Source organism: Hippoglossus hippoglossus, chromosome 10, assembly GCF_009819705.1.
Source record: "Hippoglossus hippoglossus isolate fHipHip1 chromosome 10, fHipHip1.pri, whole genome shotgun sequence".
Taxonomy (NCBI): domain Eukaryota; kingdom Metazoa; phylum Chordata; class Actinopteri; order Pleuronectiformes; family Pleuronectidae; genus Hippoglossus; species Hippoglossus hippoglossus.
In genome coordinates, this window is record NC_047160.1 from 8,114,885 (window position 1) to 8,236,780 (window position 121,896).

Here is a 121,896-nt window from a genome sequence, read left to right on the forward strand (position 1 = left end):
TATCTTTTTTTCCCCATCTTTTACTCAAATCAAATAACCTACAGGATTAATGAAGTTGTATTATATTATATTGTATTGTGTTACATGTAGTAATTAGTTAAGCTTTAGTATTTAGGCTAAGTATGAATGTTGGCTCGTGTCAGTGATAAATTATTAAGGTATTGTTTTTCAAACACTAATCCGTTTGACTGGTGTAGTTGATTGAAGTGGAGCTACTTTTAACTATTATTTTAATTTAGGAAATAGTCCATCCATCCATTAGGGTCATGGGTGGAGGGCTGGAGCCGATCCCAGCTGACATTGGGTGAGAGGCAGTGTGCTCCCTGGACAGGTTGCCAGCGTATCACAGGACAAACATGCAGAGAATTACAATCATTTACGCTCACAGGAAAACAACATAAAATGCCTCCATAGAGTCAATTTAGAATCTCCAATGAATCTGGCCCTCTAGGCTGCATGTCTTTGGACTGTGAGACGATGCCAGAGCAGCCAGATAAAATCCCCACTAACGCAGGGAGAACATGCAAACTCCACACAGAAAGACCCCCAGCCAAACTGGGATTCAAACTGGTGGCAGTGCTAACCACTAACCCTAAACCTTTAGGACATTGAATTAAATATGTTTGCATGTAACATCCTAATTTACAAAGTATAGTCATTAAAATAAAGGAAGCAGTTTAAGTACAGCAATTGCATCTAAATGTAGTGAACTATAGGTATTTTGAGATGAAAGTGCTTGAAATTATACTAGTGCAGTAACTAGGTAATGTATTTAGGCATTCATAATGTATTTTAAACTGCAGGATAATTGTTTCTGTAGCTTCCTATTGTGGGTGACTTTCATAGAGACTGAACTTCTGTTGCTGCATCTGATCCCATCTCTGTTTCCAGCCCTGCTGTTTAGCTTGGCTCTCACCTGCCCGTGACATTACTATTTCATCACTAACACACTGGATTTGCATGCTGCTCACAGGAAGGTGTAGATGTAAAGGGGGAAAAAAACAGGCCTGCGAAGCCCACCTTTATATTTCTGTTATCTGGTATAATCCGTGCTCCCTCTCTCTCTCTCTCTCTCTCTCTCTCTCTCTCTCTCTCTCTCTCTCTCTCTCTCTCTCTCTCTCTCTCTCTCTCTCTCTCTCTCTGTGTAATGTGATCCAGTGATTAGTATTCTGCTCAGGCGTTAGGATGGAAAGCAGAGTGGCTGCCGAGAGGTGTCCTGAATCACATCACTCATATTCCACTATGTGTGTGTTTCAAAGAGTGAGCGAGAGGAGAGAGTGAGCGTGAAAGAAAGAGAGAGAGAGAGAGAGTGAACCAAATCAATCTTATATCACAGACCGGCCACTAAGTGCTGCGTGTGTAAGCGTCACTCTGCATTGTTTAAACACACATTTACCATCTAAGTGAGCGGCTGCACTGCCATTTGTCAGTTCGCCCCTACATGGTGTGTGTGTGTGTGTGTGTGTGTGTGTGTGTGTGTGTGTGTGTGTGTGTGTGTGTGTGTGTGTGTGTGTGTGTGTGTGTGTGTGTGCGTGTGCTGGGTTTGCACGCGTGTGTTCGCACACATGCCAAGGTCAACTGCACCTCATCTCTCCTGGCGGGAAACTGCAGACAGTCCTCACGCATGCTGCATGTAACATAACTAATAGAACTAAGTTATATTTGTGTGATAAATGTTTTCTTATTTGATTTTAGCTGCGGTAACATGTGGATATGTACTAGTGGTTCATCTGTCATATTGAGTTTTATTGTAACTGCTCATAAATAATCTGCAACGGTATTTAGGGTTACAGCTTAACAGTGTTGTTTTATCACGACTGTTAATACACTATAAACTATAAAATACAGAAATTAAAAGTAAAATGTTTTATAGCCTGTAAACAAGCGTGTGAAATACAAATGGGTTGGAGTTGGCAGAGCCGCTGACAGGCCAACAAGGGCATAAATTAAAGGCTCAGTCCATCTTCTCTGCCTGTGTATGTGCTTTTCTTCAGCAGGACTGAGAATACACTAGGACCCACCTTGCTGTTTATGTCGAAAATTCGTTTAAGAAAGCACACCATTGTTTACTGGTGCTAATCTGTGGACTGAATAAACGCTGCAGACACTTACATTAACTATAATGTCTCACAGCTAATAGACTATTAAACCTTTTCATTTGTTATTTCGTGTTAGGTTATTAGCGCAGAGTAACAGTATCTGCTATCTCAGTTTTTTACTCTTTTATTGACTTGCTCTGACATATGTGCATCTTCCAAAATCTTTCCGGATGGGTTGTACAAAGAACAGGAAAATGTCTGAGTTAAATGTCTGGACAAATGTTAGAGTGAGCCCATGTAAGAATGTCCAGAAAATTCACAGCCAGCGAGTCGGCAGGTTGATGATACTCCTAACATGCAACGGACATGCAACTGGGAGAATTCAATTATCTCAGGATGAAAAAAAAGAGGAGCCAAACATGTAGGAGATGAAGATGTAGATGTCAACTTGGAAAGAATGGGATTTGAACGATTTTGGTGATAAGGACCAGCAGTAAACGAAAACATGTGACTTCCACTGTGGAGCTCTTTACTCTTCACTCTTCTTCATGTGGAAGGCAAACTCCCAAGCTTTACGTTTGAAAACGGCTTCAGATTTGGTTTAGTTAATGAACCTTGAAATCCCATGTTTCCATCTTAAATTGTTGTTTGCAACTTTAATTGCAAATTGGTTTATTGTATTGCTCTCAACATAAATAAAACCGTACAGCAAAATAGAGATGTATTTATCTGTTTATTATCTATTAGCTGAAACACCTCGTTTGCATTCTGACTTTTTTGCGTTTCACACGCCTGTATAGTTTGGCTCATATTGGTATGGCAGGACTGACGCCATTGTTACCGAATTGTGTTCACATCTGATTAGGAACTTTACGTAACCGCCAAAACGTGATCCAACCAATCACAAAAGAGTGGGCCAACTGACCAATCAGGGCTTTTTGGGGGGTGGTCTAAAAGATAACCTATAACAGAAGGTGATGCTGCAGCATAGTACGAAAGAAATAATGCATATTTTAAACTTCACAGGATGTGAACATGTTCTAATTGATACAAAAATTAAAATCTGAAAGCAGTCGAAATATTCACTTTTTAAACAAGCAAGCACACATAGTGCATGTCAATACATTTTCCTTCTTGTTTTTATATTTTCATTAGTATTCTCCAAAGGCTGAGTGCAGTGTCTGCATTTTCTACTCACATAAACAAACTTAAAAGTCATAGAGTTCAGCTATTAGACACTTAAAACCCTGTATTTATAAAGCTGCTGCCTCTATGCTATAGTAACTGTTGTCTGTGTTTATACAGGATGTCGCTTTAAGTAACATTCAATCATAATTAACCACAAAACCCGTTATATAGAAGAAAGAAATGTCATTTCATTTTTCATGGACTATTTGTCTCCAAAATCCATTCCACAGTTACTAAATGTTTCCCACATCTCAGACTACATTGGAAATCATCTCCAACCATTATGGCACTGTGGAAAAATTAGTTGCCGTTATGACTTTTCCTTTTTTTTTTTCGCGAGCATCACAAATGTCTGTTATCTGATTATGTTTTCTTACAGTAAATGGACTGTAACAGATTTCGGTTAACATTTGCTGACAGCCTCCAGCATAATAACTGTGCATGCGCTGCCAAACTGGGCCTCGTGTGAACAAAAGGAGAAATTTCATTACAGTATAAATTTCCAAAAGCGCCACCATACTGTGAAGATATTACCATAACAAATACCACAAATGGTGGTGGCTTGCATACCAGGCGTGCTTTACGGTAAGGTAAAGAGCCTAGAGAGATGTGGTGCACAGGTACACAGAGGGATAAAAAAAAAAAAAAGTGTGTGTGTTTGTGCGTGTGTGTAAGTGAATGTCAGGTTTGTGTGGCTGGGGGGAGAGAGGGAGGAAGACAGAGTGTGTGTGCATGCATTAAAATAGGGGATTTTCTTGTCAGAGTAGCAGGGTTGGGGATTAGTTTAGGATCTGACTGAGACAGAGGAGAGGAGGGCTGATGACTTTAGCCACATAAAGAGATGACTGGGCAAATATGGGCACATACATCAATATTAGCGGCGAGCACATTATAGCGTCGCCCAGCAGGGTGAAACACACACAGCAGACAGCCGTGGAGATTTTCTTTGTTTATGCATGGCTGGAGAGAAGGAAATTAATATCAGTGAATTGAATCCGCTCCTATGGAAGATCTTTATGCTTCCCCAAACCTCAGGCTCACACGTCAGGATGGATGCAACACACACACACACACAAACACACACACACACCCTGCTGAAAGACAGGCACTAAAATAACCTCTGTTCCAGCTGGTGGACTGCCGAGGCTCCTGCTGGGCTGTTTTAATGGGGAAAATTAGCCAAGCAGAAAGGTGGATCCTGTTTGTTATGCTCCACTGTCCCCCTTCCACACAGTCAGCTAAGGAGGCATCCTCTCTTGTCCTCTCTCTCTGTCTCTCTGAGCTCTCCTGACACTGTGTATCTCCAACAGCTGCTGCTGCTGCCTGCATACATCCTTCTCCTGCTGCCTCCATACTCTGCCAGGCACAGATACGTACAGGACGTATATCACACACACACACAGACACATACACACAGCAGCAGCCGCAGCCTGCTCTCCACTGTGCTGTGTCTAAGTCCAAATCAAATCATGGATTTATTATTTTTTCATATTCCAGCAGTGTTTTAGAGTCATTTCATCCAATCTCATTTTACGTCAACCTGCTCCCTGCAAGTGTGCTCGCAAGTAACCACACACACATATACACACACACACACACACACACATATGAGAGTGCCAAAGCAGGCATGAGACGAGGGACAAGAAAAGGTGCAAACAAATGACTTGGTTTTGCATGATACCAGACTCAGAAATGAGCAGAGAGAGATATTGAGAGAAATAAGAGTGAGGTGAGAGAGTGAGGGATGAGAGGAAGATATGCAGAGGGGTGAAAAGCGTCTTTGTTCTGGATGCCCTTGAGACAGCTGACATTGCCACAATAAGACCTTCTTTCAGAGGGAAGGAGAGCGAGTCAGAGCACGAGAGAAGGAGAGAGAGAGAGAGAGAGAGAGTGGGGTTCGGTACTTTTGGCAAACTGAACTGGTTGTAGTACTGATAGTAGAAGAGGTAGTGTCACTTTAAAGTGTTGGTGTGTGTTTGGGGTTTTATAAAGGTTTCGTAAAAATTCCTTAATGAAAACATTTCACTTTACAAGCTGCATGCATTAGCAGTGGTCTGTATTTAATTAAATAAAAATAGGTAATTTTATTTCATTTTATAATTTTTAAAGATTCTTTGTTGTACCCACAGTATTTTATTGCCGGAATGTGATATCTCTAAAAAAGGTTTGGCGGGTAAAAAACATTCTTCTCCTGACATTGATTAAAACTAATCTCTGTTCCTTGAAATTAGATATTCAGAAGTTTTTCCCATTAAAAGAATCCCTTCATGGCCTAAAATTGGTTTGGATGCAACTCTCACACCTTTGCCTCATTCGGTATTCGTGGATCTATGAATATGCAAAATGTGTCTCCTTTATCTCCACCCACCTCTCAGGCACTGGCCTGCAACTTTCCCTCTGCTCATCAAACACACAAACCTCTGCTTGTTTTCTGCTTTACAGCCACTGCACGCGACACAATGGTGAGTGGTGATGTCGGAGTAATTCAGAAAGTTGTGGCTACGAGTGGATGTGTCAGAATGGTGATGTGGCTTACATTCTATAGTGTTAGAAATACGACGGTAACAGATGATATTCAGATTTACTACATGATCTAACAGCTAATAATGTGTTCTTAGATAAATATGTTTCCCAAACACCACTGACTTAGCTACAGTAGCTACCTTAGCTTGTCTTAGCAATTCAATTGAATGTCAGTTAACTTTATTGGCGTGACATTTAAATGTGTTAAAATATTGAAGATAATCAAAGAATCATATCTACAATAACAATATTAAAAAACAAAAAAAAAGAATGGTTGATAAGACAAAACAATTAATAGAATAAAGTAAACCAAATAAACAATATACGTTATTATATTAGATATATACGTTATTATAATAGATATACTTATAATTAAGTAATTGGTTATCTTCTGACACCCCTCATAATGCTATGACCAAATGAAGGGTATCAGAGGTATGCTGTGGTGAAAAGATTTGTTTTTAGACTGTGGTTGGTGAACTGCAGTTCCATGATGGAAAAACTCAGTCAATGAACTGACTGTATATTTTGCTCATATGTCTTGTGTCACCTGAAAAAACACCACATGGACAGATTAACACAGTAATCTATCCATCTATCGATCTATCTATCTATCTATCCATCTATCGATCTATCTATCTATCTATCCATTTATCTATCTATCTATCTATCTATCTATCTATCTATCTATCTATCTATCTATCTATCTATCTATCTATCTATCTATCTATCTATCTATCTATCTATCTATCTATCTATCTATCTATCTATCTATCTATCTATCTATCTACCTATCCAAGGTTAGCTCAAATATTTAAACCCAAATTCTGTTTACCTTTGGCTTTTTTTTATACTTAATTGTGGGAACACACTGTTTTCTCTTGATTTCTCTTTCTTATAATTCTCATTTTAAGTAATTCTTTTGCAGTTTGTACCCTCACAACATGATGTGGCTAAACGGTTTTCCATGTTTGTCCTCAGCAGCTTGTGTGCTGTTGTTGCCATAAACTACCAAAACCCAGCTGAACCTGAGTTTTCCTTCCAACACAACAACACCTTATGCAAATACCTCTGAGTATTTTCTTGCAGATAAAACCAAGGAAGGTTGGTAGGATGAAATTTTCTTTCCAGATCATCATCCATCATAACTAAACTGCTTTCAGTTTTTTTACTCACTGTAACTCTGTCCAACTGCTTCCTTGCTGCTGAGCTTTGGTCACATCCTGTATCACACACACAGACTCACGCACACAAACACACTTCAGAAATCTGAGAGTTTGTTAGACCTCTCTTCCTCCTCACCCACAGTTCCTGGCCCCAGGGGGTGGAGGGTCTCTTCACCCGTCTCACACGTCCAACCCAAACACATAGCAAACCGCACACACACACACACACACACGTGCACACACAAATACACACTGGCAGCAGACCACAACAGAGGGGGTCCATTCCTCCTCAAATCCACAGGTCTCTGGATAAACATATGATTCTGGATTAAATGTTTCCCAAATTTGTTATTCTTCCCTTTGAGACTCCAGGTGGAATTGGTATGAAACCAAAAATCATATGAACATTCCTTTGAATGAAAGAGCGGGTCGAGAGGGAACGCTCCGAAAGGGGAACGAGAATTCCCTTTCGGAGCGAGAACTTGTAACAACATTTGTGCAGGTTCTTCGATTGCCCGAGATTCTTCATTGCACATCTAACAAAGGCCGTGCTGTTGTTGAGAAGTGGTCTTTTCCCCGTGCAAATCGCACCGCACCTCTGACCCAACATTCTCTCCCCAAAAAATCAGGACGTGTGTTTGCTCCACGATGGAGGTCCACCACTGGCTCCGAATCACATCCAATTGGTTCAAGAGGCTCTGAACCTTGCACGGATGTACTGTGTGTGTGTGTGTGTGTGTGTGTGTGTGTGTGTGTGTGTGTGTGTGTGTGTGTGTGTGTGTGTGTGTGTGTGTGTGTGTGCGTGTGTGTGTGTGTTTTAGTCTCACGCATTTTGAATGGAGATAGAAGCTGACAGCTGAGCAGCAGCTTCAACCACCGTGAGGCCCAAATTAAAGACTTCACAGGCAGAATGTGACGACAGTGGAGTGCTGCTCGATTATACTATTATGTCCTAATTCATGCCAGAGCTTCCTGTCCTATCACAGTCCAGTTTGTGGCCTTGAGCGAGCCAATCGGTGAGGTGATGATGTGCAGTCAGAGATCACAGACTTCCCATCTAAAGCCTGCAGTGGCCATGGTAATATTATCTGAGCCCTTATGGATGGCTGGATGGATGGATGGATGGATGGATGGATGGATGGATGGATGGACAGGCAGACGGACAGACAGACGGACCGATGGATGGATGGATGAATGATTTCCATGTGGCAGGAGTGTAGATCACAAATCCTAGTGCAGTGAGAGATCACAGACTTCCCATCTGAAGCCCCCAGTGGCTATGGTAATATTATCTGAGCCCGTATGGATGAATGGATGGATGGATGGATGATACCCCATGTGGCAGATCACACGTCCTTCTATCAATTGTTATTGATACGCAATCGTATCAAATCTATAGGTGTTTTAAAAAATGTACTTCCTACATTTCCAGGAGAAAAAACTTCAATTGAAGCTGTTGTGTTCTTCGTTCAGATATTTGCAGTCGACACATCATCCTGTGACAAATGTGTCAGATAGTAAAGTGCGATCTGATGCTCTCCAATGATCTCTAGCATCAAGTGTTAGTTCCCTGCATACTAATGTAACCGTGGGCAACAGCAGATGCACACAATAGACTGAAACCCGCAGCGGCGCCACGATCATTTCTTCCTATCGTGTTTATTTTTGTAAACTGCGCAGCCCCAACTTTGTGCACCACGGTGGGACGTGTGTTGTGGACAGAGTGTTCTCTCTGCAGTATGTTTGATGTCTCTCCCTCTCTCTCTATCTGGACCCTGGAGACATTCCTCATGCATAATCGCTGTCTTTCTGATCTGCCTCTATCTGCTGCTGGTGGAGGTTAATGCACAGACCTGCGCGCACACACACACACACACACACACACACACACACACACACACACACACACACACAAATTAGAGGCAAGCAAAAAGCATCCCACAAATAACAAAGAATAGAGCAAAAGCAGAAAACTATTTTGTAATGTTTATTGATGTGATATATAAGAACCGCAGCAGCTCTTCAGGCATCTGTCGTCTACTCACATACATAGCACTGTGCTATGCTAAACAACTCAATTGAATATGGTATTTTAAACACAGTTACATTGCGCCGGGCTCAATAAAACCACCGACTCCTGTAATTTATCATCCTTTAACATACATTAAGCCGGGGAAATCAGGAGAGCTGGTGTGATTGGAGGGAGGAAAAGCTTCTGTACGTCTCAGTATTCTGGTGAGGACTCTAACTGTGGAGCAGAGGGGGCAAAGGGGTCACGAGGTGTGTGCGTGTGTGTGTGTTTCTGTGTGTGTCTCTGTGTGTGCGTGTGTGAGATGGCAGCATTACCAGTCCTCCAGGGCTCAGCAGGCTAATTAATAATGAATCCCAGAGAGTCTGTGTTTGAAATGCAGATGTGCGACTGCCGGCTCCGCCTGCTCCTTCACAGGGACCTGTGTGTGTGTGCTCATATATGAGTATGTGTGTGTGTGTGTGGGCGTGTGTGTGTGTGGGGGGGGGGGGGGGGTGAACGGGAGAACTCATGTTGGTTAGCTGTTTAGCTGTGGCGGACAACTTGCTGATTTTCCTCATGAAATTCACCCGGGCTCTTCATTAAACACTGAATACATTTGATTTTTGAGCTGTAATAGAAGAAGAGATTTTCAGCAAGTTGTTTTGAAACAACTCTCTCCTCTCTCTGCTCCTGAGTCCTTCCTCTTCCTCTTCGGTGCTGGTGGGCACCAGGAGAGGCCTCAACCCTCAGCTCTTCTCCGCTCTCAGCACGGAAGAGGTGAAGAAGAACGAGTTGGTGGAATAGGACCTGGAGAGCAGCTGAAGAGCAAACACTACATTTCCATAGACTCTCTACTCTTCTTCAGCGCTTGATACTGTGTGTGTGTGTGTGTGTGTGTGTGTGTGTGTGTGTGTGTGTGTGTGCGTGTGTTGTTATTGGCCAGTTTGAAGTTTAACAGATGGTAATGTTATGTAGATTTTTACCAACCGTGGCTCCTTCACTGACCCATGGACAATATACTTCTGCAAACAGCACCTGTAAAACACACACACCCATAAACATAGTGAATAATCTCACTGATTAACATCCTCTCGTCTAAGTCGACAATAACAAACACTTTCAGTTTGGTTGAGACGTTTCAAATCCAAAAATAAGAAACTACAATTATATTTTTAGTGACGTATGTGTGCAGAGAGTGAGACATTTTCTGGAGCTGAAGGACGCTGATCTCCGGCCTGTTCTGACTGAATTCATTTTCTCATTAACTAGAAACCAAAAATCATGTTACGCAGAGAATTTGCATCAAGACACTTTTATTCAGGTATATCTTGTTGCTCTATCTGTCTCTGAGTCGTTTCCAAGAATTAAATGAATTACATTTCAAAGGGACTTCTGAATTCAAAAGAACTTTAGCCTATTTAATAAAAATGAATCCATGGTGTTTCTTTTTACTGTCAGGATACTGTTGTGATGGTCAATAACATGGCAATGTTTTCTTTTTTAATTAATTTGATTATTTTGAGAAAGCTGCTGATGTCATGAGGTGTAAAATCAGGCCTATGTAATCCCGTTTTCGACTTATTCTCAACTGAAATCAAAACCTCAAACAAGTGAAGGTGCATTTTCATCTTTAATACTACAATAAAATCATGACACATAGCTGATCATCAGCATCAGGCTTTGTGACTGTGTTTCTCTTTACTGAGAGAAAAATAAAGGCCTATGTAATAAAAACTCAAGTCAAAATATTTATCATAATGCAAACAATACACCTAAATAGAAATGTAATTAAACTTAAATCTTTTGAATGAATACTACATTTTTATTCTGTAATAGTATTTTTTGATGTTTTGCCACATTTCAGAGTTTTTCTCCCTAGATTTCGTGGAAACTTAGAATTTCCACCGAGAGGCCGAGAGAAACACACCAACTGGACACTGGGAATATTCAGATATTCATTTTATCTATAGAGGTGTTCCCTAAAAGAACTGGTGAAAAGTCAAAAAAACTTCACTCATGATGCACGTGTGAACTTATTTACAACGCCCCCCCCCCCACACACACACACACGCACACACACACACACACACGCACACGCACATAGACGCACATAATAATATCCATTGCGTGTGGGGCTCGCTGCATTATGAATGTACACTTGTGTGCTCCCATGGGATGAGCTTTAGCGTCATAGACACTCACTCATGGTTTGTCCAATGTGCTTCCTCCTGTTGGACACACGCGCGCGCGCGCGCACACACAGATGAGGTTTAGATGAGTTGGACATCCCGCACTTATGTAAAAAAAAACTGACGTTTTTGTTTCAAATTGATCATAAAAACTAACGAAATTAACGTGAGATCAGTTTTTTCTTGTTAACACAATGTCACTGCCTGCCTGGTTAATGGGGATATCGATTATTGATTAGTCTGGGAGCCTGTGGCGAGGATGTCAGGGAGAAGAGGACAAGCAAGTTTACACTGAGAGGATTTGATTTATTTTTTGAACAAAAGTAATAATACAATAATCATATTTATTTTATTTAAAATAAAAACATTCTCATAAAATGCTGCATAAAGGTACATTATTTTCTCTAGTTGATAACATCGTCAACATAAGTATATTTTTCTAAATAAGTCAATATTGGCATATTTGAATAACTACCATCAGCCATGTTAATCTGAATCAAAGTGTTGTCATTTGTATAAACCTCTAACTCGGGGTCACATGTGACAGGCAGCAGGGAGCAGGGCTTTGAGGCTTCATGGGGGAAAGTTTTCAGAGGTCATGACACCCAGTGACAGGTCCCACCCTGAGGCCCGGGGCTGTCTGAGCACACACACACACACACACACACACACACACACACACACACACACACACACACACACACACACACACACACACACACACACACACACACACACACACACACACACACACACACACACACACATCTACAGGCTGCACACCGGTGCACACAGCGTGCACACAGCACAGGAAACAATGTCTGGTGAAAGTGAGGGGGGTTCAAAGAATAACATTGTTTTTCTGTGTTTTTATCTTAATGCAAAAACACACTGTTTACTTTGAGCTGCATATTCAGAACATTAACATTTTCATAAATTTCACAGAGACAAATAAAGGCCTTTAAAACCAGCAGCAGAAGTGAATCATAATGGGGAATACTATAGAGTCCAGTTATAAATAATTATTATAATAAACAGGAAAACAAAGAAACCAAACCTCCATTGAAAAATATACAATTGTCGTCCTTACTCTGGAAACATGGAGACTTACCCAAACTAAATCCAATTCCTTCCAACTGCGATGAGCAAACATTTCTTTTTGCTTGAAGACAAAAATGAATTCCAATGGAAATAGCTTTTTAAAATGTCTTTTTTTTCGAACAACAATTTATTCGGTTTGTGTTGGAATAAATCTCAAACCCATTACACTAAATGCAGGCGTCACGTCATTTGGGCCTGTACAGCACAAAAGAATAAATACATCGGTTGCACACAAAATACAACTGATCTGAGTTTACCTGACGGGGATCACCAATATAATGAGGTCATAGTTTACCCATATTTCTATTTACTCCCACAGCCTAACAACAAACAGTGTGTCAGGAGATAATCAGCCGTATAAGATTCACTCAGAGCCGCCGAATAAACACAAACACGCTGCTGAACAAACACGATAAACAAGCGCAAAACTGGCATTTCATAAAGAAGGACGAGATGCGAGAAATTATGGCTCATTAGTGTGTGTGTGTGTGTGTGTGTTTTGTTTAGCAGCAACGTGCACGGAGAGCCCGCACTGCTCTGCACTGCTGCGTGGTGCAAGTGTAGCGGGGCTGGCTGCTCGGGTTATCTGTGAATGGGCTCTTTATTGGAGGCGCGGAGCGGGGATTTGCCTTTTATGCGCCTCGCTATGGAAACGCGCTCGACGGCAGAAAAATGTCGACGCGAATAAAAGGAATCGGCACAAGGAGCGTTTCTAGAGAAGCATCTGTTACACTTAGAAACTTAGACTATCGAGAGCAATACAACCCCCCTCTCCAAGTCGCTCTCCTGCCTGCTTTATCCTGCACAGAAAACATACACTTCATTTTTTTTTAACAAGACAAAAAAAATCATTAAAGCTGTTTTTTCTTTTCTTTTCTTGTATTTTTTTTTTTTTTTGTAACGATTTGCAAAAATATTATTCCCATGCTCAGACTTGGGTTTTTTTTTGTTGCTTTTTTTTCTGAAAAGTAATCTCTCAAAGTCAAATCTCTTCAGCGTGTCATTTAATCTGACGCGTAAAAAATGGCACACATTGTACTGTAACGCCATGACTACCTTTGTGCATCTGTTTTTTATTTTCTTTTATTGCGTGTAATGCCGCATATTTCCATCCCACCACGACTCAAACCAAACGATCCACTCCAGCAATCTGGGGCAGTGGAACAACACTGACGTTCACATCAAATATTCAGCCACTCTCACAGAAGTTTCCAGGAGTAAAGCAAATGAAGAATTTACGCACAGCACCACGCTGGAGTTAGGATAAGAACAAAACAACAAACATATTTGAATCTAACTTATTTCTCCTCCATCCCGTGTTGGCTACACGAGGCTTCAGAGCAAACCCTGTCCTGCCATCACCCTGCCCTCATTCCTCCGCTTGCCGAGGCCCTCTCCGTCCACCCCTCCAGCGGCCCTGTCACACACATCCAGCCCGCGGTCCGCTCACCTGCTCCGGCCTCCTCTCTGTGCCTCTCTCTCCCTCTCTTCCTCCACAGCCATGCTCCTCGGCTCGGCGCTCTTTAATGACTTTCTGGTGGCTGCAGCCTTCTTTTATTTCTCCTAAATGTATGAAAATGTATGCAAATTTAAATCAAGCTTAACCTGGGAGCTCGAGCAATATATTTAATGGAATTTCAAACCCATAACAGACTAGGACGCAGTCATCTAATGGCAAATATAATTAAACGGCTAAGTTTTGCCCCTCAGATGTGCAGATATATCTTTTTTCCCCAACTCTGATAGAACCTGATGAGATACTTAAAGACTGGAAGTGTGAAGGTGTAATGTGTGAGGATACATTTGGCCTGCGTCTTTGAGAAAATGAGAAAGTGAAGAGGTTTTCGGTTGTAAACATGTCTGATGACAACACGTGTCACCATGTTGCAGCAAAAAGTCTGAGTTTAGCCAAAATCTAATTTAAAAGTCTAGATTGTAATTATAGACCCATGACATGTGTGATTATTGTCTGGCCAAACAGGACATGGATAATGGCCCGTGCGTAAAACACCTTTGCGCAAATACTACCTTGAGACGTGTCATTCTATGAACACTGGGGGAAGTATTCTCTAAAAGTTAATCAGTAGCAGTGTGAACTGCTCTTGGTTTGATTGTATCCTTCTAAATTAAGTGCTGGCACGTCTAACAAATGCCATTGCGCTTTAATCTCCTCCTTCGCAGGCGCTCAAGGGTGACAGGAGTAGCAATAAACTCGTGCGTAAATCAGTTGGAAACTTTAATTAATAAACAGGAACTGCGCTTCACGCGCACATCGTTCCACAGCCAGACCCACTGGACCAGCACCCCGACTCACTTCCGGTTCGACTGCCTGTAACCCTTTCCTTCCCGCAGCGCCGCTGCCAGAGGCGGTGGTTCTGGCATCTGCGCCGTCATTGGTGGAAACGCGTCGTCACTGCGTCTCCGTCGGTCCGTGAGTGGCGGTGGAGGCTGTCAGTCAGTGTTAGGCTGCTGCCGAGACTCCAGAGAGAGGGAGATGTCAGAGGCTGAGCTGCTCCCTCCCTTCAGTAGCACTAGTGGGGTTCAGCAGCCAGCATGGCCACAGCTGCCTCCAGCCCCTACACCCTGCTCAGCTCCAGTCCCATGATCCACCCGGACAGCCAGGCCATGCAGCCTGCTAGCCCCTACAGAGGACACCAGAAACTCCTCCAGAGTGACTACCTGCAGAGCGTCCAGAGCAACGGACACCCCCTCGGGCACCAGTGGGCGAGCAGCCTGTCGGAGGGCAGCCCCTGGTCGTCCTCCATGGAGCAGCAGGACATCAAACCAGGCCGGGAGGACCTGCAGCTCGGCATCATTCATCACCGCTCCTCGCACGTAGCGCATCACTCCCCTCATCACAACAACCATGGCAACCACCCGGGAGTCTGGGGAACTCCCGTGTCCCACAACTCCTCCATCACCAGCGGGCAGCAGATCAACATCTACTCCCAGACGGGTTTCACTGTCAACGGCATGCTGGACCACGGCGGGCTCACGCCTCCACCCAACCCGCAGGGCCAAGGCATGCACCCGGGCCTCAGGGACACACTCAGCCCAGAGCACAGCGACCTCGGCGGGCACCACTGCCACGACCACTCCGACGAGGAGACGCCGACCTCGGACGAGCTGGAGCACTTTGCCAAGCAGTTCAAACAGCGGAGGATCAAGCTGGGCTTTACGCAGGCGGACGTGGGGTTGGCGCTGGGCACGTTGTACGGGAACGTCTTTTCCCAAACCACCATCTGCAGGTTCGAGGCTCTGCAGCTGAGCTTTAAAAACATGTGCAAACTAAAGCCGCTGCTGAACAAGTGGCTGGAGGAGGCGGACTCGACCACGGGCTGCTCGAGCAGTATAGACAAGATAGCAGCTCAGGGGAGGAAGAGGAAGAAGAGGACGTCCATCGAGGTGAGCGTGAAGGGGGTGCTGGAGACGCACTTCCTCAAGTGTCCCAAACCCTCCGCGCAGGAGATCACGTCGCTGGCGGACTCGCTGCAGCTGGAGAAGGAGGTGGTGCGCGTGTGGTTCTGCAACCGGCGGCAGAAGGAGAAGCGCATGACACCGCCGGGGGAGCCGCCGCCGCACGAGGGACCCTACTCGCACAGCGGGAGCGCGGGGGACGCGTCCTCGTGTCACGATCTCTGACCGAAGCATCGGGAGGAATCCCACCACCACGCACCCCCACCCTAACCCCGGCACAGACTCTCGAGCGCACGGGGCGCACGGCGGCGGCACCTTCCAGTGCGCAGCGCCTGTCCCGGTACGGACTCGTCCCAGACGCCTCTCCAGCACTGAAACAATAACAAGAGATACCCGTCCAGCCTTCGTCGTTTTCTAACTGTCATGAGGGCATTACTCTATTCTATAGCGGCATATCAAACGTCACATTTCACCTGTTTTTGTTTTTTTTTGGAGCCAAAATGATTTTCTACATCACGGATCTAAATACAAAATGTGCCTATATAATAATAACCTGCCAGCGCCTTTGGTTTGTGGTTTGTGTCACCATTCTCCCATCAGCTCGATAATAATGACAGTGTGGGGACTGATGCTTTTTGATTTGTTTTGGCTTCTCTCTCACGCACACACACACACACACACACACGCACACACGCACGTACACACACACACACACACACACACACACACACACACACACACACACACACACACTTGGCCTGTGCCGTATGATCAGTGGAGTGAAACTGATAATAATATCACTTTTCTTAATTGATTTGTTGCAGCACCAGAGGCCATTTTACAGTCCACCTCACGCTTCCCTACGGGCTTATACACGACGCTTTAGTTCTCTGCATATTTACATTTACAACATACTCTCAGCAGATCTGTAATTATTATTATATTTTATTATTATTTTTGCATATGCAGACACAGGCCTTCATTCCAGATGTAGAGCTACCAACATAATAGCACTTGGAGGATTTTCCTTTATTTACATCCTCCCCAATGGCCTTGTGAAGCTACCTACACACACACACACACGCACACACACGCACAGTCAGAGCTATTTATAAACTCATTTATTTGATTTCAATCATCTTCGACCATACAAACTGTGTGGACTCTGAACCAGAGCCGAGAGCAGAGACAGAGAGAGGGGCTTGACTGACGCTATACACCTGCCTATAATTTTATTGTACGTTCACTATCAAAAAATCTTTTTATAATCTTAAATACTCCTGTTATTTGGTTTATTTCCTAAGTATTTTTTCGAATATTGTACAGTTTTATATATTACCCTTTTTGAAGTCATTAATTTAAACAAATGCTCTTAGTTATTCATGCACTTAATTAGCAATGTAAAAAAAACAAAACAATATTTTCAGTAAGATTGAACTGTTTCGGCGGTTTTATTCCAAATTTCGATGAACAGCTCGAGTGATTATTTATTTTCAGTATAAAGCTTGTATTATGTTTTGAAATAAACTATGTATGTTGTAATAAACAATTTCTTGCTACAACTGTTTACTGTCCAAAAATAATAATAACAGAAGAATTAGAATTTAGAAATAGACTTAAATTTATTATTAGGATATTATTATTATTATTATTATAATTATTATTATTAAGGCAATATTTAATATGCTGAATACAATTTGTTTTTTTAATAGTCCTTTGAAATTGTGCATAATTTGAATATTTTGTGTTGGGCAACAGTTCAACGTAAATTCATGACGAATAATAATTACACTTATAACAATCTCTTTATATATTTATACTTTATGATGAAGCAACATAACCTTCACTTCAATGTCATGTCAAAGGGAAACTTTTCTAAGTTTTTTTTCTTCTTCTTCTTCTTCTTTTACTTGCATGTCACTAGCAGCTGTAAAATGTCCAGTGGTTCAGCAGGAGCCTGGCTGCAGGTCTGTGGGCTCTGTACAGATCACAGCCAAGCTCAGGCGCTTTCTCCCACAGTTCCACTAAAATGTTATTGTCCGGGCCCTCTGCCCTCCTCAATCAGACATGCGTGATTTATCGCCTGGGCTGCTGGGCCTGACAGCAAAACACAATGACAAGCACACACACTCAAACACACACACACACACACACACACACACACACACACACACACACACACTCAAACACACACACAATCAGAAGCAGATGAATCTCATTTCAAAGACTACAGCTGCGTATAATTGGGCATGCAAGGGCAAAATAGAGTTATAGTCCCAAAAAACAAAAACAAAATCATAATGCCAAAAAATAATTTAAGGATGGTTTTGGAAATAAGTAGGCCCATAGATGAAGTGCTGCTTAAATGATTCAAAAATAGAGCTGGAGAGGGAGAGTGAAGGAGGGAGAGGAGGAGAGGAGAGGAGAGGCGGAAGGGTGCTAGGCCTTGCCTTGAAATGGAGAGCCTGACTGGAATACTAATGCATCTGAATTTATGCATCTACTCAGTCTGCAGCCCTGAGAGGGGGGTGGGGGAGACAGAGAGAGGAGAGAGAAAAGGGTGTGAGGGTGGAGGTGAAAGGGGGCGGTTCTGTAGAAGAAGAAGAAGAAGAAGAAGAAGAAGAACAAGAAAAAGAAGAAGAAGAAGAAAAAAAAAGTAAAACCATGGCTGATTGATTCCATCCATCTATTTTATTTTGAAATAATCCCAGATTTCTGTGTGGGGGGGATAAAAAAAAAATAAAAAAAAGCCCCTGAATGGAAGAGGAGCAGCCAGCAGCCGAGCAAACAAGCAGAGCGAAGCCAAGCACACTGCAGTGTCTCCTCCACCTCACACTGAAGCAGTGTGGAGCTCCCGCACACAAAAACACACAGAGAGTAACACCGTCCAAATATGTCTGTAATGAGTAACGCATACCTCCACATGCATAACTTATACCAAAATGATTGACTTGGGGAAAATGTGAGAAATCCAAACAGGTGCGAGATGAAAGCGTGTTTGTGAGGTTTGAAAAGAGATGGACTTGAGGTCATTCTTTTTTTCCCCAAAGTGCTGGAGGTTGCATGACTTAGTGGTGCACGCGAGCAGATAATTGAGGCTCTGAATCAGATGTTAAGTATGAGCGCAGGCTGATCATCAGGCAGGACAGTGACAATAGAGGAGCAGCAGTGTGGTGACTTGTGTAGTGGCAGTTTGGAGGAGGAGCAGGAGTTGTTTACTGACAGGGGATAATGGCACCGGCTGACTCTCACCTTCTTCTTCCTCATAATCATCTCAATCCTTCGGTTCTCTTCTCATCTGCAGCCTCTGTCAAAGTCTTTGGTTCAAAGTTAGGATGTCAAAAGACAAGCAACATAGGGAAAATTCCTCTAAATAAATTGTTTTCCAAAGCTTTTAATAACAACATTGTTATTTTGCCCCCGAACGCTTTAAAAGAGAAAATCTCTGAAGGTCAATAAAGTGAATGAAAAACATTAAGATGAAAGAGCAGCATGTTTAAAAAGCAGAAATATTCAGAGAAAGCAGGAGGGGGAAAAAAGTTTCTCAGATGCTGATGTATGTGTGTGCAGTAAAACTGGTGTGGTATGAGGCCAGAGAGAGGACGTCGCACATCACATCTCTCTCTAATTAGATAGGAGGGAAAGGCACAGGGCTGCAGTGTAGTTGTCGTACGGAGAACGCACATAAGAACACAACGGCTGCCCACATGAGAGGATTCATACTTGGGAATAATGAATATCAGCTGCCAGGCGGCCACATGTGACCGTTGGACTTTTCTGTTTCTTCCTTCACTTTAAGTGTACATACAGTAATGATCCTTTACTTTTTTATCCTCCTCTGAGTCCTTCCAACAAAAGAAAATTGTAAGGTCATATATGTAATTTCATACCTCTTCTTTTAGGCCACTATACGTGATCCTTGTCTGCATACTGGTTGTTACATTTCCCCGTATATGTTAAAGCAGTGTTTCCCAACCTTTTTAGCTTGTGGCTGCTTAAAAAAACGATTATTATCTAATTATAACTTGCATATATACGTCAACCAATTATTAGATGATCAAGTGCAATGCCAGAGGGATTTTTATGAATGTTTTTTTTAAATGCTGATAAAAACAGGAAATACGCAAATAAGCAAAAAATTATCTCCCGGACCCACTTCCTGAATTTACAGCCCTTTGTGGGGGTTATTTACATCTTATTCTGTGTTACACTTGCTTTAATTGAGCCTTCAGATAAGAAAACAACAGGAAAAATCAACAGAATAGTTTTTTTATGAATACTACAACTACTAGGAAAAAACAACAAAAAACTTAAACTCTAAAATAATAGCAGAATAATTAGTTTCATATGTAATCAAATTAAACTGAGGAATTAATATATATATATATTAGTTTGGATCATAATGCTATTCAGAAAATAATGATGGGTGGGATATTTTTAAAGCAAGATTTCACCACTTGCGTGTGTAACATTAAATATTTTGTTTAATAAAATCAAGATTTTCTATGATATTCCAAAATTGTTGAAATATTTTCTTGTTTCAACCAAACGTCCTTATTAAAAAAAGGTTATCTTTAAAAGCGCAGTTAGTGTTTTCTACCACATGTCACTGTACTACAGAGCACTACGGGAGCAGCGAGTGGATAGAATATGCTCATAAAAAGAGAAGGTGATCTGCTGTAGCCAACAAACATGACAGACTCGTATCAACTCTTTAAAAAATCTCAAATCAAGGCCTTGCCAGACGTTGATGAAGCTTAAACTCTTCACAGTGACACTCAATAGTTCAGAAACTGTTATGTTATGAACAACTGTTTGACCTCAGAGAGCGAGCGAGGCTTTGATTTGATCTGGAGCGACGGATTTCTGGTGTTTTCACGCCAGAATTTGCATGTTTGAAATTGCTCAAACCCATTTTTTGGCAACGCTTTTCCCACTTGTTGCACCTGTAGGGATCCACACGCGGACTCTTTGGATTCTGCTGGTGTACTTCTGTAGATCCCTGTATGAAATTTACAAAGCAGGTCAGCTCGTCTCTTACCTCTGCAGGGCACTGACACGAACTTCAAAGGGAAAGGTGGCCAAACTTGATAAGTGACGACTGGAGGGCAGTGGAACCATTGTTTGGTAATGACAGTATATTTGAAGACAGAACTGATTGGAGGAGAGGAGAGAGCAGGGTGGATGAGGAAGGCAGGGATTGTTAAAGAAGGGGAAGAATGTTTAATACGATTAACTGCGTAACCTAAAATCAATTTCACATCCTCAGTTCTGGCATCCCCTGACGAGGCTGGGCAGCTCCAGTGCGGTGTGCAGGGTGGGGGCTGGGTGCTGTGAGACACCCAGGCTATAAGAGTCTATAAGAATCAAGAATGGAAAATACTGTGTGGCTCTTTGTTGCCACTGGTTAAATGTTTTTTTTTCTTTTTCATTTTAATATTTTAACTCCTCCTTAGATCAGTGCAGCGTCTCAGAAACCTGCTATCTCCAGTTTTTTTTTATTTTTTATATTCAACCACTGACAAAGACTGAAGAGAAAATGGTGTCAGTAGAACAGCTGCCTCTGTGATCTTATTGTTCGTCTCTGCCGAGGCTCCACCATTCATGTCTTTGCAATTACTTTGACAATTAAAACCATATTAAGGTTGTGCAGTGTGATAGCTCCATTAACGAACACATGGGCACCCAGTGACACCCGCAGTTTGTTATTTTTGAGGCTGCAAAACTTTGATGTGAGGTCAGGCGGGTCACACCGGGCTGCACGTGGTCAACATTTAAAAAAAAAGAAGAAGGCCTGATTTCCACAACTACAGAGACAAGTGGCCTGAGCTGTGTTTAAAGAGGAGCTTTCATCATCCCACTTTCCCTGTGAGCATGTATCAAACACACACACACACACACACGGTATATGTGAGAGGAGAAAGGCCTGTTTATGGCTCTGAGAGTAAATCACTGTGTCTGATATCTTCACTTGAGACAGAGGGCTGATCACTGCTCGTCCTGCTTGTTCCACATTAACTCATTATCACACACGCTCACTCCATTAATTCTCCTGCTTTTATTAGCAGCAAGAATGGATACACACGCACACACACACACACACACACACACACACTCACACATATACATACACACAGTGGGCCGATGACAAGCAGTGCCTCTACCTCATCTGACAGCTAATGGCTTCATTAGGAGCAGCGTGTTAATTGGCTGACTTTGGGGAGACGCTTGTTAATGAGGATAAATAGATTCACACCTGAGCGGGGCGCTACCCGGCCACAGCAGCACTGTGGGAACTCTGGATGACGGGCAAATTTGCACCGCAAATATGAGCAGAGAAGCACTTTATTATGGGGTATAAGTCACTGCGAGAGACACCCTGTCCCGCTCTACACTTCCTCCCAGCCCAAACACAGTGGTGGGGTTTTTTCTGCTTGCCAGGCAGACTTATTAGCCGAGTGGTTGATTAGCACCAGGAGGCCAAAACAAAGAGCAGTATGTCAAAGCAATTAGCCCCAGTGTTTACCTCTCAGCTCCCAGGCTGCCTGCAAAATGCATCTAATCCAGGAGAGAGGGGGAGAGCGAGACGGGGACATGGAGACGGCTCAGGCAGTTGCAGGAAAAAAAAGGACAACAGCTGGTCCATAGGCCACAGTTTGTATGTGTGCATTGATGGGAGCGGTGCCTCAATCCATCTGCTTTCCTTGCCTAGATCTCCATCCTCTGCTGTCTGGTCATGACAGTTCTGACACACACACCGACACACACACACACACACCATTCTCTTTACACACCACTGGTTAGAGCAGCTCATACTCTCAGGGGAGTGGGGGGTTGGACAGACAAAATGGAAGCAGGCGAGACTGATCATTTACATAAGGGCAGGACACAGAGCCACAGAGGGACGCTGCATATTTAGCCGCTCATTCAACTTCTCATGCACTGGACAGTGTTACCACCTAGTGGTGGCCAATACACTTTGCATCTTATTTAGGTTTTGTAAGAGAAGGAAACAAAGGAAAATGAGTCTTTATTCTAAAGGGTTGTTCCACTCAAATGACAAAAAATACTTATGCCCAGTGAGATCTAGCCCTAAAATGGTTTTGCGTTTACAGCTACACTAATCAATCATTTTAAAATAGCAACTGAACAGGTTTGCTTGCTTTATAACTTTCCTCTAGTTGCGCTACTGTTAGAGTTCATTTCAGCAAGCCACATTCTATGTCAGCAAAAACAGATGGAAATACTGTGTCACACTGTAATTGCAACCTGTGGCTTCAAGTTACATAGTCATGCTTAAGGATGTTAGAGTGCACTGTAGATTAGGTTCTAGTTATCCTGCACAATAAAGACAGTCACCCATAGACTGCAAATGAAGATGACAAGGCATCTTCACTTCTTCCCACTATTAAGAAATTAAGTTAAAAATATCCTGGATAAGAACGCCGCCATTTTGCCAGAGTCTGCATAGTATCGATCTGGGAATGGAGACGCAGGGGTCCTGTCGAATTGTCAGTCTCAGCTGTAAATAATGACGTTTAACTAATGAAAACCAAACTGACAGGAAACTGAGCACTTGGATAGGTTTGTGTGAGAAGAAAGCAGCTTTGAGCAAACTTGACTTTTTAGTTTGGTGCGTGTCCCATCCAACTACATGGAGGAGGTACGATTTATAACCTGTACTGCAGCCGGCCACCATGATGCAGTCAAGATGATTTGGCCTCTCCTTTGGGAAGCTGTCATGTCGTTATAAACAGTCAATATTGTTATCCAATTGTCACCTTTTGAATCCTGACCGAGAACAAACCAGCTCAGACCACAGTGAATGCATGTCAATAATGATCTTTAATGTCAATATATACATAACTTGAAAGAAAAATAGAATCTTAAAAATCAAATGAAATAAATACAATATCATACAGTTTCCACAATGTCTTTTTGAAGAGATATCCATGGAAATCTTTTTTTATCTTTTTTATTTTTTTATTCCGCCTCTGGTTTGATGGGGTGCTTCCCGTCCCCCCCAGAGAAATCCCTACAGCTCCCCCACTTGCTCTTCATCTTCATCATATATATATATATATATATATGCAAGCTAAAATTTCTGTTATGGTTACCACATTGTTTCACCCCTCTAAGTCTAGATGTCTTCTTTTTGTCCATCTGCAGCTTATTTTACCTCTTCTGATACACACAAAATAACATGAGTCAGACGCTGAATTTTAAGGGGGAAATAAATACAGGTTGTGTCCACACATGCATTTATGTTACCAAAAGTGCTGGCAGATGATATTGAAGCCGAGGGACCTCTAAACCCGCCACAAGCATACACATATCTTTGTTTTCTACAGTGGAAACAGTCGTACAATGTCCCTCAGTCAATATCATCATGTCAACACTCTCACACATAAACCATAACTTCACTTTGAAGAGAAGAAGTTCAGAGAGCAAAAGCAAACAACGGAGGGTGGGAGAGAGAACCGAGGAGGAGGGTGACCGAGAAGATGAAGAGCAGTGGGGAGGGGGGCACAGTTTACCGAAGCAGCTTTGAATCAGCCAATCACAGTGAAGGAGAACATCCGCTGGTGCGTCTCTTCCCCACGCGAGGAAGAAAGAATGAAAGGCGAAGAGGGCAAGTGCATATGAAAGCTATGGAAAATAAATACTGGCTGTCTCCCCAGCAGTAACAGATATGTGAGTTTCCCCTCTTCCTCTTCAGCTGACCTCTTCACAATGCAACACCGTCCAGTGTGTGCGTGCATGTTCAGGTGGGTGTGAGTGCATGTGTTGAGCATGTCAAATAAATAGGTTAAAAAAAATAGAGGGAGACAGTAGCTCTAACTGGCCAGGACCTGGGTCTGTGTGTGGGCGCATCTGCGTATGAGAGTCTGACTGAGAGTGAGGTTGAAACTGGAGGGTGAGCGGTGTGTGTGTGTGTGTGTGTGTGTGTGTGTGTGTGTGTGTGTGTGTGTGTGTGTGTGTGTGTGTGTGTGTGTGTGTGTGTGTGTGTGTGTGTGTGTGTGTGTGTGTGTGTGTGTGTGTGTGTGTGTGTGTGTGTGTGTGTGTGTGTGTGTGTGTGTCTACATGTCTGTTGAGGTGAGTTTCTTCATGCTGCGTCTCTGCGCTAGACTGGAAGCTGCCACAGGCTCCAACACAGGCTGACTTGTCTTCTGGCTCAGTGCTGAATAGGTGGCAGCCATGGCTCCCTGGAACAAAACATGACAACATTTGACTTTTAATATAAACACAACTCTCAATGTCAGCAGCTTGTTGGTTTGTCCATTTAGCTGTCAAACTTTTCCTGACAGTGTTTACTGCACACTGGTCAGTTTTATATGACTGAGGGCATTTATTATTCATCTTAATGAACAAATCTGTGGTGTAACTGGCAATTCATTTCACCGTTGACTTACTCCATACGTCAAGGAGGTTATGATTTTATCTGCGTTTGTTTTAGCAGGATTCCAAATGGATTCCTTGATGGAAGGATGCAGGGTGACACATTCAAATGTCTTATTTTGCCTGACTACTAATTCAAAACCTTAAACTATTTAGTTAACAGCCATTTGAAACTCCACATTCAAATCCACATACCATATCTAAGAGGCTGTAACCAGAAACTACTTGACTCAAACTATCAACTGCTGATCAACCAAATCAATTGATCCACAAATTGTTGCCCTTCAACTTCATATGTTCATCAGATTCTTGAGTTATGTTTAAGTCCAGCTCAAATCCGTCTGACAGAACACTGTCTCACAAGACATTTGTTGATGCTAGAACCAAACACTAATCTTGAGATCAATTAGAAAAATGTCATGATTTAAAAAAAAATTAAGAGTGGGAGCAAGAGGTGATACAACTTAAAAAATATATATTACTAGCTACTAGAGGCAATAAAACAGGCTGTAAAGTTCAAAGAAGTTCAGTTGCAATTCGAGCAGATACATATAAATGCATCCTGGTGGTGTGAGGTTTAGGAGTCAAAATATCCATCTCTGGTTATTCCTCTCTCCCCGTCTATTCCTGTCATCGCTCAACATTACGAACAAATATAATAAATAAATATATTTATGCTGGACGTAGTCAAGGCCTGACAAGAAAAGGTGCTGAATTGTTGAGACTAGTTTGAGCTAACAAAGAGGCAACAGGTTAGCAAATAACACCTTGTGACAGCAGTGGTGTCCAGTGAGGCATTTCAATATAAACCATTAGTCAGGCCTTGAATCACACGTGGGAGAGAAGAGAGGCGTAGGAATATATTTCCGACAGCAGTGGGACTGATGACTAAGAGTGAGTCGACACTAAACCTGCGACTGAAGATTGGAAAAACAATCTATGGTCTGTATGTTGTTAGTAAAAAGGTCAAATTGAATGTAACCAGTGTGAATAAATTGAAGCATCAGTCTTACCTGATGTTATATGTACGGTCAGGTAGCAGGGCGGTAATGATCAATCATTTACTTAACCCACAGCTATTAACAGAGCTTTTCATCAGAAGTGACTACTCTTCCTGACCAGTTGGAAAAGGTTCTTGACTGGATGAGAACTCTACAGGAACTTGTATTGTGGGTCGAGATCCTTTCAAATTTCTTGTTGAATATTTGCATTGAAAGATCGAGGTTCTTTTGAGGTTCTAGCCAAACAAATGACACTTAACACTTCAACTGAAGCCAGAAGTAAGACAAGAGTCCAACCTTCCTGCATATCTGTTACGTTACATGTAAACGTCTATACAGAACTATACTGACAGAGCACTAGGAAACATCTATGGTACAATAGACTTTATATGAAGATGGACGACTTGCCTCCACTTCCTCCCACTATCCAGAAATGAAGTCTTAATACCCCTGATATGAATGCTGCCATCTTGCGCCTGAGAGTTAATTTGAAACCAGAGTCTGCGCAGTAGCAATACAGCCACAGCAGCCGTGGTCCTGCCAATACACACACTAGACCAAGTGCACGTCAGTCTCAGCTGTCAATCATGATGTACATCAGTGTGATAAGAACTACCTAGTTACAAAAGTCATCTTTGAGAAAAATTTGTGCGATGTGACTTTTTAGTTAAATGTCCCATCCAATAACATGGAGAAGGCCAGTTCTATTATCTACTGCAGATGCTTTGGCTTCACTTTTGGGGAGCAGCCATGTCCTTCATCTTTTATACAGTCTATAGATTTGTTGTTAAGGTGATAAAGGAGGAACTGGGCCATGAACTGAAGCTCTCAATTTACTGTTGATCTTCTAACCCTCTCGCCTCTGATCACAGGCTTTGGGTTGTACCTGAAAGAACAAGGTCACAGACAGATTCAGATTCCTGTGGGGGGTGGCTGACCTCTCTCTGCATGACTGTTCAGCAGCTTGACAGCACCCGTGTATACAGCTGCCATTCCCTGAGATTAAGAGAGGTCGCTTAGGTGGTTCGAGCACTTGGTAGTAATGCTGTTAAGACAACCTCTCTCTCTGGAGGGGGCCTGAGAATAACTGACTGGGAGAACACTCCAGGACATGATTAGGGGTGGTGGGAAAAAGGAGGACCCGGCTGCTCTGTTGTGTTCTTTTTTATCATGTTTTTGTGCCTTTGAAGCCTAGTTCACACTACATGATTTTTAGCCAGATTTTCCCCTCACCAATAAATTTTGGAACTTGACGATAAAAATCCCAGATCTCAGCCAAATTGGCAAATGATCAGTAGTCGCCAATTGCTATGTGTGAACTATTCAAAGACATGATTCATAAGGCTCGCAGACTTGTCACCTCCTCCACGAATTGGCTCCAACTACAGCCAATTGAAGCACAGGACAGGGTGAAGGCGGTATGAAGAGGCGAAAACCACACATACTAGTTGGGGTTTCACCTGGTGAAAGATTGTGTAGTGTGTGACCCCTTGTTGCCAGTCAGTCGTGTAGTATGAACTCACAACAACCCCAGATCACAAGTTTCTTACAGTCTCCAGTTCAATAGTAAATTTATAATGTACACCTATATTTTTTCATTTCGGATTTAGGTTTGGATTTCGATCATCTTCTTCCGAAAAATGTAACAACTTTTTGTTGTTAGTTGCCCTGCAACAGTGTTCCCGCTACTAAAACTACTTAATGCTTAAGGTATAAGGTATATGTCTTCCCATATCAAAACAATGACCCCTTGAATTCCATTTAAAAGAAAAATCTGACCAGGTCAAGCAGCAAAGTAAGACAGAAGCATGGACACATCTGCTGTGTTGGATCTGGTGTAAGCAATAGCTGAGATCAGAGATGGATGAATTATTGCCCAGGTACTGAGAGAGTACGACATCAGGTAGAAGAGTTCTGAGGCTCTTCTGATGAGGAGCGATTGTGCACATTTACGCTTAGAGGCTCTGCGCAAAGGGTCATTACCCATGAGGCAAGCACATGCATGGAGGTTATACTAACCTTTTAGTTCTCCTACATGGTGATAAATGGTTCTGTGTGTTAAGTGTCTGTTGATTAGAAAGATGTACTGTCTGCTCACCTTGACGAGGTGGGGTGCATCATGGCGTGTGAGTTGGAAGTGTGGGAGAGCATCTCTGCAGGTGATCCAGGAATGCTTTAGGACCTGCGCTGCTGTGTATCGCTGGTGAGGGTCCACGTGGAGCATATGAGACAGCAGATCCTGGAACAAACATTTACACGTCCAGTCTATAAAGTGTCTGGGACAAGGACAACATCATGTGTGTTGCTAATAAGGTTTATTTAATATAGTCGAACAGTCTTTTGGGATGATGGATAAACTCATGTGTCTCAACTATTTAAATACACGAAAAATGAAAAAACTGGGTCTGGATATTTTTCATAGTTCATGTCTGAAAACAGCTTGAGACTGAGGCGACAGTGACAGTGTGTGTACCTTTGAGCTGTCTGATACAGTATCCCAGTTGCCACCTGTCAAAGAGAACTTTCCAGAGCCTATCCGGAGCAGAATCTCCTCTGGTGTGTCGTTTGGCCCATTAGCAAACGGTGTGTACCTGACAGGGAGGTAAAAGGAGAGGTTAGGGAAACACAAACTCATTACACACATTATAGTTTCAGAGTATTTTTCTGTCTACTTTGTGGTAATTAAACATAGCATGAATACAACTATTTGAAACTGTGGCTGGAGAGGGTGATGAAATTTGCAACTTTATATCCACTGCTCAATCAACGTTCAATGTCCATAATTATATCAAGAGCACAGGAAGTGAGTGACAAGAGCACTGCTGTTTGAGCCCTGAGCTCCATCTTTGCTTCAAGGTATTGATGTTAATCATTCCCACCCACATTAAAGCCAAATTACTCAGCAGTTACTATTGAGTGCAGTCTTACCCTGCCAGCATTGTATACAGTAGAACTCCAAGACTCCAAATATCACAGGCTGCATCATAACCTTGACGCATTAGTACCTAGACACACACAAAGAAAGAAAGATGCACCATTAGAGACACTTAGCCTTTCAAGGAGGTTATATTTTCACTGCTGTTTGTTTGCTTTCAGCAGGATTACTCCAAAAATACATGTCTGATTTCCATGAATGTGGAGGGATGAGGCACGATGCAAGAAAGAACCCATTATATTTTGGAACAGATCAAGCACAATAGGATGTTAGTCTTGGCGGATGTATGCGCCCGCTGAGCACCCTTCTAGTTTTCCATGTTTCTGTCTGTATTTCATTTCCTCCTCCTTTTGTTTTCTTTTTGTCTCTATCATTTCCCCCCTCTCACCTCTGGTGCCACAAAGTTGGCGGTGTAACAGGGGGTGAGGAGGAGACCATTTCCTCCCCGAAGCTGCTTAGCGAATCCAAAGTCACAGATCCTTATAGAGTCAGGATTCCCCGAGTCATCCATATACAAGATGTTACTGGGCTTCAGGTCTCGGTGTACCACCTGTGGAGAGGGAGAAGAAAACATTCAATTCAATATTACATTTGACTTCTTTATGTACATGTACAGAGGTGTTTCCTTACCCCTTGGCAGTGGAGGTAGTCAACAGTCTTGGTGATGGTGTAGAGCACAGCACTGGCCTCTCTCTCAGAGAAAAACTTCTGCCTGAGGATCTTATCCAGCAGCTCTCCACCCTTCATCAGCTCCGTCACCAGGTAAACATACCGGCCCTCGTCATAGACCTGACACATTCACACCAACACAAAGACAACCTCAGTCAGTCTTCACAAATGTACTGTCTCGCAAAGCTCATACAAAAATGTTACTGACGTCTTTCAGAGTGATGATGTTGGGATGCTGTCCGTATCGCATCAGGATTTCGATCTCTTCAGAGGGGTCCCTCTTACTTTTGTCTATAATCTGTGGCAGGTGGAAGCACAGACAAAGGTAGTCAATATCAAACAGAGTCAAATTCAGAAAATAATCATTCTACTGTGCATTTTTAAAATCGTAACTGTCTCAGATATTTAAAAACAGATCATTGCCCTAACAAAGTTTTGAATTATTGCTGCAATATTTAGACGCTGAAGTTGTGCTGCCCCCTATTGGTGTATTGGTGTCACCATTCACATTCAACATGGTAACTTCATGTTTAGCAGTTTCACAAATGCATGTATACGGCAGTAGTGTTCTTGTCCATTTTTTATCATCCACTGCTGATGTGTTTATGACAAGACACTTAACCTGCATTTATATGTGCGTTCACATCAACATTAAAGTCATAATTACTACTGCAAGATCAGATTTAAATACTCTGTGCTTAAAAATGTGCAAGTGCCTGAAAGACCAAACTCTGTAATCACACATCTATACAATTACTGGGTCTCCAAAAGGATGTGACTGTGTGTTAATGTGTGAATGAGTGAAACAGGATGTTGCTTAATCTGAGAAGTGGTGCTCAGAAAAATAAAATAACTGCTGCTAACACCTGCCAACATCCAGTGTTAAAGCCTTAACACTGGATGTTTAGAAGTGGAGAATAAATATTTTAATATACGATTAAAATGCATTTAAAACGCAATCTAATGTCTAAATTTCTTTGTGTCTGGTTACCTTCACAGCATAGTCCACGACAGCGACTCGGTGTACACAGCGTTTACAAATGGAGTATGAGCCAACCCCTATGTCCTCCTGCAGCTCGTACAGATCTGAGAACTTGGCTGAGCCCCCGTGCATCTAGAAACAAGATTACATACTTTCACATTAACTGAATAAATAAAAATGTTCAAGTAAAGCCAGAAGCTTCTGTCCTTGTCAACGAATGTCTAAACATCCTTTTCATGAGATGTTGTTATTCACCAATGACCACAATGCCACAACAATCCTTGGTTTTGGTCCAAACAGGTCAACAGTTGTATTTCAGATCCCAGTTTGTTCACAAATATACTGCATCTTCAACTGTAATGTTTATATATATTCAGCAGTTAGTTATTGTTGTTGAATTTGGCTCCTGTTCACACACTGCAAAAGCACAAAATGTTTTTAAATTAACAGTTCTAGTGTTTGTGCTAACACTTTAGAAAAATAACCAGACATTTCCTTTAATGGTCGACAGTCTTTTACAAACATATGATCCCAATTTCAATTCACTGTTACAAAACCAGACTCTTAATTTTGCAGTGATATTTTGAACATTGTCAAGTTGGAAAATAAATCTATCACATGAGAAAAGCACCAGTGTTTACCAATTATTATCTTGACCTCGGCGACTTGCCATGTTCTAATTTGTCCTGAATCAAAGATTTTTTACACTTCTCATAATAGCGTAAGAGGTCTCTAACTATGACGCTCCCTAACGGTGAGCAGCACTACTGGCCATGTGCTAGCTTCCACTTATAATTTCAATTATAATGTTGTGATAAATTTTCATGTGGTGCCTGCAACATGTGTAAAAGTCCACACTAAAGAAATCGTAAACAGTATCATGTTGCAAAATGGCTAAAACAAGTGAGGAAGTTCACTGTTGGAGATAAATGGAATTAGTGTTTCATTTGCAGGATGTGTATCGATAGAGGTTCGCACAGAAGATGAAGAGTAAAAAACAACCTGTGCACATGCAAAGTAGACATAATGTGTGTTCACCTGAACAATAGGGAGTATGCTGAGCAGTGGGGAGCCCTTGTTCTCGTCCATAGGGGCTGGAGCAACAAAACTGAAGCCTTTGAAGAGCTGGTGGGCGTTAGCACTAGGCGGGATACCTGGGGAGTCTAAACACACAAAGATAATTCATAATGTGGACAGATGAACAAACACCCACTAAATTTTGGAGCTGCAATCAGGACTTGGTTGCAGTTTCCATGGCTGCAGGGGTGGATGTGAATTTTAAGCTGAAGAGCATGTTGTTCACATGTGAACAGAAAGTGATGTACGTCTGTAGGTGTAGATTTACCTTTAGGTGTTTTAGCGGTGAACTCTGGGTCAAAGCAGAATGTGTCATCTGGTTTTCCTGCTGCAGGCTTGAATGGAGGCTGGAGCTCTCTCCTGTACAGTTTCTGAAGAAAACACAGGTGTACACACACACACACACACACACACACACACACACACACACACACACACACACACACACACACACACACACACACACACACACACACACACACACACACACACACACACACACACACACACACACACACACACACACACACACACACACACACACACACACACACAAGAAATCAAACCCTAACTACGGCCGTTTGGAGTGTGTGAACTTATGTGGAATTGAAGCCAAGACCCCTCCCAGATTAACCCGCTCCAATCCCTCTCCAGCTCGGTCCAGCCAATAGCATCCTGCTGGTTCTTAAACACTCACACAGAGCTATTAGTGCACACACAGTGAGAACTGGCTCTCAGCCCAGACACACAAACATGGCTGGCATGGCCAAGACTGATGACCAGTAGTCACCAAGCCAACCGTTTGCAAGGTGTGAATCCTCAACAGAAGCTGGGAGAGTTATATGCGAGTGTTTGTGTGGGTCTGTGAGAAATGAGAGCGAGGTGTGTGTGTCCTTACATTCCAGTCGATGGTGGAAAAGAAAGCGTGGCGTTTGATCTCCTCCACTCCATCGGGTCCGGCCCCTGAAGACACAGATCACTCTGGTTCAGTTAACCTGGCACGCTCGTTTTTTATTGTTTTTAGAGAATCAACACGTTCACACATTTTTTCCTCTGTGATTTTCAGCATTTGCTTTACATTGGTGCCAAAATGTTAACAAGCTCAAGCTAGGCTCACCTCGTTTCTTTTTTTGTTCTCATTCTAACAGGTCTACACGCTCAAACAGACAAAAGCTGTAATGCATCTTACCTAGTCGATTTGCAGGGTTACGTTTAAAGAGCATCCTCAACAAACTCTGGGCCTCCAAACTTAGAAACTGGGGCATTCCCAACTTAGCTCTGGAGGGAAGAAAAGAGAAAGAGGTGAATCTGGTTTACAAGAATTGAAGTACTGTATGAATTCCAACCTATGTTGTGCTCTAAGGGCCTTAAACATGCAGTACATAATGACTCACTTGAGAATCATGTTCATGGTCTCATTTCGGTCTTTGCCTTGGAATGGTAATGTCCCCGTTAACATCTCAAACTGCAAAAAAACATTATTTTTATAACATACGTTATTTTCTAACCACTTAGTATCAATTTATCAGTGTTTGTGTAAGTTCGTTTGAACTTATGTACCATCAATACTCCCAGAGACCACCAGTCTGCACTCTGCGTGTGTCCTCTCCTGTTGACCACCTCAGGGGCCATATACTCCACCGTACCACAGAAGGAATACGCCTTCTTATCAGCATCTACTGACTCTTTACTCAAGCCAAAGTCTGCACAAAAGCAATGAAAGGCAATGTGGTGCAGATACACAGTATTTATACTATGCAGAATGATTTTTAGAATTATATGTGCATTACAATAAATGTGCATGCATTAGTTAAAAGCTTACCTGTTAACTTTATGTGTCCAGCTTCATCAAGTAAGATGCTGCAAGACAAAACAGAGTTTCCACAGAGGTTAGCTTCAAATCATTCTTCATGACAAGTCACTAATATTACAATGACAGAATTTGAGTCCTTTCATCATGCCTTTGTTTTCTACAAAAAAAAAAGATTCTGGTGTCAAATATGAAAAAATTCGAGGACTTGGGAGTTTTGCATAAATATTATTCTAGAGTTGTGGAGGTTTGAGATGGGCTGTTAAGTATACGAATCAATAGATCAGAGCACTCATTTCAAAGCCACATTTAATTCATCAGAAACTGTGTGTTGAAGTTATCAGTAGAAATGACTTGGCAGCCACAGGAAGAGGGATAAAGCCTAAAAGGCGTTAAATTCCTGCCCTGTGTGACTCCTTCCTGAGGTTTCTACTGTAGTAGAGGAAAACAACTCACTTAAACGTAAAAACTTGAGCTTGACTTTAACATTACAGAAACAAACAGGGCTATATAGTATGTAAATCATTGCCATTGGATTTACATTTTCTTGATGTCATCTTGTAAAAACCTTCTTAGGTCTATGTCACAAATAACTGATGACTAAATGATCTTTTAGCAGACACGGTAGGGAAAAGGAGAAAGTAAAATATGTACATCTTGTAGATTCAAAAACAACTTAAAATGTCTTTTTATAATCTTTTTATACTGTATAATTACCATCACCATGCAACAATGACTAATGCCTCTCAACAGGCTCTACCCACTGTTGTTAGGGAAGGATCATCATGACGTTTTGAAAATGTGGCAGGTCATGATGGCCAGAGCCTTACAGTCAAAATTACAGATGTTTGTAATGAACCAGGAGCAAACTACAACTGTGCAGGCTCTTCCTGTGTTGGGTGATGATGTATATGCTGTTGGCTTAGAGTGTGAAAGATGAAAAGGTGAAGGTGAGGTCGAGCACTCGTACTTCTCTGGCTTGAGATCTCTGTAAACTATGCCCAGGCTGTGCAGATGGTCGAGGGCCAGGGCCAGCTCTGCAAGGTAGAATTTCACATCTTCCTCTGTAAACATAACCTGATAAGAACTGGACACATTTACTCTCTGAACTCAGAAGAGGAAAGACATTCAGCAGCAAAAGAAAACACAACTGCAGTATTAAGCTTCAGTAACCACAAACAGAGAAAACAGTATTATTATTGTCACAGTATCAACATTTCAAATAGGTTACAAGATTCAGCAAGCTGTTGATTTGACACTGCCAGCAACGATTGCTTTGTTTCTGAGACATGCTTTCAACACAAGGTTTGTTTAGAGAACAATCACACATTGTCTGAGTTCCCGGAAAGCATTTGAAAAGAGCAGATCTGAGCTTCTGCCTGACAAGCAATTGATGATTGAACAGCGAATAAAGATTCCAAGAGGAGCTTTGTGTTGCCATGAGGAATTTAAGTCGCAATTTGAATAAAAGGCAAACAAAAAACAGGAGAGACAGATGACTTGGCAGCACTTATGGTCTTATAAAATAAATAAAATCCACTTGCATGCTAACTTTGCACCTGTTCCATGTGAAGCTGTCATATGAACTACTCCTCCGGGTTTAGAAAAGAACTTTGATGCATATGTATTTCTGATTTTCACTGATACGTTCAAGAAACTTGGGGTTATTTAAAAAAGCAACACCATTAAATTCTTGAATGAATCGGAGGACAAGCTGTACTTTCCTTATCAGAAAGAACAACATAACAGACAGAAAAAGGTGCAAATACGCTAAAAGTATAATGAAATGTCAGCAAAGAGAACATGAGCTTACCTCTTTGGATAAGCGAGTGAATACATCCCCTCCCCTGAGAAAGTCCAGTATTAAATACAGTTTCCCTTCTGTCTGAAAGGCTGCGGACACAAGGAAACAAATAATTGATCCACATGCTAAATATATTCTGATCGAACAAAGGTGTTCAGTGGCACATGCTAACATTGTAATTCAGTATGTTCTGATACTGATAGCAGCATCGGAAATGCCTCCGATACTGCCAGAATGCCAGCGCCACGAGCGAGTACATGAATCTATTTACCGGTCTGATATCACATTTTTAAATTATATGTTTCACCAAGATAAAATTGCAATTTTCTTTTCCCAGAAATCACTCTTTTTGCGCTGTACTGCCACTGGCACATACTGTTCTTGTAGCGGCAAAGAAGTGATTTCTGGTAGTGTAGCGTTAGCAAGAGTGTGCTATGAAGATAGCAATTTGGTCATATTTCACATTGGAAAGTCTAATGAGTAAATAGGCGACGTGTACCTTATGCAATACTGGCAATTTATTTAGTCTTTAGTTGCTGCTGTTTTCTACTGTTAGTGTGAGAAATGTAAAGGTATTTTATTTTTCTTAACTGTGGCTGCACATTAACAGTTTTTGGTATTTACTCGTATATTAATTTAATTCTGAAGTTGCATTATTTTACACTGATATTGTACTGCTAAAAACAAAAAGGGCCATCCATTTTTAAGTGTGGCTGTACTTTAATAGCTATTTAAAGGAAGTAATTGTTGTGTATTACTAGATTTATTTATCTGTGCTCTTTCTCAGTCAAGTATATAATAAAAGACGTTCTACTCTGTTGTTCAAAGGGTTTAACCTGAGACAGGCCACACAACAACAGCAATAGCATGTTGACATCAACAACAATGATACTGATATAATATCAGAATAAAAGTAGATCTTAACTTAAACCCTTGCTTCATTGTTTTATGTGACAATCTTGTCTGTTTAAAACTGATGCAACAAATGTGGCTAAGTCCTGTGCAATAACTGTGTCATAACACTAAAAGAATTCTGATAAAAGATGCAGTAAACAGTGATATATCGGATTGGCCCATGATGCTGCACATAAGGATCCAATCCTTAATCAAACCTTAACAGAGATTAAATCTTCAAGATCAAATGCAATCAGCTACACACTTCATAAATAAGACTGTGTCTCTTACCGTAGTGCAGTTTCACTATGAAGGGATGATTGACTTCCACTAAAATGTCTCTTTCCATTTTAGTGCGAACTCTGTCCCTGACTGGAGAGACAAGACAGCGGGGGGACAGCATTAGAGAGAAAATGGATGAGAGAAAATACTGAATACTGGCACTTTGGTGTTGAGAGTGGTCTCAGCTGTTTCATTGCATTACCTTTCAAAGATGCCTTTTTTAGGACTTTCATTGCATATAACTGATCAGCATCTGGACCCATGATCTTCCGGACAAGAAATACCTGAGAGAAAGAGAGAGAGAGAGAGAGAGAGAGAGAGAGAGAGAGAGAGGGGGAGAGAAATTTAGAGGGATTCAAACGCCTACCATCGCAATAAACCTGGGATTGGTCTGTTGGTTTCCTCACCTTGCCAAAAGAGCCCTGGCCGAGGACTTTGAGCAGTTCAAACTGGGATGATTCCGCCTTCTCACAACCCTCTTTCACATGGTGGGTGATAGGAATCTCCTTATATGCCCCCTCATCCTACACAAACAGTGTCAGAAAGAGACAACCCCACAACACAACAGGTAGACGCACACGTGCCGATCATTACTTACACAGTGCGAGTAAGACTCTCCCTCCTCCATGGGCTCGTCCATGATCTGATGTCCATTGACCTGCAGCCAAACCCACAAATTTCATCAGAGGAGTGAGCAACAGTAAAGACCTCAACAAAGCTGGTTCATCCTTGCTCTCAGCTAAGAGGACTGTGACTGCAGCTGCTGCACGCCCACATGTATGATGGAAGATTCAACAGATGAAATCGATGAGTCACATGCAATACCAGTGCACACTCACTTCTCCAACTCAAGCTCTATTTGTTGTCAAACAGTATGGAGTCCATACTTTAAGCCCCTCCAGCTGTCCAGCTTTCATCCTGTCCCTATAAAGCCCCTCATTATTAGCATTCTAACTTAATCCCCAGCCAGAGCAAAAACAACATGTCTGACTGGCTCTGGGACGCTGATTTTAGCTGGGGCTGCGTCACCATTCAGCCTCTTGAGAACACACCGGGTCTGGTTCTTCTGGCTCATCGCGGTGTCAAAAATCCTTTTTAAATGACCGCTGATATGCATGCTTTGTTCTGCCCACAGTTACTTTCAGGAGCCTGTTTAATGCCTCTCTTTGGTTTATTTAAAAAACCATGCACTGTGATTAAATTGTCAGAAGTGAAATGTCAGATATCTCAAGTGTATCAGACAATTAAATGACCAATATAAGATTAACCAGGTCTGCGTATTTCAGCTCTGTGCTGAAGGCTCTGGCTGTATGATGTGTTCAGTCTGGTGTGTTTGTGTGTGTTGAATTCCATCAAGCCTCTGAAGAGGGGGGATGAGTCATAGCACTACGCAAGCCCACTCAGTGGGTGGAGCCACCAACATACACTCACGTACAAGCACAGAACAGAGGCCAACAAACCACTTTCCAATATCTTAGCGCTATAAAGATAACATTAACAACATGAAAATTCAAATCAGGACAAGATATACACTTCGAAGCAAGATATGACACAGAAAAATGTCTTCATGTTAGCCCTGGTGCATCTGTGAAGTATTAACATTCAGGCAGAGCCAGGACAGTGCTTGGTCATAAATTCACACATATGCATTTTCATTGCCACCTTTGACGTGGCTCATCATGGCTGGTAACACGAGTGCATCCCACACTCTCTGCACAAGCAGGCAAGCCTTTTTGAGCTATTAGAAAAGATGGTATGAAAGCCACGCACAATATCATCTCACGACCTACTGACGCTGGCAAACAAGGCTTTGGTTACACTTCATCTCCAAACGGACACAAAGTGGATTAAGCAGTCGGCATCGCCATTAGCCAAAATTAAGTGGCTAAGCTTGATGTTTACTTGTGTGCTTCTTTTATCTTGGCAGCTTTCAACGGTTCAGCAGACAGTCAACAGTAAAATGCTCATTTGTAGTAAGATAACTTTTGTAAAATAGAAAAAAATATTTAGAGCACTATGTAGTTTAATCTGTATTAACATGCCGCTGAGGACCTTCAACAGAATGATTTAGAAATTTCGTGACACAAATTTCCAAAAATCGGGAGGAGGGATCAGATCAACAATGTATGTGACTAGTTTGGAAGTGTATGTTGCTGTAGCTTCCTGACCTGACCTACAAACAGTAATGGAAGTCAGACGGTGCAAATAATCTCAAAGACTGAGCTTCAGGATGTCCCATTGGTTTAAGTGCACATTAGCAAATACACATGTCAACATGAAGACCCAGCAAAAGCCAACCTGACCTCTCCACAGCTGTCGCACGACAGAATTTAGAGAAGTCTTCAGGAGGTATCACTATAGTTTCACTTAAAGTCTGAAGGTGGTCATTTCCTTTTTAAAATAATACACTAGTTTAGACTCCATCACGAGTTTAAACTATGAGCTACGAGCCTCTGTAGCCTACACATCCATTGCTCTGATAATGCAGTTTAAATACTACCAGCTATGAGGATGAATAGCTTTATTAAATCAGATTATAAATTACTACCTAGTTAACAAACTGCTCTAGTTGCAGCTAACAAGAGCACCACTGCCTCCGCTGACAAGCCAGCCCACAACTGTGAGGACGTCTGAACAAATTGAACCCAGCTACAGCTAAACTTTGAACACATTTAACAATATTGAAATGTTTCATCACCTTACCATTGTCAAGTCAAAGCCCTTCACCAGCTCTCCGTTGACCAGACGGTGGAGGTTGAGCAAAACTAAGTTTCAAGCCTGCAAGCTGTCAGCTAGCAAGCTAACCTCATGCTAATGCTACAGCCGCTAAGCTAGCCACGAAACAAACTCCTCCAGAGAAGTGTAAATAACAACAAAAGCCAAAAGGAGGCCGTGTATCGTGGGATAAAGAGTCCGTCCTCTGTGCGGAGCACTAACCGGCGGGGAAAACAGCCCGGACAGGCGGATATCAAACTACGAAAGCCGGGGCAGTGCAACAACAATAAACACCTAACCAGCTGTTAGCATTAGCTAGCGCGTTAGCATGCATCACGGTGCGCTGCGGGTCGTGAAGCGAATTTAAGCCGTACCCAGCCTCTCGGGGGGCGAGCTAACTTAACGGGACAGCGCGCACCGAAAACAGCGTCAAGCAGATTAGCGTGCAGAAACACACGTCGGCCAACTCACCTCACTACTAACGCTGTTTACCTCCATCTTGTGCCAGGGATTGTTCTCTTAGGTCTAAGGCATCGTAGTCCGACCTAGACCCCCGCTCCACGTTGCATGGCTCCCCCTCGGTGGAAGTCCGGCTGCTCAGCTTCGGTGACCAGATGCAGAGCTGTGCGGCCGCGGGACCGGATCGAAGGGTCGCTGCGGGGAACAGTTGATGCCGCCGACGACTGGACCATACGCTCGCCCGGAGCACCGCTACCCTGCCATGGATGCGAATATGGCGGCTACCGTGGTACCTGATCGTCAGTGAATGAGAGTTTATTGACGTATTGATGACGCAATTCAGTTAAGGATTTCCCCCCGTCCAAACCAAAGCGGCGGATTTCTGAGATAGAGGAGGAGGAGGCGGAGGAGGAGGAGGACGTGGGGGCGCTTGATGCTGCATGACATGCTGTGAGTGACATGCAAACATCCGGGTGACGTGATGGCACACTGGCTTGCGACCGAAATAGTCACTGGCACTGTCACAGACAAGGAGGTTTTAATTCACGCTCTTGACGCAGGGGTAAAAAAATGATGGAGTAAAACAAAATAAAAACAGTCTCCTGCCATAAATCTGAGCCCGTGAAGTCCAATGTTTTAAAGCCACTGTTTCATAAGCCTGTCCATCCCTAGTCCAAGTGGAAATAAGAGGCTTAAAGCTCATCCACTTTCTCTGCTGCTCTGTCGCTCTCCCACACACACACACACACACTTTTTCAAAATAAGATACTGACAGCTACAATGGGCATTATCTTGCAAAACCGATCTGTTATGTCAGGTTTATGCGCTAATCTTTTACCTCCAAATTTTGAAGGAGACCAGTCAGTCATCTGAGTCGACAAGCTGGATGGAAGCCCAGTAGTTTGACCTGTAAGACAGAAATGTAACCGCTTTCTTGTCCTCAAATGTGATCTACAAAAAACATTCTACAATTGTGACAGAATGAATTTCCATAGTAGCTTGAGACTTATTATAAACTGATAAGCTTATAAGCTGATATAACCCCCTGTTTTGTACAGTCAATGACAAATGAGAGAGGCACAGACGTAGATAAGTTAGAGGTCATTTATTGTTCTCTCTGGACTGGTCCAGAGCAAGGCGAATGATATGCAGTAAAAAAGGCCTTTGTCAGCCCAACAGTCATAGTGAAGCATCAATCCACAGGCACTGGGAGTGGAGAATGAGTTTACCAGAGTGTTTGTGTATATGCATGATTCTATCTTGTGTGAAACCAGATTCTTCTGCATGGAGTGTGGAAACATCTGTATAAGCGTGTGTGCGAGTGTGGGAGCTGATGTACACGAGATAAGTCACTTTTGTTCTGTAACTGCTTCCTGCATTTGCTCCTCTGATGCAGAGGGCTCAGTATGTTCCGTTGTCGAACCGTCTTCGTTTATGGTGACCAGCGGGACGTCTTCCATTGCTACAGCTGGCGGGGGTTCTGCAGCACTCACACCAGCCGCCGGGGAGTCGTCATGGTTGGAGAATGCGTCTGCCGACTCTGCAGCAAGCTGGAATCCTCTCTCCACACTTGTGTCCCACTCCTGGTCTGAAGGCTGAGGTAGACTGGCCATGAGTTCCTAAACAAATAAGCAACAGCAGAAAGTTAAAAACCTGTTGAGACTCACTTGAAGCTGATGTCCCAGTAAAAGTTACTGCTGTGTGATTGTACCTGCTGTCTCTCCAGGTCATTTTTTCTCACAGCGCTGAGCAGGCTCTTTGTGAAGCTAACAAGCTCAAGGTATTTTTGTTTTTGGTTCTGTAGCTCGTGCTCTAAGAACTGCACCTCCTCGTGCTGCAAGAGAAGGATTTGAAGAGGCAAAAAATAATTAAATGCTTGAGATGATGACATTTAACATAGCTTTTTATTCACAATTCCAAGTTAATCTGTGTGTGCTCTCACCTTGAATTCCAGCAGGTTCTGCATTTGCTCGAGGTCGGAAGCTATTAATTCACAATCATCGTCTTCTTCTGCTGCTTCCTCATCGCCAATTACTTCAATCTTCTATAAAAAAACAGGCTGGTTTAAATAAATGTGACTTCATATAAAGAAGCGTAGTTACTTTATAACAGTGCTGTACAAATTATGGTAGATTACCTCATACTAACCATAAAACAAATATGGTGATCTTTCATCAAATAATCTTTGAAGAACAACAAATAACTGCACTTATCCCTACAGAGGCTGCATTATCCTTCCTGTGTGTAATCTGTGTGACTACAGTCTTTTTGTCCTCTGTTAGCATGCTTGAAAGAAATTAGTTAGCATTTGATCTGGTGCAACACAGCAGTTATCTTTAACACTAATATAGAAGCCCCTACAATTATACATATTAAATCAGTAATTATTATGATATTACTGTAAGTGAGGTGTAAGAATTCCAGAGGAAACAGGCTTACTAGAGAAATGTACCATGGTCAAAGTGTACATGACAAAGCCAGTGTAGTTTTGTTGCCAACAGCTTGTGTGAACAAGCAGAATGAATGAGCCCTGAATGAAGCTTTGATATGTATTATTATTATTATTATTATTGCTATTATTATATTGGAGTATGAGCACTATCCCAGCCAGTGTCCAGTCTCAAGCGGTTACTTTTAATGAGGTTCTGTTGTAACATCAGAGAAATGATCAAGTACCACATTATTGGCCGTTAAAGCAGCGATGGACATCTGATCTGTTACATCATCTTCATCTCTGTGTTGTGAGTCGATGGTTCCATCTAGAAGAAATAATGCTACATTAATACTAAGATACACACATAGGAGACTGTTTGTGTGTGTGTCTAGTGTCTTTGTTCTTACCTTCAGACAGGCAGATAGATCCCTCATCATTCAAGTCATCTCCGAGATCAGGCGTTCTTAGCCGCTCCTCATCAGGGCTGAGGGCCAGTGGAGACTCGTTACCTGGGGATGAGGTTGTAAATACAGCAGGGCCACCTTTAGGTGGCGGAATTTCAATACCCATCAGACGGTATTTCCTCCGTCTGTTACTGATCCATGTCTGCAAATTAGAAAACACAAAAAGGACAAAATGGGTGTCAGTCATGGACTGAAGTACTCTAAAGGTCATTGATTTCAATACATTTTTCAAAATAAAGTACTTAATGTGATGAATGTGAAGGTAGTCCAGGAAAATTGCTTGAAAATTAGTCTTGTTTCCATATCAACAATAAGTACCTGTTATTCAGTAAATTTACTGCAGTAAACCTGATCTAAATTGGCAGTAAGTAGTTGCTTAAGTAGCTTTGAAGATAATCCTCACAGTGGTACACTGTATATCATTGCAGGCAGAGATTTTTTCTTGGTTGCAATAAATATTCTAGTACGTGAGATGGCAGTGGGTCATGTGTGTGTGTCAGGACTGAGAGACTATATTTAGTTCATCAGCATTCCTACTGTGGCCCTGATATATCTGCGTGACTTTTACACAACTTTGTGCAAGTGAGTTAGAAAACTTCTGTGACCTAGAAAAGTTGCTCTTTCCTGTTTTCCTTTGTCTCAAAAAAGGTCAGACAAGTCAAATAGTCTTGTTTTCACTAAAATGTCATATACAAGTGGCTAGACCACGTGAATAAGGCTCAAAGGTTTCTCAGTCAACAAAACATCTCTCTAGTTTCGATGACACTGCAGAGATTACGTGCCAGGAGGCAGCAAGTGCTTTTCTACTTTACATATAACACTGTTAATTAAGTTATTAAGTAATTTTCAACCTTGCAAAGGTGGATACCTTGACTATTTCAGTGTCTACATTGAGTTGGTTCGCTGCAGCAGTGATCTTTTCCCTGCAGACTGAGCCCAGGCTAGTCATTCCTCTGTCCCAATAGCGCTTCAGCTGGATGAGATCCCCATCACTGAACTGGGTCCGATCCTGCAGCTGAAACACACACACCTCTGTTTGACTACATGACATGCACATGCTCCATAATGCAGCCTCAACGTTTATCACATCTCTGAGCACAGCTTTATGACCTACCAGAAAGACGATTATGAATATAGTACGTTTAAGGCTTTTCCCCCCTACATTAGCTGCTAAAATTCTTCTGTTACAGCTGCCAAAAAAAGCACTTACTGTTCTTTTTCTTGAGTTGCTGATAACCCAGGGGGCAGCAGACACACTGACTGAAGTCTGCACACAGAGACAGACACATTCAGGTTACGTTTTTCAATTCACTTGGAAAGCGACAGCAGCAGTTGAACCTCACGTACCTGTGAGCTGGATTCCCCTGTAAATGAGGTCTGTGCTGTGACGGAATAGCTGCCCTGAAGAGTTGTGTTACTGTGAAGCAGTGTGGGTCTGGAGCTAGTCATAGGAGGAGTGAGGCTTCCTCTCACCACTGACACTTCAGCCCTGATTGGGCTGCCTAACGTGTGCTCCCTGTGGATGTGTGTCTGAGCGGCCATGTTAGCCAATTCCTCCTCCCTTTGCCACTCATCTGCTTCATCTCCAGTCTCCATGGCGATGGAGAAGTTATGACAGGAGTCCAGAGGTTGAGGCACACACCCATGACTCTCCTGACTCTCCTGAACTCTCTCAGTATACGCTGGTCCAGATCTAAGTCGGTCCCCCTCGCCTTTTTCTGACAAAGTGTAGACCTGCTGAATACGAGGTGTCTGTTCAGGGGGAGAGTCTTTGACTGGGATGGAAACCTGTGTCTTCTGTGGTGCAGGGGGTTGAGGCTGGGGGTTGGAGTGAGGTCTGGGCTGAAGCTGAGTTTGGGATTGCAAGGAAGAAGACCAAGGGCGTGTTTGTGCTGTACCGTACTGCCTAGTCCAGCTGTGAGGTACTACTCCTGCACTCACCCCTGCTTCCCCGAGGGATGAAGTTCCCTTCCTGACGGCAGTGTAGACTAAAGGCCCTGAAGCAGACGTGAGGGATGGGAGATTCTGAGAGAGGGACAATAGCTTGGAGTGGAGGGGTGAGGAGGTCGAGCTGTTCCTGCTCTGTAGGACCTGGTTGATCAGAGATGAGGATGTGTGCGCAGAAAGCTCAGGGTCTGACTGACCCGGGGGGGCTGTGGGTCTTGGTCGGGGGCGTGGGACGGAGTTCAGAGAGTAAATACCAGTCAGTATGACGTCATTGTTGTTGTTGTTGTTGTTGCTGCCGCTGCTGAGAGGCGAGGAAGAGGAGGGAGAGGAAGATGCTGACGAGAAAGTAGGAAAGGACGACGATGGAGGAAGAAGGTGCATACGATTCTGGATGTTCCTTGCTACAGCCATCTCAGCAGGAAGCAGCGCCCCTGCTGCCATGCTATGATTGGACAGAGCACCTCCGGCTAGTGTGTGATTGGAGAGTAGCCCCCCAGCGAGTCCATGACTGGATAAGGAATGAGACATGCCTCCATTCAGGTCTACCTTGGAGGCAATCTTACGTCTTTTGTTGCCAACCCATGTCTGCAGGGAGAAGAGCAATCATCTCAGAAACATCACTTAAAAAAACACTATACAAAACACCACAGGGACAAATTCTGCAAAGTCAGAAAAAGTTATGCCTCTGGACTAGAAGAACCCACTGATGCATGACCTTAATTACTTGCCACAGTAATACATGGGCATCCCTTATTAAAAAAACAAAGCACAAAGGTGCAACACAACTCATTCTGAATGGTGCTCCCCCCCATCTAACACATTAACACAACACACAAGCACATTTTATGGGCCTACCCGAACCACGCTGAAGTCCAGTTTGGCCTCCTGAGCACATTGGAGTATTAGCTGGAAGCAAGCCTTGCTCTGATTGGTCATCCCACTGTCATAGTAACGTTCCAGGATCCTCTGCTGTTCAGGCGTGAATACTGACCGCAGGTTCATCTGAGAGACGACCACATAGACAAGGAACCAATAAAACATACAGCTCACTTTCAGATTAGCTTTGGTCAGTGAAAGCAATACATTATGATGGGTTTCGTAATCAGTTTAATTCCCCAAAAATCACAGTATTTTTTCAAATATAAATAGATTTAGGAAATGCACCGACTATTGTATAACTCGATCAACCAAAATGTCACAGACTCAAGATAACACCTTTTTAAATACATAAATAATGTAAGACTGATATGATTAACATTATTAAAGCAAAAGTAAAGTCTTGTGAACTCCTAAAATAAAAAAAGTAAAAAATAAATTACAACTGCAGCAACAGCGTATGTTTCTGTAATGATTTTGTTATAACTCATCTTAAGCCGTTTTTTTCTCTTATACTGAAATGCAATGTGTGATATAGGCTACTCACAGTCTGCAGGCCACGTCTCTGTGGCCACGCATCCATTGTGCTACTGGAGGGGAACGGGGCAGCCATGCAGGTCACAGCAGAACCTCCATGCTTCTAGGTTGGCACGCGTTTGATTGCAGTCATCCTGTCTCAGTGTACCTGGCACACTTCTGAGTAGTATGGCTGGGGAGGAAGCACAGCAAGACGACACTAAGTTACAAAGAAATGACAACAAATCCATCAAACGAGGCCGCCTCATTATGAGCAACACGATCAGTTTCATCTTGTTATAGAGAACCAGCCAACACATAGTTACATCTAACAATAGGGAACAATAACTGAACACGCTGTCAGTCAAAGTATAATAGGCAGTGACAAAGCTGCAGTGTAAAAATAAATAACATCAATCAAGCTAATATGTTGTGCCTAGATAAACATTGCTTCATTGATTTATTTCTCTATAGTACTATAGTAATATAACAGTATAATTTTCAGTGATAGCAATATAACAAATGTCCAATATGTATTGATATAATGATTTGTCATTCTCTGTCCATGAAGAGTTTAAAACCACAACCATCCACTGATATTTAAAAAAAATCTTGATATAATTTAATAGGCCATTTCACTCAGCACTATTAACAGCTGATAACATTTTATATGAATGTGTTGTATTTTTTTTATAGCGCAAACAAAACACGGATTATTTGCATCATCAACAATGTCTGGAAATTATGACATGTTATTAATAAGATAATAAGCTTATTTAAAACTTATTTAATTCTAACACAAGCTTGTTTAAATAGCCTTTCAAAATAAAGTGCGTGTAAACAATTTATTGTGATGCTCGGAGTTAACTAATCTTTAATGCACTAAACAAAGAGAAATGTGTAGTTACAGTGTTATGAATACGTTTCGTTGCAAACCTGTATTATGTTAGTAGACAGAGGGGACGCAGGAGAAAATAAAGCGCAGAAACCAGTTAAAGGGATGAGGAATAACACTGAGCTGATAAAAACACAGTAGTTTAGAAAAACACAGAGACACACAGGGGAATGTTGTGTGGCCAGTGTGAGCAGCAGCAGCAGCAGCAGCAGCTTTATTTTGGCAGGCTGTCTGCGCATGGCCACAGTCAATAACATTACGGAGAATTAGCCAACACACACAGTGGGTCCGTGTCGGGTTAGCCAACAGCCCGGTGACTCACAAACACAACCAGCACACAGGAAGCACATGCCACAACTTGGCGACTCACAGCCAGACAGTAAACAAACCGGGGACGCGCCGCATCACCACAACGGCCACACGCGCACAGACACACACAGCTCACGTTAGCTTACAGGCCCGAGCGGCCATATCTGAGCCGAGCCAGCGTTAGCCGCCATTAGCATAGCTCTCCCACTGGATAGCCGCGGCTAAACTTTTCCTTCAAATCTGTGATTTCTCGACCCCGCCGTGGTCGTTCTCGCTGACCCGGGCTTCCCAGCGCAGGCGGGCGCGACGCGACTCGCGAGGACCCGGAGCCCGAAGTGAAATCACGTCCCGGCGCTTACCATTTGTGATGTCAAAAAATCAGACGGCACGTTCGAATTCAGCAGATTTCTCCACCAGTCCCCTTTGCGAGACAATGAAATCAGAACGTCCGATCATCAATTCTAATCATGATTGTGACGTGTGCCCAGACAGGAGCCAATGGGAGCTCGAGATCACGGTTGTGACATTCGGAAAGGGCTGAAAACTGAGCAGCGTGGTCCCGCCCACCATTGACTTTGTTCAGCGGGCTGCTGGAGGAGGAGGAGGTCACTGTTTCCTGTGGCCGCCTGGTTGTGTGTGCATGCTCTGTGCTGTGTGCATGCTCTGTGCTGCTGCTAATGTTGCAAACAGGAGACGTTTACATGGACCAGTTCACTCCACACCACCAACACGGATCACTGTTTCAACACACAGCAGGCGGTGTGGTTAGATTTTAGCTTTTTCGAGCATTTTTTTCGAGCATTTGATTGACTTTGACAGGAAAAAGTTGCACATGATTGATTTTCTATTGCCAAGTTTAGTAAATGTTCAAATACACTCACCAATTAATGTGCGTCTTGTAAAACTGTCATTACTGCATTGATATAGTTATTAAAATAGTCCAAAATAAGTTTGATTGAATAATATTTTTATAAATGGGACATTTTTTAAGAACTTCTTCCAACAGCCTGGACGAATTTACAGATGCTGTGACGTCATACATCAGCTTCTGTGACGACAGATGTATTCCAACACGCACCAGGGTGAGTTACAGCAACGACAAGCCCTGGCTCACGGCAAAACTCAAACAGCTTCGTTTGGAGAAAGAGGTGGCCTTCAAGACTGGGGACAAGGATAGGTTCAGACTGGCTAAATACTCGTTTGGCAAGGAGATTAAGGAGGCCAAACGACAGTATTCCAAGAAGCTGGAACAACAATTTGTTCCCCCCCACACAGCTATCACACCTCTTCTTCCCAGCCTGGACAAAGACACTACCCGCCCACAAAATGGTCCCAGACGCGCCCCCCCCCCTCCATTCAGGAGAGAGATGTCAACAAACTACTGAAGAGACTGAACCCCCGCAAGGCAGCTGGACCAGACGCTGTCTCCCCCTCCACACTAAGGTACTGTGCGGACCAGCGGATGTCCAGTGTTCACGGACATCTTCAACACCTCACTGGCTGAATGCATGGTACCTGCCTGCCTCAAAACATCCACCATCATCCCCGTTCCCAAAAAGCAGAGGATCACAGACCTTAATGACTACAGACCAGTCGCCCTGACCTCTGTAGTAATGAAGACCTTTGAGCGCCTCGTGCTGACCCACCTCAAGGCCATAACCAACCACCTCCTCGACCCACTGCAGTTTGCCTACAGAGCCAACAGGTCTGTAGACGACGCAGTCAACATGGGACTCCACTTCATCCTCCAGCACCTTGACTCCCCCGGCACCTACGCCAGGATCCTGTTTGTGGACTTCAGCTCCGCATTCAACACTATCGCCCCAGCCCTTCTCCGAGACAAGTTGACACAGCTGAGTGTGCCTGAGCCCACCTGCAGGTGGATCACTGACTTCCTGACAGACAGGAAGCAGCGCGTGAGGCTGGGCAAGCTTGTCTCTGAGCCCCGGACCATCAGCACTGGAGCCCCACAAGGTTGTGTGCTCTCCCCTCTACTCTTCTCCCTCTACACCAACAACTGCATCTCCAGCCACCCCTCTGTCAAACTCCTGAAGTTTGCAGACGACACAACCCTAATTGGATTAATCTCCAATGGGGACGAGGCTGCCTACAGAGAGGAAGTTGACAGCCTGGCTTCCTGGTGCAGCCAGAATTGCCTGGTGCAATTTCCTGTATGTGTAAATATACTTGGCAATAAAAATGAATTCTGATTCTGATTGATAATATTTCTAAACATCTCTTCTAAACTGATCTTTAAGTAAATAAGATTACCTCAGGTACTCTCTTATTACAGCCTGATACATTATTGCAATGCTCTATTCTTTAAACCAGAAAGTCTGACCCGATGCCAATAGTGTTAGAACATCCTCAGACTGCCATATTCACTAGTATGACCACTCAAGTTATTATAACTTTGTAGTTACATGTGATGATGATGATGATGATGATGATGATGATGATGATGACTTGTTATTCAGACTCAGGGTCCATATAAATACAGCACAAATAAAATGCTTGCAAAAGCCAAACTGTCTTTCTGAACTTTAATGCTTTGTATAATCAATATGCACAACAGCAGTAAAGACTGTTCATCCTAATGAATGTTTTATTTGTTCTTTGTGTGTATGAAGGTGTGTGTGTGTGTGTGTGTGTGTGTGTGTGTGTGTGTGTGTGTTTCCATTGCATCCACTATCTTCCATTATATTTCATCAGACATTATTTCGGGTGGAAAATATTATAAAAAGGGAAAATGAAAACATGCAATATATTTGTTTGACCCGAGTCACTGTGCCATTGAGCCTCCATATTTGTCTGTACGGTAGAGGTGTGTGTGTGTGTGTGTGTGTGTCTGTGTTTGTTAGGGGGTGGGGTGGGGGGTTCTGCTTTAATCCATGACGTCACCTGTGTCCCAGGTGCGCAGCAGGGGGCGCTGTTCCTCACAGCTGAGCATCGTGCATACCATAGGAGCGCCTGACAACTGATGCTGATTTTCTCATCCGTGCATATGAACCTTGTCTTGCTGTGGGATGTAGCACGACCTGCACACGTGCAGACGTGTCACTATACAGGCAGCAGACTACCAAACCTTTTAATTAGTGGAAATAATAAAAACATATAACATGCATGCTATAGTGTGTTAATACCGCAATTTATCTATTGCTATATAGTCTTTACAATTCCTTACAGCTCTCTTTCTGTACGTATGTGCATGTGCAAGGGAGACATGGAGGGAGAGAGAGAGGGAGAGAGAGATCCTCCCTATATGGTGTGCGTTGCACCATTCCCTGGTCTGTATTATGAGTGGTGGCCCTTGTGATGCTGCAGCGAGGCGGGCGGGAGGAAGAAGAGGAGAGGGGAGGGGTCGCTCCATCCCCTCGCGCCCACCGAATCCACTTCTCACAGAGCGCGAGCTGCTGGCGGGAAGGCACGAGAGAGAGAGAGAGAGAGAGAGAGAGAGAGAGAGAGAGAGAGAGAGAGAGAGAGAGAGAGAGAGACGAGGGAGGGAAGAGAGAGCGTGTGCTGTGTGCGCGCGTGTCTCCGTGTGTGCGCGTGGATTGCACCACCGCATCCCGTTCACCGTTTCTGCAGGCGGCCATGCTCCGATGGACAGAATAAAACTGACGAGCTTCTCTGTCCCTACAGATGTGCCCACCGCCGTGTCATTCCAGATGTGACTGACAGGTCGTTGTATGTCGCCCGCATTGAGTCCTGCGCCGTTCACCTCGGAGAGACTGTGACACCATGGCTTTGGTTATGGAACCTATAAGTAAATGGACACCAAAGCAAGTTCTGGACTGGATGAAAGGTAATATTCTGATCCCTTCCTTTGCAGCAGGCTGATGGTGTTCATGCATGCTTGTGGTTGAAGTGAGGAGGAGGAGGAGGAGGGTGGTGGTGATGATGATGGTGAGGGCCACAAACTGTGGTGCATGTGTGCGCTCCTCTATCCTGCAGGCTGATGCGTGACTGTGTAAGTGGCCACTGTGGGGACTGATTCCAGCCACTGTAAAGTGTGGGGTAAATGCGTTGGAGCCGGTGCAGTGAAATGGATGTCCTCCCCACTAAGAAGCAGGGAGTGGAGGCTCAGAATTCTGTCATCTCGCCTGCTTGAGAGCGCACACCTTGTATAGCCAAGCCTATAGGCTGCTGCCGCCGCCGCCGCCGCTGCTGCTGCTGACTCCATCACCACCACCATCATCATCATCATCCTCCTCCTCATCATCAGCAGCAGAACACCTCTCATCAATGAAGCCGGGGAGATATGTCATCTGCTCTGCCACTCACTGGCACATGCTGAAAAGTGCGTACCACAACTCGCTGCGTGTGTGAGCGCGCGGCTGTGCTCGTGCGTGTATGATTAATGTAGCTAACTGCATGTACCCCCCCACTCCCCATCCTCCCCTTCTCTCCACACCCCCACCCTCAAATCCCCCAATTCGGGCCGTACAGTCAGTTTCAGCACCGTGGACAGCGCAGTGCCTCCTGCCGTATAAGGGGAAAAAAGCACGGATCACACACACACACACACACACACACACACACACACACACACACACACACACACACACACACACACACACACACACACACACACGCTTTTTTCCTCTGTTGCTCGCGTTCCTGGCAAGAGATAGGCTGCATCCCCTCAAACAGACAGTATGAATGAGTAATCACTAATCATGCGTGCCTGAATAAGTGTGTGTGTGTGTGTGTGTGTGTGTGTGTGTGTGTGTGTGTGTGTGTGTGTGTGTGTGTGTGTGTGTGTTTGTGTGTGTGAGTGTGTATGTGTGAGCGCAGTGGCAGGAGCTGTTCTCACACACTGGTCAGCAGCTTTACGGAGCTGCGAGAGAAACTGTGGTGGGCCTGTTGGCAGACAATGGAAATGGGGAGACAGGGTGTCCGCAATCCCTTTACATAGGATAATGACTTAATCACTGTACTTGTGTGTGACGACTCAAACCAGGGGTGATCATTTTTCCTGCTTAATTCTACTTGAGTTCGTAAAACTCAACATTGCTGCAGTTCCCTTTTCATTATGGTGGAAGCACTGATGTCTGAGATTAGAAGTCAAGGTGGTTGATGGGCCCTCAGGGGACACGGCGAGGGAGAGTATTTGGGATGCGTTGAGTTAAGTGTTTACGACGGTGTTCCTGGTTTTATAATTGCTCTTCTCAAGCAGCCAGTGGAGTAACAGCTCCGTCCTCTGATCCGTGGAGTGTTCATTTGGAAAGCTCTGCGCCTGCACCATTCATTTAGAGAGGCTGAGTTCAAATTTGATTGGAGGTGAGATCACTTACAGGCCAAATGTGGTTAGCATTTTGCAACATGGTGAATGCAATAAAAATATTGATTTTTGTTTAGTTTTTTAAATGCCACTTGGTATAATTGCTATATTTGTGCACACAGGATATCTAAAAGTGAGATAGCAAGGGTGATAGCATGAGCCATTACAAAAAACTCATTGCCACATGTGGATTTTTTTAAAGAATGCTTTCATTTTAGGTACAGTTAAATTATGAGCCAACCAGTCCCCCCATTACCATGTGCTGGAATAAAATCCTGCATGTGGAAGTTATGTGCATTGCATCCAAGGTAAATCAATAATTTCCCCCGCAGGCCCCAGGGATGTAATATTAGACTTGAGCTATAAGAAATGGTTTATCTGAACCCTGCCCATGAAAATATAACTGCTGAATAAAAATATTGCAAGACATGCTGGTTTTTAGCTGCTATTAAGGAAAAATACTATTTCATGTATCATGTTCCTGAATCTGAAGTTATGATCATTATAAAATTACCAGAATAGGAATTTTATGTTTTAAAGTAACAAAACTGAGTCGTCAGTGAAGTGATCTTGATTCCAACCTGCATGGGGAAATTGAATGATAATGTTTCATGTGGCATTGTACAAGTTTGAGTAAACATCCTTTTAGGTTTATTGCCAGTTAAGCAAAGACGTCGAAAAATGTAGACACAGGACACTTGGTTGGTGCAACTGTTTAATGTTGTTGCTGTTACACCTTTGGTCTCCTCTGTTCTTTGAGAACCATCTTGTGGCCTCTTTCAGATGTAGAGCTGGGCCTCAGAGATCCACCAGCGTCTCCCAGTGTAGTCCCTGTTCTTCTGAAGCTCCCTGCTTTTTCCTGTGGGGCTCCATACAGAGGTCCTCAGTGGCAGGCTTTTGCTCAGATCAAATTTTCTTTAGGACTAAAGCAAAAGGCGAAAAGGCCATCATTAATCTGTACGTTAACACGGGCTTCCCTTTGGCCTCTCCTTCTGCAAAGTCTCTATCTCTCTCACACTGAGCTGAGTAGTTTTGTGCCATTTGTAAGGAGCAGTAACACCCAGACCATCTTCTGTAATTGTACTTAAGAGGTTGCTCTTGCTTACCACAACAGAGAATAGTAGTTTGAATGTAAACAGATATAAGAGACATGGGTGCAGGGAGCCAACATTTGTCCTCACCTACCTTTTTTAACGAATCAATGTTATCTTTTCAATCTTTCCGGATAGAAATAGAATAGTTGTACCCCTTTATAATTATAACACCTTTATCCAACTTGTGTGTCCTATTTTCATTTCGTTATGGGGGGCATTCAATGTCCCCTCTCGACATCCCCAGCAGAGAGATGACAGGAAACAGGGAAGAGAGAAATATAACAAAGGTCCCCAGTCAGACACATACTGAGGACTCCACAGTCAGTCGTTGGCGCCCTGACCTCCAAGCCACGGGGGCGTCCCTCATGTGTCTGTACCAGTTTCAAAACGTACAAAATATAGATATCATTTCCAGAAATTACAATATTCTCACAACTGCCTAACTTTAGAGCAAAAATATATATATTGAAAATAAATGATTTGACACGAATCCTCCCTATAATTTAAAATATTGCTGGTCAAATTTTCAAAAATATATTTCCACTTGGTTTGTTCATTTTGGTCTGTGTTACAACCAGTATTTAGACTATTTACTGAAGCTAAAGTATCCTCACTACTCTGTAAAAGTACTAAATTATGAGTGAAATAAAAATACAATTATTCTTAAATGACATCAGCTAAATGTACTTCAGTAGGCCTGTCAACATTTATAGTTTCCATCATGCAGAATGGATCCTTTCAGATTGTTTTTATTTGTGTTCATTGGTTTATAATTTCGGATGCATTAATGGGTAATTAAGTAGCTTCATAGCTGGTCTATACCCACATTAATCTGTAAAAATATATGACGTTTTACGAGATGATTATATCTTATGTGTGCAGGATTACTAATATTAAAGTACATATTATTAGGTTTCCCTCTCAAATGTACTGCAGTAAAGTAATCTGAGTTAAAAGTAACATAAATTGGAAAGGATAAGGAAGTTTAAGTTGTTTGCAAGTACACTTCGACTAATTTTGGTTAACCTATGGTAGCTTTGCACCTATTGAGATTGTCTGCTTGTACTGATTTTTTTGAACGTTCATCATTGAGATAAATTTAGATCTGCACTCTTTAAGAACCCATCCTTACCCAGAACCACAAAAGAGGTAAAGTCCGATTTTAGTGTAGGCTGCACAAGCTTTATCCGTCCTGGTGGACAGCCCAGTCCTGTCATATGAAAGAATGTGGGACAGAGGGATGGGAAACTCTGCAGTCCTATCGAGAAAACCTGACACAGCTCGCTACCAGGCCAAGCAGACTATACAGTATTTCTCACTGCTGTAGAAGAACTGCTCCAGCAGCAGAACACTGGTGAGGCTCACAGAAAGATGACTCATTTGTTTTGATTTGAACACCCACACAAGAGGAGTTTCCTCCGTGCATGTGTGTGTATGTGTGCGTGCATGCAACGATATGTATCTGCTGGGGCGTGTGCAGACGCAATTGATGTGTAAAGTATGACGTATATGGATCTGTGCCTCAACGTTGAGAGACGACAAAAAAATGGACTTCTCCTCGGAGCTCCGTGCTGTGAATGCCTCATAAGATCACCCCGTGGTTTCAGGCGCATGAAATTGGCAGCCTGCTGATGCATACATTGACAGGGAAGTGAATAAGACAGTTCACTTTTCCTACACTTTTCCTATTTGTGTGTTGATGCATTGGGGAACGGAAATCTAAAAAAGATGGTGAAATGTGGCATTTCTGTCAGTGTAGGGACTGTGAATGACCATGAGATCATGAGATGAAATTCAACTTACATTGTTGACATATAATGTGAAGCACTGGCACTACAATAGGATTCAACATTTAAGCAGGAAATGCTTTATTCCTCATTGAAAGAGTCCCCTGGATCTTATCCCCTTACCAGTCGAGAACCATGTTCACTACTGTTCCATATAGTGTGTCCCCCTATTTTGTCTCCTGCTGACATGGTGAGAAAGTCTGTGCTAGAAAACATGCTTCCCCTGGCTCTGACTGTGTGCTTGTTGTAGTTTCAGCTGCATTAAAGATTAAAGAGCATGCCTTATTATGGAGAAACACGCACGTACTCAGCGCACGCACACACACAGAGAAACTCCTCCAGTCCTCCATTTTCATACACAAGAAAAATGCAGAGGTGCATGCTCTGCGTGTGGATGCACACAGGTACATGAACTGCACTGAGGGAGGCACATGTTCACTGAAATACATAAGTATGTATCTACAGTAAATGCACACTAACACACATGGACTGACACACAAACTCTGGAGCAGCAGCTTTAACTGGGGCATCAGTAGTCATGGAAACCAGATCTGATCGTGTCGGAGTCAGAGCACATGTCATAAGACGGGGAAGCAGCAACACACTCAGACTCCCAATTCACATCCTATATGCCACACAACGCGCAGCAGGTGCACATGCACGCAACATTTGAACACACACACACACACACACAGGCACGTAAGAGCTTCCCCCTCAGTTTTACAGCCCTGAATGAGAGAGAAGAAGAGGGTAGGAACATAGATTCAGAAATGGGGAGGTGCAGAGCGAAATGAAAGAAAGGCTGAGGAGCCTAAGATGGGGGAGGAAGCAAAGGAGTGTGCAAGGGGAAGGGTGGGCATGACGGAGAAAGACGGAGGAGAGCACAGAGGCAACGGCAGAGCGGTGCAGAGAATGGGAGATGCAGTGGGCATCATATCAAAGGACCCGCTCTATCCAGCTGCTCGGACAGAGGAGCCTGTGTGTGTGTGTGTGTGTGTGTGTGTGTGTGTGTGTGTGTGTGTGTGTGTGTGTGTGTGTGTGTGTGTGTGTGTGTGTGTGTGTGTGTGTGTGATGTCGGAAGATGTTCGCATGTGCTTTACTGGATTGATTTTGCACCTGTTGTTCCGAGGGCTGCAGTTTTACTTGCACACATATTTACCTTCCAGCAAAAGTTTCTCAGTCTAAGGTTCAGGAGCTCACATGAGGTCGCATGATATACAGACAGAGGCACAGATTTCTGAATGAAAATTCAGGTTTACATGAGAGCTCACAATGATGAGAAACACTGACTTAAAGGATCAATTCATATTACAAAATTAGATTGTGAATTAAAGCTTTTGTGCTGTTGTAGTATCCAGGATTACTGTCTGGAGTTGACGGTTTATTTCAGCTTAGTTGTCATCACTTTACTGCAGAGCAGGGTTACGGTCTGTTTAAGCTCAGTCCAACGGCTGCAAATTGTTTTTCCAGAATCATAAAAATCACTTGCTTGAATTATCCTCATGGCATCATGGGTACTGAGTCATTTGATTTGATCTTTAAGACAGTGATATCATTCTGACTGAGGATACAATATATCTTGCAGCACAGATAGCTAATTATTACGAAGCTCGTGATTAAATAATGAGATTTGTATTAACCACAACAAATGGATCAGATCCACATTTTTATTTAGATTCGCACCAAATTGCACACACTCATATATAATAGTCCCATAAACATAGCCACATTTCTTATCAACTTGCATAAATTATTCTCAGAGAAACCAATGAAATCTTTGAAAAAAACCCTGTCTGGAAACATGAATGAAAGTGAAATTCTTTTTTACTGTATCCGCCCTCTGATCCGGATCCTTCCCTGACCTCTACCCCATCCTTCCATCAAGTTTCATGGAAATCTGTCCAGTATTTTTTGCGTAATCCTGCAAAATAACATAACATAAAACATAACGTAACATAGCAAACAAGCACGGACGAAAATTCAACCTCCTTGGCGGATGTTTTTACAACAGGAATAATCACTCAAACATCAGGGGCAAACAATAGTCCAAGCAACCACAGACTATTCATAAAGGAGGTCAACCAAGGGCAGGTACAAATGTTTCCCATGGACTATAAGCTGACCACTTTAATTGCTCACTGCAAATGGAATTGTTTAATCATTTATTATTTAATAATTAATCCTGTGTCAATACCTTTTTCTGGCCACTTGCAGGAAGATTAGCAATCTCTAAACACAACCCTGGTGTATTATCACCTAAAATGTGTGTACCTGAACCGCTTGCAAATAGTTGCCTCTTGACACATCTAGTTGATATGAAGCAACGTGAACATTAGTTAGAGATCATGTCTCTGGCCACTCAACTACCAGTAGTCAAATTATGCACTTGTTTTTGCTCTGTTTTGCAATTCACCAACTTCTCAGGGCAGAAATACCTTAAAGGGCCCATATTGTGTAAAATACATTTTCTGGGCTTTTACTCTCCGTAATGACTTGAAGGGGGTCAGTAGGGACCCTCAAAGTATGAAAACAGTCACTCCGCAGACTTTTTCACTCAGTCCATTCTAAGAAATATATTATCGAAACGTCTCGTTTCGTACTTCCTCCGCCGTATGAGTCATACGGGATCGCACTCGTCTCTCCGCCCCACCACCCCCGCTCCCCACCACCACCCCTCCACACCCCCAACGTGACACCAAGCAGACTTGTTGCCTAGCTAGCAGCTTGTTAGCTACCACAGGCTAACAACAACAGTCAACACTGAAGAAACATTGTAGCGTGGAGGGATGCAAGGAAGAGAATGTGTCCGTGCACATTTCTCCTAAGAACGTTACTGATCGAGACCAGCGGTTACGCTTCTTCTGACGTGCCGTGTCGCTGTGCTCACTATGGAGTAAAGTCTACGTTACTCCGTATTGAAACTCCGTATTGAAACTCCGTACTGTAACTCAGGACGATACTCCTACATTGGCCGACTGTCCTGCTAAAACTTGAACAAACATGAGGACGGTGTAACTTACTGTTCAGAAACATCCTGTAGTAACCAACTGTAAATATGTGGCTGGTCTTCTATAGATGTATCCAAACATGGCTGTGTTTACAGCCAGAGATCGTCAAATGCGCAAGAATGAGACCAGTGATAGTCCTGGTCCCGTGTCACTCAAAGTGCAGTCAGCCAATCAGAGGAGGGGATCAAGAGGCAGGCGAAAACAGACTGTCCTGTCTGCAGCTCCAGAGAGAGGCAGAAGAGAGGACATGGAAATACACATTGCAGCAGTTCTTTCGACTTTAAACCACTGATATATCATCTTAGGGGGACCAATACCTCAAATTATATCCGAGAAAGGTTTAAAATATGGGGCCTTTAAGCTTCTGAATGCTACATGCTAAATATGCCACCACTTTCACAAGCTAGTTGCTAAATCTGTCAGTGTTGTTTGGTGCTGGGCAAGTAGCAACAGTGGGTTTATTAGAGCTTTTTTCTTTGTGAAAGCAGTTGCCCTACATGTGCCTGAAAACAACACAGATGACAGCTGTGAGACTGAACCAAAACAGTATATTTACGACCCGAAAATCCAATACAAAGAAGGTGGAAGAGGTGCTACAATGTTATGATAACAACAACAACAACAATTATAATAATAATAACAATTTACATAGCATCTTTCAACAAAGCCGTTACAAAACTCTTCAAAGACGACAAATAAAAACAAGAAAACAAAATATCAAAGACAAGAAGCAAATTAACACAATGTCATTAAAAATCCAAGGTGGCAAACGATATAATACAAAATCTAAACTCAAAGTTTAGATTTAAAGTTATGACAAAATAAAAGGTTGGAAGAAACATAATAGACATCAAGTAAAAGCCATTCGATAAAAGTACGTTATGAAGAAATGACGGGAACTGCAGGAGATCGCAATAAGTGACACGTTTTACAGTGAACACTTTAACCCATTTTCTTGTATGAGGAAAGTTAGGAAGTGCGAGCAAAGCTAAATGTCATTATCATACTTCCAGCCTGATTGCAATCACTTCAAATTATCTTGGGTAGGTTAGATCCTCCGAGTCATATTCTGCTCCTCTGAACTCCTTGCAACTTCCTTGTTGACCCTGTTTCCCTTCGTCCTGTTTGTTCAGATTGCCTCTTGACACCTTCCTACTCGCTGGATTTCAGAGAGGAGGCCGTGTTGCACTTGAAAGCTCATATACCGGGGAGCTAAAATGCCACGGTCATAAGAATATTCTGTCATGATGTGATGAATATTTCACAGTAGGAATATTTTTAGTGGGTGTTGTGTCTTTTCTTCGCACTCACCGAGGCACTTACTCCTGCTGGAAGCTCACAGATGTGGCGGCAAGGCGATGGGATGGGAGCTGCTGCTGCTGCCTACCTTAGCTTTTAGCCCGGCCTCCACTCTGACCCAAACATGCTCTCAGAGGAAAACACACGTCTGACAGTTTGATTTCAGTTGATGTTAATGGCCACGCAGCACAGTCACTGCTATGTTCAATTTGAGCTGTAAATGCAGTGTTTCTTTTACTGTGGGCCTCAACAAGCTTTGAGTCGGTGTGCGGAAAGCATCTATATGCTACAGTATGTGTTTGTGTGTGTGTGTGTGTGTGTGTGTGTGTGTGTGTGTGTGTGTGTGTGTGTGTGTGTGTGTGTGTGTGTGTGTGTGTGTGTGTGTGTGTGTACTCCTTAGCCCAGCATCAGTGTACGGTCCTGAGGGGCAACAACTGCGGATCCCTCTCTTCTGCTCGGAGGCCTCTTTTGCTCTGGTTGCTTGGCAACCCGCGTGTTTCTGCAGGGAGGGGTTTATTTTGCCCAGGAATGAGGAAAAGATTGGAGCGAGTTGCATGAAATGTGGATGTAGCTGTCAACACGAGACGCTCGCTCAGGCCTCAGCACGCTGATGGCTGGAATCAAGGGATCCTTCAGTGTCTCTTATTGAGATGAATCAATTTCACTCACTCACTCACTCACTCACTCACTTAAATATTTATTTTCTAACATGTGACTAAGGAGAAAGAAAAAAATTATAATTAAGCGCCTTTGTGGTAACGCTTCGGTTTAACATGGAATGCTAGTTGTCTCAATTGATATAAAAAACACCATAGTCAAAGTGTTTATTTTTAATGTTGCTTGTTTTAGCTTTCAATAAATCTATGGAAAAAAAGTTTCTCAATGTTTGAAATTTGCTACTCAAACATCTATATTTGTAGTAGCCTAAAAAACAAATATTTAAGCTTTGCCAGACAGCTACCTATTTTCTACAATGCTACACATCCAGCTAAATGTTATATGTGTTGCTTCATGCTAATTAAACAAAAAAGAAAAAATATCTGCCAAATTTGCTTCCATGGGACTACTACCTCGAAAGAGACGTTGACAGTGAAAAACAACACTTGAAACATTTGTGTTCCAAAAGGTTTGTGTGTTAGTGTAAAAACATGGGGGATATGCAGGCAAGGACCTGGTTCAGCAAATAACAATATTAAGCTCATGAAACACTGCAGGAAAAACAATATTTACAGGAAACACTCCAGACTGGGCTGCCAGCACCACATGAGCAGAGGCCGCTGTAGTGGAAGCTGGTGTAAGCACAATTTCAATCTATGTTTAAGCTTTGATAAAATATATTATTCCCAAGTCAGTAGCTATAGCTCTCAGGGGAAACTATAGCAGAGTTGATTACATAGAGAGACACTTCTACTAAATTACTTTTAGTTTATTTTGGATGCACACAGGCTAGGATTTGTTTGCGTCGTATTACACTGCATGGCCTACTTAAGTCTGAGGTCAGTTTTCATGTTTGCTGCTGCTACAAAACATTCAGAAGTGACGAGGTTTCAGTGCGGGAGGAAAAAAGTATTTGTTGTTGTCTGAGCCATGTCACAACTGCTGCAGATCTTGAATCATGAACTATGTGGCGAGCCACTGCACTGACGAACGCGACCCTGGTGCGTTGTTGAGTTTGTGTGTGTGTTTGTGAGCACCATGTGCTATTTCCAGCTGGCATATGAACTCAGCAGATGAACCCAGATCAGCTGTTTGTCCTCTAGGGGAGGCGTTCTGACTCATGCGATTGGCTCACAGCTGTGTGTCACACTGCGTATGTATATGTGTGAAAGTATGCCTGTATTTACATGTGAGTCAATCCTATATGTTTGCTCGTGCAAGTACGTGTGAATGTGAGTGTCCACATATATTTGAAACAACAAATCCCAACAAAACATATCTTAAAGAGCTTGCCCAGTAAATGCACTCACTGCAGTCGATGCTGCAGCCCCATTCATCTACAGTATATGTGTGTGTGCTGCAGGAGCAGACGTAGTTATAATAGCAGGCTTTCCCTGTGGAAGCAGGGGTAGTCAGCCTGGACCGCTTTGATTCTTTATTCATCACCTCTCTGTATAATTTATATACTTTATACACTACTGTATGTGGAGAAAGGAAAGAAAAGAGGGGGGAAAAGGTGTAACATTTAATGAGTGGACACCAGGAAGACGACTGAAGTGATGGCTAGAATACTAATTGTGAGAAAGTAATGCATTTTTTTTTTTCATCTGCAGAGATTTTCAGATATAAATCGATTATTGCATTTGCATAATGATTTCAGATAGTCATTATTTTCCAGCCATATTAATATACAAGAGAGTCACCAGGCCTCAGAGGCACCAGGGGTGTGAACTGGTGACACACGTGAGAGTGAGGGAGTGGCAGGAGAAATGGGAAGGAGGTATTGCTCTGCTATGGGAGGATCACCTCTGTTATGGTATGGACATGAAGACTTCCACCTAGAGAAGTAGTGTCTGCATTTTCTTTCTCTCATGTTTATCTCATATTGAGGGTCAGGGGGTCTCGTATTCTGAGGCGATAGTTATTTCTGCTCTGCCTCCATGTTCACCGGTCCTAAGGCTGCTGGCTGGCTTAAAAAAGATCTGCGCTTGTGCATATCTCTATCAACACTGGTGGTGATACACAGGACCACTTTCCCACCGTGATAATCATTTTACATTCACAAGAAATAGCTTACACTCTTCACCCTTCCACATCTCGTGTTTGTTTTTCTATGCATTTGCTCTCAGGTCACATATATCTGTCTTCCTAGTGTTGATTTAGACTTCCAAATATGATGCACATCTAATTAACATTTATGTGGCTCTCAGTGAGAAGCTGTTTATCATTTTTTTGTGGTTATAAAAAATAACTCCATCCTATTTAACTCAGCTCCTGCTGTATTTACCTACAGTTTAATATGGAGGAATAATTTATTATTTATTGCATTTCCCTCTTGATTGTTGTGGAGTGAAGTGATGTGAAAATTAAATACTCAAATAAAGTAAAAGAGTCTCAAACTTTACGTTTTCATTTTAATATGTACTGTTCATACATATTAATACAGAAGCAGTTTTAATTTTTGGAAACAGCATATACGTATTATGATTTAGAGTGATATTGAAATATTAGATGTATCAACATCTATTTATTTTCAGTTCACATTGACTTGGAGGGATAATAAATAAGTACTCTAATAAAATATACTCTAATAAAATATAAATGCAAATTTCTCATGTCAAGTCAAAAATTTACCAGTGCCGTAAAGACTAGAAAAGCTATGCTGCATGTTTAAAAGATGAATACTGTGTCTAAAATGGACAATTATCAACGATTTATCGGTTATTGGTCGTTCACCTTTTAAGGAACTGTGTTCTAATATCATCAACCAGATTAAATATACGAACATGAAAACAAACCACCACATGCACCTTCTTGTTTTAGTTTTCACGTACTTCATGTACAAATATCATGCATGTGATAATATTACTATCATTTGTAAGACACAGACTATGGGATATGTGGGTTTGTCCATTGGGAATGTATTCCATTAAGTGATTTTCACTAGTGTTGCTGTAGTGCGGAGTGTCTTACCGGTGGGTGGGATGTCAAATTGCTCTGTTTTGCAGTATGTAACAGATTGTCTGTCTATGTCACTCAGCGCAACAGTAGGCTTATATTTTGTCCCATGGCAAGATGCCTCTTGCTCATCCATTGTAGCAAGTGTGTGTGTGTGTGTGTGTGTGTGTGTGTGTGTGTGTGTGTGTGTGTGTGTGTGTGTGTGTGTGTGTGTGTGTTTGGCGACTTTGTTAAGGTGCTACCACACTGTCTGCTCTATGTCAGCATTGCTTCCCTTGGGCATCAGTGTTTTCCTCACAGCTCCACTCGTCTTTAACAACATGGCTCCACAGAGGTGTCAAGACCCTGAATAACAACAGCAGTTGTAATTGTATTTGTATGTGTGATTGTGTTTGAAATGTGTGCATTCACAGAGGGACACAGAGTGTGCTGTTTGTTTTTCTCGTGGCTCTGTGTGCGTGTGTGTGCGTGTGTGTGCATGGATTTGCTTCCTCTCATGCGTTTATTTTGCTGTGTGTGTGCTCATTTTCGAGCAGGCTTGTTCATTAGGTCTGTGGGGAGGAGTGCTTTCTGCTGACTTTGTTTGGTTCAAAGCCTGAGGCTCTTACTGATCAATAGTATCCCGGACCCACCACGTCTATGTGCAGCTGACTGGCTCTCTGCATGGCAGGCGGCCACGGCTTAACAGTGGAAAAGTCGTACATCAATATTGCTTACATCTTTCTAGGTATATTTTGGACACACCCTTAATCAATCATGAATGTGCATGAAATTCAGCTTCTTCACTCTGCATCCTCTGAAAACATGAAATAAAATTACATTGCTTGTATCCCCCTGCAGGAAAAGTCATTACGGCATGGTGAACAATCATTATCTGATATTAGAAAGCTGTAACAGCAGTTGTTTTGTCTAGGTGACAGTTTGTAAGTTTCTCTGGCTTTAGGCACTCAAAAAAAGGAAATCATTTATATGTGTAAAAAATTGCTTGCTTTTTTTGTGCTTTTTTGTTCCTTGGGGGGTAAAAAGCCATTTGAACTTTTCACAGATCACTAACGATAACAACATTTTGTCCTTTTCGGCTAAGGCTGACCAGCAGGCCTCCTCTACACAGTGGTAGTAGATATAAAAACATCAGCACGGGCTAATCTGCGTCTGTCTTCTGCTCAGGTCTGGATGACTGTCTCCAGCAGTACGTGAAGAGTTTCGAGCGGGAGCAGATGGGGGGCGAGCAGCTGCTGCACATCACCCACCAGGAGCTGGAGGAGCTGGGCGTCACCAGAATAGGACATCAGGAGCTCATCCTGGAAGCTGTCGACCTCCTCTGTGCCCTGGTTAGTCAGCTTCTGCTACTGACTCACATCATGTCCCTCAATCTGTGATGAGGGCAAAGTGCTGTATGACGGCCATGAGCTACACCTAAGGAAGCCCAAAACTGACAAAATGTAGTCAAGAGTTTTTCCCAACAAGTCGAGAATATGGGCTAACTGATGGCTTCGATGGATAATGCTTTAGTTAGCATTAGCTTGCTAACATAGTTTGCATTACCTAGCTGGCTAAAATGTTTAAGCTGGAGCTATAGCTGCAAACAGTTAGCTTGTGCTATTTTAGCTCGCGATAGCCTACCTGAAAAAAGGCTGTACGTCTTAATTTATTTTTCAAAATCAAAAGCTTTTCTCCAATTGGAAGTTAAATTTTTACAATTAAACAAAATAATTGTTTATTGATTTAAACATTTTTGATGTATCTGATCAATTTCCACTGCCTTACATAGATTTAGGGGCTAAAACTCTCCTGCCGCTAATGCAAAGAAAACACAGCATTGTAGCACTATTTCCAAAAATCATTGTAAACTCATAATACTCCAACATGTATCGTATCCAATGTGACCAAGTACTGAACCTCAGTGCTTTTGTGATTTGAGTGGAGATGATTCCATATCAAAAACTTTACAGTACAGGAGGTTGGTGGAAAATTGTCCATGCAAGCAATTAATTCTAGTATAATTGATGCAAAAAGTGGATTTGGTCATTTATTTAAACTCTGATATTTTTTGACACATGGATTTGCTTTAATAACCAAAAGTACTTGCTCTCCGAAATGGAGGAGTCTAATTAGCTGCACCATCCACTTATTTTTAACCCTCCTTTCTCAGATATAATCTGGTTTGCAGATATTAAATACGACTCAATATTACAAATACATCTTTTGAATAAACCATGTAAATTTAATGTCCTGAACAGTAAATAGTATAAAACAGAGAAAATATAAGAGTGCATTGAATGTTGCCTGCATGTTTCCTGCTAGTTGTGGCTAATTTGAAAAATCTAGATCTTGCCAAATGTATTTTGTAAGTTAGCGCTGCTGCTTGTCTTTGCACAATATTTGACATCTGAGAACATGCTGACTTCTCTTGTTAAATAGAACAAGTTTTCTGTGGAAAATATTTAGTGGTATTGGTGCCGAAACTGTTTAGCCATAAGTCTGTTACATGAATTATCAGATTAGTGATTTAAAAATAGGCTATAATTTATGCTGTGCCGGTGTGAATTACATTAACCAAATTTTATTCAACTTTCTAAGAATATGTTGTGTCATACAACCTCTGAGGAAATTCTCTTCTAGGCAGAAAGATTTATTTATTGTTTGTTGTTTATTTTCCTCAACCAGTTATTGATATTGGCTTAAAAGATGGCGAGAAACATCCTCTATCATTTGGGCCTCGCGTTGTGTGCACTGCCTCGGTCACTGCTGACTGTATGTGCAGTGGCCCTGCTCAGGATTAGGGAATTAGGGAGAATTAGGTGCTACTCTCCCAGAGAGAGAAAGCGGGTGAGATCAAGCGGGACTGAGAGAGAGAGAGAGAGAGAGAGAGAGAGAGAGAGAGAGAGAGAGAGAGAGAGAGAGAGAGAGAGAGAGGGTCTGTAGGAAGAGTATGCAGGATGCACCTTATCTCCCAGGCACACATGGCTGGATTAGTTGGGGTTTGAATGTGTGTCCGTGTATGTGAATGTGTGTGTGTGTGTGTGTGTACGTGTATGTGTATGCATGCTTGTGTGTGCGCTAATCAGCACCTCTTCTCATTCAAATGTTCCAGCATGGGAATGAGTGTCCCAGAGCAACAATCACCATATGTCCTGGAACTGGACACACACACACACACACACACACACCCACACACACACACACACACACACACACACACACACACACACACACACACACACACTTAGTGGTGCCAGGTAGACAAGATGAATCACCAAAGCTACCGCTGTGAGTAGGTTTAAGGGATAATACCAGTTTATTACAACTCAGGTCTGACTTTTCGGAGTTTCAGCTTTAATTCCTATCAGATTTGATAACACTGTATGTTAATTACAGAGATCAGGGGACACACTGACATCTGGGGGAGAAACATGAGCAGTCAAACAATCAGATTGGTTTTAAACAAAGCCCCAGGTTAGCCAAATTTATCACCAGCCGTGACAGCTGTGGCTGGTATTGTTTTCACACTGTGTGCGTGTGTGTGTGTGTGTGTGTGTGTGTGTGTGTGTGTGTGTGTGTGTGTGTGTGTGTGTGTGTGTGTGTGTGTGTGTGTCCATGTCCTGGAGACACCTTCTCTAGCGGTAACTACCATAGAGACGGTTTTGAGTGCTTTGGCAGATGTTTGTATATCTGTCAAGGACTTAGTCGTAATGCAGTCACAAAACTTTACAGGGAAAATCAAAATAAAGGCAGAGTTTACAAATGGATGAGGTCCGACCCATGAGTAGTGAATTCTGAGGTGATAATATAGTAATGACCCCCAAGTACTCATGGGTCAGAATGTTAGATGGCCTTGTGGCTGGTGTGATCCTATCACAAAAGAACTTGAAGATGGGCTGTAAAAATATTACCCAAATATTGCTTGTTACAATACCCCAATCAAATTCACTGTTCAATTTAAACCCATCCGGTAGCCGAGACGTCTCACACAACTGCATTAACGGACAAAATTTAATGCAAAAGCTGCAACATGAATGCAAACTGACAACAACACAACAAAACCCACATAACGGAAACAGAATCGCAATGGAAGTGAGCGAGGATATATTGTTGGTGAGGAACATAGTTTTGCAAGGACTTAACATTGACTTAATGCAGTCAAGTAAGCCGTCGTTTGTGAAAACCTGGACAAGCCAGTCTCCGCTTAAAATGTGTCAACATCAATTGTTTAGGTTTCAGTTGTGCGGCTTTTGCAGTTGTGTTGTGGCTTTTAGTTAAGTTATGGCTTTTCCAGTTGTGTCGTTTTTTGCATCCGTGTTTTCCATTAGTGCCACCATACATAGTTCACACATACAGTTTTCCAGTGCAAAAAGAGATTAGTACAAATATTCTTGTTATGCTCACTTGAAGTTGGCTGAAGTGCAACTTTTCTGATTGTGCCACTGCTGATTTCTTGGCCGATTGGTATCTCTGTAATAATATTGCCATTTTCCCAGATATCATCAAGTTGTCATAACATAAAATCATTGTTTAAATAGATCTGAACTGGACATATCTCTGTCCAACCAGCAGACTCAGAAAATTTAGATTATGAAGGAAGATTCACTGTCGTCAGCAACATCATAAGCAAAGCAAAACCCTGATCACTTGGCTCAACCATTTTGACGCTGGTCGTCCTGCAGTAAAAACAGTGGCACTTCCATAGCCTTGGATCAATGCAACTGTCAAGCGCTGACTGGGCTTTACTGTAAATGTGGAAGTCCCCTCTTTTATGTCTATGCAATTAAGTTTTTGCCCTGAGCATCTATGCTAAGTAGGTTTCTAAGTATGCAGGGAATTTTCTGCAAGATTCTGAGAAATGAGCGAAACATAAAATAATAAAGTGACTGCTCGTCCTAATATCTGAATTGAAAGAAACCAATGAATAGCATAGGTTTCATAATATTTTCAAGGGATAGTTCACAGAAAAATGAAATTTCACTCATTATCTACTCACCACTATGCCGGTGGAGGGGTGGGTGAAGTATGTTAGTCCACAAAACACTTTTGAAGTTTCAGGGGTGGACATCGTTGCAAGTTAATGGCGACCACTTCTTCAAACGTAAAAAAACAACAGAAAAAAATAAATAAAATGCCTCCATACTGCTCTTGTGGTGTCATCCAAGTGTCTGTGAGCTCCAACATTCAAATTCGATTTGTCATTTACAACGTGTTCTTAGCCTAAATGTCTTTTATCCTCCTAGACAGGAGCCGCGTGCGCGTTCACACACACACACACCGCACAAGCTCTTGCCCAAGGGGTTTGAGAAGAGATCAGCAAATTTCTTTTCTTCTATCAAAACATTAGAAAATCATCAGCAAACCTGATCAATTACTTTGTGTATTTTATTTTTAAATGTTGTTAAAGTAAGACAATGTATTTATTGACTTTAGAGATCTTTTCCTATCCAGAAGGTTGTATTTATCTTGCTTTGTAAACAATCACACAATATCATTTTTTTTTCCAGTACCCTCTATGTCAGCTGAGGAGGTTTAGTTTTAGTTGAGTCTAATAAAACTCTCCATCTCCAATATCTAAACCTTTCTTTTCTTCTTCCGCGCCAGAAGAAGAAATGAGGAACAGCATCATTCTCTCATGAAACTGGACAAAGTTGAGATGAAGGTTAACAGTCTGTCACGGCCAAATCACAGACAAAAACAGTCATATGAATTTACAGTTTTTAATATATTTGATTCATATGTTTGGATTTTAAAGAGCACCTGTAAGATATTCTGACTCTACACCAAAACGTCTTGCAAACAACTTCAGTCTTAACATTTTCTCAGAGCCCTTAACATATCTTGGCATGATCATTAATAATAATTAGGTAGATTTATTATGTTGTAAGACCCAATTCCTCTTGTGACTCATGCCTTCCTGTCCTCCTCTAAGTCTTTCACACATGACTCAGCTCTCTGTGTTTGTTCCTTTTCAATGCTACCCTGTGTGACTCCAAATTAAAATCCTGTTGGCCATAATTTATATATATTGTCCTTTTCATCCTCATTTGAACATCTGAGCTCATTAGACAGGACTCCTCAGATGAAAGCTGAGACGAAAGATGAATATTTTCCCGTTATTGTCTCCACGTCACTCAATGTATTTCCTTTGCCTGAAGACTCTTGTTTGATCTGCTGGTGTGGGCACATATATTTATACTGTATGTAATTTTAGTCTTTCTTTCTCTCCCCTGTTTTCTTTCATGACAGTGTTTTCATGGTCTTCCTATCTGTTGATTTCTCAAGGGAAACACTTCATCAATTACAACCCTTTGTTTAAAACATTCATAGAAAAATGGTCTTTATAGGCGCGTCACAGCTTCATCAGCTTCATCATTTGTTCAGTTTTTAAGCAGCATCCTCTAATAGATTTTAGATTTTTCCTGAAATCAAGGGGAACTTGTTTCATTATTAATCTAGTGTTCAATTGTAGAAAAATATTAGTTGTGTAATTTAGTTTGGGTAAATAAGAAAAACCTGTGATAATAATTGAATATCCTCTCAACTGACTGACTTTGCCATTGAACCCAGATCCTTCAAGATGAAAGTGACGCACATACAATCAATATTCTCTTGATTGATGGGGGTAATATATACTCCCTTTAGTTGCCTCCGTAAGCTTATGTTTAACAACAGTGAATGTGAATTTACTGTGGAAATATACTGATTCATATTTTAATTTTGAAACTAAAGTACGGTTCAAAAACAATCTTTGAGTGTAATTCTGTTGACAATAGTAGAAATATTAGCACAGAGAAGGGACCACTCCACACATGGCTGCTATGGCAACCACATCGACATGAAGATGGAGTTCGGGGGGGGTTGTTGCTCTAATGGCATTGCCCTCTTACTGTATTGATTTGGCACACACAAAAGCGCACATATGCACGCGCTGCTCAAATTATTTCTCCGTATTTCTCCCTCTCTTTCTCTCTCTACACACACACACACACACACACACACAGCAAATAAGACAGTCGACACAGGGCATTATTCCCCCGCTTCATCTCAGCACTGCGTCCCCTGGAAGGAGCCGCATGCAGCTCTAGATCGAATCATAGGACCGCCTAATTACAGCTGTGAAAACATGTGCGCTCCAAGTTCATGTGTACATCTATGTTCACACAGAATACTGAAGATTAAACAGAACACAGTGTATGCATGACCCAGTTTCAGTGAGATGCATAGCTGGGTGCCATCTCCTCCGCTCTCTCCCTCTTGTCTTCTGCCTCTTTAGTTCCACAATTCCCTCATTTCTCTCTCCTTCGCTCCCCCCCCCCCCACCCCTCTCTCTCTCGCGCGCTCTCTGCTGCCACCACTGTGAAACCCTCTCTCCTTTGTAGTCACTGTGGTCGTGACTGTGTAGAATAGATCTAGAGGCAGAGGGGGAATAGATACGTCTAGCTCCGCCTGTGCATCTGACTATACAAGGATATCTGTGTGTGTGTGTGTGTGTGTGTGTGTGTGTGTGTGTGTGTGTGTGTGTGTGTGTGTGTGTGTGTGTGTGTAGCCTTTGTGTCAGCAGGAATCAGACTCTGTCAGGGAGGACATGACTGGAGGTGCTGTGGGACACTGAGTGCAATGTGGCTCAGTGGGTCTGTGTGTGTGTGTGTGTGTGTTTTGTGTGCGTGCATGTGCGTGCAAAGAGTGGCTGTTTTATGAAAATGCTTGTGGTTATGCAGAGATAGTAATTTTAGTTTCAGTTCATTCCACTGATTCAGTTACTATGATGCAATTCCAGAAAGGCTGTAGGATCAGTATTCAAAATGATTTGAGAAAAATCTTTTTTTACAATGTTTACCTTCTAAAATATATATTGACATGGTCTCACATTATTTGTCCGATCTTCGTCAATACCGAAAATATTTTTTAATAAGAAACATTAACATTTGGAAACTGATCAATATTCAATATTCAATAGCTTGGACACATTTACTCTAATTATATAGAAGATCAACACCCCTCTCATGTCTGTGCATAAAGTTTGGAGCTAAGGAGTCAGTAGGATTAGGCTCAGCACAAGTAGAGGGAAGTAGAGGGTGATAGCCAGAGTTAGTTCAATCATAGTTAAAAACAATCTCTACCAGCACCTTTAAGAGCTCATTAATTATCACATTGTGTTGTGCTGGATATATCCTACAGAAATTTAAACTTTTCTCTGGGTTTTACAGGGGAGGTATATGGTGCTGGTTGGTATTAGCATCATTTTACACCTGTTTAAAACTAATTAATGCTGCATTTAAAGAAGAAAAGACACATACCCATTGCCCACTTACTTCCATGCGTCCTTTATATCGGCGTGGTCCTCCATAATTCCTTTGCCAACCTCCAACTCACATTTAATGTCAGTCCACCCTCCTCTCAGCTTTTCTGCAGTAACTGTTTGTCCCTGTGCCTGGACGAAGTAACAACATATAGATGCCGGTGGATTCTTACCAATTTGAAGTCTCTCCACAAAAAGTTCTACCATTGTTGAATTCTTCCTAGTGTCCTATGATAGTTTTGCTGAAGCACAGCCCCCCACAATTTTCAGTGGTGCTGCTCCATTTCGCCTGTTTCGAGTTTTAATAAGACGTGTACAAATAACATCTGTACTTTTTAAACATTTTTACTATTTCTTTGATCTTAAATCTTTCCAATATATCACAAGTAACTTCGAACCACTGATGTGGAAGAACATCAGACGAATCTGTACCTAATAACTGTAATTCTGCTTCTAATATGAATCCTTCTGTTTGTCTTCCAGAACTACGGCCTGGAGACAGAGAACCTCCGGACGTTGTCCCACAAGCTGAACGCTTCGGCGAAGAACCTTCAGAACTTCATCCTGGGCCGGCGGAGGGGCGGACACTATGATGGACGAGCTTCCCGAAGGCTACCCAATGATTTCCTAACCTCAGTGGTGGATCTGATTGGAGCAGCCAAGAACCTTCTAGCCTGGCTTGACAGGTATGGAGTCACACATCAGTACTAAACATATATCTGGACTTTTAATGAATGACTAACCATCATCCAATATGGACGATAACAAAAATGTAAATATGTAAACTCTATGCTACTGTACAACTACAACAGTTATTTTTTTAAACTTGACCTGGTCTTTGTCTATGTGCACCTAGTATAAAACAGAAAAAAAGCACAAAGACTTGGACAGAACAATTGTGAACTCAACTGTTGCAAAGTGGGGTTAACTGTTTCCTGTTATGCACTATACAGTGATGTGATAACAGACAGTGGACACAATAACAGGAAACCATAAAATCCCCCTGTCACATAACAATACAATAACACAACAGGATATATACACAACATGAGAAAAGTTTGTATCGTCACGGTTCCTATATTGTGTGTCCAACATCCTCGTCCTACGTGGATAAAGAAAACAAGTGTGATTTCCCATTCTGAGGAGCCTTTGATGACAAACAGTAACCAAATTTAGAAGAAGATGATAAGCAGACAGAGGCATCTGTCAGATTATAAACTCTTTTTTTTGTCTGTTTCAGGTCTCCATTCGCCAGTGTGACAGAGTATTCATTACTGAAGAACAACATCGTGCAGCTCTGCCTAGAATTAACTACAATTGTACAACAGGTGCTTACACACACATACAGTACAGCATCAAACACACGTGATGCATGCATCTTACACTCCATCGTGCCCATATTCATTACACCCATCTAATAAAGTTCAGGGTTTGATGTGACAGGACAAAACTAAAGTAGGTTTGGAGTGGAAACGTCAATACGGCTGCAGCTTGCTCTGGTGTGCCGCTCATTTCTATAGATTTGACTATGAGTGGAGCATATGTCCACTGCCACAGGCTGTTTGCAGCATGGCCGAGGGGACGAGTGGCTCTCAGTAACAGCCTCAGGCAGTGTACTCATTGACTCACTGACTCTCGCTTAACTTAGGGGCTCTGATGGAGAATGAACGAGGGGTCTCTTATCACTTAATTTCCTGTCCTCCTTCTACCCTCTCTCTCTCTAGCACACTCCCTCATGTTAATTCGCTACAGTGACACACACATTTGCTAAAAAAACAAAACTGGAGGTGCACACACACGCTAATACTGTAGAAATCTCATTGTTTGGACAGAAACTATGCCTGCTGTCCTGGACCTCATCCATGTCCTCCCTGTAAGAGCCTGCTTAGAGTGTGTGTTGTGAGTGTGTTTGTGTGTGTGCCCAGAGTGAATCCTGGAGCTGAGCAGATAACACCCATCCCCTCTTACAAGGGCCATAGGAGAGCGAAGAGAAAGGGGCCACCGTGGGCCAAATGAACTTGAGGCTGCCAGGGTGCAGCGAGACAGACAAAGGTGGCAGCGCTGCCCGCACTAATGCATCAAACAGACAAATTAACTGCTACCATGCACATCTGGCAGATTCAGCGGGCTGCTTTCCCAGGAATAGATTAACTATCAGCTATCGTTAAATAACAATCTGTCATGTTCAAATAATGTCATTTCTAAATCCCAAGGAGGCTTATGAATCTCCACACAGAAGAGTCACTCCAAGAAATGGTGAATCCAATGTATTAGCCTGCCTGGATTATAAAGTACCAGACATAATGTGGAGAGTTAGAAATAAAACAGCTGACTGCCGATGTTCTCCAGTGGAGAAGAAGTCATCCATCTCTGATTTCTCTTATTCCCTTCTTTCTGCACTGTTACAGTATATTTGGAGGAAGGAGATATTTGAGCCTCTGTGCGGATGCCCACATTGATGCGTTCTCCTTCTTATATTTCTTCTTCTTTCATTTTGCAGGATTGCACAGTGTACGAGACAGAGAATAAGATTCTCCACGTGGTAAGTTTCTGTTTTCAAATATCAAACTCTTTTTTGAAACATCAATACTTATTGAATATTGGTTTATGTCGGACAAGATAAAACAGCCCAGTGTATGCATAGTTTAATTTCCTAGATTTCACAGTTCCACTGCACAGAATCAAAGGTCTGAGGTTCGACATTAGCTAAGCTAACTAGCGAGAGGATGGTTTCAATCTTCTCGTCGTAGCCAGAAAGCAAACCAAATGTAGAGCCATTACTTCAGTGAAATGTTATCACTTCTGGGTGACATACTGGTTTTGCCATTTTGCTCCGTTAGCAGTTGCAATGGTTTTGCTTGTGAAACAAAATGGCATGTGTTCAAAAACAAACAGCAGAAATAGACAGCTGAACGATTTGTGTGGCTGCCTGTGTATGTTTGTGTTTTCTGCATGGGTGTGTGTGTGTATGTGCATGTTAGAGTACTGTGATTTTTATAGGAATTTGTGGCACAGGATTGTGAATGTCCAGCCTGAGGCCTTTTGCAAGCTCCATTTTATCGTGTGTGTGTGTGTGTGTGTGTGTGTGTGTGTGTGTGTGTGTGTGTGGGGCGGGCGCGCATGTGTGACAGAAAACTGTCTGTGTCCTCGTGTGAAAGCGAGTGAGCAGCTAGTGTTTGATCTGGGCTGACAGTTGGATTGGGACACTTCCTGCTGTCATTCAAGGTCAGGTGGAGAAAACCAAATAACACGGTGGCAGGGGGAGTTCACAGTCAAATATTTTAGCATTTTATGCCAAGGAACATACTAATGTTGAGGTGTTTACATATCTATGACATATTTCTATCAACAAAACTAATCACAAGACTGTATTTGAGAGGTTGGTCTCTGCAAATTGTGATGCAGCCCCTGTCGGGATTATCCCCCCCCCTTCAGTGATTTGGTTGCGGTCATTACTTCTGTTGTTAAAGGCCTGCTAATGACACAGGACAGTGACATTGGGCTACTTCAAATATTTAGATGGCACACATGCACTCAGACAAACACACAAACACAAACACACACACACACACACACACACACACACACACACACACACACACACACACACACACACACACACAGTTTCTTGTTTATCCATCTGTGTACCTGTGCACAAAATTATACATGTTTCCTGGAGATGTACTTTAACCTAAATCATAATAACTACTTACCCTTACCTTAAACTAATCCAACCCTTAATTTACCCCAGCCTTAATTTAACCCTAGATATACCCCAATTTTAATCAAACCCTATATTTACCCTACCTTTAATCTAACGCCAGATTTACCCTAACTTTAAGCTAACCATAGGTTTATCCCAACTTTAATCTAACCCTAGGTACACCCAACCTTTTATCTAATCCTAGGTTTAGCCTAATTTTAATCTAACCCTATATTTACATAAATTTTCATCTAACCCTAAATATTTACCTCCAAGTTTAATCTTACCCTAGATTTAGCCTCACTTTGATCTAACCTTAAACATGTCCTCACTTAAAAATGTAATTACATCATTATTATTAGAGACTTTCCTTTTGTCCACTTAAATGTAAACTCAAAGAGATTTAGGTCTCCACATCATAAGAAATACCTGGACCACACATGCACAGCGGCACTTGCATGTGCCTGCACGCGCGCACACACACACACACACACACACACACACACACACACACACACACAAACACACACACCCTGGGTGCCAGACTAAAGGCTACACATGACTAAGTCTGTTATGTGTGGGAGGTTTATGTGTGAAATAGGGAGACAGCGTGAAGGGAGAAAGGGAGAGAGGGAGAGAGGGAAGAAGAGGTGTTTGCTTTTAGATGCTGCTTCCTTTCTGATCGTTGTTTACTATGCATTTTAGAAATTAATAAAGTGGAGCGGAAGTGACACAGCCACTCACGGGACACACATGGTGATAAAATAAATGCAGAGCACAGAGTAATGTTTTATAACGTTTACATAAGAACTGTAGTTTTTTAAATGTCTGATAAGTCCCATGTGTCATCTTAATGATGACACAAGAGGAAGAAGAGGCAGATCCAGTAGATGGCGGTAATGTGCCTTGACGTTGGTTGCCACCCGCCAATAACCCGAAAAAGAAGAAGAAGAAAGTGCCAACATTAGAAAGAACTATTTGAAGTTGCATCACACGACCACAAGTATGTATATAGACATTTCCATTTGCTACGCTAAGCTAACCATCTCCTGGCTATAGGTTCATATTTAAAGTACAGCTGTAAGAGTACATCCACCTCTATGTCTTGGCATAAAGATGAATAATGTCATTATATTTCCCTAAATGTCCAATTATATATTATTCAGTTATGTATTTATGGTTTGTGATCCATACAGACTTTTATGTGAGAGTCTCTCAGCCACTGTGCCCCCATTGTACATCCAGCATGGGGTTCAGAGACCGTTTAATGCTCTGCTGTACTGTAGTGGTAGTTGTACGTTCGTCAGCTTCTGCTCAATAATGCAAAACCCACTGCTACTCTGCACTCCTCTAGACTACGGCCTGCAGCAATCAGATGGACAGGGACAACTGTGTGTGTGTGTGTGTGTGAGAGAAAGACAGAGAGAGAGAGAGAGAGAGAGACAGTAGAGAGATGATGAAGAAGAGCGATAAGATATGAGCATGTGTGAGTCTGTGTGTCTGATGGAGCGTGAAGTGTATGTGAGTGTGTGTGTTTTTATGTGCATGCATGCATAAGGATGAGGAGAATTACATAAGACTGTCCTAGTTGTGTGTTTCCCTTTCCCTTGTGTTCTCCCCCCTTTCCTCCCGGACTCTCCCTCCCACCTCCCTGCTTTTCGAGTTCCCTCCTCCACTCCCCTTCTCCCTCCACCTCTGTCCATCCTCCTCTGTGTCTCAGTTCAGGTATATTTTTGCCACGGTGTGTATACACTCATGCATGCGGAGACAAATAATTACGCAATTGTGCTTAGAGTGTGTGTTTGCGTTTGAATGCGTGTGCAACCGAGAGAAGGTGTCAGTCCATGGGGAAGAAAGCGTGAGGGAGAATGAGAATGAGAGAGGTGGTGGATGTGGGGGATGGAGGGGGTTGTGTGCACACAGAGCTTAATCCATTTGGCATTGTACTATGTCTGGCTTTCTGTTTCACTGCTTTCAAATCTCACGCCAGCCAGCCACATAAGTTAACTTCCCTATAATCTGCGCTCTGATTCTCCAGCAGGCTGCCTGATCAAGGCTGGGTGTGTCACAGCTGGAGGAGCTGAGTTGAGACTCTCTGGGCCTTTTTGTCTCTCGGCCTCAATTTAGTCCCAGGTCAAGACTATTAGTCTGATGATCAAAGCGGGACACAAGCAGAGCCACAACATTGTCGCTCGCTGTAGTTTCCAGCTGGGCACTTCACATGCTACTTACAACTGTATTGGCCAGATTAAAAATATATTGCTTTTTGTTAATATTTTTTTTCTTCTCTTTTCAAATTAAAGCTCAAGTTTTTGTTTGGTGTCTGTGCATGACATTCACAGTTCTGGGTATCCCATTACATAATGAGTACACTTTGACATAATAGTACTGAATAAACAGAATAAGCAGCGGAACATTCCAATAACTGACCCAGAAAAGGGTGGGCGTGTGTGTGTGTGTGTGTGTGTGTGTGTGTGTGTGTGTGTGTGTGTGTGTGTCTGTGTCTGTGTCTGTGTGTGTGTATGTGGTCCTAAATCTGTTGACACTAACATCATAGTGACTTGTCATCTTTATGGAGACAAAAAAGCAAGTCCCTAATAATATAAATTATTAAATTTCAAGGTGAATATTTGGGTTAGGTTAAGGTTAGACTTAGATTTTGGTTAGTGTGGGAGTCAGGATAAGGCAAGTATAACAATGGTTAAGGTTATAGAGCAAGTTTCCAGGAAATCGATGTAAGTCAATGTAATTTCCCCTGAAGCCATGGTTTGTGTGTGTGTGTGTTTGTGTGTGTGTGTGTGTGTGTGTGTGTGTGTGCGTGTGTGTGCGTGTGAGTAAGATCTCCTCTGGTTATTTCATAACTATAATCCGGTAATTGCTCATTAGGATTGAGATGAGAAGATTAGTATGTGCAGGGTTCCTCACTGTCATGCAGCTTGTGTGAATGTAGAGAATAAACTGTATGTCCTCTTCCATGTACGCCTGTTACATTCCAGCGAGTGTGTGTTTGCATGCACGTATGCACTAAGTAGCGTTGCAGTGAGGCAGGATAACCAAGGTAACGGTCTCTGTAAAACCCACTGCAGTCAGTCAGCCAAGATCAGAAGGCAGAGATGTTGCTGATGATAAATTAACTTGCATGCGTGACCAAGCAGACAAACAGCCAAGGTTTATTTAGAACAAAGGTAAGGTGAAGTCATGCTTTTCATTTGGCGTTTGTGCTTGGATGCACTCGAATGCAGTAATATGTATTAGAAATGTAAGTGCAGTGTAAAAAAAAAAGAAAGAAATCACAACACAGAAAAATCCATCCAGTCTGATTTAATTTAGTTGATGTGATGGAAAAAAATTGCCTCTATCTTCCAATTGAAAAAATACAGATAACAACAAATGAGATCTGTGCTCTGTAATTTAGTTGTTAGAAAATGTCATCTGGGCACCTCGGGTTGTGTTTGGTATCAGCGGTGTGTTGTTCAGTCTGTGACGGTGTCTTGTGGGCATGCCCATGGACAGCCTGTGACAGGAAACAGTTTGTGTGCTGGCGTGATGGAGGTGGCGATGTGGAACTGTCTGATGAAATGATTTCTGTTTCACCTCCTCCAGCTAGGTCACAGCATCCCCCGCGGACCAAAACCAATCTCAATAACTTTCTGCCTTTTTCTTTTTGTCGCTCTCTCTCGCTCTCTCTCTCTCTCTCTCTCTCTCTCTCTCTCTCTCTCTCTCTCTCTCTCTCTCTCTCTCTCTCTCTCTTTTCCTGTCATTTCCCCCCCCTCTGCTCTCTTTACTTCCAGTGTAAGACCTTAGCAGGGATATGTGACCACATCATCTCTCTGTCATCTGACTCTCTGGTCTCTCAGTCTGCCCATCTGGAGGTGGTCCACCTCACCAGCATCATGCCCAGTGAAGGCCTGGTAAGGTCACGCGCAAACATTTACACCAAGGTTGTTATTAAAGCTGCACTAATTCATATTTTTATTTTAAGAATCAATTATATTACAAAGGGGGTCATTTATATTGATGAACCCACAAATGATTATCACCCAGCTCTGTTGTACCTCTCAGATCAATGAGCATTTTAGCAATTTTTTTTATCTTATTGATGGTGACTGACAGAATGACAAATGAATGCTAATATTGGTCAGTGCTATCTGAATGAGTAAATTAGCCACATTTTGCTATCAAAACAGCTTTAATATATCATGTGTTGTTTGTATATTGTGTGTTCAGCTTCCACAGTCCACTCTCTGAAACAATCACCTAATGCTTTCATCCATGTTCTAGGGAAATGTTTAAGTCTTGTAATATCAAGTCTCCTGGGGAGAATTACAATGGAAGTCACAAGTCTTCTCAATAAGCACTTGAAAGTTAATCGGACAATTTCTCACAGAGTTACAATATTTGCCTTTTCAAGCTGCTAATAGTGTTTTCACATACCTGCATCCAAGTCTCCTCAATGCACAGCACTAATAATTAAATATTTAAGTTGTGTGAATATGCACTGCCGGCCTTTTGCTGTCTTGGTTAATTATTTACTTTACCAGCTCAGAACTAGTGACCGGAATGTTTTCGGTTTTCAGTCTCAAACCAAATCCAGTCTTTTGTGAGTCAGGTGGTAAAAGAAAGGAAACATAGTAAATAATCTGTGATTTAAAAAAATGTGAATACAGACATGAGGGGTTACTGAATGGTTTGATGGCTATAATAATAATAATAACAATAATAATAGACTCATAATCATACAGCTCAGTTTTACAACTAATATTAGTATTTGACTAATCCACTTCACCACCATCACAAAAATGCCAAACGTTTGATATATCTCTTGGGAATATGGTGTAAAATTATGTAGTTGAGTTCCAGAAACTGAATTAGAGTCATAGTCAAGGAGGACTGAAGCGGCACTGGAGGCTAAGGTGGCTCAAAACACTTCACCTTGGTATTTCTTTAAATTTGTCATTCAGTTTATCAAGCCTTACCACTGTTGAGTTTTCTGACCTAGAGTCTCTGGCCCACACAGAAAGAGTCAAAAATACACACATAGATGCAAAAATAAAAGGTATCATGTATTTGTATTTGTACTCTGTATAATACTGAATCCCTCTGCTTGTGTTACAGGGGATGTATATCAAATCGACATATGACGGACTCCACGTCATCACCGGAACCACAGAGAATGTGAGTTTTTGTTTCAATCAGTCGGAAGCTCGACACTTGACACAGCCACAATTTAGGGTCTCAAATTCCACTATATCAATGAACGTACGAGTCAGCATCTCCTAAATGTGCTGCCATTGTCCTCAAATCTCCGCCTCTGCAGTCTCCAGCCGACCAGTGTAAGAAGATCCACGCAGGGGACGAGGTGATCCAAGTCAACCACCAGACAGTGGTGAGTTAAACAGCTTCCAGGCGTAACACTGTTGCCATGGAGAATCACAGGAAATGTTCTCCAATTCTGTGCTATGTTGAGGAACTGTCAAGGTACATGATGTCTGACTGCTACCACCACCATGGTGCTTCCTGTCCTGTGCCTGTGTCAGTATGTAGGCTAATTAGGCCTTGCTGTGGGAGCAGATTATAGAAATGATTGTGACAAGACCTTTGTTCCGTCCACCATGATTGTCAGCGAACTCTTTCTGGAATTTGTTTCCACTGTCGAAAGAGAAAACCCCTGAAGGAGGCGTCTGGTTTGAAATGTGAACTCATGTTCCACTTTCAGACTTGAATAAGTTGTGTTTCTGCCTTCAACTCGTCACATCAGAGGCGCGCAAAAAAAAAAAAATTGGGCAGCAATTTTAAATGGAACGATGGGTTGCGGGAGCATGTGACTGAGCGCACTGTGCTGTCAGCTCTGGCACAAACAATTTGCTTCAGCGTTTTATTTTTTTTAGATTTCTTAGCTGGGGGAAAAAAAGGTTTGTGTCTGTGTGTAGACGTCTCCTGTGTGCTTTTCCCGTAAGTATTTCCTCGTACGTCTCGATAGGTGCTGCTCATGTGAAAGCGTGCGATGCAGGCACCGGAGAGTGGTGTTGATTGACGCGTGAGGAAGCTGCATGTTATCTCTGTCCCCCCCCCCTCTCGCTCCCTCCACGAGGTGACTGTGCAGATCGCACCCTGCCAGGCTCTCAGCTCCAACCCCTCATTACTCCCTCAGCTAGATCCTCAGCACTCTGATCCCTCACTCTGGGGGAGGAGATAAGCACGGGGGAGACGAAGGTGTGTGAGTGTGTCTCTTGATGGGGAAAGGGGTGTAAAGCAGTCAGGGGATGCTGAGATGAGGCAGAGCTGGGAGAGGAGGAGGAAGTAAAGAGGGACTTGGGGAGAAGAGGAAGAGGATGAAAAGAAACGGAGGGAGAACAGCAGAAGTCAGTACAGTTTTGTCTTCCGATCCAAAATACAGCTTGAGGAAAGATGGATATACTGTAAGCCACTCTCCTTCAACATCACGGCGGATAAGTTTATCTTTATATTTCAAATGAGATTAGTGTGGATATTGAATTAACAAATTCCATTATATTATAGAAACATTATGTAGACCTATCCCACATATTTAGCAACAGCGCTGCCCTCATGTCTATGCATGAGCTTCTGTTTGAGGCCCACTTCAAAAACAGGACTTGCAGTTTTTAGCTTCTCTATTGAGGCAAAATGTGGAATTTGCTCAAATAACAAACTGATTGTTTGAAGAGGCAACATAATTATGTGGAGGTAATAGCATCTGGGAAAATAATGAAGACCCCTGGGATAAAAAAAAAAAAAAAAAACTCTCCAGCAGCAGTTTATGCTCTATTATTACTTTGGTAAGTCTCTGTTCTTTTAGCTCTCTGTACGTTTGCATAACAGAACAGCTTTAAACCATCCTGGTCAGTTCAGGCTTTGTGTTTGCTCATGCACTCGGTACCTGCAGTCCACTGTTGTGCTGGATCAAACAAGGGTTGAGGAGTTTTGATCGGGATCCAGTTTGGTTCAAGTTCAGTTCAGTTAATTCTGGCTTTTCCTTTGGGATGAAAATGTCCCAAACCTTTGGAAGTAAATACTAGAGCCAATACAATACCTTATGTAATCGCAAATTTCCAAGCCCATTTTACATGTTTCTACTTTTTGCAAATCCACCATACACCCACCCATCTTAATATAAATGGATACTCACAAATCTAGTGGAAAGTTTCTTCAAATAGAGTGCGATATCATTTATTTTACACAACTGGAAAGCATGTGGCAAAATGGTAAATAGTCTGTATTTATATAGCATCTTTTCTATATTGATGACCACTCAAAGTGCTTTACACATTCACAGCGTGCATCTATGTGCAGCACTTTCTGTATCACACATCAATCACACACTGCCGGCTCAACCTTTCAGCACTTGGAATGGGGGGGCTGGGATTGAACTTCTGACTTGATAGTGGATGGGCCGCTCTATCTCCTGAGCCACAGCCGCCCACAAGCAAATACTTTCTGTGCCAAAAGCAATGAATCCAAAAGAAAGTAGACAAAATGGTCAAAAAAGCTGCATAAAGCTGAACTAACAATGATGCGACAACCTGTCTTCAATAACTGCTTCATAACAGATTTCTACATTACAGTGCTAGCAGGTGGACTTTACTATTCATGACCTTGTTAGTTAGCCACAGTATAAACTTACTTCACTAAAAGCAAAAAAAAGTAAGTATTAGCTTTTAAAAGAGCAAAGATATTTCACAATTATGGGAGAATTAACTTTAATTTTGCAAACCATTTTTTTCATTTAACAAAAGAAACAGAAATGATCCAATGTTGAAGCTGCACTGATCAACATTCATATCTTAGCAATAGATACAATTTCATCAAAAAATAGATAAGTAAGATCACAAATCTTACTAGGTGGTCAATGGGCAGTTTTTAAATGTTTGTTTGTTTTCTGCAGTAGCAAATGAGTATTAAGAGTTTGAAATCAATGAATCAGATCCCAAGTTATTGATCATGGCACCGGTGAGTCCTAGTGTGTCCTGGTTTACCTCCTTCCTTTAAGAGGGCAACAGGACAGGACATGTCGACAGAAGCCTCCTGTCCCTTGTGGCCGATGATCAGTAGCTGAACTGTGAAGTGGGCCAAAGAGAACAAGAAACGGGACACCAGGCTGACACAGGCTGGTCATCATTATGTCAGGAATAAGGTCAGAGCCGTGTGTGTGTGTGTGTGTGTGTGGCCTCTGCGGACACTTGCAGTAGCTGTAGCCAATCAATGGCCTGACGAGTGCTGCGAGCTCTGGAGACGGGCTGTCCACAACCACGAGAAATCACTGCAGTCAGCGCTTCTTTCTGACTCTTTCCCCATCGCTCCCGCTTCCTTAGAGCATAAACATACTGAAAGAGATGTTTTTTATTTGAATATGCCAGTGTTTTCTGAACACTGGCACTTGGACAGCTTGGTGACAACAAAGTTTCGTAGATGAAGACGATGGATTTTAATGAGCGCACTCAGACTCATGACCACTTAGTTATGGCTGTTTAGACGTGACGTGTCGCCAGCTGCCTTGTAGGAGAAATGTATTCAAATTTCGCAGGCTTGCTCAAATTGTATTATACAGGGCCCTGTGTCTAATACAATTTATATCAATAAGCACACACTGTAAAAACCTCTCAGTGTTACAAAGAGCAGATCAACATTACCCCAAACTAAAGCCTCTAAAATGACAACAGAATTGAATAATCATCTCCTGTTAAATAAATGGAGATAAGATTGGAGGTGATGCAGAACTTTAGCCAGAGGCCTAAAATAAACTGACAACTAATTGTATGTCAGATTAGCATTAGATCAGAGTTTTGAAGCTAGTTATAAAGAAATGGTATCGAATAAAAAATCATTTTTATGGGCTCCAATTACTATTAACCAAATGTACAGACAAAAATGGTCTTTTTACAGATGTAATAAGTAACAATTCTTCATTAAAAAAACACGACACCTTCTATTTTGTTGACTTGTGTACTTAAATTATCCAAAACGTTTCCAACAATGTTCAAACCCACAATTTTATTCACCGTAACAGGACATTTCATTTTGGTCACCTTTTAATTGCGTAATATCCACTCTACCTGTGTCTTTCCTCGTCTCTGCTATTACTTCCAGGGCTATAATGTATTGCCAGTCGGCTGTTTTTACCTTCCACTGTTTGTATCGGTCACTCATAATGGATCACAGTTATTCAGTACCATTTGCTGCGTAACATTAATAAAACTTTATTACCTCATCCGTGAACATTATTTGCACCTGAGTAGTGCAAGGTAGATTTTCATTGGCAATGGAGGTGAAGACAACTCCCATGACTCCACGCTGCTTCACAACAAACTAGGACTTTTGTTATTATTTCGATTGATAGACCCCTAGTGGCCAGTGTTTCATTATTGTACATTTAACCGAGGAATTCAAAAAACAGAGAAATGTTACCCAATACCTCACCGTTAAGGATTCAAGTTAAAATGTAAGGTAACTTATGAATAGTCTAATGGTGGTGCTGTCCTTTATCAAACTGTGCACTTGACCGTTTATATTGCACAGACAGATGATTATTGCACAGTGGATTTTGCACAGTTAAGAGAGTTCAGTCCATAATGGTGGTGCATGTAGTTTTACTGGGAGCAGAGCTGGTTGTACAGTCTCACTGCTGCAGGAAGGAACGACCTGTGATACCTCTCCTTCAGACACTTAGGGTGAATCAGTCTGTCGCTGACGGAGCTGCCCAGTGCTGTGATGGTGTCCTGCAGGGGGTGGGACTGGTTGTCCATGAGAGAAGACGGCTTCGCCATCATCCCTCTCTGTCCCACCACCTCCACTGGGTCAAAGGGGTATGCCAGGACCGAGCTGGCCCTCCTAATCAGTCTGTCCAGTCATTTCCAGGCAGCAGTTGAAATGCTGCTGCCACAGCAAACTACTCCAAAGAAGATGGCTGATGCCACCACAGTCATAAAAAGTCTTCAGGAGCGCCCCCTGCACTCCACAAGAACTCAGTCTCCTGAGCAGATACAGTCTGCTCTGACCCTTCTTAAATAGTGCAGCAGCTGTTTACTGTAGCCCTGTGTGTCTGTGTGTTTGCTCCTCAGGTGGGCTGGCAGCTGAAGAACCTTGTGAACGCGCTGAGAGAGGACCCGTGCGGAGTCATCCTCACGCTGAAGAAACGGCCCCAGAACACCCTAAGCTCCACACCGGCTTTGCTCAGGAACGTCCGCTGGAAACCACTGGGCCTGCAGGTAAATGGCAGCAACACATGGATGTCCTCACTGCTGAACAGGCTCCTCTGCACATCCTCACGTGAAATGTGAAAAACTCCCTCTACGAATCCCCATGTATACCTCCACACTTCCTACTTACAGTCAGTATATTCGAGACGGGATGATTTAGCACTACAGTACGTTCAGTAAGCTGTGTACCTCTGGCTTTATCTTTGACTCACTCAGCTCTTGTTTTTACCACCCACCTCTGCATTCTCCTACAAGCATTTTAAACAAATATTTTCAAAAGGAAACGTGTCCACTGTTTGACCTTGCATCCGTCCTCCTGTTGAGAGTTTCAGCAAATCTCTTGGTTTTACAGCCTGTCGTACGGCTGACAGTCTCCAAAGCCTTTTAACAAATGTGCTGGTTCCTAAATCTCATTCAAGATAAAGGTCATTCAAAATTGAAGTATAAAAGGTGAAATATAGCTAATTAAACCCTACATCTGTACTTAAGAGGCATGTGAATTATTCAAATGGTATAATATGACTTGAACTTCTGGTACAGGGCAGTGCAAGGTCACCAAAGAGTCATGCTCTTACTCACATCCTCCCATATCTGTACTGAGACTTTGGTCCCAATTCATTCAACCATTGTCCCAAAGGACATGACTCTTTCAAAAGAGAGTACATTACTTTAATGTTCAGTCCAGTAAATCTAAAAAGGCTCAGAGCTGCTTTACATATCTTACTTAACAACAAATACTTTTCAAATCTGTCTCATTCAGAGGCTCGAAAAACAAACAAATGTTGGTGCACGGAAAGAACAATTTAGGCCAAGACGGACGGAGGGTTGAGGCAAGGGCTGCTCTGGAGCTGCCTGCATGCTTTGTGAAGCAGCTTCTCTCTTGTCAGACCCTTGTGCTCCATGGCTGCTATTTTTAACCCAGCATCAGGCTAATTCATTTACATGCTACATGCATGCTATGATCTCTGTTCAGCGCTCAGCTTCCATTGTCCATCTTTTATCCTCCTTTACATTGTCTGCTCCATCAGGCCTGTTCTTTGTTCTTGTCAAGCTACAGTTGTTTCAGTTTCTATTTGTTTCTACATGTCATAAAGAATATAAATTCAATATTTAGTGATATACTGTACATTCGAGCATATGATCAAGTGAGAGACGGCCACAGATTCCGCTCGTGGATGTGGTTTCTATAGTGACCTAGAAACCAATAAAACCCTGTAATATCCATAGAGTCTAATACAATCTATCTGGAGGACTATTCTTGTTTCCAGTTTGCTGTCTTGTTAGACCATCACTCTCAAGTTATTTTCATGAGTTTATTGTTATATTCGTTGCATGCAACAACAGTGGATTGTGGAAATTCTTCCCTAATGGGGTTCTCAGACACAACCGTGCCATTAGCGCCAAGATCAGAGCGCTGAAATATATGTGGGAGAAGAGAAGAAAAGAGTGTTTTAGATTTGTTCTCTCTCTTCAAAAGACTGAAACCCTTAATTATTCATAAGCAACTACAGGCAGCTCCACTGGCTCTGAAAAAAGAACCGCTACTCAGCAAATACTGGAGATAATTCACCGAATCCAAAATATTCTGCTAAACAGCCTGTGTGTGTGTACATGTGTGTGTGAGTGTGTGTGTGCGCATTTCTAACGCATGTTTTAATGTTTTGTATGCATGTTTTTGCACATGTGCAGAGTGATGTTTTCCCGTTATCATTTCCATTGCTCCTTTGAGAGACAAAGGAACTGGGTCACTGCACTCTGGTCTTGGATACATACTGTATAAACACACACAAACACACAGACACACGCACATACACACACTCCAAAAACAAACACACACATGAACACATGCACTCTCATACCTCTAAGCCTGCTTTTGGAGGATGAATTGCACGGCTGTGAAGTTTAGCCCGAATATGGCAAACGTTCAGCTGGATTACAAAAAAAATCCACTAAGGAAACAATTTATCTCTGCAAATTATCATGTGATTCCAGCCTCAAATCCCTGCAAAGCAACCTTTTTATATTCTCTCTCTCGCTCTGTGTGTGTGTGTGTGTGTGTGTGTGTGTGTGTGTGTGTGTGTGTGTGTGTGTGTGTGTGTGTGTGTGTGTGTGTGTGTGTGTGTGTGTGTGTGTGTGTGTGTGTGCCTGTGAGTTTGCACGTGTGTCTGTCTCATCCTCAGTAGGTTGCAGAAAAAGCAATTTAATGATGCACTGTAATAACATTGACACAGACAATTATTCTAACAAAGACGACGAGGATTACTGTGACACATGTGATACATATCGCATTATGCCAGCTGCGTTGTTCCATGTCCATGTGACAGGTCACTTCACCGGTCACACGTGTGCCCCCTTTCATAAATATGTTATATGTTTAGACTTATGAATTATTACTCTTTGTAAACACTTGCTGTTTTTGGTAACATAATAATGGTATAATGACCATTTATGTTTTATTGATGGACCAGCTGAATGGGTGCAATGGGTGAGGGGTTACAGCTGCTTTAACATCTTACTTTGAGTACATTCTTTGGTCTATTTTCCTGTTTGAGGCAGAGTTTTGACACAATGACAGATAATTCAAATTATACTTTTTGCTATCCTTTCAGAAAGTAACGAACATTTTGAAATCTGTCATGAAAGAGCATGTAATATGAAAAAAACTAATTTGATAACAGCTGCATGGAACTTTAGGAGGGATTGTTTGTGATTTCCAAGGTCAAGAAGGAACTGTGACGCACAGTAATAATACAAAAACTCTTATTTTAAAGGAATGGTTTGGCAGTTTGGGATATGCCAGATGGTTTTGTTGAACAAACCATCTGGAGTATTTTCTGGGAACTGTTTGGAAAAAGGCAGGTGCTTTCAAAAAACACTTGGCAGTTGATTGGATAGACCTGTCACCATCTATCGCTGTTGCAGAAGAGAAAATCCATTTTCTTCCATCTAGAAAACTTTGTTCTTTTCTCTTCTCAGTGAAGAAATACTCTCCAATCCTGATTTAGCTGATGCTATAGCAGCATTACTTTAGCAGCCGCCATTGTTGTTGAAGAACAGCTTCACTGAGTCAACACACCTAAGACACGCTTGTATAGCTGCGAGAAGTTTCTGCCTCATAGTTCACTGATTGATCGGAAACCACTGTGGGTCAGCCAATAGCATGCAGTGTGGAAAGAAAATAAATCCAGATTCCTTTTATGGAGAGATTCAAATGAAAAAGTCTAGCTAGCTGTTTCCTCCTGTTTCTAGTCTTTGTGCTTAGCTAAGCTAGCTGCGGTATGTTTATACTTAGTGCACAGATATGAAAGACTAGAAACCAGAATCAATCAATGAGCCCATGCTTATTAGTTGAAAATCACAGACTTAATATGTATTTTAGGAATACATGTCAACATGTCACAGAAAAAGAAGCACTGGTGTAAATAAGGAAATGAATGTGTTCCATTCAGCTGCTTCTGTTCCAGGGTCCTGGTATCACTGACAGTGTTACCCTAACCCCCCTAACCCTGTCTGCTGAAAAAGGAGAGTCCTCCTCAAAAGTGAACCCAAAGCATATTGATGGTGGCTGGCCGCAGTGTAGGTTAGAAACCTCACCTCCTCCATGTTAATAAATGGAACATGGAGGAAATAAAAAGTAAAACTAGATATTAAATACATTTTTCTCAAAGATGGTCTGTCATTTGAGGTAGTTCTTATCACACCGATGTTTTTTCAAGTGTACATTTTTCTGGCAAGTTTGTCAGATTGTCAGATGAGACTGACTCACGATTGGTGGAGCTTGTGTATTGGTGATTGCTACTGCACAGTCTGCGGTTCCAAATGTGCAAGATGGCAGCATTTGTATCCTTGGTATTTTGGTTCATCTCTGGATAGAGGAGACGTGGCGTCGATCTTGATATACAGTCTATTGTGATTAATTAAATTCAGTTTATCATCCAGCACTTATACATCCTAAAGAATACAGTGGGGTCAGAATGTCTGCATTTGTGCATGTTAAGGCAGTGGATTGGGTACAATTAATCTGGGAAGGGTGTACGTGGTGGATTTCTTGGTAGTTTGGAGTGGGGGCGCAACAGGGGTCAAATGATTTAAGTGCTTTCTTAACAGAGTGGAATTTCGCCTGCTGTGGAAGCCCCCTACACACCCCCTTTTTTCCATGCAGACAGCAGTGGGCTGTAATCACTAAATTACTGTTTTCTTTCTCAGCTCCAATCACCACACTCCACAACTCCCCCCCCCCCCCCCTTGCACTGTTTCCCCCAGTCTCTCTTTCTCTTTCTTTATCCTGTTTCCTTTGCTCTCTGCTCTCTGTCGCGTGCATCCCTCTCTTCCCGCCCGGTCTCCATTATTTACTGTGAAGCCGTCTTACTGTAAGCTGCCTTCATCAGAAGAAGGCTGAGCGATAGAAAGAGATGATGATAGAGACAGGACCTGGGGATGGTGGTAGCGAGGGTGAGAGGAGGAGGAGAGAGAGTTTGGAACATGAAATGAATTCCACTAATGGACTGTTGATGAAATGATGAAACACTGGTCTTTCTTAATGAGAACGCCGCCTGCCTCGCCGTCGCTCGGGCTCTGCGTCTGTTTATTTATTCTGTCCACACTCGACATCTCCTCACGCAAATGAAGTGTACTCATCTGACATACAGTAAAACACTTCATTCTTCAAATTCTGGGAAACCTCGTCCTCTGGGAGAAACTGTGAGCTACGTATTTGTCACCCCAGTTGTTCCGACTGAGGATAAATATAAGTCGTTTGAAATTTGGAGCTTGAGTTTCCATGACATCACAAGCGAGGCGCCCTGTCCTCACGGAGGACCCGATAACAAACGTATCTACGTGTCCTTGAGCCAAGCTGATGCAGAAGGCCTCGCTACCTCTGTCCTCTCCTCTCTCTTGTAAGGGGGGGGGGGGGGGGTTGCGTTGAGGAGAGAGGAAGAGCGCGGAAAGGATGGGAGAGGAAGGGTTGTCATGGGAACAGACATGGTGAGCCCTGTGTGAGTGAGGAGGCTTGAGACAAAATGACAGAACAGTGAAGCGATGAGAGGCTACACAATCAGAAATATAGTGAAAAAAGAAACAAACACAACATGTCAGCTCTGTGGAAATAATATTTTTTTTGTGATATTTAGACAAGTCGTAGCTGCAGTAAAATAAGCATATGACAAATTTCACTTGTAAGATTCCCTCGTAAATTATGTGCTTGCTTGTTTTTCTGTGAGATTAAGGTTGAGATCCTCTCATTGCCATCCATTCATACTAACCCAAAGTCATTCTCCCTTTTTCTCTCTCCAGCCGATGCCCACCAGCCCCACCAGCACCTCACCAACACCCGTTGGAACTTTAGGCATGTCTAAAATGGACGCCCCCAGCATGCAGGACGTCTACATCCTTTCTCCTGTCTCTGGACTCTACAGCACCAGGTCAGACGCTCGCACACACATGTATGTTTGATGATTATCGTTATGATGAACTTTGGTTATTATGATCCAGCTGATGACACTGATGATGGCGCTGATGACAGTAGTGATGACAGCTCTGCTTCCCTCAGGGAGGAGATGGGTCTGATGTCATGTGACGACATCAGCCGCTACAGCGTGAGCTCCCAGTCCGGCTCCAAAGGTTCAGAGGCAGTCAGCTACTACCTGGACCAGGACAGCGGTCAGTACTTCTCCTTGCTAGAGGGAGATGGACCCCCAGGGTCTGACTACGACAGGGTCCGAAATACAGGGGTTCGCCGGCGGGACAAGACCCCCACCCATGGTAAGATGGCGAGTGCAATCAAACAGTGTGAATGAGGCAGAACTGGCTCTTGCTTGGAAAGTTGTTTTGAAGCACAGCTTTCTTTCACCGTTTTTGTTTCATCTTTAACTCAACCCTCCTCCTTATGTGTTCATCACTCACTTCATGGCTCTGCTTTATTTGTGTTTATTTTACTCGCGGGCACATGTCCCAAAAACACTGATCACATGCCAAAGGGTCAGTCTAAGAACACTGTCTCTAGCACCCTTTCTGCCCCCCCCCCCCCCCCCCCCCCCCCCACACACACACACACACACACACACACACACACACACACACACACACATAGGTGTGTGTGTGTGTCCAAAATTGTCTCAGACAGCTTTCTAGACATTCTGCACCTTCCAGGAAAAGCTTGACAAACTTCTGTGATTAGTTTACAATAGCCGTGCTTGCTATATATGGAGTTTATGAAGGTAATTAGAGGACCTTGTGACTCTTCAGCCTGTGGGCCTAAATGTATCAATATGTTAAAGCTGCACTACTTATTGTTATATTGAATTATTATATTTGTCATTAAAGGTGTGAAGGCCAAAAAACAAACCCACAGAGAATTATAACCCAACTTCCCTCCAACCATGCTGAGCAATTTTTTTACTTCAAGCTCACTAAGCATTGTTTCCAGTCAAAGCAGGAAACAGCTGTATTTGGCAAATTGGTAAACCAACTGTAAATTACCTGTGGAGCACCAAATTGCTAACGTTAAACACTATATAGTAGCCAGATAGTTCTGTCATTGGTGGATACTGAAACAGAGCTAAAAGGAGAGTAAATATTGGACTTGCCGGAAACATGACAGGTACAGATTGTGTAAAAATGACTATTATTATGTGTGATAATTGCTTGTGTCTTCAGCTTAAACGTTCGATACATGTCACTGTCTCAGCTGCTCTATGTAGTGTCGCTCTACCACAAACATTTCTGTTCTGTGTGGATGTGTTCTCCCACAAAGGAATTTGACCAACTCACTGTAAATCTCAGAATACCTGAACCAAACTGCAGTCATCACAGTTATAAACAACTTTATACTGAAATGCAGAAACATACAGCTTCGTGTAGCTCACCTGCTAACAGTAAACATAGTGGCACAGCTAGGTAGCACATTTTTTGTTTACTAATATGGCCAAGTGGTTGCTATTATTATACTATTACTATTATTATAATGTACTAATTGATTGTGTTTTCAGCTTTGATGTATGCTACAGTCAAATTTGCTGTTCGGTTGTACCACAGCTTTGTGTAGCTCGCCAGTGGTCTTCAGCTAACAATAAAAATGCTAGCAGATAAGCTAGGTAGCATGCTGCAGTGAAGTTTACTCATGTGGCCTTTGCCTCACGCTCTGACGCAGTTCCTCCAGACTCTTCCATTCCTCCCCCCCCCTCACTTGCACACACTCTGTCTCACCTGTCCACCCCTCCAGTTGTCTCCCACGCTGTCTCTCAGTCACTTGCCGTCCTGAGACAACACTCCACCACTCCCCTCCCCCTCCCCCCACAGCCGACTCTCTGATTGCTGATTGGTCGTTCCAGGTGACCTCAGACCAGTGTCCATGCCTCCCGAATATAACTGGATGGCCGAGGCCAAGGAACCCAGCATGGGCAAGAGAGGGAGCCGAGGTACACACACACAAACACGTACAGCACACAAGATGAAACGCAGGCCCTCACACACTTGACACAAACGGGTCAGACAGGTGCCGCGCTTTGCTCCATACTCAGCTCAACACATTTCAGCTCATCCTCTGGTTATCCATGGTGCTGTGGTTGTGTGAGGATACATATCTGTCGGGTATGTATCTGACAGAGCGACAAATAAACATAAATGCAAGGAAATTGCATTTATACAGCTGCTCTGGAAATGAGGGTACTTCTATGTGACCAGTTCTAACCAGCTTCACCATTTTGCGGCAAGACTCGATCTGTATTCAAACGAGGATCCTCCACTCTACCATCAGAAAGTCTATGAATAACATTAAAGCACAATACTCCTATCGGGGGTCTGCTTCTCTCCTTCTCTTTCTCTCAGTCACTGTTTTAGTTTTTCACATTTAGGTATAAGGATACTAAACAAATAAGAAGGGGTGCTTTTTTTCTATCTGTAGTTTAATCAGAATAAAACTTTCAAAGAGTGACAAGATTTAGCAGTTGTGCCCTCCAAATCAGGATAATCACTGCAAACAGATAAGCCGAATGTCCCCGGCTGTGGATCCATATCAGAGGCTCTGAGGCACTTTTATCCTTTTCTGTTGGGTTTTTATCTCTAAGGGTCTATTCACCCTCATCTGTTTCTACTCTGGGGTTCTCCCTCAACTCTATGATAATATCTCCACCCCCTCTGTGGTTTTCCTCTCTCTGTCAACGGTTCTGTTTAGCCTGCCCATTCTTTTTAACTGCTCCATCCTTCCTCCATTTCCCCACAGACTCAGACAACTCCCTGCTGCGTTACCTTAGCGATGACAAGATCCTGGTGATCGAGGAGGAGCCCGAGGGTCAGAGTAGGGAGAGCCGGCGGGATTCCACCAGACGCTCTCGGCGCAAGAGCCGCAATCCCAGCAGCCCCAGCTTTCCCATCAGTCCCTCCATGCTGTCCTCCACCCTGCGCCTCGACCAGCCTCCTGAAGTTTTGCCCGTATGTACACAGTTGCTTCCAGCTGGTTTCTGTAGGAGTGCACTCTAGTGCCCCTGGGGGGATATTGGGCTTTCAGACAGCAGTAAACAAATAATCATTCAATGAAATCACTCTGTCATCTGCTCCTGGGTTATATGTAGTTATAACTGTGTTGATATGTCTAATGCTGGATGTTAGCCACATCAGTTCATCATCATGGAAGATATAGTTTATGGTCACTTCTGTTCATTGGGCAGCAAAGAAAAACAGCTTCTTTCCATTTGTGAACAGATGAATGTGGTCTGTGCTGAGGAGTTTGCCTGGTTGTGTAGTGGATTTGTGTTCACACAGATAGAGGCATGCCTGCATATGCTATGTTAAAGGATGCTTATAGTCTATACATTTCTTCCTGTCATTAAATCCTATAAAACACCAACAAAAAATGTATGCTACTAATTAGGGGTGTAGTCAAGAACAAGTTTTATCAGTTAAATCAGTTTTAGCTGTCAAAGTGTTTGATGATTGTCTGTTGTGTTGTTTGTGTCATGTAGACATTAAGTACTACTTCATTTACCTACCTGATTTGTAAACAGGGTTCCAAATCTGATCTGCTGCTGCAAATACAAACAAATGCATCATTTATTCCTGTTTGAATACCGTTTGTGACAAACTGCAGCGCCCACCTATACATTTCATAACTTTATTTTAAAGTTTTTTGGTTTTTTAAATTTTATGTCTTGATAACAAAGAAAAAGAAGAATTACAATAACAGTAAAGTGAGGGAAAATGAACAATTTACAAATAACAATGAAAAAATGTTTTCATGTAGAAAAATCTAACTATTCTTGTGGGACCATATTTAATGATTTACATCTATAGGACTAAAAGGACATGAGTGTGCAACACTAACATTGGTTGTTCTGGTCAGAATGAAAACCTGTATTTTCTTTGACATGTGGAATACCAAAGCCATTTGGATCATTAGAAGAGCTCAAAATAATTACTGAATTTTTCAAGGGCAAAGTTTATTTAGATTGTTTCGAAGGCCGTATTTTGCTTTTGATGTTTCTTTTCCACAGAGGACATTTTGACATGTCCCAGTAGGGAAAGTGCAGGAGTAACTAATAACATTAATTTCTATTTTTAATATTCACACCTGTGCTTTTACTACGTCAAAATGGCTTTAATCCGGTTTGTGTTTCTGAGCAAACTTGAGCACAGTTATGTCACTAAATCAACTTTTCTCATGTCTCAGTTGATGTCTTTCTCCTTTTAGAATGGCATGTTGGTGGTTGTAGGACAGAACATGATGTTCACACGTTGTTGTTATGTGTGTGTATGTGTGTGTGTGTGTGTGTGTGTGTGTGTGTGTGTGTGTGTGTGTGTGTGTGTGTGTGTGTGTGTGTCTGTGTGTGTGTGTGTGTGTGTCAGGTAGAGGAGACAAAGGAGAGAGAGGATGATAAGTGTTATTGCACGACTTCCAGCATCACACATTATGAGAATGACAGTGACACGCTCAGATGTGCCCCTCTGTAACTTTGCGGTTTCTCTCTAATGCAAACACACTCATATGTACACACACACATACACACAAAGAGAGGCGTGCGCAAACAAACACACACTAGCACACAGGAGTATATTTGTATACAGGGTAGCCATCTCACGACTCATCCTAACTCATCCTAATATCCCCGTTTCTCTCGACACGCCTGAGCCTAACTAGGAATTTATTCCGGACAAACACACATTTGCACACGCACACACACGTACACTACCACGTATGCCTTTGAGTAGGTGTGTGACTCAGCATCGGCCAGACCAATTACAAGCACGACTGACGGACTGTGTGTACCACACGATGCACTCAAACACACACGTTCACAGCTCAGCTCACACCATCCCTCTCTAGCCCTCCCAGCTGTGTGTCTCTCATGGTGGTGACTCATATCTATTCACATGAAGTATACTATCCTGCACTAACAAGCATATGCTAACATTAATGACCTGCTTGTTTCCTCTTTCTCCTTTTCTCGGTACAATTCTTTTCCATTAATGCAAAATATTTTGTCTATTAAACTCATCATATTTGTTATGTTTCATATGTTGAGCATATTTGTGAGTGCAATACAATATACAGCCCAAACTAAATGGGAAATATGAAGCACATATATATATATATATATATATATATATATATATAGTATATACCAAATACTAAGTTATATATATATGTAGATGTGGTTGTGCCTTAAGATAGATTAAAGAACTGAACAACAAACAGTCAGTTGACGAGTTAGCAGTGTTATACAATCTAGTAACATACTGCAAGTTATACTTGCTTGTATTTTATTGAAATGTGTTTATGTTTCTAGCTTTTTTATGTAAACATTTTGTCATATAAGGATTCTTTGGGTATGTAGAAAATATTTTTAAAATATTAGCCTTTTAGCGAATCAGATATGTTGCATTTGTAATGTAGCGAAAAGTAATGCCGGACTCAAACTATCAAAATGATTTTTGAATGACTAGTGTTACACCTACCCATTACATACTGATTTACACAGTATTTAGACCATTAAAGTGGCTCAACATGACTTTACTCATCAGTTAAAGGGACAATGTTTTTGTACAAAACTTTTACATTTCTAATATGGAGCCTGTCAAGAAACATTTCCTTCCCATTATCCACATTGATGAGCTTTCAATGCATTGTAGAATAGTTACAGTAGATAACAATAAACACAAAAGCAGAGCATGGAGATGAAAATGACCAGCATAGATGTACACAGGAAGAGTGTGATTGTGTGTGTATGTGTCCGTGTGTATATGTGTATATATTTAGAAAATGTATGGAGGGATTTGTGAAGCTCTTTAATGAAATCTTTTATTTCCCTTTCAATGACCAGCGAGGTGCGGACACACTGCGGGCAGACACAACAGACCGGTGAGTGTGTACCTGTGGTTGTTTGTGGTGTGACCACGTGATTGACAGAAGGAGCTGTAACAGTTGTTTGTGGTTCCTATGTAATCCTGTCTGGTCTCTGCAGGTACTCGGGCTCAGGGAGCTCAGGAGCGGCCTCCATGAGGAAGGTACGGGAGCAACCAGTGGTATGTCCCTGACTCTGACTGAGTTTTTATATTTTACAGGCTTTTACTGATTTTTAAACAATGCTTTCTTTCCGGTACATTTTCATTCTGACTCAAACCCCATTTTTAATGAATCAACAAAGGCTGCACAGTCACATCATCAGTCTCCTAGCAACCACACCCGCTGTTACATGGAGATCGATCGTGTCCACATAAGAACTGAACAAACAGCCAGACAGGACTAGGAGCAATACCTGAGATTAAACCAATTCAGATCTGTGATAATTAAATAAAAGATAACACTCAGATGAGATAAATTGGTTTCCATATTTAGGTTACTGTGACACGAGAAGCTGTCTTCGTCATTAGCCCAATGCCTCTCCTCCCAAACACTGTGAGTTGTATATGAGTCAGTTATGACTGTAAGCAGATATTTATTCCGCTTTCTCACACAGATAAATAACCATCAGACTTTTTCAGCTATAAATGTTCACACCTATAACCATTTTCTATAAAAACAAACAATATTTTGGCTTTGCTGACATCATCTTGATGCAAAATGTGATTTTAAAGTGATATTAAAGGAGATGTTAACAAACAAAAAGTGTCTACATTTTAAATTCATGAGAAATAAAAGGAACATTTTTTCAACTCAGTTTACTCAGTGGTTGCGGCTACAGCCTTTAGTTGTTCTGGTACAACTTGTGGTGGCTATTGTTAGCTATGTTAGCTGATTTAAGATAGATATTGCTGTGTAACGGACATTTCTAAACAACTGACATCATCGCATGTTTTACTGAAATGAGACAAAGCATTTCTCGTACAACTGTCATTTGTAGCTACAGTAGCCAACTGTTCCTTTTCGTTTATGGATAATTTAAATATTTCCACTTATTATTGTCAACGTAAAATCCTTTTGATTCAATTGAACATTTTAAGTTATGTAAGTTAAGTAGCAAAGGTAATGCAATGTTGTGATGCAAGTCACAACATCTGGATGTGCGATGTAGTGCGTCGGTGGCAGACAGCTTTCACTTCTCCCTCACAGGTTGCAGGTCACTTCCTGGCTGCAGCAGCTCTAACACTGTGATCCGTCTGTGCCTGTAATCCTCTCTGTGGTTTGCCTGATAAAATGAAGATAAAAAAAAGAGAGAGGGGACTGGCTGCTCATGTTTAGTGTTCTGAGTTCTTCAACAGCATCAACGCAGAAACCTTTGCTCAAACATGTATTTCCTTTTCCCAATTTTAACTTTTGTACTATGTATTTGTTTTTTGAAGCTCACATTGTTTTCTTTCTTCTCCGCAGTCTTTCCATTACACCTCGCTAAGAACGAAAACCAAAAAGAGAAGTAAAGGTAGGATATGTTATTATTTTTTTCTGTAACTTTACATTACTACTGTTGAGTTCCCAGAGACTCAGGAGCCCATTATCACAGAGAATGTTGATATGAGGTTGTTCCCAAAATTCTACTGTGGTGCCATAAATAACCTGCTGCAACCGATGCTTCATGAAATATTTTTATTTGCATGTTTTTTTTATCTTATATTGAACTTAACATTTTTATTGTTCAATTATCTTTTATAAGAGTTATGGCTAAAATATGCTATTTTTAATTGGTTTTAAATTGTGTTTGATTTCTGTTAATCATTTCCCGACCCCCCCAAGGGTTGCCAAACCTTTAGTTTGGGAAGCACTGCCATTCAGAATCAATTGTTTTACCCTAGAAAATGGCTCAATGTAAATGTCTGAACTTGAAACTGAACCTGACAGACTTGAGGTGCTGTGACTGGCATGTTCACTCTGGTGCATCACTGTGAGAGAATGACAACACATCAGAAGCAGAGAGACAGGCTTGATCATACAGTATAACACATTGCTTATGTATGTATGTGAAAAGTCGAGATTTACAGTACATGATAAAAAACAGTAAAGCACAAACGATAACACTGCAAAATAGAACATTTGCATGTACAGATTTGTTGCTGTTTTTTCTTAATTTTATTTTCAATAATTGATTGTTTCCTTTTTATGATTTTCATAATTAATCACTGGTGTAATACTAAGTTCTCATCGATGTTGCAGATGTGCTGAATCTCGTTCAGTTTGAAGGAACTCAACAGTTCACATTGCTGTTGTTTCTGATTTCTAGAGATTCCATTCATTTGGATTCAGTGTATTCGACTGGAATCAATACATACATGACCACACTTATTTATTATTGTCACGACACCTACAAATGCTCAGAAAATCAGTTTCCGTATCAACGTTTCCTTGCTCTGCAGGTTCCCTCACTAGTGCCAGTCGAAGGAGAATCTCGTGTAAGGACCTGGGCCACGGCGACTGTGAGGGCTGGCTGTGGAAGAAGAAGGATGCCAAAGGCTACTTCACTCAGAAGTGGAGGAAGTACTGGTTTATCCTCAAAGAGTCCTGCCTCTACTGGTACACCAACCAAAATGTAAGGCATCACATTCAACTGTTATTATATCCTGATGATTGAAGTCAAACCCCACTAGTTTTAGCTTTTCCATTCAAACAAAAGACAGAGGCATTAAGGGGCATTTCAAACATTTAGCACATAAAAAGTATGAGTCAGTGTATAAAAAATGCTGTCATCATGATGTCACCCTCATAATATCATCAGGGATAGCTTTTGAGTTAGCATGAAAAGTAATATTCAACAGAAAAACCATTTTGTAAAGTAGTAAACAAACAAGACACAGTTAAAACACAATTAATGTAACATTTATCAATGTATTTTCCATTTCATTATCATATTTATGGTCGGTATTGTTTCCAAAGAATCTTTATAATGAGATATTATATTAAGAAAACAATAATGGATATTTTGGGATTAAAGAATTTGATCTATCTATCTATCTATCTATCTATCTATCTATCTATCTATCTATCTATTTATCAATCCGTCTGTCTGTCTATCTATTTCTTAATAAGTGGTCAAAGGAGTCCATCCCTGTCAATGTAAACAACATATGTTGTTTTCATACGCTTGACTAGAGCTCTACTATCCCAAATAGAATTGGTGAATCAGTATGCATGACATTTTGTTCTCTGTGTTGATGATGTACCACCACTCTCCATCTGTCTGTGCCTGCAGGATGAGAAGGCTGAGGGCTTCATCAGCCTCCCTGAGTTCAGAATAGACCGAGCCATAGAGTGCAGACGGAAATTGTGAGTGTCCCTCACACGTCGCTGAAAATTACTAATCAAGCACATTTGCTCTCACCCACACAACATGAACGTAAACAAACCCACAGCGCATGCACACACAAAAAAACACTAATCAGTCTTCTTCTCCCTGGCTGACTGCAGCGCCTTCAAAGCCTGTCATCCCAAAATCAAGAGCTTCTTCTTCGCCACTGATTGTCTTGAGGAAATGAACAGGTGAGCGATTGTGTGTCAGTACGACTCTGTGAGTTTGTGCTTGTGTCTTAATGTGGACAATAGTCAGAGGCTGGGGACGTCACGTGTTCTTTTATGAATTCTTTATCAGAGTAAACCAAGTAGGCACAAGGCAACAGCACACCAACACACTGCACATGAATAAAGCATAAACTTGGCCCTCTGTTGTCAAATGTAGAACTGTGTGTTTGTGTGTGTGTGTGTGTGTGTGTGTATGTGTGTGGGTGAGTGTCACGTGGGTGTGTGTTCATGTGAGAGGGAGAATGTAGTGATATTTGCAGTGTTATCTGATGAGCTCTAATTATCCACACCTCTCCTCGGTGACACAGGGAGATAATTGGGGGAGAATAATTAACCAGCTATATTTGACTTCCATACTGTGTTTGGAGATGCATGTGTGAAATCAGGGGCGGACTGAAACAATCATTGAGGCAGGGAACTCGACTCCATCTGAGGCCAGCCTTTTTATGCAAACCACCAGAGCGCTAATTTTGTAGGATAACACTTTATCTTTTTAAAGCAGGCACCAGACTAGTTATAAATTTGGCCACTATGTTCTTCTTGGAGGAGTATTCATGGTATGCCTTAGCTGTGGCTGAATACTACTGAAAAAATTAAGTTGAAATAAACCACACAACAGCACATACAGCTTGGCCACACTTTTAAGAGAAAGGTGAAACCTGCTCCAGAGTGTACACAACCAGAGACCGGGGTTGTATGAACTTATAAATAAGTCCACATCACAACTTGAATGGCACTCGTTAGAATGCATACCTCCGCCAATTTCAAATTGTATGAGTAGTTTTTAGTATTAGTATTAGTATCCGTTTGAGCATTAGCAATCCTACTAATAAACATACAAATTGTAGGAGTCGATGGGTTGAAGTAGTCGGGAGATTTCTCGTTTGCTGCACCTCTCGGTGTGCGTTTATTTACAAACTTTTTACAGTTGCAGAGAACTTCCTGGTGTAATCAAAACATCCGCTTTTAACCCCTCCTGGTGCCCTTGTTACCATGGTAACCCCACAGCTCCTTACAGGAGTGAGTAATAGTGTAAACCACATAGTGCAAATCAAATACAGTGTAAACCACATCAACAGTCTTTGGTGAATTCTGTCTATCACATGTGTCCACTACACAAACAAACAGTCCCCCTATGCAACATTTAAATTCAATAGAGTTTTATTTGGATCTTTGCACACACTTGTAAATATCAATGCCTGATTTTTCCCCCCCAAAATCCATCAACGTCCAAGATGACTAGACTTATGTTAAATATTTTTGTTGACTTGTGTACTTACATTATCCAAAATGTTTCCGAACATTTTTAAACCCAGAAAAATCCCCCAAATTATTCAAGGTAACGGGAGGTTTCTGTTTGGTCGCCTTTTAGCTATGACATATCCACTATACCCGTGACTTTGCTCATCTCTACTAACCGCGGCAGCAAACACACAGTTAGCCAGTCGACTATACAATACACCGTTTGTATTTGTCACTTATTTGCTGCTTAACGTGAATAGAAATTGTATACTTTAACTCACTGGTGAACACGCATCAAGTAGCTTTTCATTGTCAATGGTGGCGAAGACAACAACTCCCATGATCCCACGCTGCTTCATGACATCATCAAACTATAACCTTTGTTATTGTTTTGATTGAGAGACCTCTAGTGGCCGAAGTTACATATTGTACATTTAAATCTTTAAAATCAGCTACAAATGTAACTTTTGATTTTAACAGTTTAAATAATTTCCTACATCAGGTGGTTACTGTAGTTTTTTTTTTTGCTAATATTACTGCAACAGGAGGAAACTTTCACCTCTGAATTACAATGTACATTTGTTGCCCTTGTGAGTATTTAAAGCAGCAGGATGCTGTTTTGGGGTTTGACTACAGTGCCCATGATCATTATAATGAAGGGACATGTTAGCCAGTGCAACAATTTGGTCAGTTTATGTGTTTTTACATTTTTGGACAGCTTCAGAACAAGCTGCAGCTGCAAGCTTTATCCCAATTTTTAGTCGGTTAAAAAAAGGAACCAGGGCAACCCTCATTATTGTAGAGAGACAGAGGACAAGCTGGGATCTTCAGTGAAGACAGACAGGAGGACAGGATGAAGACAAAGTGTGAATGTCGAGAAAGACCGCCATCTCAAAGTCACTGCTGAGAGACAATGGGACTGGGGACTGTCTCTTCTCTCATCCATCTCTCTAATTACCTTGATGCTTTTCTCCCTTCATCAGGGGGATGGAGTCAGTTAGACAGATATCAACGGTTAAGAGACGCCGCTTGAATTATTTACAGTCAACGTTTTTTATTCATCACCTACCATTTACCCAACATAACCCATCCTTTCCTGTCCTCCTTTCTGCTACTTTTCTCATACGTCCCCAGATAACTTCTTCCTCCTCACTGTTCATCCCTCACTTTTCCTCTCTTCTTCCCTTGCTTCCCGTAGGTGGATGAACCGACTGGGGTTGGCCGCTATTGGCTACACACCAGATGACAAGGTGCCACGTCCCGATGAAGGTAAGACGGATCGGCTTATTTGAAATTATTGGTTCCCTATTTTCGTCCATGAATCACCAACATTGATGTGTGTGTGTGTGATGGTGTGTTTGTGTCTTATCTCAATATCAGACTACTGGAGTGAGAGTGATCAAGACGAGGTCGATGGCTCGATGACACTCAAACAGGAGGCACCATCATCCCTCTGTGATACTTATCACCGCACACCATCAGTAAGTACACACACATAAACACACACACACACACATACAGACACATTTACATGCACACTTACCCACACTCTTCTTTTTGCAGTGTTTCGTTCTGATAGCATATTTTATTTTAAAAGCCCCACAGTTTTTCAGAGCTGCATAGACCAGAGCCCTCAGCATTAATAATACATCAGAGTGTGAGACTATCTGGCTCCGTAAGCAGCCAAGACCATCACTTCTCTGTTCTGGTTCCAGAGCTGATACACAATCTGACCTCTAGGTGGCAACGATTCACAAAGCACATTACATATATTTTGAAGAGATAACCACTGTACCCTGTCAGTGTGACCAGCGGTGGATGAAGTACTCAATAAATAGAATAAATAAATAATAAATAAATTGACAAAAATGTACTCAAGGAGAAGTAAAAGCACCACGTTAACTTTTCTACTTGAGTAAAAGTAAGGTCTTGCTTTTAAATATATTTAAAGTATTTTACGAGTGTAGCCCATTCCCTAATGCAAAGGTATGCTACATCACAAACTGTTGTTACTGTATATTTTGTCAACACAAAAACAGTACAGTGTCGGTCATATTAATAAAGAATGCTGCAGATTATGCTACACTTATTAATTAATGGAGAAGTCTCTGCCACCTTAGGTGTTTCCTCAACAGTGAGTTTTCACGTCAAATTATTAAACATCTTTTAAATATAATATAGTTATATATTTGTTACTTTATAGTTATATTTAAATGTTGTGGAGTAGAATCCCACCGGTGTGTGTAACATTGTTCAAACATGTATGGGAGCATTGGTATGATGTTTCCCAGCTGGACCATGCATCAGTCATGTCACTCTGCCATCTCATCGCTTTGTTGCTCTCATTTTTTGGTCTCTCTCTGCCCTCTATGCTTTCCTGTCCTTTCTTCTTCTGTCGACTATTCTTCCTCCTCCTCCTCCTCCTCCTCCTCCTCCTCGTTTTGCGGGTCACCGCCATTACCCATCTTACCCATCCCTCCTCACTGCTCTCCCTCCTGACCCATACCGTCCACCCTCACTCACCCTCGGCCCTTCAGGTCAACCTCCTCCACAGTTATGACCAGTTGCCCCGCTCCGTCAGCTCCATGAGCCTCATGCGCTCCACTCCGTCCCCACTGCCTCCACCAATGAGTGCCTCCACCTCCCCCATCCCGCCACAGATGGTCTCTTCCACCTCCCCTCTCCCTCTCCAGGTCAACTCCTCTAGCCCCTTCCCAGAACCCAAGCATGGCCGGCACTTCTCCAGCGAGTCCACCCACTCCCACTCCTCAGCTGAGGACCAGCGTGGAGACGGGATGGGCATGGGCACGGGCACGGGCAGCACCAGTACACACTCGTCCGGCTGCCGCTCCACCCATCGTGAGCGTCGCTCCTGGCAGGACCTCATCGAGACCCCTCTGACCAGTGCGGGTCTGCACTTCCTCCAGACGGCGCCCGGGGAGGGTGACTACGGAGGCCTAATGGGGAGCATGGCGGGAGACATGGGGGTCTACGGGGGGCTGGGCAGACAGGGCATGTCCCCGGAGAGACGCAGGCAGGCCACGCTGCCCGTACGGAGACACCACGCCGCAGAGAGGGACAGGGAACGGGACGGGCCTTTCCCTCTGGACCGGGGGCCACACACACACAGCCACACGCACCGGCGCTCTCACAAGCAGCGGAGTCAGAGTCTGCCCAGGAACAGGGACCCGATGCCAGGAAAGCTGCTGCACACCTCAGTTCATATGGAGGAGAGGAGCGAGGATGAAGAGGCAGAGGGGCAGGCTGCAGACGTGCTCGAGGGTGAGGAGGGTAAGACAATTACACTCAATTATACAGTGCAAAGAGAGGAGCAGTAGCACACACAGAAAGAACCAACCTTTAAGAGACAAATCAGTTCAGAACCATTAAGATTCCCTGCATACAGTATGTACTGCATACTAACCACACCCCTGACATGATCCATTATAAGTAAATAAGTACTATATGGATGAGTCTTATAGTATTTAATATTACATCAGCAGATTATTATTACTGATGCATCAACTTGTGAGATGTATTTTATTGTTGCAGTGAATTTGAATTACTTAATATATTTTGCAGTTTAGGTTCACTACTGTTCTTTAAGTAGTTTAACCACTTAAAGAACAGTAGTGAATCGTCTGTTACAAGCTGATCATCTTGTTATATGTAAAATCACTTGTGGTCCCTGGAAACCACGTGTCCCTCTTTAGCAGCTCAGACCGTAGCTTATATCTCATCAGCTCATTTGATGAATGCAGCTGATAAACATGATTTTGAACTGATGACACGTTTCACAGGTCAGCTCAGACAAATCAGATGTAAAACAGGGTTAAATACAATAACATATGTTAGTATACATGTGCTCTGTTTCTATGATTGGTTTTTGCACAACACTAATTCTTCAAAAATCCCAAATATGTCTATGATGATTGCTGAGAATTGCATCAACAAGAAGTACAAGATACTGTACATTTTTTGATTGTGAGTGACATTTAATAAAAGGTACACAGACCATATACGTTTATTATTCTACTCATCTGACATAACAATAATCTATATGGTCAGTTCTGTGTTTTGATATCATGATCAAATGTCCAAGCCAAATTCACAAAGGGAAAGAATATGACTTTACTTCATTTTTACATGTTGGGTAAACCAAAAGCTGTAGGGCCACAAACAATGAGGAAGCAATCTGAAAACGTTTAATCTGCAATGTAATTATATCTGAAATATTTGTTGTTGTAGTGGTGGTATAGAATCATTAAGTGGTAAGAATTGGTAGAAAATGAAGTAAAGTTCAATTATCCAAGTAAATTTACTTTTTTAAGGGGTTAATTTGCTAAAAATGTTTTTATTTGAAATTTGCTGTAAAATGCCACTTTTGGTAAAGTAGTAGTATTAGTAGTAGTAGTATTATTATTAGTAGTAGTATGGCAGCAGTAGTAGTGGTAGTAGTAGCAGTAGTATTTCTGTTAGTATTAAACCACACCATGTACGTTATGAATCCGACTCTTACTGGTTGTCTCCTGGCTGTCTCAGACCTGCGGGAGTTGAGAGTTGAGAGCAGAGAGAGGAGGGTGTCAGAAGGAAGGGAGCGGCGGGTGTCAGAGGGCCGCGAGCCAGAGTCTTTAGATGGTCTAGAGCAGCTCTACCGGGCCCTGGAGCAAGCTAACGTGACGGCCCTAGGAGACCCCAGACCTTGTAGCAGGCAAGAGCTTCGACGCTGTTTCACCCAGCGAGCCAGGGACCCACTGCTCAACGACAGGCTACACCGGGTGCGAGCCCTCCGCAGCACCTTGAAGGTAGCACAAAGAGATGAGATTCTGTCACAAAACACAGCAACGATTTGGGGATTTAAGGAAGAATTAGGTGTGTGAGGACTCAGCGCAGTAATCCCCCTGGTGTCTCTTTGCTCTCCCGCAGGCCAAAGAGTCGGAGCTGGCGGTGATCTGTGCCCTCCTGGAGGACCCTGGCCTGTGCTCCCAGACCTTCAGAGAGTGGAAGCAGTGGCACAGCGACCTCTACTCAGACATCTGCCAGCTCAGCCCCGGCACCAACGGCCAGGACGAGCTCTCCCCGCTGGCCGCACCGCTTATGACCCACACACACTCCTTCATTGAGACACACGTGTGAGAAAGAGAAGAGAAGCAAAGACTGAACTGATACACACACACACAAACACACACATACATACACGCACACAGGCACACACACACCACAGAGCTTTACTTCACCCAAACCCTCTCCCCTGATCACAACTCTGAACACGCACTCACACACAAACACACACAGGAACACACATTGTAAGATGTGTAAATATCATAGAGGGAACAGTCTGAGACCTGCGTGTATGAACTTTTGATAATCTTGAGGACCCCACAGGGTGCCTATTGCATGCCTGAACAGAAAGCATTAATCTTCCTTTGTCTATGGAACTCAGCATAAACTCCACACGCTTGTCGAGCAAAATGGGAAAAAAAGGAGACTTTTTAAACACGTCCGTTCCTTTGTATTGGTTACGCTATTTTCTTCCGGTTGATTTTAGGGGGCAGGGGGAGCTATGTAGCAGCAATACAGAGGAGAATCCTTTTCACCACAGCACTGTACTTTTGTACTGATGAACTTTGCACCCAGAGCCACCAGTTCTCCCCCTTTCTCTCTCTGACGTTTTGTTTTATTCAATTTTTCTCTCGCTGCATATCTCACTCATTTACTGGGACCTTACTGTTACTCCAGGCTGATGTGATGGAACAGTGTGGGGTGGAAGTAAGGGCAGTGACATAGTGACTTTGGTATAAGACTGTGAAAGGTAGCCATCGATGCTGGTATGTCTGTTTTAGCCGATGTTAACGAGTGTCACGAGCGCTGAGAAGCTACGTTGTCCCGGCTTGATGCACACTATTTCAAACTGTGAACTGTTACAAAAGACACACAATTTTATCTGCAGAAGGAGGCTCCTCTGATAGAGTGCAATTCTACGATTGTAGTTGGCATTCTGTCTCCCTCTCTCTCTGTGTTTCTCTCCGTCTCCTCCTCTTTTCTTAATTTTCGTCCCATCTTTTGTTTCTTCTCTCTCTCTCTCCAGTCCTCAAAGACTTGTGTATATGTATACTGCTGTGTATACTGATGTAAATGTTTGCGTTCCACTACCACTGTGATATGCTTCTAGAGGTAGCGGAGGGAAGACGGGAGAGTATGTATTTGCGTGGGTGCAAAACAATTTGTTTTTTTTCATTTTTCTCTTTCTTTTTCTTTTTGTAAACAGCGAATGCAAGAGCTAGAGAGTTCTTTTCAAAGGAGTCACTCACTACAAAGAATGCACTTTCTACATCTCTATATCTCATTGGCTGCATCACAGGGTCTATGTCTCATCGGCCTCTTTACCATTGCTGTTCAAAATATCAGGTAAAAAGCATTTGCCGTCTCATTTTCTAAAGATTTGTGTACAGTCTACAAATATATTTAAACATAGAAGAATATATAAATCTATTTACGTTTTGTGTCATAGATATAATGTAAAGTATGATGTATTCTATGCCAAGGTTTTGCAGTGTCCCCCTCTTCACTCTGTAGGTGCAGGGTGTTTAGCAGATGAACAACTAGGAGGCAAACAACAACAAAAACAACAACAACAACAACAACAACAACAACCACAGTCACAGTTGACTGACAGTTTGTACTGGGTTACATCATCCTCTCCTGGTGATGTGTTGCATGAGAAAAGGCCTGGGACTGATCTGATTGGACAGGGTAAACTATCGTGGGTCATTAGTTATTTTTTTCAATCTTCCTTTCACGATTGCAAGATAATTAGACTTGTAGCGCATGATACATGCAAAGGTACTGTTGAAGAATGAATTTAAATATATGTTCGTAGGTTTGAAGTATTGTCATCATTAGATGGTGTTTGAAGACACAAACTGTACAATAACTGAGGGAGGCACTGCTGCTGCTCAGTTGTTCGATCTAATGCAGAACCCTACTCAGCATCTAACCTTCAGTTAACTGTTTTGGTTTACATCATAGACTGTATATAAAGTCTATGGTTTACATAGAGAGACAACCACAAAGGTCTCAGGAATCTTACTGAGAGTAGACAGTGCAGTTGCTTCTAAAAACAGAAGCTTTTTTTGACATTCCCTCCTAGCATATGGTTGACACTGGGCGGTCAAAGACATCTACATTAATTGGTCTGTAATGTCTGTGAAACTCGGATGAATCATTTCATCTGCAATATCAGGCCAAGGACTCAACGGTGCCCCCCAGTGTCGAAGACTCTGAGAGACATGCGTAGCACCTGCTGCATCCAGCACTATCTGTACTTATTCTTCATCTTTTACTGTCGGTCTTTGAGTGTAGGTTCTGGTTTTTCATCCCGTCTCACTGTTGTGAAATATAACACTCCCTTCAAAGTTATAGCTCATGCTTTTTATTTCAACAGTTAATTTGAGAGTACCACAAAGGAAACTAAACGATGCAAGCACTTTCCCTGTGCCTCCCAACCCTCTCTTGGGCAACGATGGACTGACAATACTGGCGATCCTATACACACACAGCTGTAGAGGAGCCATGATAGAGTTTTAGTCTGCAGACCTCCCTCCGATTCTCATCTCTTCTTTTTTGCCAACCGCTGCTCCGCTGAGCAGGCGACATACTGTAGATTATGGAGCTATTTGAGTTATGATTTGTAGGCACAGACTGTGTAATCCCTCCCAGACCTTTGTGTGTGTAGACCTGCAGAAACAGGCCGAAAAGGGAGATTCCACTGTGTGTTCTTTCAGGGGTGTACACCTCATGGTACATTGCACAGGTGTGTAAGATGTAAGTTGCACTGCGACATTAAAAAAGGAACATATTGCTCTTTTTCAAGGATAATATTAGCTTACTGTTATTCTGTACATTAAAACTGACGATGATATTAAAAAAAAGAAAGAAAATGACATTTATTCTTCCTAAAGTAGCCTTTTTTTGGTTTCATATATATGAATATATATTACAAAAAATACAGATTGTAAACTTAAGTTGTTAAACTTTGACTTCAATAAACTGAATCCTCTGCACTATGAGCTTTGTTCTGTTTATGTGTACATGTTCTTGTATTCACTGAAACAGCATTGCATTGTTTTTATTGAAGGAGACAAAGTAGCAGATTTCAAATGACGGGCAGGGGTCACCCCATAACACGGGGGGCCCGTACAGTATGTTCTATTCAGATTGTGTGTAAAATATACCTCTGAGAAAACTGAACCTGTACCTGCTCTCTTTATTAGCATCTACCTAAGAAAAACCACTATGACAACTGAAACACCTCTCTACATATTCATGGCACCCATAGCTGGTTTGGGTGGAAGGTGCAGGCTGAATGGGTACACCAGTAAATCCCACAGTTGATGCTTATTAACAACCACTCACATTTAGAGGTTGTGGTTCAAAAATGATTTGTTGGGCCAAACGTTTCCGACCATCCAGCTATTTACCTCAGTTCTCTGTGCAGTGTGTGTGAGTGCTATTGTTTCCAATTTCCCACTGACTCAATAACAAACAGGGCTCTGTGTTACGAGCGATACTTAATGTGGGGTTTTGGGTTAGTTTGTGTTAATCTGTTTGACCTTCATTCAGGATCACAACATGCTTTATTTTAACACAGCGCCCTCTACAAGACATTGGCTTGATAATATCAGATTATGTGGTACTATATCCAGAAGAAAATGTCTGTACGTCAGATTATACCAAACCAATCAGACTTGCAATGAACATGGAGCTTTTGGAGCCCGTTCAGGTCGGAGGCCTCTGGGTAATTTCCTTACCTCTAATAAACCAATGTGTTTTCTTAATAAATGCTTCACGTGTGGGGATGCTGTTATTCATATATAAATATATAGATATAGATGTATTCATTAAACAAAAGTCATCACCTACAGTGTTCTGAGAGCTTGTGAACGTAGTGTTCAGATCAACACCAAACCGGTGCAGCTGCCTCCTCGGGCCGTTAGGTGGCGGTATGTAACCGTGGTTTGGACACAGAGCAGTGAAGCTGGTCACCGGAGCCCAAAGAAGAAGGAGGAGCGCTGTCATGGCGGCCAAGGTGAATAAATGCTTGACTTTTCCTCTGCAAAGTTCTGCATGCTACACTTTGTCGTGTATATTGTCAGTGAATGTGTAACGTTACCTGCTCCGGGGCCGTGAATGTAGAGCTGAGCTGACTGTCGCTGTCCGCGCTTTGAAACTGCATGAGCCCCGCTTTGCTAACTGAGCGTCCAGTGTGTTAGCCTCGTTCAGAGAGTCAGAGCTAACTGTGCAGAGCTGCTGTGCTGCTGCGTGTGTGCAGCTCTCCCTCCATTAGCTTGACAGTCTCTTAAGGTTGTGTGGCAGCTGATGGATATTAGCATTTGTCTCGGTAGATAAACGAGAGAGTGTCAATACTGTGCCTGCGACGTTACAGTGGAGGTTAGCTTAGTTTAGCTGCAAGTTAAACAGCCCCTATTCCACACACTGTAATGATGCTAATCATTTATGCTAACCAGCACTGATACATATTTCCATGTCTGTGCTGACAAGTAGATTAATATATGTACTCATACTGTTCTAAGTCCAATGTATAGTACATTCTACTCCATTAATGTTACATATACTTACAGGTATAGTTAAACTTATATTTAATGACACGCTCCATTATTTGAAATACCCAAAGGTACACAAAACCAGTAGTAGAAGCTCAAGGTTAACCTCCTGCCACATGTAGCCTCCATGTCAATGATTCAAATAATGAGTCCATAAAGTTAACATATAATTATATAACAACATATTGGACGCGTGGCACCATTGCATAAAGACTAATTTACCCTCACTCATACTTTCATATTGTGGTTTTGGTACTTATGTTAATGGAGGTTATATTTGATCCCTCCTCTGACATGTTTCTATGAGCTGATCGATACTAAACTCAAGGTGTGTATTGTTATTGTGTGATGTAGGTGGTGATGGTGGCCGTCCCGGCGGTGCTGGGAATAGCCTCCATCCGTGTGTACACTGTGAGTGAAGCCCCCGCTGATGGTCTGGTCACTCGAGAAAAGGTAATGGCCGAATCAAACCGTCAGGAGATTTGTTTTACGAGAGTGCCTGGTGCCAGTCACTGAACTGTTGCATATTACAACATGCTGACTCTGTAACTCTGCCTCTGTCCCCAGCTGAACATCTACACCCCGCTGTCACAGTCCGCTGAGGTTCAGTTTGTTCCTGAGAGCCCGGGCATTATCGAGAGTGGGTTAACTGCAGCCAGAGAGGGCATGCTGCCATTTGCCCAGGCTGTAAAGGTATTTATAGTTGGCTGTGTATCTAAATATATTTAAAGAATTTATTAAATATAACAGACAACACTTGATAGAAGTAATTCATACTCTCACATTCTGTCTAACACATAACACAAACAGATCCTCCCTTTTAACGATATGAATAAGTGTTACATGAATGGAACAACAGCTAAAACGTATCTAAGCGGTCTTGTGCACCTTCATGTTAGATTTACAACACATGTTTTTGTTCCATTTCTTTGCGGTTGGAGAGCAAAATCCTATGTGCTGCCTGTGCTCTGTGCAGTTATGATTTTGCAAAAGGGAAAGTTGAGGAATCAGACAGGAAATAGCTGCTGCACGTTTTTCTGACAGGAGATTTGACAGTTTGATAATGTGTAAGACGAGGGGGGTGCACTTCACACTGACTCAGATGTGTCTGTGTTGTCTAGATGGAAGCTTTCTTGACACAATGTTTTTTTTGTTTCCTGCAGGGTGCCTGTGTGTCTGTGAAAAGACAAAGTGTTAATCTATATCATTCAGGACAAGGTGAGCCAACAGTAGGTCGCTTCAGTACCCTCAAGGTTTCATCTATAGCTAAGATTCTCTCCCCCCATGAAACTCAGATCCTAACAAAGCATTTAATAATAATATAGTCAAATTTGTGAAATTAGTTTTTGCACATTTGTACAAAAGTTTTTGGTGCCCTAATGTCTTTTTTGTTGGCATTAGGACTATATCAAGATTAAAATGTTCCTATCAGTCGATGTTGGTAATCATCATTATAAATGTCACACTATCATTTCCTTTTAGTTTAAAGACTGATCTTTGCTCCTGAGTGAAGGTTGTGGTTTTGAACTCGTCTTTATGAGCAGAGCATGATTAACACTTATTAACACAAATCAGAAACATTTGACAAATCGGAGTTGGATCAATTATGTGTTATACCTCCTCAATGTGCTTGTACAATGTATAATCATTATATAGATATATATTGAAATTTTGTTATATTTCTGTTGTATTGCAATAATTATTGATATTGTTTTATTGCCTAACACTAATTGTCTCACAAACTGAATGTAAGGCCTGTTCCTGTGTCACCTGTTTCCCAGATGTATTCTATTACCTGAAAGACCCTCCCCCAGGTTTTCTACCCAGATTTGGCACCATCACTATGGCTGGCCTGCTTGGCATGTTCTTGGCGCGGAAAGGTAACCTGACAACCTGTCACTACATCACAAACACTTTAGACCTGCTGGGAACAATTATTTTTACTCACTAACAAAACAGTTTTAAAAACCTTGCTATTGTTTACATTTTCAGTACTAGTGTCAATATGAGATGTCAGTTTTATTAGTTATCTTTTCTGTTTCCTAAGTTGCTGAGTATAAACATGTGTCCTACAATTGTTTTCATTTAAAATAATAAATCTGAATTATCATACAACAATCAAAATCAGAGTTAAGTAAAATTGAAAAAGACAAATAAATCCTACAAAGCCTTCTATTCTCAGAGCTACATATGCAATTTTGTTGCTGCTCAGAGTATCAAAGTTCTGACGCCCCCACCCCTATGCAGAACATCTTTAATGATCAAAGACATTTGTTTCTTCTCCTTGACAATCCTCTAATATTTCCCTTTGTTCCACTGTAGAAAGAGGAATAATAAATAGTTTTGTAAGAATTTACACCATCAGATATACAAATTGTCAGTATGTAGTATTTAGATGTTTCAGTGATGTATTTGAATTAATTAAAGAATAACAGGAACTGCCACAAGTCTTTTGCAATATCATTATTATATCATAGTAGCATGAAGGACGGCTCATTGCTGCTATAGCTTATATGACATTTGGAAGTGTAACTGCTGTACATAGTAAATTAAGTATTTGTACAGTTTACAGTCTTTATGACAGCTCATAAAGACTCCTCCAAACAGATGCTTAAACAAAATAATGTCCTGTTCTATAATGCCATATTTTGATGATTCCTTGCAACCTCATACAGTCATGAATCACACATTAACTTTGTATAATACTAAAGCAGCTTTCAGTAGAGCCCAATCAGTTTCCTTAAATTGAATGAAGCTGCACCAAATTGTACACACTCAGAGATATCAGTCCCCTAAATATAGTTTCATGGTAATCCATTTATTAGTTGTTGTGTAATGCTGCTAACTATCAGACAAACAAATGAAACAAGATGAAAATATAACCTCCTTGGCGAAGGTAATAAAACCTGTTTCATAATGCAGGTTCAAATATGACTGGTCTGTCTGATGTGCATTTAACTGATTCATATGAGTCAGCCGACACTGGTTCGTAAGTGGTGATCAGCATTCACAGACCAAAGTTTGCAACTGAACTTACTGATAAAGCAAAGAATGAAGTGAAACACATCAGGAGCAAAGTTTTAATTTCAGTTTTCTATAGGCACTTATTGGTCTTCCCTCTCTGTGTCAGTTAAATTCAATTTAAACAGTAATGTCATTAAATTAAGTTTCCATTCAAAACATAGGCAGCTGTTACTAAAGCTTGGAAATGTTCAGCTGGCACTCAACTCCAGACTGGATTCTGAAAAGGGTCTTATTGAGCTAAGATACAATTGAGCTGTGTGTTTGTGTGTTTGACCATTGTGAATGCAGCAGCCTTGGATGAAGTTGTCCTTCATTATCTAATCAGTGTCAAGTTTGATTGATTGCCTGTCCTCTATGTAAAACTTCATTTCAGGCTCTCGTTTCAAGAGGATCGCTGTTCCACTGGGCTTGATGAGCGCAGGAACGTCAGTGTGTTACCCAGCCCAAGCAGTGGCTGTGATTAAGGTAACTACTTTTTTTAAATTCTGACATTTTGTTTAATATCAGTTGCAGATACAAACCTCATTATTTTCAGAGCTTAATGCTGTAATTTTGTTTTTTACTCCCAAGGTGACGGGTAGGAAGGTTTACGCTGCAGGGCAGTGGAGCAGTGCTGCTGTGTCTTCACTGCTCACCCCAAAGCCTCAGGAGCCTGTCGCCAAAGAGATCAGTGCTTCACAGCCAGAGGTGAACTATCATATTCAACAGATGTATTTTCATTGTCATGTATGGGTGCAACTGCTGTTTAATATAGAAACTATTGTTAAGCTGTTTTACTGTGTGTGACTAAAACTAAAACATCCGCTCGACCCATTTAACGGTAACACTTCCCACTGAGTTGTTTTTCTATTTGCATAATTTGCTTTAAAAAAAAAAAATCCCTTCTGTTTCTCAGTAGATGATATTCTATTTCCTTTCCCAGCACTTTGTTTTCGAACATTGTGTTGTACATAGTCCCTGAGAGGTTTTGTACTTTTGAAAATAAAGTCTATACTGTGTTGTGCATTGTGTCAGTCTGCCACAGTGTCCAGTCCAGAGTCTGCAGTGGTCGAAGCTTTGGAGGTCAGCTCCACCACAGACAGCAGCTCATCCCAAAGTGCCACGATACCAGAAACAGAGGTGGAATCAGCAGAGTCTGTTCCTTCCTCTGATGAACCCATCGCTGCTGTCATAACAAAAGAGGCATCATCTGTAACACTCACAGAGATCTCCCCCGACCAGGCCCCGACAGAGACAAACACAGGTATTGTAGATATTGATCTGTGTGCTTGTGTTTCTGTCTCCATCTCTGTTTCACACACAAGTCACACAAGGGCTTGCACTGATGATGTGCTGTGTTTCCTCTCCTGTCCAGATCCTGTGGTACATTTAGTGCCGGCAGAAACCGAAGCCGCTCCTCCCTCCGAGGAACTACCTGCCTCTGTTGAAAACGAAGCGCCATCAAATACAAAACAAGCCCCAGATGAGGTCTCAAATGAAGCAAGCCCAGCTGAGTCCACGGGGAGCATAGAGCCAGAGACGGGAGAGGCTTTCCCAGTCCAGTCTGCAGAGGGCGAGGTTGCTCCTTCCTCTGAAGAACTACTCGCCCCTGTTGAAAGCAAAGAGCCATCGGACACAAAACAAGCACCAGAGGATGTCTCAAATGAAGCAAGCCCAGCCGAGTCCACGGCGAGCGTAGAACCAGAGACGGTAGAAGCTGCCCCTGTCCAGTCTGCTGACGTTGAGGCTGATCCTTCCACTGAAGAACCACCGGCTCTTAAGGCCTCAGATGAGCCAGCAGGTATTCTGCCTTACAGTGTGAAATGATGATGCCAAAATTATTCTTCCTGAAAATCACTGTTGGTACAGAGGTGGTATTGTTTAATAACAACCACCTAAAACCAGACGGTTTCATGAAGAGCTGACAGACAAAAACCTTTATTTCGCTGCCTTTGAAGCAGATATGACATGAAATAACAAACATTTGACAGCCTAAACATTTGGCGTTCAATGTTAATCATGGCAAAAATCTGGCAATTCTTCTTCGCTCTCCTCCTCCAACACGTCCAACTGCGCCTTGGTCAGCAGACAAATTGTCTGGGTCATTATTGTCAATGGAAAACACTGCTGTACTCGGCCTCAATATGGCTCCCATCACTGAGGTCGTCAGCCATTGTCTGAAATGCTATTTTTTTTAAAGCCTTTACCACAAGTATTTCAGGGAATCAAGATATAGTTCAACAGTCTTAAAAATAATGACATCATGGACGCACACGTCTCATCAAGCTGAAAAGAGAGAATCACACATATGTTGCACACGGTCTTAGCTGTTATGGAAAAAAGGTTTTGGGCATCTGTCACTCATTTTGAGGACCGAACAATTTAATGCTATTATTTGTTGTTAAATCCAAGATGTTAACTTTGTAAACTGCATTTAACTATTTTAGATATTTAAACTTTAAATATTAGTCTGAAGTCACAATATCTTTTATAAACACATCAGTTCAGGACCTTGCTGCTGACCCCCGGCTGTATTTTGACATCTCCACAGGGCCAGTCATTGAATCAGCTGAGCCTGAGTCCACTGCTCAACCAGAGGTAGCCGACCAGCCACCAGCTGCTGCTGTGGAGGAGACCCCCCCTCCTCCTGAACAGCCTGCCGCAGAACCAAGCAAAGGTACTGTGAAAAAGTTCTAGCTATCCAGACTTTATAATGAGCTCTTGTTTGATAATGAGGTTATCAGTGGGCAGGTACACGAGTCCATTCTAAAGCAGTTGAACTCTTACATCTCATCTTTCAGCCAAACAAACACGTCGGTTGTTGTGTAGGATGAATAACCCCTGTTACAATACACTGGCTAATCTAAATAAACTCCCTGTTGTATGTTGCGGCTCATGTCCTCCATTCAGAATGTCCAAATCTATTGATAAATATTCATGCTTTTTAACTGGTGAATAATAAAACTACTGGAAGACCAGAATGTGTTTATTGATTTATAAATGATTTAGTTCATAGTATTAATGTATTAGTATTCAGAGAAGGCAGGTTGGTTGGGAGATTAGATATGAGATTTAAACTGCTCTAAGGCTGATAAACTGTTTGTATAATGATTTCTGCATGCAAATTATATGTTAATAGTCAAGTAGGGCTTTCATGTTGTTGGCTTTTTACCCAGCTCAGAGTCCCTTTATTACAGGCAGCTTATAACACAGGTTATAGTTTTCTGTTTTATGATTTTAAGTCTAATCCGTGCTATAATTTGGTGGATTTAAATAAAAACAATATTCTTATTATGTCGTCTTAACACTTTGCTTCCGTATCTTTTTTATTTTAAGTCAGAAGTCCCTATCAGAAATCCTCATGTTCCCACAAATGCATCAGTGTGCACAAATTGAAGAAACTGAACACAGGGTTTATCATTTATCCCTTTTATTAATTTTATTCTTTTGAGCAGCTTAGACCTGTGGTGCAAAACTAATTCCACACATATTCAAAGAAAATTAATAGAAATAATTTTATCTCATATCTGTACCTGGAAAGTGCACAACCTCCCAAAGTACAAGACCCAGCACTTGTAGGTGAGTTCAGATAATTGTCATAGGAGATGTGGTTTTCCTGTAAACTTTCCATTTCCTGAGCAGCAGTTCAACCAGTGTTGTGTGCTCACAGAACCTTTGATAGCACACTATGGCTTTTCATTCTTTATTCTTAAATTTAATCTACTAATGCATTTATTGTCACTCTCAGTAAGGGGATCAGCTCCATCCCCATAAAATTATACATGTTGTAATCCTGTGTTGCATTTCTCTTGTTGCCCTCCAGGGGGCTCTGGTTTCAAGCCAGACCCTTCTCTGATGGACTTCGGCCAATCCAACCCGGAGGATGAAGACCTGTACAGCACACGCAGCTGAGACACCAGCGTTGGCCTCAGGAGAAAACCTCATTCCCACACTGCCGTCTCAAGCAGACCGACAAACACTCTGTAACATTATGCAGTGTAAATTGGCATTTTGCAAGCGAGCCTAGTAAGGGAAGTTTTTCATCAATATTTCCATCCTCAGTTCTTCTGCCTACTTCGTTAATAATTCCACAGATAACAGCCAAGTACATTTGCATTGCAAATAGCAGCGAGCCGTGGCAGGCGGTTTATGTGGAAGGACCGAAACCTGGAAAAAATATACACCCACAACTATTTACAAGTCTTTTAGTTCACAGATGGCAGATTGAGAACATTTCTCTCTGTTTGTGTCTTTAACTATAACTGGCTTTTTGTGCTGCAGCTTCTACAGTCACGAGTGCATGGTGCTTTTATTTATTGTAATTTAGCCCACGGCATTGGCTTGCTGGAATTACTGCACATGTGATGGTATCATTTACAAGATGGACTGATGCTGTTCTGTTTTGTTGAATCAAACTTCGTCTTCACTTGTTCATTTTAAGAAGTCAGAATAAATCTATATTTTCTGGGATTTGTGTTGTCTTGTGAATTGTGGGACCATACACAGAGTGTCGCTCTATACAGATCCACAGGTGGACTCCAGACACATCTCAAAGGTAAATAAAGCAAAGAGGATGCAACTGACCACAGTCTGGACGGCCACAGCAAGGGTCTGAATGTTTCGCTTTAAGAATTATCAACATTACTGTAAGATATTTTTGAAAAGTGAAAAAAAAGTATTAAAGGGGACATAGCATGCAAATTCCACTTTGTTAGTGCTTCTACAGGTTAATGTGGGTATCTGGCATGTCTACCAACCCAAAAACTCTGGGGAAAAAACACTCGCGCGTTTTGTTATAGTTCCTCTAAGTCAGAAACGTCATGCTTGAGCGACTCGATTGCGCTTCCTGTGTATTGTGTCGTAACAAGGAACTGGAAGTCTCCCTACATGGTCTTGGCCCACCCCCCACCTCATCTCCCCTCATTTCTCCGCTGGTCAGCCCCATAGACTGTATATATAAGGTCAGCCCGCGATTCTGCTTTCTCCGCTTGTTGTTGTACCCGTTGAATGTCGGGGTTCGGGGGTAAATGATGGTCTTCATAGCCCCCCCCACCCCTCTCTTTCTCTCTCTGTCTGTCTGCTTGTGTGCTTGTAGTGGATGGGCAGAGGGGGACATTTAATTATGTGATTGGGAAAATGAAAACTCCAGGACAACAAGGGGAATACAAAGTATGGGATGCATATTTGATAATTTATATCATATAAAATATGTAATTTATATCGTTTAAAATCATGGGGGGAGAGGGGGGAGGGGGGAGCTGGCTCATTAGCATTTAAAGGAACAGGCACTCAAAACAGGTCACTCTGTGGAGGGCGGTTTTATACAGGGTAAAAAGGGTGCTGTTTTATATGATCCTTGTGGTATTTTGACCAAAGTATGTTACAGACATTTCATTAAGACCCCAAGGAACCATATCAACTTGTGGTAAAATGTGCATGCTATGTCCCCTTTAAATCATACAAATGAATCCAATGATGTTCATTCAAAATGTCCAATTGAAAGATTCCCAGGGAGAAACTGTTTTTCAAACATTGCACATCATAGTTGAAGGTCTCTCTCATATCACGACCGACAGCTGAAACTTTAAATCCTCCCAGAAATATTGAACAGCCCTGTAGTGAGCTGTGCTCCAACTGTCAATGCTCTATTTCATTATATTGGGGGGGGAAAGTATGTTGTTGACTTTGTATAGGACATACTCTTTGCCTCTCATCCATATGTTCTCCTTTCACACATTTATGATGTCACTCTAACATTCTTAACACTCATTAGTGTAAAGTACTTTCACATATGTCACATATGAACCTACTTAACTAAAGCATGTACATATGTGAGAGTGACAATAAATGTGTGAAAGAATGTATGAATGTGCAATGATAATGTCACATACACACATGCACAAATGTGACATGTGGTTTCCAGATGAATCCACTGATTTTTTTACTCATTTTTTCATTTATTGTGAGAATTCATTTTAACACCATCTGATCAAGATTTAATTAGATTTTGTAAATACATTGGTTATCCTCAGCTGTTATGGGTTTTTTTCTGCTAGTGTTACTATGGCGATGCGCTACACCGATGTTAACGCTACATCTGCTACCCATCAGCATGTTCACATTGTGAGCCTGTGCTGTCATTAGTATTTATATAAACGGACTGTTGTGCGAACTCACAGATTCACTGAGTCTCCAGCATTGACTCAGGTCGGTCTACAGTTGACCTTTTTCATTTGAGCCAAGGCAGAAATGTACTGATTTAAATAAGAACTGCTTTGTTCAGTAGAGTAAAAAAAAATGATGGTCAAATCTAATCCCATGTTTTTTTTGGGGGTTCCACATGTTTTTGCTTATTTCTGTGAGCACACAGTTTGTGCCGAGGGACGGGGCTATCTGTAAACATCTTTACAGCCTCTTTACTACTCCTCAGAGGAACCAGAGCTCCCTGGACCTCATAAACTCTGCATGAGGCTGACGGGAGTCGTGACCCCTCCAGAATCACATTAGACATCAGTTATTTTTTCGTCGTCCTTCCTGTTGTACATAGAGGAAAAACACACATATGGGAACCAGGCGTCCTGCAGCATCAGAGCCACAGATTGTGTTGCTGCTTTCAGTTGAAGGGTTGGGGAAAGATGTGGGTTCATGTGTTTTTTTAATTTATTTAAAAACATTCTTTTGAAAAACAGTGCCAAATGCTGAAAAAAAAAAAAAAAACTCCAGTAAAAACTCAGTGAGCTTGAGTCATTATCCACCAACAGTGTTAATAAAACCACATGGCACATATTGTCTCAGTTCAAAAATAGAACAGAGTTACGAAACGCTGGAAATCTGTGCAATCTGTTCTTTCCACAGCTTGTTATATGTTGTTGCTATAAGCTGAGGGCCAGCGTAGAGGCACGACGTGTCACTAAGTATAGCCTCGTCTCACCTCTCTCAAGGGTCCCCTCCACATATGGGGCCCTCGCTCCTCAGAGTGTCCCACACGAGCTGCAGCTCTGGCAGTGTCCTGAGAACCGATGGGGAACTAATGTTAGAGTGGACTCTGCCATATAGTCCAGAAGTCTCTCAGATTTTTTTTTTACTTGTTCAGCAGAGAGGAAATGTCGCTCACATCCCTCATGACCTTTCACATTTCACCCCCAGGAGCCAGATTTTCCACAGCGGACCTTGCGAAGGATCCTGGTTCACGGTGGTTATCTTCCCAGGGTCTGCCTAGTGTAGGATACCCCCTCTATCAAATAAACACATAGCACATTTATCAGCAAAAACCATAAACAAAACTATTATGTAAGCCATTTAAGGGTGTTGTGAATATTGCATATGTTTACTTGTTCACAACATCCTCCTCTATTTTCCATGTGTGTGTGTGTGTATCGTAGTTTCCTGTGCCTGTAGATAAAATCAGTTTAATCTGTTCAGCAGAAATATGTTGCAAATGAAGCACAGATACACTTACGTGTTCTTCATTAAAAAAAGAAATAGATATAATAATTAGATTGGTAGTTTTGCAGACCACTGACACATGGGCTGTTTCAATGTTTTGGTTGCAGCCAGAGCCACAGTAATATAATAATTACATCTTGTTTAATGAGTGCGGAGGAAAGAAAAAAGCATTTTGACAAACTAAAAAATAAAGACAAAGAAATTAAATATCATGCTTTTAATCCAGAGAGAAGAATGCTGGGATATTTAAGGTC

General features: G+C 42.1%; 5 protein-coding genes across 18 annotated transcripts; 3 read left to right on the forward strand and 2 right to left on the reverse strand.

The window, feature by feature from the left end:
• Positions 1 to 14,631: 14,631 nt before the first annotated feature.
• Positions 14,632 to 17,196, forward strand: LOC117769283 (POU domain, class 3, transcription factor 4-like). The gene has a single exon (XM_034598099.1). It carries the CDS (start codon positions 14,771 to 14,773, stop codon positions 15,857 to 15,859), a length of 1,089 nt encoding a protein of 362 aa, XP_034453990.1. The 5' UTR covers positions 14,632 to 14,770; the 3' UTR covers positions 15,860 to 17,196.
• A 6,264-nt stretch (positions 17,197 to 23,460) lies between these two features.
• On the reverse strand, positions 23,461 to 40,090 carry rps6kal (ribosomal protein S6 kinase a, like). 4 transcript variants are annotated; one of them, XM_034598097.1, is made up of 23 exons: positions 39,674 to 40,090; positions 37,086 to 37,145; positions 36,895 to 37,011; positions 36,690 to 36,771; positions 36,497 to 36,577; positions 35,321 to 35,400; positions 34,478 to 34,584; positions 33,520 to 33,557; positions 33,258 to 33,400; positions 33,092 to 33,162; positions 32,887 to 32,975; positions 32,596 to 32,660; positions 31,966 to 32,068; positions 31,659 to 31,783; positions 30,630 to 30,752; positions 29,847 to 29,936; positions 29,600 to 29,758; positions 29,358 to 29,519; positions 28,963 to 29,039; positions 28,508 to 28,625; positions 28,133 to 28,273; positions 24,715 to 24,840; positions 23,461 to 24,584 (listed from the first exon to the last, which is right to left on the reverse strand). In XM_034598097.1, exons 1-22 carry the CDS (start codon positions 39,698 to 39,700, stop codon positions 24,715 to 24,717), a joined length of 2,184 nt encoding a protein of 727 aa, XP_034453988.1. In that variant the 5' UTR covers positions 39,701 to 40,090; the 3' UTR covers positions 23,461 to 24,584. The 4 variants fall into 4 exon arrangements, with proteins under 4 accessions (XP_034453988.1, XP_034453987.1, XP_034453989.1 ...); XM_034598096.1 differs by having other exon boundaries at positions 23,461 to 24,590; XM_034598098.1 differs by having other exon boundaries at positions 23,461 to 24,604.
• A 661-nt stretch (positions 40,091 to 40,751) lies between these two features.
• hdx (highly divergent homeobox) lies at positions 40,752 to 47,708 on the reverse strand. 6 transcript variants are annotated; one of them, XM_034598107.1, is made up of 12 exons: positions 47,462 to 47,706; positions 45,930 to 46,091; positions 45,362 to 45,508; positions 43,907 to 45,091; positions 43,770 to 43,826; positions 43,428 to 43,574; positions 42,503 to 42,701; positions 42,338 to 42,420; positions 41,604 to 41,702; positions 41,373 to 41,495; positions 41,163 to 41,280; positions 40,752 to 41,132 (listed from the first exon to the last, which is right to left on the reverse strand). In XM_034598107.1, exons 2-12 carry the CDS (start codon positions 45,993 to 45,995, stop codon positions 41,011 to 41,013), a joined length of 2,346 nt encoding a protein of 781 aa, XP_034453998.1. In that variant the 5' UTR covers positions 45,996 to 46,091; positions 47,462 to 47,706; the 3' UTR covers positions 40,752 to 41,010. The 6 variants fall into 6 exon arrangements, with proteins under 6 accessions (XP_034453998.1, XP_034453997.1, XP_034453996.1 ...); XM_034598106.1 differs by having other exon boundaries at positions 40,752 to 41,138; positions 41,169 to 41,280; positions 41,604 to 41,705; positions 47,462 to 47,705; XM_034598105.1 differs by having other exon boundaries at positions 41,604 to 41,705; positions 47,462 to 47,705.
• A 2,749-nt stretch (positions 47,709 to 50,457) lies between these two features.
• On the forward strand, positions 50,458 to 109,639 carry si:ch211-26b3.4 (connector enhancer of kinase suppressor of ras 2). Of its 6 annotated transcripts, none has more exons than XM_034598110.1 (24): positions 50,460 to 50,907; positions 64,357 to 64,520; positions 71,957 to 72,159; positions 72,714 to 72,801; positions 73,974 to 74,015; positions 78,968 to 79,087; positions 80,292 to 80,351; positions 80,494 to 80,562; positions 85,253 to 85,399; positions 90,686 to 90,813; positions 90,942 to 91,153; positions 92,722 to 92,808; positions 93,612 to 93,820; positions 96,706 to 96,743; positions 96,847 to 96,907; positions 98,193 to 98,241; positions 99,170 to 99,342; positions 100,003 to 100,076; positions 100,218 to 100,289; positions 102,769 to 102,839; positions 102,951 to 103,051; positions 104,108 to 104,852; positions 106,113 to 106,375; positions 106,497 to 109,639. In XM_034598110.1, exons 1-24 carry the CDS (start codon positions 50,844 to 50,846, stop codon positions 106,704 to 106,706), a joined length of 3,450 nt encoding a protein of 1,149 aa, XP_034454001.1. In that variant the 5' UTR covers positions 50,460 to 50,843; the 3' UTR covers positions 106,707 to 109,639. The 6 variants fall into 6 exon arrangements, with proteins under 6 accessions (XP_034454005.1, XP_034454001.1, XP_034454000.1 ...); XM_034598109.1 differs by having other exon boundaries at positions 50,461 to 50,907; positions 104,108 to 104,861; XM_034598112.1 differs by having other exon boundaries at positions 50,463 to 50,907; positions 104,231 to 104,861.
• Positions 109,640 to 110,526: 887 nt separating this feature from the next.
• Positions 110,527 to 118,666, forward strand: apool (apolipoprotein O-like). Its single transcript, XM_034598116.1, has 11 exons — positions 110,527 to 110,658; positions 111,548 to 111,646; positions 111,761 to 111,886; positions 112,357 to 112,411; positions 112,975 to 113,073; positions 114,591 to 114,682; positions 114,788 to 114,904; positions 115,232 to 115,460; positions 115,572 to 115,997; positions 116,748 to 116,873; positions 118,020 to 118,666. The coding sequence occupies exons 1-11, from the start codon at positions 110,647 to 110,649 to the stop codon at positions 118,106 to 118,108; spliced, it is 1,470 nt and encodes a 489-aa protein (XP_034454007.1). The 5' UTR covers positions 110,527 to 110,646; the 3' UTR covers positions 118,109 to 118,666.
• The last annotated feature ends 3,230 nt before the right edge of the window (positions 118,667 to 121,896 follow it).

Bases quoted from the DNA above. Each gene is read 5' to 3' on its own strand.
- rps6kal (XM_034598097.1), bottom strand. From the start codon at position 39,700: ATGGAGGTAAACAGCGTTAGTAGTGAG. The intron at 29,937-30,629 runs GTAACCAGACAC...CACCTGCCACAG, and splicing joins TCGTGGACTATGCTGTGAAG to ATTATAGACAAAAGTAAGAG. The intron at 28,626-28,962 runs GTAAGACTGCAC...CCTCCCTGTCAG, and splicing joins CTGTATACAATGCTGGCAGG to GTACACACCGTTTGCTAATG.
- hdx (XM_034598102.1), bottom strand. From the start codon at position 45,995: ATGGCTGCCCCGTTCCCCTCCAGTAGCACAATGGATGCGTGGCCACAG. The intron at 43,827-43,906 runs GTACGTGAGGTT...CTCTGTGTGCAG, and splicing joins CAGGGGAATCCAGCTCACAG to ACTTCAGTCAGTGTGTCTGC. The intron at 42,421-42,502 runs GTAAGAACAAAG...TATTTCTTCTAG, and splicing joins ATCTATCTGCCTGTCTGAAG to ATGGAACCATCGACTCACAA.
- apool (XM_034598116.1), top strand. The intron at 115,998-116,747 runs GTATTCTGCCTT...ACATCTCCACAG, and splicing joins GGCCTCAGATGAGCCAGCAG to GGCCAGTCATTGAATCAGCT. The intron at 116,874-118,019 runs GTACTGTGAAAA...GTTGCCCTCCAG, and splicing joins TGCCGCAGAACCAAGCAAAG to GGGGCTCTGGTTTCAAGCCA.
- si:ch211-26b3.4 (XM_034598109.1), top strand. From the start codon at position 50,844: ATGGCTTTGGTTATGGAACCTATAAGTAAATGGACACCAAAGCAAGTT. The intron at 72,160-72,713 runs GTATGGAGTCAC...TGTCTGTTTCAG, and splicing joins CTTCTAGCCTGGCTTGACAG to GTCTCCATTCGCCAGTGTGA. The intron at 80,352-80,493 runs GTGAGTTTTTGT...CCGCCTCTGCAG, and splicing joins TCACCGGAACCACAGAGAAT to TCTCCAGCCGACCAGTGTAA.
- LOC117769283 (XM_034598099.1), top strand. From the start codon at position 14,771: ATGGCCACAGCTGCCTCCAGCCCCTACACCCTGCTCAGCTCCAGTCCC.